At 34.6% G+C, this 144179-nt stretch overlaps 2 protein-coding genes across 2 annotated transcripts; both read right to left on the bottom strand.

The window, feature by feature from the left end:
* Positions 1 to 45009: 45009 nt before the first annotated feature.
* LOC141910297 (uncharacterized) lies at positions 45010 to 60544 on the bottom strand. Its single transcript, XM_074801028.1, has 9 exons — positions 60274 to 60544; positions 55393 to 55469; positions 54321 to 55179; positions 50217 to 50269; positions 49553 to 50130; positions 49070 to 49242; positions 47814 to 48647; positions 46175 to 47558; positions 45010 to 45883 (listed from the first exon to the last, which is right to left on the bottom strand). The coding sequence occupies exons 1-9, from the start codon at positions 60542 to 60544 to the stop codon at positions 45010 to 45012; spliced, it is 5103 nt and encodes a 1700-aa protein (XP_074657129.1).
* Positions 60545 to 68774: 8230 nt separating this feature from the next.
* Positions 68775 to 94543, bottom strand: LOC141910118 (uncharacterized). The gene is made up of 2 exons (XM_074800832.1): positions 94537 to 94543; positions 68775 to 69343 (listed from the first exon to the last, which is right to left on the bottom strand). Exon 2 carries the CDS (start codon positions 69339 to 69341, stop codon positions 68952 to 68954), a length of 390 nt encoding a protein of 129 aa, XP_074656933.1. The 5' UTR covers positions 69342 to 69343; positions 94537 to 94543; the 3' UTR covers positions 68775 to 68951.
* Between the last annotated feature and the right edge of the window lie 49636 nt (positions 94544 to 144179).

Here is a 144179-nt window from a genome sequence, read left to right as displayed (position 1 = left end):
CAACGATGATTTCATTTAGAGCATTCTAGATTTTGAGGCCCTTTTGGGGGGATAACTATTTAGAAAGCATCGCGCAAAAATCCGTTAAAGGGATTTTCGTACGTACATCTTCATTGGCAGGGATAAAGATTTTGTCTGGAAAATCTTTCGCCTACATGAAATACTTGTTTGATGATTTATTCCAAATACCGTTTAAGCCACATTTCAATTAGTTCTTTCAATAAATCGAAACATTTTAGTACGTACAACGATGAAATACTATGTGCGTACGTGCCTCCAGATTTAGACCCGATTGACGAATTATGCTATTCTTTGTATGATACTGTATCACATTATATTTTCTTAATTGGCCGTAGAGTTCATAATCCTATCACTCAGGGATTTTGATATAATGCGGTCAGACCCCTAAAATGCAGGTTTTTGCGGCACGGATATTCGTGTGCATTATATATGTGAAAATGTACTCTCTTCTTGGTCGTTGAATGTTAATTTGATGGATATCGGTTGGCTTGTTTCGAAACTGGGAAGCTTTGAAGTCAGTATCCTGATACATCTTCGTTTTGATATACCTAGCCGGACGTCGTCACTTCGTGAGCATTCTCGAATACAGTAAGCAAACAGCATTTGATTGGTTGATGACCAATGCGTTGTCCAGTGACTCGGTACCACTGTAAAGCAACTACTATTCATGAAGCAATGGATTATAGTGAAGAGCAAGTGGTAATCACTGGGACTTTTTATGAACACATTACGATCCATTTTGCTACCCGCTGCCTTGGTTTAACTGCCTATTATCACCAAGTTAATGCACGATTTTGTAGCTTTAACCTTTAAACTTAAATGTAGCTACAAAGTCCTTGTAGCTCTCATTTTTTGATATGAGGCCTATTTATGTATTTTTGGCAGGGAACATTTTGCAAAGAAGAAAATAAATCCTATCGTCAAACTATCAAACCACAGTCAGTCGATAAACGTGAGGTCGCCAGTAACCGGCCAGGTTCAATATTTACTGCCCTAGAATTTGAAGAACTAAGGAACTACTGATAGGTTTTGGTACTATCCGTATGAATAACGAAAAACCCTGATGTAACCAGGCACATTTCAGTATCAGGTGTGTGAAATCAGGTGTATATTCAAATAATGATAGATCATCATATTGTTTCCAGTGGTGAAGATTTTGTTGAGGATTAATCACACATGTTAAATATTCAAGCTTGCTCAAGCTAGGCTATTCTAACTACCGATTCAATTACCCAACATCCAATCAACCAGTTCCTAGGAGAGATAGAATCGTTGATGAATAAGCTTGGATATATAAACGTCATGTAATTGTGTAACCACATATTGTGTAGTCAATAAAAACAAGTTTAACATAAATGAAGGCCTTTTATATCGCAAAGTTCTAGCAGTTGGTCACTTCACCAACACATACTGATGTATAAAACCATTTGTATATGTTTTATTCGCGATTTAAATTACAAAATTTGAAGTAGCAAGAATAGATACAAAATGATGTAATATAAGCCGCTGGACGACTGATTCGAGCAACTGGCAGCGATCGTCAGCGACTGGTTTTCTAAAAAGTGATTTTTGAGCGAAAACGACAAAATATTTTATCGCCTTATCATTAGCAGATTGAATCGAATTGAATTGATGAATCCCCGCAATGAGACGTTGCTTAATTTGCTTAAATCAAGAAATATTTGAACTAAATATTCAGTCGGAAACAAAAATACGCGCTGATAAACATGGGCGCGCTATTTTGAACAGATCACGTGATCAATTGCATCGTGCGTTGCAGCAACGGTCGTAGGCAACCGGAGCGCGCAGCTGAACGTTTTAATCAGTTGCCGGCAGTCGTTGCTAGTGATCGATTGCCTCTAAGATGTCTTCTCTCCAAAAATTAAACTAACGACCAGGCAATCTCATAGGATCTACTACTGACAACTGTCCTGGTGGCTGCCAAAAACTGAACTCTCCCTCTCTACTTGTTCCCCAACTTAACTAGTATCTCCCTCTACCAAGTTTCAACCACGTGATCTCTCCCTACCTGTAGTATGGTTTCTACAGAATCTGCAGCCTCCATCAACCACTCTCTGACTAGAAATATATTCCCAACCACCAACACAACATACCAAGTTTCTGAATCATGTTTTCTGAACTATTCCCTTATACTAAGATATTTCTTGTTTGCTTCGTTAAACCCAACTGTTCCCATTAAATCATTATTTTTTCCCAGACGTTACTAATATTTGTTTCATTATTTGGTTAACCCTAGTCAACTATCATCCCCCCAGGCTTAATTTTTTTCGCCCCGAAAAACAAATGGCAACCATCCAGACATGAACTTTATTCAACCAGATTAAATATAAGATAAAACAATATACAAACAATACAATACAGATACGACAGCATTCTTAAGGAACTTAATTTAACATAATAATCATCAGTAGTATATATTATCATAATTAATATCATCATTCATTTATCATTATACATGGCAATTTATTTATTCATTTATCATTATTTTATCATTATTTTATTCATTAATGCATTATTAAATATGTAAATATTTTTTTTCACGATTCTATTTTCACTTTCGCAGCAGTTCAGCATACAACGCGCAAAACAAAAGTTGATCGATGACGAAGCGGTTTTCTTTTCTTTTTCGAACAAACAACTGACAGCTAATAATACAGAATGACGGCCATAGGTGTTAACGAACAACCTAGCACAGTCTCACAGCTCGTTTCGGTTTTATTTTTTTTTTCGGATGGACCATACTACGATCCTGAATATAATTATCCATCACACCTGCCATAATTTACGTGACTTCCAGGGATCGCAAGAACGACGGGACCATATTGAGAATCACTCTCCAGAACGATTCAGCAGCGGTATAACGGAACAAGCGACCGAACGCTCGACAATCTGCACGAACAGCGAATTGGGCGAAGTCCGAACAACGGCATTCAGATCCATGATACGGACGATAGCGCTAAGTTGAGGTCACGTAAAGCGAATCCGGCGACTGCAAGTATATGTGAAGACGGCGACGGCTACGGTCTCACGACGATCTCGAAACAGTACAGTTCACTCCCGACGAGTTCGACTCTGGCCGGAACGAAAGTGACATGAAACAACCCAAACAAACTAAGCAATCAAACCCAAAACACTCCCCATGGTTTTGCAGATAAAGATAGCATAGCAATAATATATGAGATTTTCAGTAAATAGATAAGGTACAATTCATCCCCAATGCTAAACCAAAAGATCACGATAAATGATAATTATGCAACGATATACGATATAACATACGTTATATAGTTCCAAATGAACGTAATATCTTTTATAAATAATAAAGGAATTTGCAATTAGTGACTATAGAACCAAACGAACACAGCAACACAACTACATTCCAAATATGAATGATTTCATAAAATTTTCAAAAATTAAGGCTGATAAAGTGACAAGTCCGGATAAAGACCTGACCTCCCACCTGGTCTCCCAGCTAAACTAGATGCATCAATATTTCGAATCATGTCTTGAGAATATTGAATCTCATGAGGTATTCCTTTATCTTCACTGATCGACAAAGGAACCAAAAGATCGTGATGTTTTACATATATGCGTAAAGTAAATGATGAGCTCATAATCAATCTTTCAATTCGCCTATATAGAGAAGGCTTGACCGGAATTTTATCCGGAAAATCAATAGCAATTCCATCATACTGAATTTTACAAGGTGTAACCCAATCAAGATTGATAAACAATTTAAAGAAATGAGAATTACAATGTAGCTTACGTAAAGCAGGGGATCCAAGTAAGGAAATACTGCCCGCACAGGCATTAAGATCAATTAATGGAAGTAAGATACATTCTCTAAAAGTAGTTGTGATTTACACCGTTGAACCATATTACGCCTGCCCCTTAGAAAGGTAAATAGGTATTTAATATCATAACACAGGAAATGCAACGCACAGTAGATAATAGCCAGAAGAACTATCGCGTCAACTAGAAAATTGGAATCGTCGTCAATTAGCGATTGAGCAACCCGCGAAGACTGTTCTAAAAATGAAATAGTCCTATTAGACTGTATAACCGTTGCCCCAGCAAGTGGTGCTGCATGAGCTGCACCCAAGGCTGCAACCGGAAAAATACCCCCTGGATTATACCTTATCATGAAGAATAAATTGACATAGCAAGCGCCGCTAATCCCATGATTCTTTATTCAGTTTTAAGGGTGGAACCTCAACCATGGGCGCTTTCGATAACTCATTCCCCCTTATCTTTCTCAAATCTGCAGCATTAGAGAACAACGAATGCAGCACAGGTAAATTTACTACATGCAAAACAGTTTTATCCTCCTTACCAATATGACAACCTGTGAGTTTATAAGGGATCCGACAAGATGACGCAATTATAGAACAAAAACAAGGGATTGTCATTACGCACAACCTGCAACCATTGATAGACTTAACCTGTCGGTCAGAACAATGCATAGTCCAAACTTCGTCAGCAGATGACAGTAAATAACGCCCATCCGCTAATTCATAACTACCTTCAAACAGTAACGCTTCCTCATATCTAATGTCACACAATTTCATTATAGCCTCGGGTTGGTCCCAAAATAGCGCTGACGCACACGTTAATTTATGACGGGAATTGAGAGATTTAGTTGTACTACACACTTTAAGGTCTCTACCATTGCAGGAAAGTAAAAAATCACAATCGAATTCGGTATAATATTCGTTATCACTTGTAACGGCGATATACTGAGGTAAACCAAAAATTTGAGTCGTATTAGCACTAGTGGCATTCGACGGTACAGGTAATGTATCAATATGATAAACATCCATAAAACCAGCCAAACTATGGATGGGAATGGCGATCGTTATATATATAAATACGTTTTCAGTCGACGTGAACGTGATATCCCGCATTTGATAATAAAAACTAGGCTGACTATGCGTTACCTTAAAACTAGGATAATGATCGCTGAGAATATCCTGTACATTATTAATTACTTTATTGATCTGTTCAGGACCCACGAGAGAAATAGGCAAAAAGCCATCCAATAATAACTGAGTTGCCTGTAGAAAATTTCTCCGACTGGCCAACTACTACCCCAAAACGGTATTGGTAGTCAACCAAGTTCCTCATTAAAATGGACAAAGCCGAAACTGTGACATTTAAACGATCCAATTTATAAAATATTTCCTTCCGAGAATTTCGGTACTCTACAGTCAAAATATTATAAGAATCGGCAAACCTCTTAATTGTTTCATGATTCTCTTTGATGGCCACCATAGCATTATCAATTCTTTCGTTAGTTGTGTTCATGAATGAATTAAGCAACTTGCCGTCTTGTACAACCTGATCAGCCAAGGCAGTTACCCCTGACTCCACTTTGAGGACATGTTGCCTAAGTGCGTCCACGTCCTCTTCAGTAGCCGTGCCAAATAGCGATTTCGCAAAACTCCCTACAAAGTTTAATAAAGCTCTTTTCCCACGACCACTTGCCCTAACAGGAATCAAAGATTTAACGGTATTCATATTAGCGTTAAGCCGTGTTCGTGTTTCTTTAATCTGAGAATTTAATCGCTCAATAATCGTATTTAACATCCTACAACCGTTATACGGGTGAAAATGATAATTTATAGGGCATGATAGAGGGGTTATAATATCTAGGTCAAATTTAGGCCAGGGAATACAGAAGGTATGCCTATACTTGGAAACACCATTAAGAATATTTGTGAACTTATTGAAGACAATTCCCCAATTCAACATAACAACTGAATTCGCCGAAGTGTCAACCGGTTCCAACGTCGTCATGTAAACAGCCAGTAATAAAATGTAAAGCCTCATGGTAGTATCCTAAAAGAGAACGAAATATAGTTACTACATTCCGTGAACCAAACTTATTCCTTTAGTTTCTTCGTTTTAAAATAGTTCTCAATTAAACTCGGGTTTAATATATTTTCCTCAGGTTCGAAAGTAGACTCGCCTTTCGTATAACCCTCCCACCATATCTTAAAATGGCGTTTACCATTAATAGCTTTATCATCTAAAATCTCTTTAACTATAAGAATGTCATCTGGAATATCAACTAACTCATCTTCCTGATTTGCTAAATCCGATCTTAAAGGTTTGCCAAAACAAGCGTCTTGATCTCCTATTGGAAGATCGTCCCTGTGAACAAACTTCTTCAACCTATCTGCTGCTATAGGACTTTTCATATATTTACCAGTTTTAACACATTTGACTCTAAATGTAGAAGGACCTATTGACTTTACAATCTGGAACGGTCCACGATGACGCTTTTGTAACTTCCTAGTCAACCCTTTCTTAAAATTTGGAAAGAAAACCCAACAGTGGTCCCCAACTTCAAAGTTGACCGGGGTAGCATGTTTATCGCTGATCTTTTTGAATGCAGCTTGTGCCGTAAGGATCGCACCTTTAGCTATCTTGTAAACATACCGTAATTTATCTTGGGCCAGTCTGACATGTGTGTTTATCTTTAGAGGATTATACATAGGTTCCAATAACGCACTATCTAGCGGCGTGTTCGGATGCCTTAAAAACATTAAGTAAAATGGACTATAATTTGATATTGACTTCATTGGACTAGTATTATAAGCAAAGACTGCAGCACGCAAGTAAGTAGTCCAATCGGTTTGATTATCAGAAATCATCATAAATAATGAGGATTTAATTGACTTGTTCGTAACTTCACAGAGACCATTGCATTTAGGATTGAATGAAGCAGTCTTCTTATGTGTAATATTCGAGAATTTAAGTATTTCCTCCACAATTTCACTTACGAAATTACTTCCGCGATCACTTAATAATTCTTTAGGGAAAGCATATCTTAGGAAAATTTCATCGTACATGATTCTAGCAATAGTAGGAGCATTTATATCAGGAACCGCAAATGCTTCACAATTTCGTGTAAAATTACACACAAAGACCATAATTTGGTTCATCCCATCACTAGACCTTGTCAAGGGGGCCACACAATCTACTGATATTTTGACAAAAGGACCATCGGGAATCTCCTGTGGTTGTATTGGTGCATGACCACGTCTATTAGACCTCTTTCGCTGATAACAATTAGAACAGCTGGATACAAAGTGAGATACATCTCGATACAAGTTCTTCCAAAAATAGTTTCGATATATTCTAGAATAAGTCTTAGGTATACCAAAATGCCCAGAAATATTCTCGTCATGCACAAATTGCAGAATTTCTTGTTTCAATGATTCGGGTACTACTAATTGTAAGAAATAATCTCCGTTTTCATCCTTCGACGGCCTTGGGATATGATATAAAACCCCTTTTTCATTCAAGGTATAATGATCAGCTTCTAGTAGAACTAATCTTGCTTCCGACTCGTCATCAGGTAGAGTACCATTTTCTAAATAATTTATCATGTCAGATAAATGCCTGTCTTTTAATTGCTCATTGCGAATATTATCTACATCAACACGTGCTAACTCATAAATCTTGGTGTTGGATCCGAAATTCATTCTGCTTAACCCATCTGCGTTACCGTGAATCCTACCGGGCTTGTGTTTTATTTCAAAATCATATTCCGATAACTCATCTAACACTCGTAATACCTGTGGGGTAGGATTTTTCATTCGCTTAACGTAAGACAATGCCGCATGATCAGTTTGAATGACAAACGGTTTACCATAAAGAAATGGCCGAAAATGACGGACACCGTACAGTATGGCGGCTAATTCCTTGCGAGTGGTATTGTAATTAAGTTCGGCTTTTGTAAACTGTTTTGATGCATACGAAATAGGATGCTCCTTGCCATCGTCTGAAATTTGACTTAAAACCATACCGCAAGCAAAGTTACTAGCATCACACTGCAGAATGAACGGTTTGTCGAAATCAGGAAATTCTAATACCGGAGCTGACTGAAGAGCCATCTTCAAATTTTCGAACGATTTCTGACATTCATCAGACCACTCAAATTTAACATCCTTTTGAAGTAGTAACGTTAGGGGTTAAGCAATCGTGGCATAATCTCTTACAAATGATCTATAGAATCCTGTCAGACAAAGAAATCCTCTCAGCGTTTTAAGAGAGTTTGGAGTAGCACATTCTTCAATCTTATGAATTTTCTCTTTCAATGGTAGCAATCCAAATTCAGTTACTAAGTAACCTAAATATTTAACTTTATTAGAAAAGAAATGACATTTAAGTCGTTTTAATTTCAAATTCGCTTCACGCAGTCGTTCAAACACTAGTCTCAGATGTGCTAAGTGAGATTCCTCATCCTCAGAGTATATAATAATATCATCCAAAAACACTTCACAAATGTCGTGAAGGAGATCTTTTAAAACATATGTAATATTCCGCCAAAATGTGGCGGGTGCTCCTAACCCTTGCGGCATCATTATGTATTCCCATTTTCCACTGTTGCAAACAAAAGCTGTTTTGTCTATAGAATCCGAATGCATAGGAATCTTAATATATCCCGAATGTAAATCTAGTGTTGTAAATATATTGCCTTTCCCTTTACCAATGTTAGTGAATATCTCATTTAATGTAGGTCCAGGGAATGTGTCAATTTTTGTTACTTTATTGAGCTGGCGGTAGTCATGAACCAAGCGATAAGCTGGTGTTTTATCAGGGTTCAATGAAGCTTTTCGTACTAGTATGCAAGGAGACGCCCATTCGGAAGTTGACTCCCGAATGATTCCTTTATCAGCTAATTTATAATTAAGTTATCTTCAACTTCTCTGAGTGCAACAGCGGGTCTATAGGGTTTTAACCTTACCGGGGGAGATGAACCAGTGTGTATTCGATGCTCCCAGGGTACCTTAGCTCTCGATAATTCCTTCGTTTCATTCGCAAAAATATCTTTACATTCTACTAATAAATTGTACAGTTTAATTTTACCTTCTGGACTGAGACCTGTATCAGTTATATTAATATCTTGAAAATTGATATTTTCAGTGTCATTTTCTAAAAATCGTTTACCATCAGAGACTTTAAATTCTTTAGGTCCCGAGTTCTTTGATTTTTCACCCTCCGAGTCACTTGATTGATTAGCCTCGGGAACTATCATATAATTCAGCGTTACAAAACCTAAAGATGTGCCTTTATGTAATTTTATCGGGGCATTCGTAAAGTTGTATAGTGTAAATGGCACTGTTTTATTGCGCACCTCGACTACTGACTCATCACTATGAATACTGTACCTCGATCCAAGATTGCGATCTGGTTCTAAAAGAACCTGGTTGCTGTCAGAAAGATAATTCGAGAGTTTACCCCTTATTTCATACTGTGATTTCGGTGGTACTACTATTTCATTAACAGTTCTCACTTTAGCCTGATGACCCAAACCAACTTGATTTTGTAATTTTATTGGGTGTCCATTATCTATAGACATATTTCCTGAACCAAAATCTAACACAACCTTTTTCTCATTCATGAAATCTAATCCCAATTCAAAGTTTGTTGTATAGGGCTCGCTAAAAATACTGTTTGAGAAAATCGCTCAGAACCTATTTGAATAGGTATATCTACCGTTCCATCTAAAGATATAGGGGTTCCATTTGCTGAATGCGCCACGGTTAACGATGCTTCTTTGGTAGGTAATTTATTAAGTAGAGAAGATGAATGATAAACTCTATTATCCATTTCGGAGATCATGGCTCCGCTGTCAATTAAAACATTATAAGGGGTGTTTCCTATCTTCCCATTAACTGTACTGGCTACAGATGCTAAGATGATTGGATGTTTATCATTCTCGGTACTAAAATAAGCATCCTCTGCAGGGTATTCAGAGGTGACTGTTCTCGTAAAAATTCCGAAACCTCGCCTATAACGGCTTGAGACAAGGAATCTTCGCACTCGACTAGTTGGAGATCGGTAACAGCTGCCTCGCATTTATTTTGGAATTCTAACCTGGGATAGTTAGAAGATACAGCATAAGTTCCAGCAGAAACATCAATCAAAAATTCAGACACATCATTTAGAATTTCATTTCCAGACCTTGAATATGATTTTTCGCATTTCCTAAAATTAATATCGTTCGTTCCTACATTTCGACACTGAAGTTTCTGTAATTTATTTGCTGCCCACTTGCACATTTCAATAATTTCTTCACCAGGGTCCCACAATTTAAATTCACGAGCTATTTTAGAGGTATTTTGTACTTCGGTGTCTAATTCAGACATTTCATCGAATTTTACATGTTTCTTAATCTTCGCCGATTCCATTTCACATTGATTTCGCGTACATGTATCTACTAAATCTTCATCGGACCTTTTGTCATTCTCCCCAGGGTCACAACATCTGGGTTCACGAGTTATCTTTGAGGCAATTTGAACCTCCGCATTTACGTCGGACATCTTATCAAAACTTACACGTTTTTTAATTTTCTTAGTTTCAATTTCAAACTGATTTTGTATACACTTTTCTTCTAATTCCTTATTTGATATGATTTCTGAATTATCCTCTCCTTCAGAGTATGAGCTAAAACTAGAAACATTTTCATTATCTATCTTTCCGTCATTTACTGCGGTAGATTCAATCTGACCATCGCAATCATTACTAATTTTACTATCAAATTTATTATTCATACCATCATAACTCAATGTAATATCTTCTCTATTTAAGTTCAATAGGCTATTCGATTCAATTCTTTCAGATTTACTTTCTGCTTCTGACAGACCTTTTTCCGATAAATTACTATCTGTTTTCATAAACGGTTTATTTTCACTAAGTGCGGATACCCCCATAGATTCATCAGTATACACTAAACTATTCATATTTCGTCTGGGATCCTCGCCAGCAGACCTACACATATTATACCCATCGCACCTGTCCGTTAAAATAAACTCATTACCATACAGATCGTCTGTCTTATCGTAAGCATAAGGCTCAAAATAATTCTGCTCATATTCTGAAGGGAAGTTTCTTTCTCTAAATTCATTATAGCATCGTAAATAATCATATCTATCATCATAATTACATTTACCTAAATGTCCGTTCGTAAATGCCGATGTGGCTATAGGACCTTGATTCACCCCGTAATCATAGGCCCTTACTCGTTTCCCGGAGGCGGGGTCTCAAATTCATATAAACTATTCACTGTGCGTTCTATCTCGTGGTATAAATGATTGAGCTTGCTGTCTAAGAGGCGGCGGTTCACGTGAATTATCCTGATAAACTGAACTTCCCCGGAAACGATCAAATCGATTATCAGCTGGTTGCCTCACTTGCGAATATTGTCGTTGCGGTAGACGGTTGGAATTAGTCGGATTATTATAGTTTTGCCGTGGACTCCGACATTGTCGGGCGATATGACCACGACGACCACAATTATGGCATATTCGGCATCTTGATGTTGTATGCCCTACCGTTTGACAATACTCGCAGTATGGCCGACCATCCGACAATCTAATCGGTCGAGATTTGTTTTGACTCGTTTCACCCTTTTGTAACTGCAACAACTCAGTCATTTTCTCATTTAAACCTTTTACTTCCTGCTCTAAGGCTATCTGGCGGGAATAATCTATATTCAATGACCTGATTGATGCCTGTGCCGGCGATATTTTTTCAAGTTCCTGCGATAATCTGGCATAAGTTATCGCCTGGTCAAAATTGATTAGGCATTTCCCAATTACAAACGCCTTTGTGGCTGGTAGCAACCCATGCAGAAATGGCTGCAACAGGTCCTCACCCGACTTCTCAAGTTTACCAGCCAAGTAAAGTAACCTCCTAATATACGAGTCAAGTGACTCACCTTCATTCATCTTCAACATGTAAAATTGTTGCCGAGTCACAAATTGCATGTCCTTACTCTTAAACTTTTCTTCAAACAAATCTAAAATTTCCTCTAAAGATCTTTCTATGATCTTATTTTCCGCATCCAGCGGAGGGTTTTATCGTAAATAGTAATAGTACTCTCGGGCACGCCCTTTCAAGTACATCGGTAAAGCGGCCAGCGCTTTACTCTTCTTCCACCCCCCAAACTCAACTCTTATTTGAAAATCCCGCAAAAAATCTACAATATCTTCATCTGCATCCCCAGAAAAGTGAATATCGGGCCTAAAAGCTAGCCCGTCTGGGGTTACCGTTGTCCCCGCTTCCAAAGTAGCAATTTGAGTCTGCAACTGATTAATTTTACTCACAAAGTGGTGATGTAGCTTGACTGTTTTCCAAACTAAAGACCGGCACATTCATTTTCACAACTTACGTCAAATTTTCTTCACGTCCAAGGTCAAAGTATTTGAGTCTTCCGTTCGCGCTTGAATTTTCCCGAGTTCGCTGTTGTTATAGTTTTCTTCTGTGCTCACTTTTCCTCTTAATAGTTGTCAAAAATTGCCCGGGTTCTCCACCATTGATCGATTGCCTCTAAGATGTCTTCTCTCCAAAAATTAAACTAACGACCAGGCAATCTCATAGGATCTACTGCTGACAACTGTCCTAGTGGCTGCCAAAAACTGAACTCTCCCTCTCTACTTGTTCCCCAACTTAACTAGTATCTCCCTCTACCAAGTTTCAACCACGTGATCTCTCCCTACCAAATTTAGTATGGTTTCTACAGAATCTGCAGCCTCCATCAACCACTCTCTGACTAGAAATATATTCCCAACCACCAACACAACATACCAAGTTTCTGAATCATGTTTTCTGAACTATTCCCTTAGACTAAGATATTTCTTGTTTGCTTCGTTAAACCCAACTGTTCCCATTAAATCATTATTTTTTCCCAGACGTTACTAATATTTATTTCATTATTTGGTTAACCCTAGTCAACTATCACTAGTTCTTGTTGTAAGCGACCTGAGTGAAGTCTACAACTAGAGGACCAAAGGTCCTGTGGTCTCGAGGTACCGTTTTTTTAATGATATCAATGAATACATATTACATTGTCCATTCTACTACTCTTTGAATTGGTGCAGATCTGTTTGCTTTAACAACTGCCCTGGGCATTACGGTGATACGCCTCGGACAGTGGTAGGCAGGAACAGATACGTGAGGTCGATTTGACTATGCCTATTTTACATTTACCATCGCTTTCATTTTGAGAATTTCGCAGCCAGTTCCATATTATTACGTTTTTAACTATAAAATGTCAATTCTGCAACGATCCTGTAAGTTAAATCAGTAGCATGAAAAATCATTTATTCCTAAACAATTGAGAGCTAAATTTCATAGATAACACAATCTACATTACTGTGTTATCAATTTCATTCACAATGATGAAAATGATGGAAATGATTAAAATGAAAGTAATTATGATCAAATGATATTGAATGAAGGCGTGTTGCAGAATTGACATTCTCGTTGCAGAAATGACAATGCCAGCCTTTTCACTCAGAACACATTTATTACTGATCTAAAATATAAAATTCTTTATTAAACACTATAACATTTATCTTCAAAACAAAACATAAACCTCATTATAACAAATTTAACTTACAACATTAGCAATTGAGTTAAAAATCATGTAAAATTATGCATTTTTCCATGTCTTTAAGTCTCATTCCACTTAAGGTCACAAAATATTTAAACAGCTACATTTTTTCGTACCGGCACGACAAGCATTAAGAATTGATAATATGGGTTTCATTCCAGTCCTCTTTGGAAAGTAAGTAGTGTCGGCCTTTTTCTGATGCAGGTTTGATAAACTGTCTCGTTTTGGCCAGAGGAATTTGTAAGTGCCTACGGTGCGCATGGCACTCACTTGTAACTCCGAACTCCTGACCTGTTTTATGATCCCTGAAAAGGATTAATAAATAAATATATGTTTCCATGGCATGTAATGTACAACATATGAACATGACTAAGTACAAACCTGGATACGCTTGGTCATCATGCTCATAATATACAATGCACCATTTTCCAATGTCCACATCAGTAACAGCAGGTGTACTCGTAGTTGGGCAATCTCCGTAAGCATTGACAGAAACAGAGAAAGGTTAAGGTATTATCAGTTTACGATAAATTCGTTGATAAACAAGTGACATGGGAATATTTGCCAAAATACTAGTACCAACTGATTTTCTTCTTCTGTTGAAGCTCCATCACACACCAGCGGGTATTTTGCGATCTTGGGCGAAAAACATGGGCAGAAGTCTGTTGTGCCTTTACAGTAACAACTAACTAGTCTGTAATGAAGTTGCTCCCTGGTCGATGTGAATACCTAGAATATACATGTATATTGGACATTTAGCATGTATCATCTAAAAAAACTTTTAGCTACTCGCTTGACCACGGTCAACAAACCGGTTAAAAGTTTCGTTGAATATGGGGAGTTGACCCTGGGATTGGTTTATACAGATTCATCATAATGTTAAGTGATTCGAACCCAATAGTTTTGAGGATTCTGATTTTGCTTACCTGTTGTATTTTCATAGTCCCACGTATGGTAGTGATCTCATCTGTAATGAGCGTCTTGTATTTCTTAACCAATTTTTCATCAACATATAGAAGTATTTGATACTTGATGTTTCAGGTAGATTCTCATATAGATCTTTTGCTGAGGGTAGATCCTTGCCATTAGAAACAATTCGGTCCGCCGTTCGTTTGACGCTGGCTCCAATTCCGTCTGCAGCTCCTTTGCCGTGTCCAGCTTCCAAGTAATTCCAGGTAGTTCTTTCGAACCCATATGGAAATGGCACATTGGTAATCATACAGAGGTTTTCCTGCCATGGTACTGTGAGGTTGGCGAATCACTAATACAGTGCAGCAATGTTTTTCCAGGGTACTTCGTCCTAATAAAGTTTAAGACCGGTTCCAAGTGAGCCCAAATTGCTGGGGTGTCATTCTGTGTAGAAATCCAATATTGTACAGAATGGCACTATATCGTCTGACATGTAGATTCCATCATGGAGCGATGCGTGCTGCGTCGATGCATCGAAATGGGCGGTAGTTATTTCTGAGTAATACTTGCAAGTCCAGTTTTCACTAAAATCCATATGGATTATAACATCTTTTTCCGAGACATTCTGTCGTAAAGAGCGTATTCCTCTAAACGCACTTCTGATACTAAAGATCCAGTGTTTACGCTTAGTTCTTTTTTCACGGTCTGATAGATGATCGATGAGCTTGATTTCACCTCAGGTTTTCCGTTTATAATACCGCTCGCAATTTGTCCGCTTTTTTTTCTTCATACTAAGCTGGATCCTATTTTAGTTTTTGAAAATGTCTTTTCGATCGTTCTTTCATTGACAGTGGAGGTGCCATTCTATAGTTAAAAAAAACAAAAATGGATGGCGTACGTACGACATATAACACCCTTGTGTATACTTGAAAAAACTTGTTGAATCGGCAAAAAGTATCTTACACATTGCCTCAACATCATTTTGAAATACTGATAATGGATCTGATACTTCATTACTGTCATTTTCAAGAACATTTTGTCAATTCTGTCACGCAGAGTCAATTCTGCAACAAAGTCTATTGTGACCAATGTTGCAGAATTGACATGTCATTGATTTAACCTAAAACATTGCCACTTCTCATGAAATTGTGACAAGTTGAAGATACTAAGGATCGTTGGAGAATTGACAATTCTGAGTGATACGGCCTAGAAACGGACTATTTTAAGTCAAATAGTAAACTTACCTCCCTGGTACGACATATAACACCCTTGTGTATACTTGAATAAACTTGTTGAATCGGCAAAAAGTATCTTACACATTGCCTCAACATCATTTTGAAATACTGATAATGGATCTGATACTTCATTACTGTCATTTTCAAGAACATTTTGTCAATTCTGTCACGCAGAGTCAATTCTGCAACAAAGTCTATTGTGACCAATGTTGCAGAATTGACATGTCATTGATTTAACCTAAAACATTGCCACTTCTCATGAAATTGTGACAAGTTGAAGATACTAAGGATCGTTGGAGAATTGACAATTCTGAGTGATACGGCCTAGAAACGGACTATTTTAAGTCAAATAGAAAACTTACCTCCCTGGGGTGAATGGGAATCACGTAACCGATCTCATTGTTGCAATCAATTTTGGTTGGAGACCTCACTAATCGGACAGATGTCACCACTTGCTGGTAGTGGACAAAAAGGGGACTGTTGCAGAATTAACAAATAAACGCATTACAATGATAAATGTAAATATTTCTCAAAAAGTGATTTAGGTATCATAAAATATTAATCTTAAAATATTAAAGTTAAAAAGTATTAATCATTATAAAACCAACTTCATGGAATAATACCAAAATTGATCTTCTATGTAAAATTATCAGCCCATAAACCTATGTAACTCAGCCCATTACATGAATATTTTTAAGAGGGTTAGTGGTTTCGGATAATTGTTTTCCCTAAATATGCCTCTCCAAATATTATTTAACTGGTTATAATACATTATCAAATTATCTACAACATTGAGGTTTCCATTAATATAGATTTTCAAATTTAGTGTAGGCCTGGTCACGGAGCAAATTCAATCACATAGATCTTGCCACTTTTTCTGAATTGACCCGTATACAGACCGCCGCTGCCGCTGCCACTGCCACAGCCGGAGGCGGAAATTAGAGCGTCATGACGACATGCAGTCACATTGCTCATTCTCCCACACGATGCCCATGCAAAGACGGGATCGCTACGGATAAGCCGCATCGTGATTAAGAATGACGATTATATCCTAGTTCACCTGTTCGGTGTTTTTTCATGCAAATAACTATTGCACCAAAAATTTTAGAATGCAAAATATTTTCAAATTAATATTTCTATTTTCATACAATATGGATTTAGAATTATACATGTTTGGAAAGGAAAATGTGTTACTAAACAGTCTATCGACGGGACTCCGTAGCAGGTGCGCGCAGCTCTGATTGTTGCGATGCATTAACTCCGTTAATGAGGAATCCACAGGCGCCGACTGTTGCTACGCAATACGTCTGCAGTGAATGAACAAAAGCACGCCAAACTGCCATACAACTCGGCGATAATTTCGGTTCAACTGTGAAAATTTAAGGCATTCAAGGATATTGTCTGTCAACTTTTCAAATTTAAAGACTCCCACTGACTTTCCTAGCACAAACCATGGAGTATAAGACCGCTACGGTACCGACCCTGGGTGCAAGGTGTCCGTTCTTAATAGCCCTCTGGTCGAGAGGTCGAGTTCATAAAAGTGAAAAATATATTCTCTAAATATATACTACAAGAAATGTTCAAAATGTGAATTGAATAAGGCATTTACAGATTATTATAATCATAAAACTCAGAAAGATGGTAAGCAAAGTTATTTTAAAACTTGTAGTAAACTAAGTGACAAACAAAATTATAGAAATAATACTGAAACACGCAAAGATAAACATAAGCAGTGGAAAGAAAATCATTTAGAACATATTAAAGTGTATAATAGAAATTATTATAAAGAAAAATAGCATACAGATTTTAATTTTAAATTGAAACAATGTTTAAGAATTAGATTATCACAATTATTCAGTAAAGACAAACACTCATACACACTATCTAATTTGTTGGGTTGTACAGATGAATTCTTAAAATCATGGATTATAAATCAGTTTAAAGGTGAAATGAATATAAATAATTATGACGAATACTTTCATATTGATCATGTGTTGCCGATTTCTAAATTTAACATGAATGATGAACGCAATAAGAAATTGGTATGGAATTGGAGAAATTTAAGGCCTCTTGAAAAGAAGGAAAATAAAATTAAAACGAACAAACTAGATTTTCAGTTATATTTGGAGCAATTAGATTAAACAAAGACATTTGTTGAATTATGGAATAGTAGTTCGCAGAATTGCCCACATACTGAATCTTTATAAGCGCTTATAATACTCAACTATATTGCTGGTTGAGTATTATCGGGTGTTTTAGTAAACTTCTGTTACATTTAAATTGTAAAGAATTAATTAATCTCATTAAGCCTATAAAAGAGCAGCTATCAAGCGTTTCCATGGTGCCAGACAGTGCCTTGACGTATTGAGACATACATTACATCATCCTCGATCGCGCATGCAGGACGTATTGGATATTCTCTCTCAAAACACAGTTAACAGTTCTAAATCGAAATGTAAGTACCGTTTTTTGTAGTTATTATGAAGTAGGGAAACCTTTAAACATATTTAAGTAAAGGTATTCATTTTCACGACATCTTTTAGATTAAAATGGAATACAGAGATCGACCAGAAATTCCAAGGCAACCATCGGAAGAGGAACCAATGCCGATGGATAGTTATTCACAGGATTCAACAGAAATGGAGGAAGGAACTCAAGTTATTGACAATCAAACTTTAAACAAATTATAAAAACATTTGGATTATCATAAAGAAATGACGAAAATGTTGGGTGACATAATTCATAATAAACAATTACCACGCGAACCACAATTACCAAAATTACCAACAACAAACCTGAAATTGTTGTTGGGACTCAAGGAATCTGAATTGCTGTCGGGACTCGAGAAATTGAAAATGAGTGGAGAAGAGTTGAATAAGTTTTTAAAATCAAAATTAATTATTGAAACAGAACATTTAAACTTTCCAGAAATACAAATTGGTGAAGTTATTTCATTTGAAAAAATTACTAATATATTAAAAATAAGTTATAAGACAATATTAAAAAGAAAAGCAAATCACTTATGGGATCACATCATTTTCGGGAGTTATTTGATTATAGGGTTTAACATGTTCGACAAAAAAACTGAGGGGATTTCTTGGGGGGCTTGGGTAAAAAAGAACATAGAAATCAGCACCGGTTAGGAAAGAAAACTGAGAAGAGAGGGAAGATTGATAGAATATGAAAAATTCCAATCATTAAGTTTAACATTTAGTGAAGTTGTCAACTATTTACCAGAAATTGAAGAAATGATTGAAAACGATTTAGTAATTAAAGATTTCTGGACGAAATTATAAATTATAACGCTGAAGATCTTTGTAATATAGATATCAAAAAGTGTATTCTTGATTGTGTATATCTGCTTTAATATTGTATTGTTATGCATTAGTCGTTCGGTCGTTGTTGATGGCGACGGCTGTTCTGTATTGATTGGTTACTGTTCTATGTTTGAATGTTGTAGTTTACGGAATAAATTATATAATTGGCGCATGCGCAGAAGCAAAAGCGGTCTTCTAGGACCGCTTTTCATTGTTCTATCTTCGATCGCTAAAATTTGCATAATAAATATATGTGTTTATGAAATAGTATTTCCACCCGGTGTTTTCGTTGAATTGATTTTCAGTTGAGGATTTTTTATCGAGGATCCGAAATATCTGGACAATTAAATTGCTCCTAATAGATAGACAATTGTAATGAGATATTGAATCCTAATTTAAATAAGAAGTATTTAAAAAAACAATTACTTCAACTAGCCAGTGAATTCTATTATATTTTTAATATTTTCTTTTGGCAATTCTAATTGGCACAAGATTGAATAGATTTTGATAAGATTTAAATAAAAATTACATATCTTCAAATAGATAGTGAATTCTATTATATTTTTTATATTTTCTTTTGCATTTCTTTTCAAAAAGAGAATACTTTATATCACAAATAAAAAATACTAAAAAACAATGACTTCAAATAGCTAGTATTAACCCAAAGAGACACTAGTATTAACCCAAAGAGTTATTAGTATCATCTGAAGAATACTTATAATATTTCTTTGCGCTTTTTTTAATATAAATGTCAAAGAAATCTAATAAGAATAATACCGATATTGAAAAGACAATTGAGGATTTAGATATTACAGATAATAAAGATACAGTTGTTTCTAATTGTGCTCAAGTTGATAATAATATTGATTTTGAATACTATTTAACATGTAAGCACCATCTAGAATTATTAATTGCTAGTGGTAAATGTTTATCGGAAAAATTTTAACTTTTCAAGAACTAGATGCCATGAAACCAGATAAAGTAATCAAACATTTCAAAATATATGAAGAAGCTAGATTAGCTAGAATAAATGACTCTATTAGTGATGGAATAGTTAAATATTACTCTAAGTTATGTAACCGGATTATACCAATTGATGATGAAAATAAATTATATAGTGATTTAAAAAATGATTATTTAGTTATGACAGAACTTCAAAAATAGGTTGGATACGCTTCATTCCAATTAGGAGGAATAATGACATTGATTTCCACTGGAGTTATAACATTTTCTAGTATCAAACCTATAGAATACAAAGATAAAAATAAATCAGAAGATATTGAATCAGAACAAAAATTAACTAAAATAAATGAGTGATGATGTTAAGAAGAAGCCTAGATCTGAAAAACAAATTAAATGGGCAAGGGAATTCGGTAAAAGATCTTCAGAGTTAAAAAGAGCTAAGAAAAAGAAATTAACTGATGTAAATGAACCACAGAAATTATCTGTTATTAATTCGAATGATAATCCATCTGATTCTTCTAATGCTGGAAGTAATAGTAAATTATATATTACAATTGGATTAGTAACAGTTATTATATTTTCTGGCGTAATAAATAAATATAAATCCAAATCTAATAATAATGATTCCGATGATTAAACCTATTATACCAGAAAATAAGTCAAATGATAAAACCATTGAAAATAAACCAAGATTATTATTAATGGATTAAAAGAAGATGAACAAAGAACAATATTTAAGAGATTTATATTATAACCCAGAGAGTGAAGTATCATATTCTAGTATTTCAGAATTATGGGATAAAATTAAATCTGATAAAGAAAATATAAAATATAGTGAATCAAAATTGTGGTTGCAAAATCAACCGACATATCAAATCCATAAGAAAATGGATAAGAATTATTTAACAAGAAAAGTTATGGTTTCATATATTGATCAACAATGGCAAGCAGATTTAATAAACATGAATAGATATATATGTTATAGATATATTCAGTAGATAAGCATGGAGTATACCAATCAAAAAATAAAACTGGTATAGAAGTTACTAATACCTTTAAATCAATATTTAAAGAAGCTATTCCAGGTAAGATACAATTTTATGAAGGTAAGGAATTCTATAATAAACATTTTAAAAAACTATTATCTGAAAACGATGTAGAGTATTCTTCAATGCACTCAGATAAAAAAAGCATCCATTATAGAAAGATTTAATAAAACATTGAAAACTAGAATGTGGAAATATTTTACAGCAAATGAAACATATAAATATATCGATGTATTAGATGATTTAGTTAAAGGTTATAATAATTCTAAACATTCAAGTATTGGTATGAAACTTATACAAGCAAGAAAAGAAGATAATTCAGAAATAGTTTGGAATAATTTATATAACGCATTTGTTACACATGATTTCGGTGAACCTAAATTTAAAATTGGACAACATGTTAGAATATCTAAATATCGAAAAACATTTTATAAAGGTTATACCTCCAAATTTTACCGAAGAAATATTCAAGATCAAAAAGATAATATTAACTAAACCATTTGTTTATAAATTAGAAAATTTAAAAGATGAAGAAATATTAGGTTATTTTTATGAACAAGAATTATCACTTGTACCAAATCCAGATGAATTAGGATACAAAAAAGGTAATAAAAACAAAAACTCTTAAAGGAAAAAAGTATTCTTTAGTGAAATATAAAGGGTATGATGATAAATTTAATTTAGTAAAATTAAAAGAATAAATGAATAAAGATTTATTTATATTTGAACCACATAATATGTTAGTTACTGGAGTAACAAATTGTGGTAAAACACATTTCATACTAGATTTGTTAGAAACTATTTATTAGAATCATTTTGATAATATAATATTATTCTGCCCCACGTATGAAATGAATAAAACATATAATAGAGATATAGTTAAGATAAAAAAGTTTATTATATTAGATCCTAAAACAGTAAAAGAAAATTTAGATAATTGTATTAAAATAGCATTAGATATTTATAAAGTATCAAATACATTATTCATTATAGATGATTGTGCTAATTTACATGATTCAAAAGTTAGAGAAAGTGAGTTATGTTATTTAGCTTTCTCTGGTAGACATTTTGGGATAACAACATGGGTTTTAAATCAAAAATATAATTCAATTGTTAAACCCTTTAGAGAAAACATTAGATTTTTAGTTTTATTCTACAATAAAGATGGAAAATCTATGCAACAATCTCTGGAAGAAAATCAAATTATACCTACTGAATTACATGATGAATATATGAATACATTAAAAAGTAATAAAGGCTCAAAATTATTACTGAGGCTTCAATTTCCTTATGAATATAAATTTATAAAATAACTATTTAAATATCTAAGTACTAGACGTATGAGTAAGAAACCAAGATTCTTGCTAAGAAAGTAAGAAAGTAAGAATTCTTGGATTCTTACTCATACGTCTAGTATATAGATATATAAATTAGTTTTTTAAAAATTATTAAATGAAATATATAATAATGAATAAATTATATATTAAAACTATGTTTATAATTTATGTTTACACAGGGGTACAAATATATAAATTATATAAATTATTTATATATATAATTTATATTTATGATAATTACAAATATCAATTATTAAATGAAGTATATAAAAATGAATAAATTATATGTTTTCACTCAATAAAATAAAAATAGATTATGTTATAACTATTTCTATACTTCAATTAATAATTTATATTTTTAATTTTTAAGAAAACTAATTTATATATGTATGTACTAGACGTATGAGTACTTTCTTACTTTCTTGGATTCTTGGATTCTTACGTACGTCTACTACATAGATATATAAATAGTTATTATTAACAATTTTTATTCTAATTTTGTTTCTAGTAAGTTTATAAAGTCATCTTGGTTTATATCTTATCCATAATAATGCTTAGGTAGATTTATTAATTTCAGTTGAGCCATCAAATAATAATAATTAGTATGTATCTTACCTTCTTTTCTTAATTTTTCAAAGTATTCATCAAAATAGAAATCAAAATGATATCCAAAATTTTTTGTTAGATAACTTAAATCTATTTTTCTCGAATATGATAATTTATATATTTGTTTAGGATTATCTTCTGCATAAGCTAATAATTTTTCAAATAACAACTTATAGAATATATAATATTGTTTAGTTTTAGGATCAAAATATTTGATACATTTCATTGGGTTATTTAACAATGGTATCATACTTTCATTTTTATAAACATTAATTAGATGTAATTTTGATTTATAATGAGTATTTTCATCAACAGGTTCAATTCTCTTATTAAAATATTGACACGTTTTATTTCTTTCCAATTTCTTTTCATGTTCTTCTAACTCCCTTTCATTTTCTATATGTCCCTGAGATTTTTTATGCTTAGAAAAATTACTTTTAGAAATATCTAAATTACAAACATTATAATGTTTTTTAGAATCATCAATTGTTTCATTATCATTATTTTCAATTGTATCAACATTATCTGTTATATTATCTATGGTATCATTAGTTTCAATTGTATTAACTTTATCTATGATATTATTATTCTTTTCTTTTTCTACATGTTTCTTTGATTTCTTATGAGTTGCCCAATTTTTATGTGATATATATTTCTTACATACGTCACAATATTTTTCATTTGTCTTTTTGGTTTTAATATCAGGTTCAATCTTATCATCATTCAATTTAGAAGGTATAACATTACCTTCTTTTTTTGTTTCAATATTATCTTCTATTTTAGATTCAATATTATCTTCTATTTTAGGTTCAACATTATTTTCTATTTTTGTTTCAATATTATCATCTTTTTTTAGTTTCAATATTCTTATTATTAGATGTAGAAGGTATAATATCTATATTATCATTACCTATATTATCTTTTTTTTATATCATTATTACGTTCAATTAGATATTCTTTGTATTGATTTAATTCATTTAATAAAAATGTTCCAATATATTCATTTATTCTTTTATAAGGTATTACATAATACAAATCATCATTGATTTCTTTATCAGCATTTATTCTTTCATATAACTTACCTTCATCCATTTATTATAGAATTTTTTATTAAAACTGAAATTCTAATACATAACACTATTAAATTGAGAATCAACAATATTTAATTGCGCGTCATATATAATATAAATGTGCATTTTGAAATTTAAGCTTCCTTTTTCCTTTGTCATGAATAGTTGTATTCCATCTTTAGTGTTCTGTAGTTTTTCCCCAGAACCATGTAATAAATTATCCTCAGTTGTTCTAAAATCTAACCATAATGCATATTTATTATATTTATTTTTTCATTCATAAAATGTTTTCTAATTTCTGGCCACTGATCAATCATTCTCATTCCTTGGCAAAATATTTTATTTTCTATACATTCGATAGTTATTTCTACTTTTGTTATTTCCGGATTGTAATAATTATCAACATTTATTGCACGAAAAGAATATGTTGCAATGGTAAAAAAATATTAATATACCTTTAATAGATCTTCTTGGGAAGTTAATTATTTCATCACTTGCATTAATAGTTACAGTTTTAAATTTATCAATAAAATCACATAATAAAGAAAATCCTTGATTGTATTGAGTTTGAATTATGCTAGCAATATTTTCATCAGTTACTGTATCATATTCTAAACATATATTCGATAATTTATAACCCATATCTTTAACAACGCTAGATAGCACAATTTCATTAACGGGAGCAAATGTTATTTCGAATATAATATCTTCATGAATTGCATATTTATACAAAGGTGCATTATTATTTATCAATTCAAAGTCTTATGGAATTTTATATTTGCTTCCATAAATCTTTTTAATCAAATTATCTGTAGCATTAGTTATTATTGCATTATTAGCTTCTGATCTTAATTTATTATGTTTTCTGATTGGATGCCTCGAAATATCATATTTTTTTCTATTTTCTTTTGTTAACCATAAATCTTAATGCATAAATAAATTATAATCATCTAATGAAAAAACTATTTCTGGTCCAATCTTTATGGTTAATTTTTTAATTAGATATCTCCCAACATTATCTACAACATAATTATTATCATGGCCAGTTACTTTTATATCAGCTGATAAATAAATACTATTTGGAACATAAAAAGTATGTTGTTTTAATCGAGGGATTCTAACATATAAAGTTTCATCGGGATTAATATTAGAATGATTATGAGTAATAATATGATGCGATCTCTCTGCTTTAATAGCATTAGATATTCTAGAATTCTTAGAAGGATTCATGTAACTCCCACTCATTTATTTAACAAAAATATTAATTATTTATTTTTGATCATATTCACTAACCCAAAAATAATTGCACTTGCAACAGTAATTAAAAATAAAATAATATGTTCAGCAGCAAAGTTAAGAATATTTCCAGCAGATTTCAATATAAAACCAACAATTGATGCAATAATTCCAAGTAATGATGCAGCAGATTTTTTAGATAGTTCCCATAGATATTTTGCTAATTTTTTTAAACCATCTTTCACTTTATCTTGTATAGAATTATTATCATTTGGTAGTATTATCATTTGGTGTAGATTTTAATGAATTTGAAATAGCTAAACCAATTGTTGTAAATATCATAGTTACCGCTGTTAGAATTGAAAGAATTGTTATACCTTCTAATTTAAATAATAATCTTATTCTATCTTTTAATGATATTTTAGAATCCGGTTTTATTATTAAATCTTTAAAAATAACTTTAAATTTTTTAATATGATTAAGATCATATGATTTCAATAATACATCTCTTTCTTTTTCCTGTAATTCTTTGTTATATTTTAAATCATCAATTTCTTTTTCTAAAGCTAACGTTCTGCATTCATATTCAACTTCATCAATTACTTGAAGATCTTTATCTAATTCTAATTGTTTTGATTCTTCATTTGCATCAGTTAATTCTTTTTCTAACATGGTTATTTTAGAAAATCTCATCTTAATATTAGCAATTTCACCAGCTGATTCTTGCATACCTTTAATTTCTCTACGTGCTTGTTCTGGAAATATTTTTAATTGTTCTTCATTTAAATGAAGTAATCCTTTTTCTAATAAATGTTGTATTTGATTTGTTCCAGTACGAGATGTATCTAAAGTACTATTCATCTCTTCTTCTGAATCTCTTAATCTATCAATTTGTTTTTCTAATACTAATTGTAATTGTCTTGAATCATTATCAATTTGTTGAATATCTCTTCTCGATGTTTCTGGTGTTGAAGTTCATAATTTATCTAATCGATCTCCATACTCTTCCATTTCTGGATCAACATAAGTAGGATTTAAATTTGGATTTTTAAATGGTGAATATTTGTTAATATCAATATTCGGATTTGGTTTTCCTTCATGTATTCTATCGAGTGCATTCCATATAATTCTGAGAAATTCTGAACCACCTTTTCAACGTTCAATTGAAGATCCTGCACGCATTTCAGGATGGTACAGATCTTCTTGTCCCATTTTAGATAATTGAATTGATACAGTTTTGTTATTTAATTCAACATTATAATTCCATGAATCATTTTTAAATTCTAAATTATTCATGAAATGTGGATCATCTTCTCTAATTTGTTCTGAAATATCTTCTGGTTCAATGTTATCTGTTATATTTTTTGGTAATAATTCTTCAATAACTGTATTTGTTACACTATGTTTTATGTATAATAATTCTTTTTTCAATTCAGGGTTTTCTGTTCTTTCTAATCTATTTATTAAATCTTTTCTTTCTGGTCAAGTTTTAATTATCATCTCATAGTGGGATTCTAAATAATTTTTTGATTTTTTATCTGTTATAGTATCATCTTTAAATTCATCAAAATCATATAATATAGGCCCACTAGAATCATCTTCACCTAAATTAGTATTATATGCTGATCCAACTTCATTATCAATATTAGTTTCATTATAATCAGGTTGTGGTTCATCACTTATACCAGGTTCATCTAAAGGATCCATGTCATCCAATGGAATTTCTTCATCCATTTATATGATAAAAAATTAAAATTTAAAAACATAATATTCCTACAATTACAATTCCTATACAAGTTATAGCTAATTTAGTATTTTCATGTGATTTATTATCATTATTAGTTTTAATTATATCATGCTGAATAATATCAGTTTTTATATTTTCTGATGTATGTAATCTTTTATTTTAGAATCATTATTTAATTTAATATTCTTAGTTTTAGTTTCAGTGGATTGAATATTTCTTTAATTTTTTTTCACCTTCCATTAATTTTGGAGCAGTAATAATCGTTTTATTTATGTCATCTAATCGAAACTTATTATGTATTGTTGCAGTTTTAATTAGATTATTATAACCAATTATATTTCCCATTTGTAATATTAAATCATTAGAAATAATTAATAAATTGGGCCCTATACAATAATTCAATCTTACATGTGATTCATCTAAATAATTTTGGTACCTGACTATATTTTCTGGAATCGATCTATTTTTATCATTATGAATGGAATCTTCAAATAAAACTTTAAATTGTTTCTGCGCGTCAAATGAAGTATTTAAATTTCCAATTATTGGGGATCTTGTTTCAACCTGTGATCCTAATATACAAATCAAATAAGTTCTAATAGATTGATTTATTCTTTGTATACCTGGTTTTGTAAAACCTTCACTATTTTCTAAAATGAAATTAATCCAACCATCATTATTTTGTTGTTGTTTGATATAGATATAATATTTTGGTATTTCATTCCATTTAAACGTTTTTTGGTTAATATTTTTTATTGTTTTTCTATATTATTTAGTATAAGGGACAGCAAAACCTCCGATTGGAAATGATGAATTATTCATTGCATCCATAGCTTTCTCTACTTTAGATAAATCTCCCACTGTAATTGTTCCCATCTTTGATCTAAAATCAGAATCATTTATATCTATATTAAATTCATTACATATCTTATAATACTTTGATAAATTAATACTATTATCTAATTCTTTAAAATATCTAGATCCTGGTAAAGGACACTCTAATTCATTTAATATTAATCTTATTTAAGTATGTATGAAATCTAAAGAGCGATAATATCAATGGTAAATTTGGTTCATTTAAATGATTATTCCAACTCATACCACACCCTGCTGTTGCACAATAAACTGCAAAATTTAATTGGTTTTGCCAGAATTGCATATTTGATTTTAACATCCATAATTTTGCTTTACTTAATTCTTTTTCAAAATTAATTTCATAAACATTGAATATATTTTCCATCTTTACATTAAAATGATTACTTTCAGTAACATAAATATCTAAATTAATTAATGAATTTAAAACTTCATTTCCATATGAAATATCTTTATTGAAATCTATTGCTGGAATATTATATTTAATTCATTTATTATATTGGAAAGCTTTTGGAAACCCCATTTATATAATAAAAAAATTAATAATTTATTAATTCTTTAAATAATTTATCTTGTTCTTCAACTGTTATATTACCATTTTAACTTATTATATAATCTAATTTTTTTTTAAATTTATTAATTTCTTTTATATTAGATTTTATTTTTTCTTTATAGCTTTTTATATTTAATTTTGAACTTATGCCGGTTAATACACTTGAACTTAAACCTAAAGCTCCAATTGAGATAACTAAAGGTGTTAATGGTGAGAATAATGCTAGAAATGTTATTACAGAACTAATTGTAACCGATCCACTAATAATAAAATTATATATAATTTTAGATTTTAAATATTTTTTCTTTTTTATCTTTAAGTCATTTTCAAATTCTAATATTTGTTTTTCTAAATATAATTTTAATTTAGTTTTATTTATATCATGAGGAATAATATCAATATTATCAACTTTATCATCCATTTATTTAGAAAAGAAATTACTAATTAGTAAATTTATATGAAACAAATAATACAATAACAGTTCCACCTATAAATCCAAATTATTTCATATTGTTGTTGTTCTTTACTTGGTGTATAATAATCTGATAATTTAGGTTTGTATAGATAAAATTTTTCTTTATTTGTTACTGCATTATATAAACTCATAGCTTCATCAACTGATTGAAAATCTCTATGTGTAATTTTCTGGTTATGTAATTCTTTGTTAATGTAATCCATATAGTTTTATCTTTTTTCTCAGTATTCTTCTGCAGCTATATTATATTTCTCTAATGCTAAATTATGTCTTTTTTGTTCTGATAATGATCCATTTTAATCAATATGTTTAAATAAATATCCACCACCAGTAAATGCCAAAGCGTTAACAATTGCCGATCCTATAATAGTTATAATTGCAGATGCCATTTATTTAACAAAATTTACGCATTTATATAGGAGGAATATATTTTTGTTTTTCCAAATAATCAATTGTTAAATTAGATAAAGTTACTGCTAATGTTAATTTCAAAATATCATTGATATCAAATCTATCAACATTAACACTTCCCATTTTAAATACTTTTTTAATACCATTGAATAACCAACAGCTCCAAATGATAGGAAGGCACGATTATATAATCCATTTATTATCCACTTATTATCACTCATTTATTAATCAAAAAAATTACCATCTTCAAAATATTTAGTTATCTTATTTATGATTATTTCAACATTTATTTCATTACTACTTTTATGATTATCATATATTTCAGTTAATATGTTTTTAATATCATCGATAATTCCATCTTCATTTAATTCATAATATTCTAATGGTGTTCTAATTAAATCAATTACCTTTTCTATATTATAATTTCCTTTATTAATCATTGATGCATTATTAAATGATTTACGTTTAATATCAGTAATCATTTAGTTTAATTCTCATTTCTTTACCATGTTTAAAATCAAACCCAAAACATATACTCGGTCCAACAGTTATATTCATATTTATATAGTGAAAAATTACTCTTTACAACTTATAACTAATTCATAAATTACAGGAAAGTTTTTTAAATCAATTAAGTATCCACTGTGATTTCTATTTTCTAATCTAAAATTATTAAATTGAGGAATGCATGGTTTGAAATCACATTCTGTTAAATTTTAATTTATTTGCATTCCAAATTCTTTAACATTCTTCAATGGTAAAATATTTTATATACTAGAATTACTAGTTATATCTTTAGTTGCTTCGAAAGTTTTTAAAGGGTCAATTAAATTGCAGTAAATATAAAAATGTGTGTAAGGTATTAAGTTTGTTGTAGCATCAATATGTGTAAAAGATCTATCTGGTGGAATTCCTAACAGTTTAGCTATAGGTTTTTTACCATAAATTTATGTTTTTCACTATTAGACAACCTTATCTTTATTTAATCAGAACTCTCACTTTTTAAAAATCTAATACTAAACCCGGAATTACTACCTAACTTGTGCCAGACTTTTCTATTTATTTCTTGCGATAATGTATCTAAAATATATAACCCCGTTTTAAATATTATATAGGACCATTCATTTTTATTTTTATCAAAAATTAAAAAGGCTCCATGTTCAATAGTTTTATTCGATATGTTATAAAAAGAATTACATAAACTTACATTTACTAATTTAAATCTACACAATTCTTAAATTCTCTATCTAATTGTACTAGTAAATTATGTGATTTATAATTTGTAAGTCTTCTAGAATCAACAAATATTCTGTATTCTTTTAATTCTACCATTTATTTTACATATTTTATTCGAAATCTATTTCATGGTGCCCTTTTTCATTCTTACCTTTGTATATGAAATAGAAATCACCTGAACATAATTCTTCTAAATCTTCACTTGATAATCTATGAAATCTATCTGGTAAATATGTTCTGAATTTATATTTATTTCCTTTCAATCCTTCATATTCTAAGTGAATAACTAATTTATCTCCATATTTGTTAGAAACTGTATCAATATTTGTAATTAGATATTTCTTATGAATTGTTAATTCTGTTAACTTCTAAAATTTATAATCTACAGATTTAGCATTTGTGATATCTTTTATCCTATCTAGAAATGATTTGTTGTTCTCACTGTGTGCTTGTTTACTCTACATTTTAATAACATATTTTTTATTAAAATTGAATTAACATGTAATAAACCTTTTCATAATCTCATTCTCTTTTGTTTCTTCTCTTTTAAATTTTAAGTATTCATCTAAATTGCAACCATAAGCACCTGTATGAATTCCATCATCTAAAATATATCTTTTATCATCAAATGGGTTTAGACTTATCTTCTCTATTTCTACAATATACATCTCGTGGTACTCAGATCTTAAACATTTCATCTTATGTTTTCTGACTTCTTCATTAAATATACAATTGATGTAATCTTTGAAATGAATATTTTTTTCTACTACACTTTTGGTAATTCCTTTTAACTTTTTAGCTTCATGAGTTTTAGTTTTATATGAATACATTTTAGATCTAATTCCAATAAACTCTATCATTTCTTCACCTCCTAGTTCATCCTTAAACTTCCTGGGCACCTTTTTATTATCATTGTTAAACAATTCATCAGCTTTTGGATAGTTACTGAAATCAAAATGATGTTTTTATGTTTTTAAATCATCTGTTACGTTATTAGTTTTTATCTTTAACCCTTTAATAATTTTATCATGGACATTTTTAGATATTTTTTCACGGAACAAGTCCAAACAAAGCTCTAAAACACCTGTTATGAATAAAGTTCTATAAATTATAGGATATCTGCAAATAGATGTAATATATAGATCTACTTTATTTCTGTTTACTTTTTTTCTAGCAGGGGCGCCCTTTGTTTTTTAGGGTTATTGAAAGCAAAATTGGGCATGTATGGGTAGCGAGCAAAACCTGGGTCTGGACATTATCATTAGAAAATTTATATACTAAGAAAAGGTGTAGAATGTTTATTTTGACTACTAGACAGCTATTTCCATCAATAAAATGCATAATATCATCACTATCACTGTCTAAATTACTAGTGTCTGAGTCGAAGAATGTAGGGTCACTTATTGTCACATGAGATGTAGTTCTACTATATGATATTATCCTTCAAAATCCTGTAGAACTCAAAAAAATATTGATAAAAATGTTTTCCTGATGCTTTACATTGACCTTGAATCTCCAGAGTTTGAATAATGTTGTTCCTACCAGAGAAAATTACTCATTTGCCAAAGTACATATTTATATGTATCAAAGTTTTAACGCAATTTGAATATGATACATATAAATATGTATCAAAGTCTTAAAGGGTTAATATGTAACTGTCAGTATCAAAATATAAGATTTCCATATGCTTTTCTCCAAAATGAGGTTGTAATACGTTATAGTAAAATTCATACATCAATAATTTTGATATTTCCAAAACTGAAGCACCAACATAAATTGGTTTATTAGATTTCATAGAAGTTTTCCTCATTTTAACTGCAGCTAAATTTTTATCAAATATTCTGTTATCTATAAATTTAGGATATGTTTGTAAATGCCTAATTCTTTTACCATTACTAACTAACTCGATATCATTTCTATTTCTAATATTCTCACAAGTCTTACCATAGAATGCATTATTCATTAACTTGAAGAAATCTTTCTCAAAATCAGTTTTAGCTTTAGTTCTCTGTTTGGTGTTAAAATCTATATATTTTTCTAACCATTTAGATTGACTGAATGAAATATATCTATGTACTTTTTTTAGAATCATTCCTTGATTTAGATAAAACTTCAACATTCTATAATGCACTACATAATTATATTTATCTTCCTGAGTAACCATTAACTTTTCTGTATGAATATGATTTTCAGGTTTAATTCTTTTTTGATAATTTGATAATTCTTCATGCGTAACAGTTTTATGTTCGGGGCAGTATGCTAGATTTCTAGATTTAAATTTAATATTTTCAGGATATTCTAAATCTACAACAAAGAAGTAACCAGTATCTGAATCATCTGCAATATCTAGAATTCTTTTCTTCCAATCAAATTTATCATTATTTTCATGTTGTAAAACTTCACTTATTTCAAATACTCCATAAGGTTTTGGTTCCATCATTGCCCAACCATATAGATTATTTGCATCTATATATAATAATTTATATCCAGCGTTATCATTTACATTGAAATATCTATCACCTAATACACCCGCATCTCCTCTTCTTATAGATTTTTCAAATAATAATCATTGATCTATATTTGTTAACAAATCCATTTTTATATCTGTAAATTTTAAACCACAGTCCCAAGTTAAACCCGGACTAGAATAACAATGGCAAGGATCAATATTGAAATATTTTAGATTTACATCTCTAAACCTTTCATATATATCTGTTAATAATAACACATCTGATTTTAGATACAAATCTACTAATTCTCCATGATTTTTCATTCTAAAATGATTCCAAATATTCAATGTTCTATCATAGACTTCATCTTCAATATATTCATTTTTTAATTCATCGTAGAATTGTTCTTTTAATAATTTAGTTATATTGAAATAATTATGATTTTTATATAATGAATATGGAATTGCTCCTTTATATCTCATTAATTGAAAATCATCATTATTTTGATAATTAGGGTTTTCTGACTTTCGTCGAAAACCCTCTTGAAATTCTGTTGATTATTATTATTATATATTTTCCGCCGATTTCGTCAAATAAAATTCATCTTCATTCAGATTCGGCAACTGACAGCTTCGAAACGAAATGTATAAATTGATACTGTAATAACGGTCTCTCTGAACCAACAGATTGTCTGAATGTACTTTCCATCCTATTTGAAACTTAAAATTACTTATTAGGTTACTGTAAATAAAGAATTGAATAGAATTGTTCGACAACAAGCACCGGCGAAATAACAGTTTGTGACGTCATTTAGTAAGTAAATAAAGGAGGGCTCCGAGAATTTCCAAATCACGGGGGACTATACTGGGGTTAGACCATTCAACCAAAAAGAGGATTGCTCCGATAATATCAAAATCATCTCATTTTATTTTTTCCATCGAATACCCGGTAATTAATTTTTCCTTTCGATCACATGCATCCAGAAAACCCGTTATCGCTGCTTTGCAGCTATATTGTTGTTTTAATATTTTTAATTCATCATCAACTAATGATTTTGATAAATTATCTAATGAACTATTTATATGTTGGTATTTTATCGTTTGATCTATTTGAATTTACTCTTTCTATTTCATTATTGATTTCTTCTATTTTATGGCACAGTTGCTTGATGAATAAATGTGCATCATACCCTGATAAATTATGAAATATAACTGGAAAAAAGTTAATTTTCTTAGCTTGTAAGTTACAATTCTCATGTGCTGAACCTCTAAACTTTCCATTCAAATGATCATGGTCTCTAACTTTTTATTAACTAAAATTAAATGTCTTTTCACAATAATAACATTTATCAGCAAACTCAAATTATTCATTCTCTTCTTCTGTCATAATTATTTCTTTATTTTCATTTAACTTTTCATTAAATTTTATTTCATACTCAATTAATCGGTTCCTGAACTTCGCTGAAAAAGCTGAAACACTGAAACGCTGAAAATAAAACGCTGAAATTTCAGGGAATTCCAGAAAAACGAAGAAATTTCAAGGAATTCCCGAAAAACGTTGAAATCGTGCTAGGAATCGACGATACACGTTTTGAAAAATTTTTCGGGCCCGATGTCTGCTGCCGGGACCTAAACCGTGCTTTAGTCTTTACCGATTTTTTCGGGTTATACAGATACGCCTACAAGGTCGTTGTCTTCGGCTCCCTTCAACATTTTCAACTGGCATCAGACCACAATTAATAGGTTAGTAGCTTGAAAATGCGTATGGCCGGACCAAGTAGCTAGAGCGAAGAAGAGTGGTCTGAGCTCAACTTTTGATCGATTGATGGAGGACCTCATTTCATTGACAAGAAGAGCCGGAATCATCAGTTGAATCAGGAGGAACAATAATTGTTCAGGACAAACTGTATAACAGGATACTTACTAGCCAAAAATTAGTTCAAACTGCAGTTCCAAAAACTACCATCATGCTTCCCCAAAATGGAAAATAAATAAATAATATTTTACTTTCATTTGTCTGTGCATCATGATATAAATTGTTGTTATTGTTTTATGTGCATGTATGTTGTATGAGCTAACAATGAAGTTTTCACTTCATTTGAATAAACACTTAACTACAGTAATTCTAATTCTCAATTGTTTTTATTATTGTTTGGTACTCCTTGCAACCCTTGTATTCCTTGCAACTTCTCATTTCTACGTTTCATACAAGAAGTAGTTGAATGAAAGTACAGTTAGGCTGAACCTGACAACCCATAATAAGTGCTAGCATCGAAATTTGGTTATTTCGATTTTATTATCGGTGTCATTGAAATTCGTAAATAAAGGTTCAACTGTCATTGTACTCAGCATAGCTTTGATTGGGTTTCATATTTCTACATTTTCTACTGGGAGGCCTTAAAGGATCGTCCCCGGGTAGAGGTCAAAACTTGGGCAACTTTCTCAAGTTGCTGGAGACTACCATCTGCATTCATACCCCGATTTGTCTGGCCTATGAGAGTCGAACAACATTTTTCCATACACAGGCTTGGCTTTAGTGTAGATGAAGGCTAGGCACTGCACATTGTTGATTAACTGGAACTCTAAACTCTCAAAATAAAACGAGTCAACAAGAAAGATCCAATGATTGAACGCTTATCTAACTATATTAATTAACAGCTTAAGTTATACATTATACATTATACATAAAAGAAATCAGTTCTACATTTTATCCGAATCAAGCGTTAAAGCCACAGATTCGCTTAGCTTGGGCTTGAATTCTGGGTCCATTGCTTGGTATTCTATTGAAATCCCCTTTGTTACCTCGGAATATCGCTTAACTTTTAAAGACTACACATTTTGTCCCAGGAAAACCAAGTAAGGCGGGGTACTACTGTACATCAGCTGTCGACTTATCTTTCTCTGGTTGAATCAAGTTATTACTGAAATAGCGTTCGTTTTATTTTATTTTTTAAAATTGTGTCGTTTAGCTATCCCTGCTGCAAATTTCACAGTTGAAGTTCACTGGTGGCATCTGATTGCATGAAATATAATCACTGCTGCTACAAGAAGTCTTTTCTCGGTATCTGCATGTCCATCTTAGCAAATCAACTTAATTGGTCCATGATTCCTCCTTTTATAGATAGAAAAATGTATCTAACAGATGCTATGTCATTTCTTTAACAAAACCTGATGATTTTCTCTCCACAGCAAATACATTATTTGCAATTGTTAAATCTATTCCATGCGCACTATGAATTAAAAAGAAATTAAGTAAGATCCCCTTTGTCCAAAAGCCGTATCATCATTATAACTAGCTATCAAATTTAACTTACCTTCAGTCTCCAACAGAGAACACCACAGTCGCCCATAGTCATGTGTGACGTGTTGACAAAAGAAAAGTGGTTCTCCTAATCATATTTTATATACATTGAAATGTTCAAATACGATTTTTTTGTCTTGTAGAAGTAAACCACATTCTTGGAATATTCAGCATAGTGTTTGAAGTTGGCTTGTGCGGTTGTGATAGGGTTTTGATACATACTGTTTATGCATGTCTGTATAACCAAAATTTAGGTAGAGACAAAAGCAAAGGTTCAGGACCCGGCAGCGGTTCCGGCCCGGAAAAAATTCAAAAGGTGTATTGTCGGTTCCTAGCACGATTTCAGCATTTTTTGGGAATTCCCTGAAATTTCAGCGTTTTTCGGAAATTCCCTGAAATTTCAGCGTTTTATTTTCGGCATTTCAGCGTTTCAGCTTTTTCAGCGAAGTTCAGGAACCGTCAATTAATAAGTCACAAAAATGATTGATAACATTTTCATTTCTATAATGATAATATTCACTTTTAATTAGTTCTGGATAATCAGATTTTATATATAATCCAAAGGCTGCAGCTGATTGATGAATCTTTTTAATAGTATTTGTTATTAGAGGATCTGAATAATCAATTACATCATTTTCATTAGAATTTAATTTCTTTCTTTTATAACATATTTCTTTTCAATCTTGATCAGTTAATTCTTTATTTAATGATTCAAAATCTCCATATATTACAAATGGCACTTTATTCTTGTAATTATATTTTTGAATTCTAATACTTTATCCTTTTCATTTGGTAAAACTATTTTACAATAATCATGATTATCACATAATTGCTTATGATTTAATAATGCCCTTTCATTATTGAATTTAGTTATACATTTTCTACATAGATATATTTTATGGTGATCATTTTCTGTTCTAAAAATAAATTGTTTAATAATTTGTTTAATCCACATATAATGTTTCTCATAATATAATATATCTATAACACCATTTGAATCATAATCTTTTGATAGGTATAAAGGCTCTAATGTAAAATGTTCAATTTTATTGCCTTTTGTTTTTGGTAATTTGATTAATCAAACACATTTATCTTTATACAATGTATTATTATCTCTTTCTATTTTTGGGATATTTTTAATTCTAACAGGATAATTGTCTATCTTATAATTATTTTCAAATGATTTCTAATTTGATATTCTACAAATTATCAGTTGCAGGATGTAAGCAACTTATAATTGACCATAGAAAACATTTATCATCTTCATTTTGTACATTTATAACAGCTTTAGTTTTAAATGGTAATTTGATATAACTTGATCCATTTATATTATCATCTTTATATAATATGATAAATTATTTTCATCAATTGGTTTTGATTTAGTTAACTTTGTTAAGTCATAAATATTATTTCATCAAATATTAAACCTGATCCTTCAAAATATTTCTCTTCTATTTTACTTTTTATTTCATTATAACATTTATTTAATCTATCATCTATGTGTTGTTTAGATATGATATGTTGTGGATGGGAATTCATATTATATTTTGGTTTATCTTCAGATTTTAAAAATTTTACTTTAGAAGATATACTAATTTTAGGGTATTCAACATCAGTAATTATTCTTTTAATATTTTTCATATTTTCAAAATATTTTTTATTTTCTTCTAATGTTTTACCTTTATGAAATTTAAATGCACTAGCAGCTGGTCCAATATCGCTTTTAAATGCTTCGGTTATTTCTATTTCTTTTCTATTATCTTATGAATTAATGTAATTTCTTACATCTTCCATGTATAGCCTTTTATTGTTTATTTTATTTTCTATTCTTTTAATTGTCTTCTGTTTCTTATCATTATCATTATCAAAATAATCTTCACCTAAAATATCATTATTCATATTTCTAATATGACGTTTTAGACTTTAAATGTTCTTTATAATATCTTTTGTTACTGAATGATTGATTACATGTGTCATATTTTGGGTTTTCTGTTATTTCACAGAAAACCCTATTGATATCCGCGTGATTATTATTATTATTATTTCTTCCACACTATTTTTACCAAAAGAACATAGGCTTTGTTACCTTACCGCTGTTTCATATACAATCCATATAATATCGTTCAGCTTACTGAGATCTACAAATAGCCCGCGTGTTTTTTCACGAATCATCGTTACAAAAGCGCTGTCGGGCCGTAAACATCGAAAATTTAGCCCCATTCAATGGGGCGACATGTTTTTCGAGTCATCATCCCGAAATCAACCCGCAGGCCGACTGTCACTTCGATTATCAATTCAAGTATAAATGAACTAATTTATTGCCGCAGACTTCAAATTCAGTCGCGGTCTTCAAACAGTGATTTTTACAATAGCCCATTTTCCTCATCAAATCATATTACCGATACACTGGAAATTTACTACTTTAGATTTTAAAAGCACTGTCGAGCCGTAAACATCGACGAATCGACGTGTGTTACGTCGTTCCGGGGATCAGCTGCGAGTTTCTCCTCATCATGAGAATCAAATCGAGTATTAAATTAATTTATTACTACCAGTGATTTGGCTGCGGGTTTCAAGGAGTTAGTACAACAATTTCTATTTTTCTTTACCGAATTAACCGTGTATTTACTAAGATAAATCTTTAGTGTACCGGGGAATCGTAGGCCTAAACTAAACACGCCGAAGAGATATAGCGGAGAAAAACTGTTATGTCGACGAGGTATCAAAATAAAAGAATATATTACTTTATTCGGCCGCGGGCTTCAACCTCTATATCAATACCATCAATACTCTATATTTCTTACAGTACATACCGATCATTGTCAAATGCACAAGGTGTTTACTAAATACAAGTATATAACACACTCCTATCCGTATGCTGGACTCACACTTGACATTCGGAGTAAGCGTTCGCTGTGGGGGAAAGGGATCGTTCGCTGTGTCGCTTGAAGTGTTTATCGAGTTTGACGCGGCTTTAGGCCTACCGGTACTGAGCTTTACTGTATCAAACAAACACAGTACAATTGTTGCGTTTATTAACGGACTCATTGGATTGAACTTCAAAACAAAATTAATTATTTAAAAAAAAGATATTTAGGTGGGTTGTTAAATTCAATAGGCCTACGACCAATCTGTCCGGATGTTAGGCCTACGCATATACATAGGCCTACATAGGCTAGTAGCCTCTACTAGGTTTAGCTTTCGCTGTGGGGGAAAGGAGATCGTTCGCTGTGTCGCTTGAAGTGTTTATCGAGTTTTAGCGTAAAACTCGATACGCGACCTTAAGGCTTTAGTATGGTGGCTGATAAGGGCCATGCGTAAAAAAAAACACGTATATGCAAATGAGGGCGACATTATGACAAAACGACAAAACTAAAATAACGCGACAAATCAATAATTTTGGTTTTGTCGCCCGCGACAATTCATTATTTTGGTTTTATCGCCCGCGACAATTCATTATTTTGGTTTTATCGCCCGCGACAATTCATTAATTTGGTTTTGTCACCCGCGACAATTCAAGATTTTGGTTTTTCTGCCGCGACAATTCATCTTTTGGATTTGTCGCCCGCGACAATTCAACATTTTGGTTTTATCGCCAGCGACAATTCATTATTTTGGTTTTATCGCCCGCGACAATTCATTATTTTGGTTTTATCGCCCGCGACAATTCATTAATTTGGTTTTGTCACCCGCGACAAAACAATATTTTGGTTTTGTCGCCCACGACAATTCAATATTTTGGTTTTATCGCCCGCGACAATTCATTATTTTGGTTTTATCGCCCGGGACAATTCATTAATTTGGTTTTATCACCCGCGACAAAACAATATTTTGGTTTTGTCGCCCACGACAATTCAATATTTTGGTTTTATCGCCCGCGACAATTCATTATTTTGGTTTTATCGCCCGCGACAATTCATTATTTTGGTTTTGTCGCACGCGACAATAGCGACAATTCAAGATTTTGGTTTTATCGCCCGCGACAATTCATTTTTTGGATTTGTCGCCCACGACAATTCAATATTTTGGTTTTATCGCCCGCGACAATTCATTATTTTGGTTTTATCGCCCGCGACAATTTTTTTTTTCTTTTTGTCGCGGTTTTATCGCCTGCGACACTTCAATATTTTGGTTTTATCGCCTGCGACAATTCATTATTTTGGTTTTATCGCCCGCGACAATTCATTAGTTTGGTTTTGTCGCCCGCGACAATTGAATATTTTGTTTTTGTCGCCCGCGACAATTCATGATTTTGGATTTGTCGCCCGCGACAATTCAATATTTTGGTTTTATCGCCAGCGACAATTCATTATTTTGGTTTTATCGCCCGCGACAATTCATTATTTTGGTTTTATCGCCCGCGACAATTCATTAATTTGGTTTTGTCACCCGCGACAAAACAATATTTTGGTTTTGTCGCCCACGACAATTCAATATTTTGGTTTTATCGCCCGCGACAATTCATTATTTTGGTTTTATCGCCCGCGACAATTCATTAATTTGGTTTTATCACCGCGACAAAACAATATTTTGGTTTTGTCGCCCACGACAATTCAATATTTTGGTTTTATCGCCCGCGACAATTCATTATTTTGGTTTTATCGCCCGCGACAATTCATTATTTTGGTTTTGTCGCACGCGACAATAGCGACAATTCAAGATTTTGGTTTTATCGCCCGCGACAATTCATTTTTTGGATTTGTCGCCCACGACAATTCAATATTTTGGTTTTATCGCCCGCGACAATTCATTATTTTGGTTTTATCGCCCGCAACAATTTTTTTTTCTTTTTGTCACGGTTTAATCGCCTGCGACACTTCAATATTTTGGTTTTATCGCCTGCGACAATTCATTATTTTGGTTTTATCGCCCGCGACAAATCATTAGTTTGGTTTTGTCGCCCGCGACAATTGAATATTTTGTTTTTTTCGCCCGCGACAATTCATGATTTTGGTTTTATCGCCCGCGAAAATTCATTTTTTTGGTTTTATCGTCTGCGACAATTTATTATTTTGGTTTTATCGCCCGCGACAATTCATTTTTTTGGTTTTATCGTCAGCGACAATTCATTATTTTGGTTTTATCGCCCGCGACAATTCATTAATTTGGTTTTGTCACCCGCGACAAAACAATATTTTGGTTTTGTCGCCCACGACAATTCAATATTTTGGTTTTATCGCCCGCGACAATTCATTATTTTGGTTTTATCGCCCAGGACAATTCATTAATTTGGTTTTATCACCCGCGACAAAACAATATTTTGGTTTTGTCGCCCACGACAATTCAATATTTTGGTTTTATCGCCCGCGACAATTCATTATTTTGGTTTTGTCGCACGCGACAATAGCGACAATTCAAGATTTTGGTTTTATCGCCCGCGACAATTCATTTTTTGGATTTGTCGCCCACGACAATTCAATATTTTGGTTTTATCGCCCGCGACAATTCATTATTTTGGTTTTATCGCCCGCGACAATTTTTTTTTCTTTTTGTCGCGGTTTTGTCGCCTGCGACACTTCAATATCTTGGTTTTATCGCCTGCGACAATTCATTATTTTGGTTTTATCGCCCACGACAATTCATTAGTTTGGTTTTGTCGCCTGCGGCAATTGAATATTTTGTTTTTGTCGCCCGCGACAATTCATGATTTTGGATTTGTAGCCCGCGACAATTCAATATTTTGGTTTTATCGCCAGCGACAATTCATTATTTTGGTTTTATCGCCCGCGACAATTCATTATTTTGGTTTTATCGCCCGCGACAATTCATTAATTTGGTTTTATCACCGCGACAAAACAATATTTTGGTTTTGTCACCCACGACAATTCAATATTTTGGTTTTATCGCCCGCGACAATTCATTATTTTGGTTTTATCGCCCGCGACAATTTTTTTTCTTCTTTTTGTCACGGTTTTATCGCCTGCGACACTTCAATATTTTGGTTTTATCGCCTGCGACAATTCATTATTTTGGTTTTATCGTCTGCGACAATTTATTATTTTGGTTTTATCGCCCGCGACAATTGATTATTTTGGTTTTATCGCCCGCGACAATTAATTTTTTTGGTTTTGTCGCCTACATTATTAGCTTTTGAATAATTAGGCCAATTAATAACGTAATAAAGACTTATGCTTTCGCCTATTAGTCTGATATAGCCTATCTTTCGCCTATAAGTCGATTAATCTGATATAGTACGGAAGCGATAAAGGGCCTCGAGTCGTCGCGTTCAAACTCGACAAGTCGCCATATTTATGTCGATATATCGCGATATATCGTGTCAAGTCCACATGAATATGTCTACATATCGTGACGTTTTCACGACAAATTTCGCTTATTTGCTCATTTTCCACGGGACAAGCCGTCATTTGAAGACATGTCTAAATGTAAGATGAGGACGCCAGTAATATGACGACTGAGTTTCAAGTCGTCATGAATATGTCGACTTGTCGCGAGGAAAATGGTTGAGAAAACGAAATATGTCGTCAAAACGTCACGATATATCGACATATTCATGTCGACTTGACGCGATATATCGCATCAAGTCGACAATAATATGGCGACTTGTCGAGTTGGAACGCGTCATCTCGAGGCCCCTTATCGCTTCCGTAGATATAGTGTCGAATATTAAGGTCATTTTGGCAGATCCCTTTTTTTTAAAGTGATATTAAAGCGATCATTCAAGTGATCCTACTTAATGAAAGATCTACGGAAGCGATAAAGGGCCTCGAGTTGTTGCGTTCCAACTCGACAAGTCGCCATATTTATGTCGATATATCGCATCAATTCGTCATGAATATGTCGACATATCGTGACGTTTTGACGACTTGAAACTCAGTCCTCATCTTTCAACAACGCCAGTCACATGGAGTCGTACGTGTTCTACTTTCTGCGACGCGACACGACTGTCACAACCAACCGACGCGCTCTTGCGACTGGCAGAAACTAGTCGCACACAATCGTATTGCAAGTGACTTGCATCGAATTTTGCGATGCAACGCGAGGATCGCATCGTGTCACAAGAACAACCTACGTCTGGCTTTAAGTTACTGCGGAGCACCAGAAATATCTTTTTTTTTCGTTCAAAAGACCTTTCGCTTGAAAATTCTTTCGTCGGAACAAAATTTATTTCGTTCGAACCAATAATATTCTATACAATTGAACCAATTTGAAAAAATCGTTAGAACAAAGTTGAACAAACTTTTTTCTGTCCAAACGAAAGGTTTTTCGTTCGAACAATCATTCGATTGAACAGAATCGTTTTAATTTGAACAGAATTTTCTTGTCAGAACATTAAGTTTTTCGTTCGAACAAGTATATTGAAAAAAGTTTTTTCTCCGAACCGAAAGTATTAAGTATTTCGTTCAATCGAACAGAATTGTTTTCATTCAAACATTCGTTCGAAAAAAATTGTTTTCGCTCAACCAAATTTTTTTTCATTTCAACAATAACATAGCTTTTTATTCGAACACATTTTTTGTCAGAATGAAGAAAATTTTTGGTTCAAGCAAAAAGCGTATTGTTCGATCAAACAGAATTATTTTCATTCGAACAAGATTTTCTTGTTGGAACATTAAGTTTTTTGGTCGTACAGCGTGTTAAGGTCGATTTGGAAATTTACGCGGTCTGGTATATGTTGGATTACTGTGTATGCCATTTGCCAGGACAATAAACAGAAGACAACTTAGGATACTACCTTGCGTGACTCCACTAGTTTGACCGACTTATTCCAAGATGAGGCGTTCCGTTGATATCAGCTACAAGTTTTCGTTCAGAGATAACTGCTGAGCCATTTGCGCGACCTATCATTGAAACTGTTTCCTAATAGCCTGTTAAGTAATGGCTGATGTTGTGCCTTATCAAATGCTTCGTCAAAATCCACCGTTGAACAGGATTCAAAGACTGTGCAGAAAACCCGTTATCGCTGCTTTGCAGCTATATTTATATATTTCTTTTTCATTCTCTAATTCATCTAATTTAGTTTCTAATGTATTATCTTTATATTACAACTTTAATTTATTTTCTAAGTGTGTTTTAGTTTTATCATGTCTTGCTTTTTGAGATGTATCTAAATCAATTTTACATGTTGAACAGTAGTACTTATTTGATTCCATTTGAATATCCAATTTTTTATTAAAATTGATTTTAGAAGTTATTTAGATTAATATTTTAAGAGTAATAGGGAATATGGGGTTCAGATTAAAGGTTGAGAGGGCGAATTCATAAAAATGAAAAATAAATTCGAGTGTGCGAGGATTTATTTTTCATTTTTATGAACTCGACCTCTCGACCTTTGATCTGAACCCCCATATTCCCTATGATCTCTTTACTGACTTAACTAATCTCTCTCATACACCCCCAAAGTGTGAGGCGTATGGTGGGGAAAAGTGCCACAAAATTTGCTTCTGTTGAAGGAAATTGTTAATCACAGTGTGATTGAAATTACGGATGGCCCGAGCCAATTCTCTTTCGTATGTGGTGAAATACATGCCAGTATGAGATCGCCGACACCACATAAGAGAGATAGAGAGAAACACAGTACTGCTTGGAATACAGACACGATCTGAGTTTTATTCATAACATATGACTTGATATATCTTGATTTATCTATAGAAATTCAACGATATGTGACAGCGATTGAGATTTGTGACTGAGAACTCAATGTGTGTTGACGGGGCTTAAACACTATCGTGCGAGTCACGACACTCCGCCAGCGAAGAAATCTAGAAATAGACTAACAATTGAGCATTATATAAACATGATCAAACAAATACATACAAATACAAAATAGTCTCTAGTTATCAATTATTAGCAAAATACTGATTGATCTTAAGTTTAGCTAACTCTGCAGCTCTACGGACAGGTCTAGAAGCTACTTGATCTGTGTCAACCGGATCTGAACAAGCTTTGTTCTCTTCAATGGTGGTATCAATCTCAAGTGGATATAACCTTGAAATGGGCCTACTAGTTACACCAGTAGCGGTTTTGACAGTGGCGGATCTTACTAAACCATCACTACCCCTGTGCAATTTCTGAATTATTCCTAATTTCCACCTTAGTCGAGGGACGTTTTCATCATGTATGATGACAACAGAGCCAGGTTTAGCAATCTCACGATTGTCCCCTGTAAACCTATGATATTCTCTAAGGTTCGTTAAGTACTCCTTGCGCCAACGCAACCAAAAATGATCAAGAAGCCTGTTTAAATGCAAGTACCTTTTGGCTAGGACTGACCCATCATTTCCAAACTCGGCATCATCCTCCAAATTATCGATCGGGCATAATTTTGACAATGCGGTGATGCGTCGTCCCCACATCAAATGGGAAGGAGTCAGTGACTCAGACTCCAGATCACTGGATACGTAAACTAACGGTCGATCATTGAGACAAGCTTCTATCTCACACAATACCGTGTACAACTCGACACCAGTTACAGACGTTCTACCGAGTACCTTCATCAAACTACTCTTCGTAAGCCCAATCAGCCGTTCCCAGAAGCCTCCATACCAAGGTCCGCGTTTCACTATGAACTTCCAATCGACGTTTTTCCGAGAAAGAAAATTGTGTACTTTGGTGTCGCGATAAATTCGCCGTAGTTCAGCGTTCGCTCCAATAAAAGCAGTTTGATTGTCAGAAATTAGAAGCCTTGGTATGGAGCGTCTTTCTGTGAAACGTCTGAAAGAGAGAAGAAAATCTTCGGTAGAATTACTATAAACAAGTTCAATGTGCACAGCGCGCGAAACCGCGCATGTGAATTAACAAACCCAACATTTCACATTGCCCTTAACAATAAAAGGACCACAGTAATCCAGTCCCGTATAACTAAATGCTGGTAGTTCAGACACCCTGAATTCTGGTAACGCAGGAGAATCAGGCCGTCGATATGACAAAGATTGTAACCTTTGGCATGTCACGCAACGTCGCACATGAGACTTAATGAACTGACGAATTTGTATTATCCAATACCTTTCTCTAATCTTAGCGACCGTTGCAGGAACACCGAGGTGAAATACTCTCAAATGTGCGTCATGTGCTATCAAATCGGCTAAGCGAGAATGTTTTGGAATAAGAATAGGACATTTCATATCAGAAGGTAACGAAGAATTTTGAATGCGTCCCTTACAACGAATTATACCCCTTTCATCAAGGAACACATGGAGTTGACCGATTAATGAACAACGTTTCTTCGAACCATTAAGAAGGTTAGTTTTCACGTCATGATACGATACATCTTGCAGCCGTTTAATCCACAAACATTCCGCTTCGTCGATTTCAGAAGCATGAAGTTGATGCGTGACGCGTCCATCACCACGACACTTCAGGTTAAATATAAAACGACGGACATAAGCCGTAACTCTCAACAATACAATCAAAGACGAGTAATCATCAATGTTGATCACTTGATCAATAGAACCAGGAACATCTATGATAGGATTCGTATGAATAGAATCATCATTAATTACATCAGAATGTAACAACGCTGACGTGTCAACAAGAGTAGGACGAAATAAATCGTTGACCAACCAATCCGGACCATGGAGCCACAAATCGGACTTCAAATTTTGAACTGAACCACCTCTTGTTAACAAATCAGCCGAGTTGAAAGCTGTAGGACAATAATGCCAGTTTTCAACTGATACGAGAGACTTGATCTCTTTTACACGGTTAGAAACAAAAGCAGACAACTTCTTGTTCGAACAAAGCCAGCCAAGTACAATTTGACTGTCGGACCACGCAAAGAGTCCAACAGGTAAATCAATAACAACAGATATAGAATCATAAGCATGTTTAATCAATCGCGAACCAATTAACGCGGCCATAAGTTCAAGTTTAGGAACCGTGAGTTCCTTGACAGGTGCGACCCTAGCTTTTGCAATCAAAATTACTTGATTCATTTCCACAACGGATATAAACAACGGCTCCATAAGCGGAGATACTGCTGTCACAAAACATGTAACATGTAACTCAACGGGTGAATCTGTACCGTCCAGTAAATGACAATTTACAATACGAGGGAAACTCAACTCTAAACTCTCACGAATATCAACAAGTATAGTTTGCCATTTAGTTCGAAACTCTACGGACAAGGGTTCATCCCAGTCAAAGTTTTGCTTCCAAATATCCTGCAATAGCATTTTAGTTCGAATCGTAACTGGAGCTAGGAGACCTAGTGGATCATAAACTGTTGCAGCTCTCTGTAGGACAAGGCGTTTTGTGCATGGATAAACAGATGATAAAACTTTGGGAACATAAGACAATTCATCCTTTTCAACATCCCAACTGATACCAAAAATATTCACGACAGTAGAGCTTTCTATATACCCATGATCAGTAGCAAACTTTTGGAGCTCTTTCGAGTGAGAGGACCAACAACGTAAATTCAAATTGACTTCCGAGAAGCTTGTCTAGAACCGTGGAAAAAACGCAAAGCATCTGACTCAGTAGGAACACTAGATACAATGTTATCAACATATATGTCTCTCAGAAGTTGTTGAGAAAGTTCACTCTCATGATTTCTCATGGTTTATAATGCAACTATTCAATAAAAAGGGTGAACATGTAGCCCCGAACAAGATACGCTTGAATCTATATATAGTAAACTCGCTCTCCGGATCGCTAGAGTCACTCAACCAAAAAAATCTGGTTGAATCACGATCATCAGGACTTAATTCAATCTGCAAGAATGCTTTCTCGATATCGGTGGCAATCCCATAATTGAACAAACGGAAACGCATCAAAATAGAAGTAATATCGTTCAGCAACGGTGACCCAGCTTCCAGGCAGTCATTAAGAGATACGGAAGACTTCGACTGTCGACAGCTGCAATCGAAAACAATACGAATCGGAGTAGTAGATGACTGCCTGAAAACCGGGTGATGAGGAATATAATGCTCACGAGTGCTAGAAACGGAGGGAATTTCAACAGGCTCAATAAACCCACGTGACAATTGATCAGTAATTACAGCACTATATTTCTCCAACAAACCTTCGGTTTTAGCGATGCGGCGAACCGTAGAGCGAGTTCTGGCTTTGGAAACATTATAATTTGTGGGTAGTATGCCGTGATTATCTTTCCAAGGCAAATTAACCCTGTATCTCCCGTCTACTAACATGATAGACTTACTACAGAACTCATCCAGAAAATATGTATCTCGGTCAGTAGGTGACTCTATACCCAACGTTTCTAGAGACCAGAAACGTCTGAGATCGAAAGTGTCAGGTTCAGCAATTATAGACAATTGAACAGAATTGGTTAAGTCATCACCGTTATACCGACCCGCAATTAAATGACCCAATTTCGACGGAACAGCAACCGGGCCACATGCAGATTTAATGAACTGATTACCAAGAACAAAAAGGTAGTAATAATCAGATCCAATGAGTAATGAGATATCAAAGGAACTAGAACTGTACCCCGGCGGATGGGCAAAATTCAAACCTTAAAATTCAGGTATGCAATTAACTGAACTGTTAGAAACTCTGAGTGGTCTGGTTATCTCCGATACAACGATAGCTTCTACAGAAACAACTGATTTATCAACAGTACACGTAATACTGATCCACACGACGTCAACTACTCTAGACCCAGTACTGACAGCACCGAACCCACTCAAATCAACGGATTCAAATCTATGAGGTTTAACACCTAGCTGGCGAACTAATGCCGACGTAACGAAAGTACGATGTGAGTACCTTCACTCTCCACCGGTGCTACAGCAGTCTTCAGATATATAGTAGAGGAAACACCACCCTAAACCACGGAAAGATGATTAAATTCAGAAACTGGCGGCGGTGGATCATCAATGCCAGCCTTATCTGAAGACCCTGAATCTGAATTAGAAACGTTATTAGACGTTTTACCATGTTGTAATTCACGTGGAGTTTTAGCTACCGGTGGATGTGAGGGCCCAGCTTTCGAATTAACAGAATGAACTTGAACTTTCAACTGCCCCGGAAATTCCGCCCCATGAATACTAGTATGATGTCGTTTGTTACAAACTCTACATGAACCCTTTGACGAACATTTATTCATTCTATGAGCACCAAGACAATTGAAACATAACTTGTTTCGTAAAACAAAATTCAGCCTAGCCTGCGGTTCAACGTATAGCCCACAAGCCGTGGGTAATGGTCATTCGACTGACAAAAACGACATTTAAACTTCACACGATTATAATCATGCACATTCTTTGCGGTATTATTGTCGACGAGAAGTGACGTCATCGTTCCGGCTGATGACGTATCGCAGAACTCGAGAATATTAATTTCATCTAATATCGCAGAACGTAACACAGACAATTCAAATTCGCAACTCCCATTCGCACGCGCAATGTTCCGCTTTACCTCACGGGCAATTTATTCATGGTAATAGGAACTAGAAGTGTACCATAGGACTCGGCCCCGACCTTCAAAGATTCAAGACTTCGGATATGCAGCTCTAAATTATCATAAAAACGACGCAACGAATTTAAACTGTAGACTGGAGGTTCTAAATCAACTAGTTGGTTCAAATTGGCCTCGCTTATCTTATGAGAAACGCCAAATCTATCCTTCAAGAGTTGTTTAGCTTTAACATAATTAACGGAAGTTAAAGGCAGACCTTCAATAACGAGCCTTGCGTCACCGCCTAAATGGCATTTCAGATGACCGAACTTTTCGACGTCACTCAGCGAATGTTGGTTGTCGACTGTAGATTCGAACAAATCCCAGAAGGGCGACCATTCTAGGATATCGCCACTAAATTTCGGTAATTGCAATTTTGGCAACGAAATTCTCGACCTTTGATGGGTTGCCGCATTGTTCGAATCGGACCTATTTTTCGACAAAAGCTCGTTAAACGCAAATTCGAGAAAATTGATATCTGTCAATTTATCATTCAATTCATCGTCTCCGGCTGAAACGAATTCGCTCAAAGCTGCGCCCTTTAACGTACACTCACTGACAAGATCTCGCTCAATTTCTTCGAGTTTACCGAATTTATGATGTAAGGTAAGTAAGGTGGACATACCTTTTGCAGCGCTCTCTTCTGCGAGTCACGACAATTATCAAAATAATCTTCACCTAAAATATCATTATTCATATTTCTAATATGACTTTTTAGATTTTAAATGTTCTTTATAATATCTTTTGTTACTGAATGATTGATTACATGTGTCATATTTATATATTTCTTTTTCATTCTCTAATTCATCTAATTTAGTTTCTAATATATTATCTTTATATTCTAACTTTAATTTATTTTCTAAGTGTGTTTTAGTTTTATTATGTCTTGCTTTTTGAGATTTATCTATATCAATTTTACATGTTGAACAGTAGTACTTATTTGCTTCCATTTTAATATCCAATTTTTTATTAAAATTGATTTTAGAAGTTATTAGATTAATATTTTAAGAGTAATAGGAAATATGGCGTTCAGATTAAAGGTTGAGAGGGCGAATTCATAAAAATGAAAAATAAATTTGAGTGTGCGAGGATTTATTTTTCATTTTTATGAACTCGACCTTTGATCTGAACCCCCATATTCCCTATTACTGTTTGTCAGGGACAGAGCCCTCGCGATAACATAGAAGTAACTGCGAAACGGTTTTAACAGGAATACTTTATTGAACTTCCGTTAACTGAAAATGCAAATTACATATCAGACAAACAACAAACAGATGACGTCTAATTATTCAAATATTAATCTATGTATTACATTACTTACAACTTCGTTTGCGAACTATGCATCGAGATCCGTCCGTCAAGTAGGCTGGTGGCGTATTGCGACGAGAACAAGGTATACGAACGAGTTTATAGCAGGAAATTCGTAGCGTAAAAAGGGGATTACAGCACAGTACACTATGACAACAATAGAGCTACGAGCTAAACCCTTAGTTGACAGATTTGATCAAACGGTTTGTGACACTGTTGTTCTTTTAAAACGGCTTTCAACGATCTCTTTACTGACTTAACTAATCTCTCTCATACACCCCCAAAGTGTGAGGCGGATGGTGGTGAAAAGTGCCACAAAATTTGCTTCTGTTGAAGGAAATTGTTAATTACAGTTTGATTGAAATTACGGATGGCCCGAGCCAATTCTCTTTCTGCGCCGACAAAATTGCTACCGTTATCGCTAAATTATTCCGCCTGAGGATGAAAGCATCGGTTTCCAAATCATCCGCGACTTCTATATATATGTGAATGGCCCTGGACGTATCGGCCCCACTCCGCGCGGTTGCGCCACCGCGGGGAATTTACGCGAAGCAGCAAATACAAACATGGCCACTCTCTCAATTTTCAATGATAGAAATCGTGTGTGCATTTCAATTATTTCGGCCGTTAGGGTTTTAAGGCACAATACAAGTTGATGATGTGATATGGCGATGTTAATTAATGATAATTCCGCAGTGAAGCTAGTCACGAACGGTGCCGATTGAGTGTACAGCTGCCAAAAACACTGAAATGTGCATAGTTGCGTAACTATTTGCAGTGAATTGCAGACGAAATATGAAGCCTTAACGGCCATTTAAAAAAAAATTATACCAATCGCAATTGTAAAATAAAAATGAGATAGAACCTAAGTTAAAATTCTGGCCATTTCTAAAATGTTATTACTAATTTTTAGTCAGTGCCGAACGTTTAGTTTTCCAACAATAATGAGGGGTGGTAGGTAGTAATGCAATTCAAGTCATCATTTATTACGCGTTACTTCCGTGTTGTTGAAAATCTCGCGAGTCCTGGACCAAACCCCATTGAACAATGTAATCTGTGTGCTGGCCACAAATGCACACAGATCACACTACACTACCCATTAAACACTCCAGTACCCATAGCTTTCATATATCCATCCAAATATTTAGGGTGTCTTTCTTCCTGGATACTAAAAATGAAAGCAGACACCCCAACGTTTGACCGTACTCCTGCAACGTTTCACAAACAAAGGGCCAAAATAATCGACCCAAGTGTACAAAAAAACGACGGGTGTAAGCACTTACCCTGGCGACTGGTAAATCAGCCCTACGAGCAATTATCTAACAATTGCTCTTAGATCAGCCATTCGTGTGACCGCAGGTTTAAGTGGCCATACACGACACACTAATCACTTACGAATGACGCTATTCACAGCGCATCGTGCTATCAATGGCCAATATATTTGACGTAACTCGGCAATTACGTGTTCAGTACCTGAGTGTTATAAGATATCACGAGTGAACGTGATTAGGAGGCGAGTTATGTAGTCACCGTATGGCGGAATAATCTGATATTTTGCTTCCTAGGGGATGTTAGCCCTACTCAGCCTGCCCCCAACCCGTAGCAGTTTTCCATCGAAAAAGCGACACTAGAGAACTTTTCCTAGAAAGGACATTATCACAGCTTAGTGAATCAATCTCATGGGCAAAAATACCGCATACGAGCATCCTTTACGAGAAAATATGAAGCGGGCTTCATTAAAGAGTACAGCAAGAATTTGGATGAAATATCATTCCCATATACCCTGTTCAAAAGTGGAATATGTTTCACAAACTTTGTAACTGCTCTAAGAACCAAAGCAGTATGTCGCTGTAACTTCATCCAACTAGAAAACTTCTCAATCTCGACAATATCAGAAACAACAAGAAAGAGATCCTAATAATGGGCTTGCTGACATGGTTGTACTGAAAGCTTGCTTGGTGGTTTTGTATTTCTGTAGTAGAATTAATCGAACTTTGAACTGATTACTTAAAGAGCCAAGAGATCGGTGTTGTCGTACATCGTACATCAAATGTTACACACGGGGACTGGGAATCGGAGAATGTTTTTAGTGTAGACGTGGACCAAGTTAGTGCAAGCTTTTGGATAGTTTATATTTTAATATTGCAGTGTCTTGACGGAATCTATCATCGTGTAGATAATTGCTAGATTACGTATCGGATTTGTTGAAATGATTTTGCATAGAAGCCGCACTCGAAAATAGATAGGAGCCACGATTTTTCTTTTTGAAATAATAAAGACATTAAGCAAGAATAAGTTGCAAACGACAATCCACTACGATCATCCGATAAAGTTTACTCCTAAAGTTTATTGCCACCATAGACTACCGCCCCCTGGCTCTTGGAAGAGACAGGGAACCAGTCTTCAATTCAATTCAGAATTTATTTTATAGAAAAGCGGGTTTTAATTAGTTTTAGATACTTAAAATGAAGAATATAAATGTTCATACAGAGATTTTTCAAATGCTAACGCAAGCACCCAATGAAAGTAAAAGAAAATTAAAAGAATTTTTCAAAAACGTGAAAGTAAATCTTTTATTGTGTCAGTAAAGAATGAATTGAATTGTCGGCAGCACTATGCCGCGCATGAATACCAATTACAACACTTATCACGCACGCTCAACCTAGGTCGGTATGCGCTGCTGAAATAACAAAAAACGATTAAACTAAATCATAAGACAGTGAAAACGACAACCGATATAGCCAATATACGAAGGAACCTAGATTTTATTACTGCATTAAATGTGTGTAAATATCAGAGCCCAAGAAAGTTTCTAACGAAAGTTATCGACTCCCCAAGCAACTTATCAATCCGTGTGATAGCAATATGGGCTTGCAAGCATGCAAGCCCATGAAAATGTGACGAAAATAATCTGTAGTATTTACAGAATTTTCAACAATTGTACTGTCACAAGTATTTACAATGGCTCTTTTTATTTCAGTTTCATTTCGAACAGGGCCTCGAACAATTTCTTGACCGGGCTATTGATCAATGTCATACCACAAAATTTCAGGCCCTTTTAGAAAACGAGATTGCGCTATTTCATCCGCACGCAAACCACGTGTACATGCATCTGCCGGATTCATGGTAGATGAAACATGCATCCACTGCTCAACCTCCGAGCTCTGCATAATCTTCGTCAGCCGATTTGCGACTAACTTCTTGAATCTCGTAGTCTTATTATTAATGTAACGGAGGACATTCAGGGAGTCCGTCCAGAAGAGAATACGTTGAAATTTCAGCTGATCGTGCAGCTCTTCCTCCAAGATGTTGCATATTAAGACAGCTAAGACAGCGCCCTCTAGCTCTAACTAAGGGATAGTCAGGGACTTCACAGGTGCTATATGAGTTTTGGAAGCGAGAAATGAACAATGGAACTCACCATTAGGTATGATGATACGTAAATAAACAACAGCTCCAAATCCCTGTTCAGAAGCATTGGCAAATACGTGAAGTTCGACCGCAGTGTCGCTGACTACCAAGTCGATGTGATGTCGATTAACACAAAATCCAGCCAAACACTTCAACTCTTGGACCCAGTTCTGCCATCTATCAGCTAAGTCCCCATCTATCGGGTCGTCCCAGTCGTTTCCTTGACGCCAAAGTTCCTGAGTGATGCCTTTTGCCCTCAAGATAAAGGGGGAAACAAATCCCAGGGAGTCAAGAATCGAACTAACTAAACTCACGATACGACGTTTTGTGGTTGGAAAGCCCCCTTTACCCACTTGCTTGAAGACAAAGCTGTCTGATCCAACGTCCCAATGCACACCGAGCGCCCTTTCCACCGGCAATTCATCCGCAAAACATTCCAACAAGTCGACTCGCATCTCTGCTTTCTCCACTGCTTCCTGAGCATCTACGGCTCGTCGCCGCGCTTGACTAACGCTTAACTTAGCCAATGTGTATGGATAAGTCTTTTTCGGACCGGCAGACTTCTGTGACGCTACGGATCTTCTGGAACTACTGGAATCTATTAGATTTTGAATTTTAGAATCAATTGCATCTAATTTACGGATAACTGAGTCATTATACAAATCAAACCATGACTCTTCATCGACAACCGGCTGTTCATCAACTAGCTCGATGTATTTTAGATGAGTAGACTGCAACTTATCAAAGGCACGCATCAACTTCTGTTTGCATAATTTGAGGGCATCAATACTACTTGATTCACGAGTCTCATTACAGGTTTGAGGGCACGGCTGACCCAACCAGCCAGAGCAGAACGAGAATCTTTCAAACTTTGCAACATGGCAACACATAAGAGTGAATATCGCTCTTATCGTCACCCGCTTTCGACATCAAAGACGATTCTGGTGACACAACAGATAACAAAATGAACTAACGATAGAGTTTTAACATTTTGCTAAATGTGATAAATTATGATAAACATAATAAACTCGGGCTTCTGGATTATGTAGGCAAGATTTGACAATTATAAGAATTTTACTTACAACTCTATATCGATGCGAAGGGTATGAAGTCCAAGTGGCGAATGCCCAGAATAAAGGATTTTCAGAGCTCAGGTAAACTGAGAATCACATACCATACACTGAATGCCGAATGCTTAAATGTTTTGAAAATTCACAACTGGAATTAAGCACCAGAGGCGACAGAAAACCACAATAGATAATACGTTCAATTATCAACAATTGGGTAGTCTATATTTTAGTTTAATTTTAACTTGATGTATATGGTGTTCCCATGTAATCTTCTCATCAATTATAACACCTAAAAATCTGGCAGCTGTCCTTTTTAAGGTCAAGTAGAATTAGTGCTGTAATTTAACCATCATCCAGGGCCCGGTTACATAGACTGAGTATCAAAGTTATCTGGGGGTAAATCCTCAATCTGGGTAATAACCACCATAGTAACAATAGGCGCGTTCACACGACGAAATTTAGACCGGTCTAAATTTGGTCCGGTCCAATTTAGACCGGACCAAGCGTTCACACGGGCAAAAATGCCGTTCCAAATTAGACCGGTCTAGTTTAGACCGGTCTAATTTGGCACGGTCGAAAAGAGCGGACCAGGTCCGGACCAAATTTCGGACCGGTCTAAATATGCGTGTGTGGACAGAAACTGGTACCAGGTCCGGTCTAAACCGTAATTCTGAATCTCTGCGGTAGATGTCGCAACCTCTGCGGTAGAGTGTGAGTCCAGTTTATTAAGTTTTAAATGCTTTTATTACCGTTTATGTAATTATTTTTAAGTTCTCTTTTTCCTCCCTATTCAATGGAAATGTTTGCAGCGTAATTCGTATTCGTATATCGCGATCATCATACGTTTTACTGCCATGCTTTGAACCGTGTTTAAACGACACTTAGAGTTTCAGCATGATAGAATAAAATCGAATTCGCAAAAATGTATAAACCTGACAGAGGATCGAAATGGTCAAATGAAGAATGTCTTGCACTACTTGGAATATGGAAGCAAGACTTCATCCAGGCGCAATTAATTATTTAGCAGATGGTGACATCTTGTGGGCCCGGTGACAAGCGATTTTATCACCGCGTGTCAAAACGCCGTGTGAACGCTCACCAAAATTTGGTCCGGTCTGAATTTGGACCGGACCAGGTACGGACCCATTTAGACCGGTCTAACTAGCTGTCGTGTGAACGCGGCTGATGAGAAACCATGGTTATAACTGACAAAATTCAAAATGTTCCCAGGGACTATTTTTCTCCACATATGAAACCCAGCCCAGGTTTTTAGTGATTTTATCTAGTAATGTTATCAATGCTATGTTGAATATTTTTTCCGAAAGCCAAATTGTTTGTAGGAGAGAATCGCATGTTTAGTACAGAAGTTCGATAGTCGATTATACATAAGTTTTCCTAGAATTCTGGAAACAGAGTGAGAATTGAGATATGACGATAATATTTTGCTTCGCATGTGTCACCTGACTTAAAGATAGGCCGTTTTGAGCTTACAAAGAACAATTCCAGAATTGAATGACCTATTGAAGGCATAAATGGGCTACAATTTCTGGTATGACATATTTAATAATTATCTTGGGTATACCATCGGTGCCAGAAGTGTTAGAGCTTTTGAGTGTTCGAACTAAATCAATGATTACTCAATGATTTTCAAGCAATGATTTTCCATGTGTTTTTCATATTATTCTTCTGGTTTAGGAGATTTCGATGGTAGTAATTTTTCTCCGCTGTTTCAAGTGTATTATTGAGTTTATCTTTGTAATTTAGATATTTATTCTTATCCCTATTGGATTTGCTTTTTAAGAATACGTATCTTATATAATCTGTGTTTAGTAGAAATTGACTTCAAAAGTACCGACGTAAAACAGGGATTATGGGGTTTACTACTATTGACTGTGAACGGATCGGTGCGGGATCTAATAAATAGAAGAATAGTACGCAGATAACTATTCAAACTATTCTACAATGCAATTCTATGTAAATCATATACGATCGTAAAAGTCGCTATTCTATCACTATCCAAAACGTTTTTTCTATTCTACTATCCTAAAGAATAGTGGGCTTGAAAATACTTAACTATCTTACTATTCTAAGATTTTTATCATTATGACCATCACTATTCTAACTATCGTTACAATTGAGTACAATCGTAATAGAGTAGTAACTATTGTACTATCCTTTAGAGTAGTTACTATTGTACTATCCTAAAGGATAGTCAGAATAGTGGACTTGAAAATTACTATTCTAAGATTTTTCTCATTTTGACTATCACTATTCTAGCGATCGAGTACGATCGTAATAGAATAGTTACTAATCTACTATTCTACTATCTAACGGATAGTCAAAATAGTAGGATTTGAAAATACCTAACTACTTAACTATTCTATGATTTTCTCACTATGACCATCACTATTCTAACGATCGTTACGATCGAGTACGATCATAATGGAATAGTTACTATTCTCTATTCTAAAGGATAGTCAAAATAGTGAAAAGATAGTAGAATAGGGAAGTAGAATAGTAGAATAGTAAACTATTCTAAAAGAAATGAAAGGATAGTAGAATAGGGAAGTAGAATGGTAGAATAGTAAACTATTCTAATAGAAATGTAAGGATAGTAGAATAGTAGAATAGTTAACTATTCTAAAAGATATGTAAGGATAGTAGAATAGTTAAATAGTTGACTATTCTAGAAGAAATGTAAGGATAGCAGAATAGTAAAATAGTTAACTTTTCTAAAAGAAATGTAAGGATAGTAGAAAAGGGAAGTAGAATAGTAGAATAATAGAATAGTTAACTATTCTAAAAGTAATGTAAGGATAGTGTCCTGACAGCGACGGACCTGACTGTATCCTCGAGGGCTTCTGTCCAGAATGTACGAAACAAACTACAGGAATGACTTGCTCACAGTGCTGAATACTGTTCAAACTTTATTATATACATAAGTCAGTCACAATACAATTTACATGGATCATGGTTCACAATCTAACTTGAATATAACTAATATTATTCACACATAAATCTATATACACGGTTGATACACAGTTCTACAGTGCGTTGAACTGAACTGGCAGAATAGTAGAATAGTTAACTTTTCTAAAAGAAATGTAAGGATAGTAGAATAGGGAAGTGGAATAGTAGAATAGTAGAATATTCAACTATTATAAGATCCCGCACAATTATGCGTTTCTAGTGGAAAACTAGATTCAAATAATCCGCTAAGAATGTCAAGGAATGCGTCATAAGCAGTTTCGGTATCATTTTCATCTAAGACGTCAGACCAGTCTAGTCGCGGCTAGATTACTTTCAAAGTGAGCCATACTAATTTCGTTTTTCAAACGATTAGTTATTTTATATTTTGTTTTGCTCATTTTAGTCGGTATTAGTGTAAATATAGGTGGATGGTCAGATATATCTGAAATGATCACCCCGATGTGTTCTAGTCGGAGATAGAATTTGTGTAAATATTGTCGATGAGAGTAGCTGTATAATCAGTTATTCTAGTGGATACATGAATAAGTGGTGAATCCTACGGATAAAACTCCGTTTAGAAATTTGGAGGTCTGGTGGCATTGATCACTCATTTAAAGATTTATGTTGTAATCGCCTCGTAAATAGCACTTAGTTGCTTAAAAAGTTGCAGTAATCTCTCAAATTCGGTATCAAAATATTATCGTACCCAGTATGATATTCTTATTCTTACAGGGTAATTCAATAAATAAACATTCTAACATATGCGTATTATCTGAGATAAGATCCGATCGTAATTTAAAATTTACATTTTTTTTCTAAATAAAAACCGACACCACCACTGACAGAGTAATCTCCGCTTAAAAATACATTATTATACGTATGGTGATTGTACAAGATGTCGTTATCATTTTCAGGTTTCGTCCAAGTGTCAGAAACCGCTATAATCGTTGGATATGAATTTAAAGAATCTGGCAAATATGATAGTTTATCGAAATTAGCTGTTAGGCTCCTACAGTTAATATGTACTAAACTTAAGGAAGACGAACAGTACGTTCGCTGCTACCCAGGAAGAAAGACACTAAATATTTGGATGGATATATGAAAGCTGTGGGTGCTGGAGTGTGTAATGGGTAGTGTAGTGTGATCTGTGTGCATTTGTGGCCAGCACACAGATCACATTGTTCATTGGGGTTTGGTCCAGGACTCGCGAGATTTTCAGCAACACGGAAGTAACGTGTAATAAATGATGACTTGAATTGCATGACTACCTACCACCCCTCATTATTGTTGGAAAACTAAACGTTCCGCACTGACTTAAGATTAGTAATGACATTTTAGAAATGGCCAGAATTTTAACTTAGGTTTTATCTCATTTTTTATTTTACAATTGCGATTGGTATATTTTCTTTTTAAACGGCCGTTAAGGCTTCATGTTTCGTCTGCAATTCACTGCAAATAGTTACGCAACTACGCACATTTCAGTGTTTTTGGCAGCTGTACACTCAATCGGCACCGTTTGTGACTAGCTTCACTGCGGAATTATCATTAGTTAACATTGCCATATCACATCATCAACTTATATTGTGCCTTAAAACCCTAACAGCCGAAATAATTGAAATGCACACACGATTTCTATCATTGAAAATTGAGAGAGTGGCCATGTTTGTGTTCTGCTGCTTCGCGTAAATCCCGCGCAGTCGCGCGGAGTGGGGCCGATACGTCTAGCGGTTGAATGCCAACGCTGATTTTTGACATTATACAATTTATATGCCACCAGCACTATTTGTACATTGATAAATTAATACACTGATCTAGGTCTAACTGCAGTTTGGGTGACCCTTCCACTACGTGGTGGTAGTAGTTCCAAAATTTAAACTAATTACAGATTTTCAATTCAATTGAATAAAATTTTATTGAACAAACTTTGTAGATTTGAATCACCTATTAGGACGTTCGATACCGGCTTTTCATTTGTGTTTACAGGTGCCGGTTCACTGGTCAGCTTTGGTGTGCCATCCGGTGAACTGTCGTCCGGTTTATTCGGTTGAAGCGCGTTGGTCTGCGGACAATCACGCTGCATGTGATCGAGCGCGTCACATTTAAAATACTTTTTCTGCCTCGATGGTCTCTGTTGACACCTGAACGACGGGTGATCACTACTCTTGCAGAATGTATCTTTTGGCTTGATAATCATAAAAGATTCTGGCGTTGTAGTTCCAAATATTTGTAGTTAGGGATTGTTCCAGTTATCTCACTTAACTGGAGGTATCGAGTTCCAGTGAAAATTTCGGTGTCCTTGATGAGTCCGCGTTTGATAGAACCGTGCACATAAATACCAAATTTAGATATGAATGCTATAATAGTTTGGTCGGACATTTCAATCGGGGCATCCACGATCTTGAAATTTTAATCACTTGTAGATTTGCATCTTGTAATGATACTGAAAGCCCCAGAATTTCGATCGGGTGACTTGCTTGCTCGTCTATTCATCCTTCGCAGTTATGAAACATTTGTTTTCAGTATTGCATGAATTATACTCACGTTGATTCGATTTTTCAATCTGTTAATTATATCCTGGTGGCTGAGTTTTTTTTAACGCAAATAGCACATATCGCGATTGAGTTGCATCTGTGATACATCGTTTTTTTCGGAGCTCGAAAATGAATCGACCAGCGGTCAGCCGCCATATTGGTTGTCCGTCATTTAAAAACGTATTTTATTGAATAAAAAAAACCAAACAATTTTATCTTAAATTCCAGGTGACATTTCGCGTTGAAACTTAAAGTGCTGTTAAAAAAATTGTGGCATATGCGGTATATAGAATTGACGGTTCGATAGATGCCTTACCATTTCTTTTGCAGTTGCTTTGTACGGTGATCAATGGATCGGCTGCGAAATTCCAATTTGTACCCTTTTGCTTTTGCTGCTTTATGGCTAACGATACTGATTCGAACTTTCATGGACGCCCTCCTGTATCTTACATATTGCACGTTGTAACCGTCATGGATTATGGACAGTTTTACGATGGCGATGTGGCAACTAGCGACTGTAAGACTGTCATCATCAATTCACCTGGTTATTGCAACAAATATGTTTGGATTTATTGCGTCTAAAACTAGAAACTATCGATGGATTAATCTAATAATTTCAATGTTATCTTATGCGTTTATTAGTATTATTTTAGGCAAGCTTTCGGTACAGAAATTAGTATTCATGCATTAGCACAAAATCTGTGCGGTGAATTCAATTATTCCTGGTTTTCAGTTGCTGCAGATCAGAAAATTACGAGACAATATTCGCTTTAGATGTTTCCATACAACCATATGTAAGGTATTCATAAGCATCGGTATTTCAAATTTGATTCGTTCCGTCTTATATTCTTTGAGGCATATAAGAAAATCTTGTAATTATCTGGGGTTTATTTCAAAGTAATTATAACAAGTGATGTTCACAATAATGCCTAATTTGTAGATACATTCGATTTGTCAACGCCACGCGTATCGTTGGAAACTCGATGTTTCTTAATTCAACGTTATCCATCCATGAATTTAATCTCGTCCATTTGTATTGACGCTGCTTCGCCCATAAAGACCAGTATTTTAGTTTTAAGTCAAGACTTTTATTAAATAGCCTATCAATTATGGAATGGAACCGGTCTATGGGGATAGAAATTGCAGAAGAAAGCAACAAGCTAGTTGTTATGTTCGTTCTGAGGTCTAGAAACCCACTTCCTCTTGTAAACGCCAGGAATTCGAAACTTTCTATGTTTGCGTGTTTTGGTGTCATTTTTAGTTACTACGTGACAACCAGAATCGTGGATCGCGTCGCTTGATCACCTTTAATTTCGTGTATTATTTAGCTGTCTTATATACTGTCATTATATACAAGTAATGTACTACTTAGACGAATCTCGTCGTTGCCGATAGTAAACCGATTAAGTCAATTGAAAAGACCTACCAAATACATCAATGAAGACTGACTGCAACTGATGTCATAAAAAGCGATGGTTCTTGTTGGTGGTATTGTTTTTATAATAATCATTGGACGTCAATTTCATATGTGAATTGATGTTCCCGTGACTCGCCGGACCGACTTATCACTCCTAGGACTTCCCTCCTGCAGAACGCTATGACTAGTTCGAATTGCTTATTTCACGGAATTCATCATGAATCTGTCGATTCCCAACAGCGCCTTGACTGCTTTTTGTACGCCTATTCCACCCAGAATTCTGTTCTTACTCAAATTTAAAGAAATAGATACATATTGAATACATGCTGATTTTAATATGATAGCCAAAATATGCGATTGTTGTTACATTTCTTCAGTAACTTGAGTATCCTAAAGCATCCTCGCTAGCAGGGGGCGTATTGTCTTCTGTCGAAGCTCATACCGGCACAAACCCTGTCCGCAGACCTTATTGGTATATCACACCGGTCTAGGATGTAAAAGACTAACAAAACGATAAGTTATTTATAGTCAACTAGCAGCATACGCGTCTTCGACGGGTTGGTTGACGGGGAGACGTTTAAATTCTTCATACTGCTATTTTCTACTTTCTCGTCACATTTCTTCATCGCAAATAACAGGATTTTACATTTACGTATATGCTAGCTGCGTAGTAAAACATGTTTAAGACAATATAAAAGTTTTGAACAGTATATCTATACCATAGAATTCATATAATAAAGGATCTAGACTAAGGCTACTGCCGTACTGGTCCCAGGCCGGATTATCCAAGGTGTACCCTGCACATTTAAAACATAAGAAAATGGGCCATTCAGTGGAAGTAAATTTGTAATATAAATATATAGAGAAACGAATCCTCATATCTATATTTTAATAGAGACCGAGTAACAACAATTTGAATTGGAGACCCGGAATATCAAATTCCGTTGTAGTTTCAAATTAATTTGGTTGACATGCACACACAAACATTGTTAAGGGCTTCTTTACTTAAGTAAACGGATGGCGCTCTTTAAACCAACATAAATTTACAAAAAGAGTTTGAAATGCATTCAAAAAGGATATATCCTCGAAGTTATTAACTGGCACTGTCAAAATTCCTCGGAATTAAATTGAAAACCCCCGATATTGCTGGTGATCATGCTCATCAGTAATGTTTATAAAATCTTGTTATTTCCAAGAGTTTTCTGGCGATGCTTTTTGTAGAAAAAAAGTTAGAATCCTGAATATTATAATTCCGGGCATTTAAGGGCAAATTTTGGGAAAATATGGGATGGGCCCTACCAATGTAATTTTGCTTCCACCAGCCCCCTGGCCTCACGACGCACGATTCATTACTGACGCTTTTGCGCATGACGTCATATATCGACTTCCAAAAAACTTCCTTGTTCGGTAAAACGTTCGATGATTGGTCCATTAAACGGGGAATCCTACAGAAGCCTAATGTCGTTCGTTACAATCGCTGTGATTGGCACGACCGGATTCTGGTCGGCTAGTATCGACTCCAGCGACTCGCGAGGTCAAGCATGGCTTTAGCTTAGTGAGTTCGAATCCCTTGGCGGGCTAAGATGGCATTGACCTATCGAAACCGGGCTTATAGCATAACTCTGAGGAGGATTGTTATATACTGTGTCTGTATGTTGCCAACACAACAGATTTATTATCAAGTGACCAATGGAAAATTGGGATTGTGTTTCAAAACTCGCTCGAGACTTCTGTCTTTTTGAGGCTCTATTGTTTTCATTTCGTAATCTTATTGCAGCATATTCTAAGGCGATACTTTATCCATTCACCGGCGTGCTGGCGCTTCACAAGTAAGCTGGTTTCAAGTTCATCCGATGTTTTATCGTGTTTTGCATAGATTTTCGTTTCGAACGTCGAAAATGTGCGATTATTGATCTTCCTTACAGACATTGTTTCTTAAAATATCACAAGTCCTTTCTCGGCGCAATGGAATTTCAAGTGTCTTAAGTTACAGTTACGAGACTCGCGACAGGGACAACTTACAAGTTTATGCTCATTTTGTTTGTATTGCCGACATACGTTAATTAGACCTGTCTAACCATTATTGTTCTATAACGAATCTGACATTGGACCTTTCGTATGATTTGTGATATCACAGGACTTTTTTCTGTTCTTCACCTTGTTTTATTTCGAAATTGAATTATCTCGAATTGTCTTGTACCGAGGATCTTCGTATAGTTTATTGCACTTATTCTTTTTATTTCTTTTCTTTCCTGTTTAGCCACAAGTCATGAAAAGCCATCTAGGACGCGACGTTAGTTTTCCAGTTGTGATATATTTTAGCAGCAGTGATGTGTTCTGTTCTTCTTGATTTAACTATAAGGCTAAACAAAAATTATACCTTGTTTCTCCGCAGCGGCCGGGTCATTTTTGTAAAATATGATAAAATCTGTAAACAGTTCATTTCTATAGCGGCCGGGTTTGTTACGGTAAAATTGATCACGATTAAAAAAAAGGTTATGTATGGAGTAGATAGACGGCCGGCCGGGTCAACTTTTAAGCTCAAGAGAGCGGAGAAACAAGGTATCAACTTCTTTTAGCCTAACTGTGATAGCATTAAATCGTTAAAGATCGAGGAGCGCTTTAGTTTGTCAAAATGTTAAATACAGTCCTATAGAACAGTATACCCAGACGTTGGGAATAGAAAGTAGAATCAAAACCCACTTTATACAAATCTAAGATATCAAAAAGAAAGTTATCTATCAAATCAAATATTAAAAGACGTGACGGAGCTGATTCGTCTAGGATTGACGATATAAGCCGCGATCACATGGGGAAGATTTGGCTCGGGCCAAATTGGCACCAATCAGGCTCGGGCCAAATTTGGCCTGTGCCTAATTAGAAAGCGCGTTCACACGCAAACCATTCACTCGATGCTCAACAATGCTCAAACAAAGCGATGTGGATCATTTCCGGTGCCAGTTGCAATTCAAACGCAATCATTAATCTGGTGCTAAAATTAGGCACCGTCCTGGTCCGACGTTTTTGGTCGGGCCAAATTTGGCCCGGGCCAAAAATGCTCGTGTGATCGCGGCTATATTTGTTACAGTCGAACCAAGTTAGCACGAATCGTATTACTTAGTTACAATGAAAACCTCACTAATACGACGAGTCTTAAGAACGTATCGAGCAATAGAGCGTGATCAATACTAGAAAGAATTGTTTGTATCTAATATCTAACTTGAGGAAGAAGCAGGCCGAGGAACCGGCGAGACAACCCCCACAGTTCAACACTGGCGAACAGTCAGAATGGAACAACGACAGGCGCGTGTCGAGAACTTAAAGCTGTAATATGCACTAAAATTGTATTAAATTTAACATAAATTTTCAAAATTTTCTTGGGGGACCCCCAGACAACCCCCCCCCCGACAAGGCCAACACTGGTACATGACATATAGTTACCGCGACACGGGTGGATAATGCCCACAACATTATAGGTGGAGATTTTTTCTGACCCCCTCCCCCTTGCACCACCCTTGTGCGTGAAAGATCGATACCGGTACCAGAAACCGATATAAACTCCTAGTACCTCGACATCTTGTTATACCTACGAGCAATTATCTAAACCTATCATAATTGTTTAGATAATTGCTCGTAGGTTATACGATGCACACATAGAACAAATGACCGATATGAAATAAATGACACAACAAAAGAATTAATTAGCAAGCATTGTTGTATGTTGATTTTATATACCTAGTACTAAAAGCCGATAAAACACCAGTATCAGCTACTTTCATTTGAGTTTGGTGCATAAAGTAGGTACCAAGATTGATTAATATCCCCTCCCTCAAAGTACGTGCCTTTTTTGCTGACCCCCTCCCCATGTACCACTTTGTACCAAAATTCAGTAACCCCCCTCCCCCAATAGAGGTACGCAATTTATAAATGCTCCCTAACAGTTCTAACGAGGTTCCGATGTATTCACATACATTTGTTAATTTATGTCAACATCAGACTCGATGACAAAACACACAGCCATTCTCCCCGGCAGAGATTCGAACCTGATTATTTCGATACACTCAGTCACGGCACGAACCCCTACCACACTAGACCGGGTGCACAGGCGCATGCGTGTTTCCCGCACGAAAACTTGCGACACCAATCAGATTGCTCGTTATATAATCGCTTAGGCGCGTTTCACGGTAGATAAATGGAAAATTCCGGGCTGAAATAAACCTGGATTGCTAATAATGATATCATCTAAGCTGCGCGTGTAGCTACGCATTCGGTCAATAGTGGCAGGTTTCATACCGTGGCGAGTCTCGATGCCATCAGGTTCGGGCGAGTCTCGATGCCATCAGGTTCGAATCCCAGCCGAGAGAGGATGGAAGCGGTGGATTTAGGGGCAATATTTGACAGGAGCACAATAAATCAAAAGGGGCAAACCGAGCTAGCGCCAAACCAAAACAGGTCCTAGTGTCGTTGCTGTAGGTTGATATTTGACTTAACAATAACTGATGAACTAATCTTAACTCCGAACCAACTCTAACTCAGATCTGCGTTGCATTCTTTAATACAACATCCAGGCACTGGAGCGAGAGATAACAGATGAAATTGCACGGGCACGGGAAAATTGCAACGGTAACACGTGCTCCTTGTGCTATCGTCTGGATCCGACTATGAACACGGTATAAAATGCATTATGTTATCATGTTCAGTCCGTACCCTTAATTATTTGAAGTTGAGTGTTTTGATGTTTTGTCTGAAACGCTCTTGTTATTCCTGAACGCCGCGGGCGTAATACTGCCGTCTTATATTAACTCCTAACCGCACGATACAAATTCATCATCAATCTCATCACACGCCGTTTAAAACACATGATTGAAAATTCCGTTTTGCACATTCGGTTCAGGTATAAGAAACCTCGTCTAACTCGGATAGAATGGGACTGTGGCCAAGGCAACAAAATGATACCTTGTTTCATCGGCTAGGTATCGTGCTGAAGATTAGTGAAAATAGAATTAAATTAACCAATGCAATGAACCTTCGGTACATCCTCACACAATTTTTTCTGTAATGTTTTCCTATATTATGTGTCCATGTGTCTGTGTGTGAATGTTCGTATGCTTGTAACGAATGAGTGTGCGTATGTGCGTGCGCCAATTTACAAGCAATTTGCTTCTCTGGGTTCCTTCAATTGATATCGGCACATATTTTACTTGTATTTATAAATGTATTTACATAAAAATTGTTTCAATTTCTCGGGAAAAGATTATTATAGAAATATTTAAAAGACTTATAGGGACAGTGGCGATAGTGAAGGTTCAAAGCCGCTGATGTCGTTGATGGCGTTCACGGCGATTGAATTAATGTTGCTCGTAGAGGTTTCGTGAAATCAAATGCATGAAAAATGGTTGTATTGGTTTGTAACGTTTTCATCATTTTTGGAAATTTTCACTTTGGTCTACTATGCGTATAATGTTTTTTTTACTGAAGTTACGAATACGTAATCAAGTTGTATAAAGGTCTCTATGTAAAAATCGATCCACGACGATTGCGCGTAATTTCAATGCAACTTCATAATCGTTCTTCTTAACAATTGATTCTCTTGTAGAATTCCAGATAATTTGGGAAAATTTTTGAATGTTTGATTTCAGATTGAATCGTTGAAAAATAAACAGGTAGTTAATTGATGTTTCCTTATTGAATACCGATAATAATCATACCGTGATCATAATCGTGATATCTTTTAGATGAAACTTAAATCGAATAGTGGGGTCGGATTGAGATATTTTCTTTTATTTCATGAGAAGCTTACAACCATAATAGTGGGATCGAAAAAAATGAGTCGTCATTTTAGTTATTTTCGCTTAGCCAATAGGTTTCCAAGGTCATGTACATACACTCCGCCTCACATGGTTGGTAGGGTTGACCGCTTATCGTGATCAGAATCAGGGCGAAGGAAGTCTTTTCCAAAACAATCATAGCAAAACTCGCTCCAGCTTGAGAGCGGTTTACCGATTTGCCCGGTACCGGGTAAGGGGGAGTCTACAGCCGCAATCGCGCGGAGACGTGATTTGGCTCGGGTCTGGATCAGACCCGAGCCAAATCAAAATAAATTGCGCGTACACACGCATATCGCTCACTCGATGCTGAACGCTATCTAAACGACGCCGTGGAAAGTGAGGTAAGTCACTTCCAGAACCAGAAAATATACACATACAATCATTTGCAGGGGCTTGTAGCCCAAATTTGGCAAGTACCCATTTAGCACCAGTGTGAACGCGGTTCCGTTCGTTCAGATCGCAGCTCTGTGCATCACCCCCACAACTTAACTTAGAATATCTTAGACGGTACAATGACATTGAGTTATATAATGAGGTTAATCTTCAATCGTTTATTTCGCTCCCGACAAAACGATTATAATAATAAAAAGGATCATGATACGAATTGTATTTCTTATCGAAATGGTAATACAAAAAGCGATTAAAATAAAGCGTGTTCAATTTGTTCATCAATTCTTTCCAGTCCATCCGTTAGTCTATTCTTAAATATCTCGTTATAATATTGCGTTTAGAACTTTTTTTGTACTTGAAAAACCATAATATCCAAATCGCTTAAAATATCCGAATTCCAGACCTAATGAAGAGCAGTGCACTTGCTCTCTGCAGCTACTCGCCGATGTTTCGCTTGCCCAATCTCATCAATCTCATTTTGTTTGCTTTTAACTGATTTTGCAGTTTCTTGGCTTCTTGCGCTGAAATCATGTCCGCCAAGGCATCTAGCGAACCGACAATTGATAAACTACCGTCTGACCGTTTTACGTCATCGTTATTCGACTTCCGCAGTTTGTTGTCGTTCAATAGGACTTTAGCTAGAAGCGCCACCTGGCGGTACAAGTCCGGAGACGGACCATTCCCAGACGAGCCGGCTTTGAATTCCGGGGGTAGCAACTCGAAGAATTCCCCGGCGACGGGCTTCGATTCGCCCGAGACGAGACACATCAGTAAAATGCATGCGGCAGCTGTCAGTGAAGTAAGCACTCTGTTTTTGCTATACATACCTGAAAAATTAAACGAAAAAACCATTGTTAATATTGAGTCTATCATAAGGGTTTCCTGCCAATTCAGAAACCTCCTTGATTATTGTTATTACATTTTTCCACCTAATCCTTTTCGTTTGTAAAATCCCTCTCATTTCAATTATGACTTAAAACGCATTGAGAATGCTAAAAGAAATTTGCCAATCTGTTAGAACACGTCAGATCCTTTTAATATAGAGATCAATTCTCTATGATATAGAAATCGAATGCGTAAAATGAAACAGCATGCACAGTATCTTCAGAAAGAAAAGTTTTGCGAAAATTGGGTTTCAATGTGTTTTTTTTCCACCTAACTCACATTGGTGTGAAACAAGAAAGTTTTCTACACCCACCTATCTGATACACCATATATTTTGTACATTCTTTAAAAAAGTGCGTAAGGGTCTTCTGTGTTTAATCACGTTTTCAAATGCAGAAATACCCGAAGAGAACAAACGAATACACAACCAAGCGTGGTTCTTTCTTGTTCTAGAATTTAATAAAATATGCCTCACGGCTATAGAGTAATGACGGTATAACTGCCTTACCCTCGTGCAAAGGCACTTATTTCAATTAGCTCAACGTTTCTTCTAACTTATTCGTTATCAAAGTAAAAACTGCACAACGCATTGAGAATGTAGAATAGAAATTTTTTTGTAACGAAATCTAACTCCTAGTGAAATTCAAGTCGTCGTAGTTTGGACAATCATTATGTTGGCAACTAATGACGATCTACACAAACAGTAAATTAATTTGGAAATACGAATTGGGACTCCAGCAATGCGATGACATCCAAATGACGACTAACACATACATAGTGAATTGTGAGTTGGCATTTCAAATTCAGACTCAAAAAAGATACGAGTTCAATGATGTGACGTCTTTTCACAATGTCAACTTACCCCTACAAGTAGTAAGTTAAATTGGAAATACAAATTGACTTTAAAATAGAGACGACTTTCAGTAATGTGACGATTTAACCAAAAAATCACTCACATTTTGACAGTGAATCGGATTGCAAATGTAAAATATACATAGCGACTCAAAAAAGACAACTTCACTAATGTTACAACTTTTCGCACGAAGACTTAAACTAATTTGACTGCATTTATAGGTCATAGTTGTATAGGAACCGTGTTAACCTGGTATCAAATCAATGAACGTCAAAACAAGTAGTATTCTGTAGATTAACCGATTTTGTAAGAAATCATGAGCTTTTGTTAGTGAATAGAGCTTCACCGGGTAAAATATGAGTAAACGGGCGGAGTGAGTACTGCGTAGGATAGCGGATCTCACGAGCTTTTGCCACATGGAGTAGCTTCTTCCCGTAAATAAGTAATGTCAATGGAAAAACAACGCCTTTCCCTGTCATACAGATACTTTTGTTTCTCCATTGACTTTTCTCATTAAAACTATGGAGCACTTGCGCTTGTAGCAACAAATAATCGTGATTAAAGGTACGTTTTTATCGATTATACATAGAAGCACGCACCATAATTTGAAATTACGACTAATTTCCGGCGTTTATGCAATCACTTGCCATAAATTTTCGAATGAAATTACGTACGGCATGGATTCAATGTAACAAACATTGACTGTATCGCTGGATGATCACTTGCGCTATTTCATTACAACGCGAACACATCAAATTAAGCGTTCCTTCTAATATTTATGGCGCTCTTAAAGAATATCGAGTTATTGTTTTAGTGTTTCGTGTTAAGCGAGCGCGGACAGGATATTGCCGATGTCTACTCGAACTTCGATGTATCATCGATATCTCCGCAAAAACTTTGTAATATTGTTTATATCATGCCACGCCGGGAGTCAAAAGAAATATGTTTTTCTGGCTTAAGCCCGTGATAGAGAAGGCGAAATTTATTCGGCGAATCGTTCGTCGTATAATTCGCCAGCGATAATATTCTGGAGACCATGGGGTGACACATTTTAGGCGGTTTCAGTGCGGACACTGATTCGCCGTTTAGAATAATCACGTGATTTAGTATGTAATTTTTCGCCGAATTCATTTAGTACATTAAACTGGGTGGACAAAAATTCTGTATTTGCCATAAAAGGTTACCCGAAATCGTTAGAAACCAAGAGAGCTTTCACAACTGGTGTATGATAAATAGCTTTATCGGGTAAATGATTTTTGCTACTAGTCATCGCTGTGCACACACGTTTTAATTGCGTGTATAATGATACGTATAGAAGAAGAAACTGTCACTGTACATTATAAATGTAACTGGAGTAACCTTGATTGAATAACTGTAAATTGTTTATTTTTTGTATCCTGTGCTCGAAAAAATTGTATAATTTCTGGAGCAATAAATTAAATCTGAACTCTGCGTAGTAGTGGCTTCCGGGTAAACTGAATGACTCCTTCAATAATACATATACAACCAAACAATGATAGACATTGTGAATATAGCATCATATACGTTCTATGTTAATCTATACTATAAAGGGGGAACTGTCGTCTTTTATAACCAGTTTGTGCGAACGAAATCTATTCGTTGTTCGGTCATAAAACTTGGCGTGTACACGGAGGAATGGTTTCTTATGGTAAAGATAACAATTTTATTCGGATCCAGGGTCTCATTTCACCCGAATATAAATCCTAAAAACCCCAGTATATTCCTGAAATTGGCAGTAGATGGCGTGTACATAATATGCACGTGCACTGGCGTTTCGTGGGATGTTTGACTGACCAAATTTGAACCTGATGATTCTATCATATAAACAGCTTCACTGGGACACCGGTATCCCTTTACCCGGCAGGTGTGATGGAGTGTAAAGGGACACACCAATCAACGGAAAACCTTATATCAAATAGATAAGATGGGAAATCATACCTATTTTGGGACAGAAAATTAGTCAGACTCAGACGTGGAACATTATCGACACATTACAAAAGATTCTTATCAAGAATAAAAATTGAAAATTACAATACACGAACTTTAGTCAGAGAAAGCCTTGAGTTAAAATGAGTCATATACATCAAATCTTAACTGATTATTATTGAACCGGCAGTCTCTAGTTCATAGCAAGACAATGATGCACGTAGAAATAGCTAGCCAGGATATGCCTCAAAACATCGTCTTGAAAAAATTCAAAAAACGTTGAGCGACCATTGCTAAAAATATAATTAACGGATCAGCGTGATTTCTGGAGGAATGGCCGGGCAGCCTTTAGCTTAGGAAATAGGGGAAACCCGACAAGACAAATTAGACGTCACCGATATGAAGTAGGTAAAAGATGACGTTTAGTTTACGTCAAATACGAAAAAGTGACATTCATTGATTTCGTCTGTTCAGGGTGGGCGCAGCAATATGATTAAAAAGCTCTCAACAAGTCTCTCAACCCGAGGAGTACTTGTATGATTAAATTACACCCATATTTGTGGCTGTGATAAGTCACGCAATCGTTATGTCTATTCTGCACCATAATATTAAGGTACCCGTTTGTGGTGCGTGTTCACACTGCTGGTATTCCGCTTCGCAAGATATCATGTACGCAGACGTGAGATCTACCGGTACGAAGGATCTACCAGGATAGTTATTCCCAGTGCCAAAAATACATAAAGAGCTTTATTATTTTTGCCAGTACTCATACTCAAGTCAAATTAGACTTGGTTTTTCGATGGTCGCAAATTCACATTCCAAGACTAATGTCACTATTCACCCCAAACACATATAAAGTTGCCAAATTTATGAGAAACCCCTTGGGCCGGTTGCATAGTCATGGCTTCGGCTTAAGACCAGTCTAAGACCAACTTAGTTCGATAGCCAATCGAACAACTAAAGACCAGTCTTAAGATTTAAGACCACTTTGGGACTTAAGTTCCGACTATGGAACTGGGCCCTGAATAGTATCGAAACGAGTCAAATATATTTCAAATCACTTTAATCAATCTAGTTTATCTAATCTAATTTTCATATGTAATCACTTAATTACTGATTTTGCATCAGGTTAACACAGCTCCAGCACTAATACAACACATGATACGGAGGGTATGTGTGTATGTATGTATGTATGTGTAAATCCGTCTTATATGTACGTATTACTTATATTTTTACATGCCATACGAGAATATTGTCTGAAAATAAAGACATTATTATCAATACTAGCAAATCACCCGTCCAAAGACGGGTTTGATTGAATTGATAATGTTGCTTCTCGGGTGGAAGCCACGGGTAATCGTTATCTTGAAATTGGTATACGACTTGACTTGATTCAAGGAAACCACGGCTATTCTCTTCCATTTTGATACCAGACACACAGGCCGAGCGCCCGTGACAAAGTTTCCCGATTTTCGATTTGTTTCATGATACACGTAATGAATACGCAGTATGCGCTCTTGGGCCGGTAGGCGTGGAATTTCGGGAAATTGGATTTTGCCTGTCCCCCTCGGAAACTTGGGGTCCACAGGTAACAGAACTCGGTACCGCAGAGAACAGTGTTAATTGATGGGAAAAAGATAGGTACTGCAACTGATGTTATGATTCATTTTTGCATTAGGCCTGAGATATGTTTGGGGGTTTTATTGGGGGTCATGCAATTGTTCTCATTGGGGAGTTTTTTTGCCAACTGTGTTTTCATCTGATGTTGCATTGATCAAGATAATCTATCCTGCAGTCCGTCCCTAATGCAAATTTAGGTCACCCGCATATCTATAGCCAAGACACTAACGCCAGCGCCGGAATTCAATGAAAACCAGAACTATGATCGTGCAAGGGTCGCAAATTCAATATAGTTGCACAGTAGTTATGGACATAAAATCAATCTTAGGTCAAAATATACACACATAAGCACAATCGCCTGACCACCGCTAATCATAAGTATGATTGTAAAATTGTTGTCGTTTAAATAGTAAGAAACTAACAAATATATTTGAAAAATGTGAGCCATGTTTCTAGAATTCGTGAACATTACTCTTTTATCCATTGGCAGGCTTCATGTGGATCTTTCTTTTGAATGATAAGTAGTCAGAACCTTTTGAAGAATCTCGCATGGAACCATTGATATCGCGATTGGCTTTATTGGTGTTGTTACCGTTTCCATGTTTCTTTTAACTAATCAACTTGATTAAGCTTGTTCACTGTATTTTGGCAGATCAGTTGATGTTTTCCGATGAGCTTTCTCATGGAGGGGTTTTTGATTACAGGGATATACTCAATTTTGGGGATGCACCCTTTCTTAGACTCTATATCCACCCCGATTTTACTCGTCGACAATGTCTACAACTATACTATACTATACTATACAATCCTGATTGTCTAACGATTTTACTACAACTCTACAGAGGGGAATATTTGAAACAAGATTGTAGACATTTTCGACGAGTAAAATCATCGACGATTAAAATCAGTCCAATATTGGCGGATTAATTTCAAATACCTGTCCGATGCGATTAGTCCCAACTGGAACTATTTAATGGTATAATAGACTTGAGCCTCTATGCTTAAGTAGTGGAAACAACACAATACGCGTTGATTTGGTGGCGAATGCGTTAATCAATTGGCATCTACTGACAAGGAAAATCTGTTACATCTGAGGATGAAATAATGAAGTGTTAATCATACGACAGCTTCAGTAAGAGTAATATATATGTATTCATAAGCCGCGATCACACGAGCGTTTTTGGTTCGTGCCAATGTTTGCGCGGAACAACTGTTCACATGGGTACCAATCTGGCGCGACAAGAAACGGCGGACAAGGCTGGGGATAAACTTTAGCACGGGATGAATGGTGCGTTTGAATTGCAACTGGTTCCGGAAATGACTCGCTTCGCTTTTATTTGTTTTAGCATTGTTTAGTATCGAGTGAGTGGTCTGCTTGGAGCGCACTCTAATTAGGCACGGGTCAAATTTGACTAATTTGGCTATACTATATTCGAGTTTATACAGAAGGGCAGATCCATTCCCAAATCCAGGGTGTAGCACATATCCAAAAAGCAGTATGAAAATGCCCTTCGTAGGACTTTTTGGACATTTTGTAGCCTGCCCTTTTTATAATATTATATATACAATTCAGTCGTGCACTTTAAGGCATTTTAGCACTAATTAAGAACTTTCTGAATTTTTTAAAGATCATTTCTGATTTATGATCATTTTTTGAATGAGATGAGCATTAATTTAAGTTGAATTATCAGGAAGACGATATCAATGTTTATAACTTCACTAGCGCGCTTAGTTGCATTAAGTCATGAATGAGTGATATCATAAATAAGTTAATAATCAGCTGAGAGTTCATCGATATTCTTACTTTGTTTCTATCTTAATCCAATCCAGAAATGTGAACGAAATAAATTGAGCCGAGGCCACAATTATGCTATTCGATAAAATTTGGTCAACCGTAGATACTTTGATAAGACCGAGTAATGAATATGGGGGCAATTGGTATAGTGATGATAATAGTTATTTCATCAATATTTACGTATATAGGTTGTAATGTAGATGATTAAATAATTGATAGGATACCTCCGAGCCGAAAACCTGTGATGCTGTCAAAGTTTACCGTTTTCAAATCATATTTAAACTCACAGCGGTATAGTGAATAGATCGAGGTGGAAAGTCACTACATAAAAGGCTGTGTCGTTCGCAGAACGTTTTCCCCGCGTTTGGTTGGTTGTAATAAACTGGTGATTCTAAGATAAACTTGTGTCACTGATGTTGAATAATCCAACACTAAAAAATCCCCAATTAATATCATTATAATTTCATTATACTTAACTTATCATTACATATAACTTATTTCTTAAGATAAGTTTGAAAGCACGCTTAAAAATCCGCATTAATCCAACTGAATGCCTGCCTAATGTTACATGGAACGCAATTTCTTAAAACAGCGGGCGAATGATCTAACGGCCATTATACCTTTTTAAACGATAATGTTAGAAGGTAAGAAAACCTTGATCCGATGATTGTGATTTCCGTGACTCTTCGCAGTAACTAATTACGTGTATTAACCGATGTTGAAACGGCGAATAAATGAGAAGTCCCACGCCACCAGATATCCCGCTGGATGACGTGCGTCTCATTACGACGATTTCGTCCAAGTCTAGTTGATTTTCAATGAATTTTCATCTTGATTTTTAGCATCCCAAATTAGAAATTAGGCAAACCACGTCCCTTGATAAACTCAAATTGATTTTAAGGTTCACATATATAGCGCAATTCGTTAATCATTCGTGGAATTTGAGAATAATTGATAGATTTAGATTACATCTTGAATTCTAGAAACCGCTTGCCAAAAGTGGAATCAACGATTGCCACAAACGACAGTAGAGTACTCATTATCAGCTGAAGGAAACATATGAGACTAGTTTTATTCAGTGTTGGATTTCATATTATCTTTACAACACGGAATCAGCTTGTATCATCCGATGGTTACCAATGGTATACACTGCGGATATGGGCCCACATTCTCCACACGAATTAATAGAGTCTCATTTCAATTACAAATAGGTTAATTGGATTAGTTAGCCCCGTACATGTAGTTATACAAACGCACGAGCTTCACCGATTATAAAAATCTTGGAAGGCAGGATTCAGTTCCATTGCGAGTTGAAATTGCCTCAGTTAGATTAGTGGTTCATTTCCAATTTTAATGTTTTTTTAACTTCATAGGATCTTAAAGCTTGAGACCGACTAGGCGAATTTCTGCGGCGAATCATTCGCCGTGCGATTCGCCTACATCAGTGAGTCGGGAAATACTGATATATGCCGTGACCGAAAAGCTTGTGTTCAGCGTGATTCGAACCCACCACCTTTCATTAATGAGTCTACACCGTATCCATCAAGCCACGAAGCAAAAACTATGGAAACATACACGCATTTTCTCAAAATTCTCCACATTAAATTTGAATCCAATCATCGCGTTTTTTTGTTTTTTTTCAAATTTCGAATTCGTGAATACGTTATTTAAGATATACGTAAAAACTTTAATTTTTTTGTTAGTGTTTACTACTATGTCGGCAAGTATTTCAAGAATAGATAGTTCAGATTCTTAAGATATCTTAAGACTCGAGTCAAGAGGGAAAGCCGGTACAGCGGTTGACAGTCAACAAAACTACTATTCAATTCTAACCAACATCTGATTCTGGACTTACTCAAATAAGGGATATCGATCAAGCTAAGCTAAGTTTAAAGTTCTTGTTGTTTGAAAGATTCGTCGAAAATCTGGGCTTAAAAAACCGACACGCTAATAAACTAATTAATAAAAAACGTGATCAACCCGATTACTCCGACTCCCCGACAACCTAATTAAAAAGATCTCGCGGAAACTCTATAATCTAATTGTAATTTAATCTCCAAGCGGTATCCTTTACATCGACTAGACGCATCACTTTCGAATTGAAAAGCTACCTATTTAGACGATGTTCACCGAGGCGCGTGATACCGCCTTTCATACTCGAATACCGATCTTTTCTTTTCGCTTATTCTCCATGCGATAGAAAAGACGCAACACTTCAAGCGCCCATCAAACTGAAAGAAGATTATTCGCTTTGAATAGAACGCGAAATTTGAAAGGATCGAGTGAATCGAATTAAATCGAGACTTCCTACAACTCGCCATTTTTCGATAATTGGAATCTACACGTTTTTTGAACGGGGAGTCACCAGCTTAATAGGTAGTACCAGTACTATCACAGAATGATCAATTAGTAGAAGCTTTCGAGAAAATTGATGGGTTTTTATGTCGACGCATTGTCATATCAGCCTACGCAATTAGTTGCTTACCAAATTGAGCATAGGCCAAATGACGGAATCTGATAAAAGAAAAGTCACAACATCACAACCTAAATCGCTAAGGCACCCGCACACGAGCGCATTTTGCGCTGCGTACTCATTTACGTAGCGCAGAATATAGGCTCCCGAACACGAGCCAGAAATGCGCTGTAAATTTAATTACATATCTGCACCATTAAAACGCGACTTTTTTTTGTCTTTGCCAAATCTATTTGAATATGAAGTCATTTTTCTGTTCTAATTACATCAACATCGGGATGAAAGCATTCAGAAAGTGATATTCATGTCATAAATCAACGTTCATCAGTTTTTGAGTAATGACGCATGCGCATTGACGATGAAAGCAGCGCAAAATGCGTTGAGTTGCCCGCACACTAGAGCGTACTTTGCGCTGCGTCGAAAATATGAAACGTATATATTTGGCGAATGGCAAAATGCGCGTCAAAAAATCACCGGCACACGAGCCGAAAACTGCGCTGCGCACTTTGTGCGGGGAGCTTAAGGTTTAAAAACCTGCCATTTTATTCCTCTACTGTAACCTTTTTCAGTAAATATATTTTCAGTGAACAATAGTAGCCGGAAATTAGACATTTCATCAGCGCACTACCTAAGACTGACCGCCCACACTTAACTCGTGTCCAGACTTCACCAGAGACATTTCTGATTGAAATGATGAGACATTAGACTTTTTATCAGTGCAATTTCCAAAACTAATTATCCACTCTTCACATGTTTCAGAACATTACCTGGGTCACTTAAATTGAACTACAAAGACCAGACGTTAGACGTTTATCGTCACAATTTCAAAAACTAATCGCATACACCTCACATGTGTTCAGAACGTCACGTGAGTTATCTTTAATTGAACATGAACTAGAAACACAACATATTATACATTTTATCACACAATTTCAAAAACTGGTCACCCACTTTTCAGAACTTCACATGAGGCATTTCTGATTGAATATGAACCACAAAACCAAAAATCTATATCAAGGGACCCTTGGAAACATTTTGAACAGATATTCAATCAGGTCTCTCAATGACGTATTATTTTTCGTTATCACATGGTAGAGCATAATTTCCGGATGTGCGTAAATTCCGGATTAAGGCATATAACATACCACGGAGAAATATGCATCTATTGATTTAACGTTCGCGATACTGAACACACCTGAAACAGGCAGCGATTTTAAGGGACCGACTGTATCATGTTCTGTCTATCTGCAACTGATGGTTCATTCGATATAGCGTCTCCAAGCGACTAAAAAGGTATTCTAGATTTCGTATAAAAATCCATTCATGGTGCCTGATCCAGGTTCACATCGGCTCATCGATTCGTTCCTATTCAAACAGACTTCTATTTCGGAATGATCCATTTTCTATTTCGGAATGATCCATCCCATTTATACGGCCGTAAAAAAGACTCTAACTAACGTCTGGAAACCCAATGACCAAGGATATTATTTACTTCTCCGCCCTTGAGTCTAGAATATGTTGCCGGATCGATAAGTAAATGTCAAAAATGAAGTCACATCCACTTTGATACCATAGGCCTCCAAAATTCGTCCTTGGATGTTTTACTAGCGAGAGCTTCAGGCTTTGCAATTCATTTTCTTCCGGTCATTTAGAATATAAAAATGTTATGCTATCCGTGCCCGTGGGCATCGTGGGTCATCGGCTGCATCATTAGAGACTTACATTTGACGAAGGACTAAAAGTTATATCAGTACAGAGTATGAGATTTTACATCGGTGAAGAAGATGATTGATCTTTTGTTCATATCGGATTTAATTCATTTTTTGCTAATTCTTAAATTCGTTTAAAAGTTAGAGTAATGATTATTTCATTAGCGATTCATCAGCAGTGTACTGATAACTCTGAATGTCGGGATCCATTTCCATAGATGAAAGAGTTGACTACGAGTTAGAATAAGCTGTGGAACTGGATCCTTATCTCAAAAATAGAAAGCTTTTGGCTATTCAGATGTGTACGTATTTTAAATCTCCAGAATAAAGTAAATCGAACATAGGTCAGTGCAGTTCTTGATATTACGCTTAAGGCTGCGCAAAACACCTGTATAGCATTTGGCACAATCCCCTCGCTTACGCTTAAGGAAACGTACAGCGAATCACAGAGCGAATAAACAAGAAACAGAACTTGCCGATAATATTACTGCATGACGAAATGATAAATTGTTTTTGTGAAAATTATTTCGCTTGATTTCATGTGAACGGTCGGCTGCAATGCTTATAATCGAGTGATATTGTGCGAATGACGCTGTACCGGCGAGGTGCCATTTTCACGTGAATTTTCGCTCAAACCCGAAAGCGAAATAGACAGCGTGACAGACCAGGCGAATTTCATCGACGAATCGTTCGCCGCATGTTGCGCTTAGATTGAATTCGGGAGACGAAGGTTGGCATAATAAGACGAATTGGAGCTCAGACCGGTTTGTCGCCGAATAATCACTTTCGATGGGACACGAATTTTCTATAGCTATTCGGGGAATCAACTCGCACAAATCACACGTGCTAGATACGTATTATCACCGAACTTGGATCCCCGATCGCCAAATTCGCCACATTTGATGCCAACCACTAGTCAATTCTGTCACAAGTGTTGATATTAATAAGGTAGGATTCAGTTCTACAATTCACAGGGGCGGATCCGGGATTCTAGGAAAGAGGGGGCGCCCATCTCAATAATATCCTTACCTGCCGAAGCGCGCTCGGCTTCGTTTTCGGCCGAAAAAAAAACGGGCAGGAACGAACAAAGAGAGAGCGGGAGGGGGATGTACCCCTCTCATCGCATTCGGAGATTTTCGAAAGTTCTTCTTCTCAGACTCATTCTGAGACAATCTAAAGACCCAAAATTCAAATAATGTGTCTGAATTTAAACTGACCGTTTCCTCTTTTAGATTTTTGATATAAGTAATAAACTCTTAAAGTACGAAAGTTCTGCGTGTGTTTTATGGTCGTCCGCACAAGTGGCATGACACGTAACCGCGGCATGTTCGGTACCAGGTATAACATAGGTTTCAACACGCGAATAACCCGCTATCATGAGGCACCGCGTTGGTCTAATCACCAATGAAATTGCTGTTCTTGCCTATACACAATACCGACGCTTTTGTGAGGTAAAATAACGTACGTTTTATGATAATTGCGATTACTTCGGAGTTGAAATGAGGATTTCTAATTCCGCGCCAAAGCTAAGCTCACTGTAGAACTGAATCCTGGGTAAAGATTTGAAACAAATTGAATTTAAACCTGCAGCGTGAACTCAAACTCACAACAAACCGAAACACTGATAAGATATGACTCACAGTTAACTTATTTGGAAATGAACTAATCTCAACTCGGAATAAACTCTAATTTACAAATGTGGAACAGAATCCAAAACCATGGTTTAAGTGTGGTTTTGGATCCAGTTCCACGGTTTTGACTCGTATAGATTTGAACCGATATCAACTAGGAATTAATTCTAACTCTAACAACTGTAGAACTTGATCTACAGCAGTCTCTTCGCAATATTGCGACCGGAAGGAAACAACGCGGTGGTTGATTTAGTCGGTCGACGCGTTCCTGAGGAAGAAAGCAGCGATCTAAAAGGAATTGGCAGCCGATCAGAACCTACCGATGCGAGAGTACATCGTATTTGCTGCACTCGATGAGAACCAGTGACTGAAACTTGCTTTTTAACATAACGAATGGTATTTCCAATTGCGATGGAAATTCCAGCTCTGTCAAACTTTTATAGCTATGCTGTTATAGCGAAGAACTGCCAACGCCACTCTTGCAATCGTGATTCCTTTAATGAGGATCTGCCAGGCACTTCAATTTCTTCTACATTTCAGTTAAAACCGTACTTTTCTCTTAATCATTGATGAAGAGCTTACCAATTACTGAGTAAATTCAGCGTATATTCGGATGGTCCCGTGTAAAATGTATATGGATTCGGAGCCTAGAAAATGCAGATCAAAGGCTAAAAAAATATGATACCTTGTTTCTCCGCTCTGCTGAGCTTAAAAGTTGACACGGCCGGCCACCTATCTACTCTATACATTACTTTTTTTCAAATCGTGATCAATTTTACCATAACAGACCCGGCCGCTATAGAAATGAACTGTTTACAAATTTCATCATATTTTACAAAAATGACCCGGCCGTTGCGGAGAAACAAGGTATCATTTTTTGTTTAGCCAAAGTTTATGATTGATAATGAACTGATTTTTTTGTTAATTTAAGGCACATTGGCTATTTTGTTGAAATGGGACGTCACAGATTGAGTTGCTACGTAGCTGTTCTCATAGTTTCCACCGCCCTATTTATCGTTGTTCAGTGAGCAACTCGGCGATCCGATCGAGGAGGTAATATAAAAACGGTTAGATTTATGCGTTTTGTATACTACGGTCATCAATTCTCGTCCCGCCGTCTGGCGGAATAGCCGGTGTTGCAGTTCCCCATTAAGATCCAGTGATAACTAATTTAAGATTAAATGAAAAAAAAATACGAAATCTATCTTCAATTGTGAAAACTCGTTTTGTTAATTGCTCTGTCAAAAGGTTTAAATAGGTATTTAACTATTCATGTCTACGAACTGATCCAGTTTTATAATGTAAATTACGATTAGTAACTTAACGCCGCTGTCTCATTTCCAATGACTTCGTCAAAATGGGATTGTAATTAGCTTTGCGTTTATACGAAAATGGAAAAAAGCGTTGACATGCTTAATCTTACATTTATCTGCCTTTTACTGCTAGCTTAAGCAGTATTTTTCTAAAAGGGCAAATGTAGCCATTGCTGTGTTTAATAACTATATCTATATCTATACAATAGCCTAAAGGCTGGTTTTCCCGGGCGAAAACCAGGCTTGATAGTCATGTTCAGGAATACAAAAGTCTCATATTTTTGTAAACTCAGTGACCCTGAAGATGACTATTAGGATAATAGCCGAAACGTTGAATTAACTGCAGCCGAAGAAAACCTTTCGGACTCGTTAAACCGTATTAGCGTTACAACGCGGACTCAGAGTGTTTCGTCAGGATTAAGTTAAGAAGAACGTAAGATGACCGAAACTTTGTGGAACTGCGCATTAAATCCACTATCCGCAAAAAGCCTCATCGATCTACCTACGTAGTGAATCAAAATTAAAACCTAAGCATTGTCGACGTTGTGAGAATGTCCTGGGATACCGCAGCTGGAGAAATATAATAAAGGAATTTTTGCTTTAACAGGACTTGAAAAACTACTATCATCTGCTTTGTCAAATCTTTACTTAAAACAATGACATTGGATTCTTAAAATCGTTTTACAGTGTTGTGAGTCAGAAATTTGAAATCAGTTTATTTGATCAAATCTTATTTTTGAAGTAAGTGAGGTTTACTGAAGCACATGTCATTTCTCAACGTGCGACTCACAATTGTTATCAAAAGTTACCCAACTCTTCTCATGCCAGCCATTAATAAAAGAAATTAGAATATTGCGACCACTAGCTACCGGAATTCTGGACACCGCTATCGTGATTGTTTATGACGCCATGATAGTACACGCCATGACGTTTTGATGTCGCATGCGATGTGTTGAAATTATGTTCCGAATTAAAATTGCATTTATGGCTTCTAAAGAATAACGTATATATTATTATTAGCATTATTAGCAATATCATCATGATTATTATTACGTATCTTCTACGTATCTGAACGAGATCGGCTAACGACGTCATAAATCGCCGAACTTAGAGATAAATATTATCAGTGAAAGCGTCTACAAGAAGAATGTGTCCAGGTGGAGTTACACGAATAAATGTAACCTTAAAATGGAAACGTTTGAATTGTTGTCGGCATTAAGTAAATGATGTTACCAACAACCGCGATTACGCCAAACGATTAGAATTTAATTGAAGCCGCGATCACACGGTGATGATTTGGCCCGAATCAGACACACGAGTCAAATTTGGGTCGTACAACCTAATCAGACAGCACGTCTTAAGGCTGGCTTATGTCGACGAGCGATGCGACGCCTACCATCTGCCACCACGACTCAAACGTCGTTCTAAGTATTAATAACAGTAATTATATTTTTCTTTGCACTTTTGGACAATTTTATCCTTGTCGCAAGCCCTAGTATATCGACTCGTTCTTTTCGTTTTGTAAGATAGAATATTTCGAGCTCGGAAATGTGAATTAACTGTGGCAAGTACCATTTAATGAATATATATAACATTCGTGATGATATTCGAAATATATAAAATATAGCCCATTAAGCCCGTGTGACTCAAAATCGGATCGGAAAAAATTATTGTTGAAAACTTTTCCATTACCTTTGTATTTGTTATAGTAACTATGTTTCATGGAACTCATTCACCTGATGAAACTTCTATTCATCAGAAACGAAAGCTCGTGCGTCAAATAAATAGTTAACCTATACAGTACTACTCGTCTCGTTACTTATGTTTCATGGAAGTTGACCATAATGTGAGCGCGGTTCCTATTCACCTGATGAAGCTACTATATGCACTGGTAGTGAAAACTTGTACTTCAAATGAAATCGTGTTAACCACCAAAGTACTACCCTTGTTTACGCTTACCGATTTGACACCAGGTACACACGGTTACTCTGCATGCAACTCATCATATATCTAGATATAGATTTTATATCGAATATTTCACGTCAACAATTCCGTCGGTATATGATTAAAATTTCATAACTTCAAAAGCATGTCATCGGAAAATTAGGCCACATATGAAGCTAAATACACTTCATCGGTATACCCCCACATACTGGATACGAGATGCTCTGCACCTTACTTTACAATAAACTACGAATGTTTGCAAGTTGGAAGTTGGATAGAGTTTGCCGGTGGTTAAACATCATCGGACGATTTTCTAAACTGGTGTCGACTTAACCGGCGGGTTAACTCTCCTAAATTTTTATTCGGTACCGGCACTCACCCGCCGGTTGCAATACGCTGCGTTTTATTCTGTTTATTTTTACCTGTCTATCCGCAGTAAAAATTAGTTCATTTTCAATGAAATTCGAGCTGGATTTTTAAAACTTATCAAATATCATCGGATTCGTATTCTTGGTTACAGTAGCTGAATAATTCCTCTACGTATAGGTCGTCATTTAAAAGTCGTCTGATCCTAACTTATACTCCATGCACGTAAACAAGTAACAAGATTATGAAAGGTTCTCAACATGCCTGTCAATTTGTGCAGTTTGCAGTATGCGGAAAATTAATTTGCCCTTTTTTAGATCTATCACGCTCCTGTCATTAGGAAAAAACAACGTTCTGGCGATGCTTTGGATCCTCCTTGGTACATGCACCAGCTCCGTGTTTAGATCAAGGCGTATTTCAAGTATCTGGATGAAACACTAGCTATCTATCTGATAAAATCTAAATACAGTTTTGGTGAAATGATATAGGAGTGATAACGAAAAATACCTCAATATTTTCTTCTCGGTATTGCCTTAAGAACAGAACTTTTTAGAATATGCGACTACTACAACACCCTTGCTGCATACGCCCATGATTACTGTCTAAGTATGTTAATTCCTGAACTTAGCTTTTGAACCTAAATAAATCTATCCCTCTAAAAAGCTTATCAACTTTTAATCATAATTGACATTTTTTAGTGCACAGATGTGCGAGATTTGTTTACTGCTCTTCGTACAAAGTTACAATGAATGAAATGAAAAAAAGAAATGGATCCAGCTCTTGAGTTGTGAGTTAGAGGGAACTCTGATTTGAAATTAGCTTCATTATCGATGAGTTCACTCTGGTTCAAATATAAGCGCAGCACAGTTGAACTGGGTCCATTCAAATCGTCTATGTGTATTCGTAAAACAAGTTCTTACCCATCAATGAAATTTGTGTGTAAATCAGCAGCAACCTGTCTTTTTCGTAGTTAGTATGTTGTATATTGAGGATTCGCTCGCGGTGAAGTTGTGAGCTCGAGTGAGAAACAACCTACGATGTCGCAACGGTTACACGTAAATGACCGACACTGGTTAATTAGCGACCGCCGGTTTATTGATGAAGCAATTAACACTTCTGGCTGGGGATTAATACGTTACCAAGCAGGAAGTAGCTCGGCTAATAGACGACATAGGTAACTTTAAGCATGCTGCAAAATGCATGATGTTTAGAAAACCTAACTATCGCATCCGATCTTTTTTCAAGTGTGGCCTTTTTAAATGTTTTTTACATGATAGTTAGAAAAATATATAGACAATTCCAAGCAGTTTGGATCAGCTTTTAATACCTATCTTTTGGCTTATGGCTAGCCGCCCCAGTACCTGTATCATTATGTATCAAAGTTTTATTATAACGATGATACTTATTGTTATGTTCATGATGTTATCTATTTACAGATAGATCAAATTTTACCACGTACTTATGAATATAGGAAATAAGTTTACTAGCAAGTCACGAATCACCTTGATAACTATAGTTTTCGAATTAATAGCAATTCTCCTGTAAGATTCTAGCAATGATTATACATTTAAGAAAATCTCCGGGAGAATTATCCGCACCTGATAATACTCCCCGCCCCAATGAATAGATTTACAAAGGGGATGCAATACAATACAATGTATTTGTTGAGTTACAAAGAGTAAATTGAGTAGTAATCTAAAAATGTTTGGCTGTAAGGTGGACCAGCAAGGGCGCCGCGTCGAAGACAGAATGCCGCTGGAGGGTTAATTATCATTTTCTGTTCATCATATAAAAAGAGTCAATTTCTTCAGATACAACACATATACATAACACATTAAATACATAAAGATAATTTTTGGCGGGGACAAAAATTTCAGATTCAAGTAAAAATCATCACAGATACGTACTTAAAAGTAATTATTGTTTATTATGTTTTCGGTGATTATAATTGAACGAATTACAGTCATGTAGAGATGATAAGGTAGTACAATTAAAATAAAGCAAATCTTTTACATATTCAACATGAAAAGATTCATAGAGGAGCCGTGTTAACTGGTGTAGAATAGATTTTTACCTACAGGGATTTTTTAGTTGTGTATTCGACTTACTGTATTACATAGCAATACCATCAGCATAAACGTTATTTTAAGATTAGTATTATGAATGCTGCAAATCTAATCTTCAATAATTCAGCTCTCACGTATAGCATTTATAATTACGTTGAAACTTATTATTCATTCGTTCATAGCATATATTTGTGTCATCAACTATGACAATACAGATATTATCGTTATTTATCATATTCAGGGAGGGGCATGTTAGGTGAGTAGGTAGAAAATTAGCGGTTTATAAGGCATGAAGTAATATGCTTTAAAAGAGAATGATAGTAGACTCAGTAGCGCTAATCAGAAGTCAAATGGTGTAAACGATATGGCGCAACTATCGACAGTTTCTGATCAATGCGTTCAATGTTAATACGTATTTGATCCCACGTCACACTGCGTATCAATTCATATCATTATATTTCTCCTGCATCATATTACCCATTCCAATAACTTAAAATTGTGTAAGCTCATTTGGTTCAAGTCAATATAAAACCTAAAGACCAGTCTAAGATCATTTTGGTTCCATAGCCAATCAAATAACTTAAGACCAGAAGCTTAGTCTGGTTCTATATCAAATCCAACAACTCAATACCAGTTTTAAGATTTAAGACAACCGGTCATCCAAACTACTACGAACTAACCAAGTTTAGACTGGATGTAGTATAGAATTTGATAAATTTCATCTTCAGGAAGAATCTTTGACTCGTTATTCAAACAATGGCCATATCAATCCGGTATCTCGTGCCCATCCTTATTTTACATTACACGGAAATTCTTTTTAAACATCTCAATAGTCGAAGTCGAGCGTTTGAGATTTACCTGTAACGACGTCGCGGTGTTATCGATCGCAATCTCTGGGGAATGATTATAACCAGCGTCTAGCGCGTATAATTTATTTACTACCACGATCAAAACTAAGCCGTTTTTGGAAATCTATATCGGAAACGAACGAAATACGATGCGATATTAATTTCGGCGTAATGCGATTTTTCTTAAATAAAGGAAATCAACATCAGCGATATTTTCGACGAAGTTGTAATGTATATTACTGGCGCTCGTCCGAAAATGAGCGGCTTCATCGATTTTGCGGTTTCGTATTGTTCGTCAATATTCGTAGAATGTCTTATTGATTGTTTATACTAATTCAATTCAATAACTTAATTGTTCCTTAATGTTACATAACATCATCGGTAGAAGAAGTACAATAATTAAAGCAATACACAGTACAAAATATAGAAAGTGTAATACAAAGAACACAAAAAACAAACAAACAAACAAAAACGAGCACAAGAAGAGACCGTTAGGGTATATACATACAATACAATATACCACGGCAAACGTAGAACCAGGCTGTTAGTCATCGACCAAATGAATCACAGTATAGAGGTCGTGCACGTAGCGCATGGCGGCATTTTTAGCCAACCAGTGCCCGAGACATGCCTTAAAAAGTTTTTAAAACTCCTGATTAGCTTTTATTTATATGCCCTATATTTACGTGTTACGTTTTTACTAAGACAGCCTCTTAGAGACTTACGATACACAATATGCATATACATGTACAAAATAGTTAATTACAATATAGCATCGATAGTAATTAGTTGGTGGTTATGAGTTATAGTTAATGAAACTAGAAAACTAATTTACAAACTTTGTTTACGTATGTGAATACTCCGGCACTGACGGCCAGAAAAACAATACCGTCAAAGTGCAGCACCCTCTATTGTTGGTCAAAGTGAAGTGTCGTAAGTGACAGGGATTTAAAAGCAGCACCAGCAAGGACCAGTTTCACATCAATTTTACACAATAAAAATCTGAAGGTTGCCATAAGCAACTAATCTTTAATTTTCTTCGTTGGACTGACCCCAGTAAAATACAGACAATCTGATATGCATATAGGATAATTCATATTATCTATTGCATAACCTGACGAAATAGTTTGCTTAAATGACATAATGGAAGGAGAGGTATACCGGATTTCGAACGGTAGGTTCTCAAGGCTTGGGATATTAACAATTAGTGACTTACATGACAGACCCTCGAAATTTGTAAATCCCTTGATTATCGTTTGTTGTTATGTACGGCATGTCTTCAGCACTGACGGGCAAACAAATTATGGCCTCACGTGCAGCACTTCTATACTTAGTAGCCGTGTAATTATTTCGACTGACTACCTCCACGTAGCCTTGATACCTTCACTTGATTGGGAAGCCATTGTTGTCCACATGTGTTATAGAAAGAAATATAAATGAACGGCCTTCGAATGTTAAATAGTAAACAACTACACTGAGGCCACACCGAAAGAAAACCCTGTTTCGCGGGTCCGACCGTCGTTTCAAATAATCATTTTCAGAATTAAATATAATTGCCTACCCACCCTTTTCAAAATTTTGAGTGAAATAATCGATTATCTTCTAACCATCCCTGTGGCTACCAGCCAGCCATCCCTGTATTCACCAGCCAGTTCTGTAGCTACCATGGCCCTGTAGCTATCGACGAAAACTAACCAGTTGTAGCTATGCACGCCGCTGGCACAGATGATCTTATCCGCGAAACACCAAAAATCACGGAAATCGAAACAATAAATCAAATCAGTGAGGACTGAAAAATCGGCTATCACAAAAAAAAACATCCCAGAAGCAACCCCGGTCTTTACTCTTAAAGCAGACTTACAGGCTCCCGAAACCATACATAATCGCAGAACCCACCAAATATAACATTGAATTCATTTTTTCACTCATTGATTGGTATCGTTTCATTAGCTGATTTATACAGAGATGTTCATTCGATTTTGACTTTAAAGCATAAGAAATCGAATGCGAACGACCGAGTTACTACTAGCGATACCTGGTGGATCATCGCTCACCATAATTGGAATCCACGATACCTGATGGATCATCGCTCACGATAAGTTGAATCCTCGATTGCCAGAGTAGCGTTGTAGGCTCAACATGAGTTATAAAACTCATGTGGGCATACATCATTACGGCTTAAGCCTATCTAGGATTAACGCATAACATATTCGCTGCGACCATTGAACAATTGCAATCACTGCAAGTATTTGCTTAATAATTTCACAGTTAATAAGGTTCAGTCTCGATTCCCACCAAGTGAAACCCAGTAGACCCACCTAACACCGACAATGCTCTTTGGTAATTTGGCCGTGTGCTCATATTAACACCTGAAGGTCTCCAGGGGCTATCGACCTATTTCGATTTATCAAATACATTTCCTTTGAATTCGCCCCCACAAATATTGTGCCGAATGACATAGAACCATGGTTTTCCTAAAGTGACTGGTCCCTAACAATGCCACAATTAGGGAGAAAAACTATACAGGTAGTGATATTTCAACTCAATTATATGAGCCATTTTAAAAACAAAATTATATTCTTGAAAATATATTTTGACCGTAGTAACATTGGACTTAGCCTACGTTAAGTTCGGACAATACGTTAGCAAGCAAGAAAATGACTTCGTCTTTGTCCGAGTAAGCCAAAAGCGTAAGTTTGCCATGTCTGAGGTAGAATGCGAGTTAGTCCTAAAGAACACACTTCAACGAAGTATTGTTCCTTCTGATGTTTTTCCTTCCTGAATTTACCTCAATTACAGAGTTAATGCCAACAGTTGGAAGATTTTTGAATCAATAGCTTTAACATATTTTCCAATTTAAAAAATTGGGCCGTTATTTTCGGATATATTGTTCCATACTGAATAGCTAATCTAACAAGCCATTGTCTAAGCTTATTTTTGTTCTATAACCGATTGGTTATATATCCGATCTAATAAATAAAGATCAGCCTGAGCTCAATTTGGTTCTATAGCCAATCTAACAACTTCAGACCAGTCGCAACACAATTTGGTTCTATAAAAACTTAAGACCAGGCTAAGCTCATTTTGGTTGACCAATCTAACAACTTATGACGAGTCTAAGCTCATTAGTTTTTACTATAACCATTATATGAACTTATGAACAGTCTAAGCTAATCTTAATTCTGTAGCGAATCCAACAACTTGAGACCAGTTTTAAGAGAAGATTTAGGAGAAGATTTAGACTGAAATGGCTGTGCAACGTTAAATACCCGAATAACTAATTAAGCATCGTTTGTTTTGAGTTCTTGCATTCAATGCCTTCCGATTTTTCTATTATGAATTATAAATCGGTGGTAAATTTATAGTTAAGGTCATATCATTCGATATGATGAAATGCTTTTAGCGCGTGGATTTAGAATTCCATACCGCCCCGAAAGAGATTGATGCAAGAGGATAATAATTGACATTGTTTCATACTAGTTTCTATCTGTCAACCGATACTTCGGTAGTGGCATATCCGCTCTTAATCTTGAATATAATTTTATAAATAAATTTTAGTATCTAACGTTCGCATTGCAACTAAATACAAACGATCGAAAAAGAATGAATAAATATGGAGACAGGGTTCTCGCTGGTTTCATTTTCCATACCCAGATTACGAATGTTCCATAAGTTATTTATCGCCAACCTAGAACAAGTAGGCAATGAAGGCCCACTCATAGTAAACAGCTGCCAATTTCCAAGACAAAGTGTTTTCTTAACGATTTTGTATCAAATGTGTACTTTCTATGAACAATGTGTTATTTGGAATGTGACTATTCCCTGCTTTTATCAAAGTTGTAAGTGTCATTTAAGCGTATAGCCAAAAATTCGAAATAGAAGGAACATTTTTTCGGGTCTATTTCTGATTTTCTATAACTTTTCAATAGCTATTGAGAAAAAAGCAAAGCTTTCAAGGTCCTCGAAAAAATGACCAATTTTTCCAAACTTTTTATGACTTTCAAAACCCGTTAGAACCCTGTGATTTATTTCGCTTTGTGTTGATAACTAGAACATATAGGCGCGTTCACACGATGAAATTTAGACCGGACTAAATTTGATCCGGACAAAGCGTTCAAACGGGCAAACACACGTATTAGTATTCGTATGTCGCGATCATCATCCGTTTTACTTCCGTGTTTTGAACCGTGTTTAATCGACACATACAGTTTCAGCGTGATAGAATGTAATCGAATTCGCAAAAATATCTAATAAACCTTAAAGAGGATCGAATTGGTCAAATGAAAAATGTCTTGCTCTACTTGGAATCTGAAAGCGAGACTTCATCCAGGCCCAGTTAATCATTTAGCAGATGGCGACATCTTGTGGGCCCGGTGAAAAGCTATTTTATAAACGCATGTCAAAACGATGTGACCAAACTTTGGTCCGGTCTAAATTAGGACCGGACGAGATGCGGACCCATTTAGACCGATCTAACTAGTTTTCGTGTGAACGCGGCTTATATCTGACCAGGGAGGTGGGAGTTCACTCCCACCTCCCTGATCTGACGTAGCTCATCACGAGATACCCCTACCCATATCAATGTATACATAAACCAAACACCAAACTGAATTACAGTATCAGTGATGTAGCGCCACAATCATCAATTGCCGAGAATAATTGTAATTAAAAATGTAGGGATATTTCGCGTGTTAACGGCCATTCTTCGCCAGCCTAGGATGATGTCTAAGAATCCGACACGACTAATAAGGGAAGCATCCGACGCATATAGTTGGGTAATACAGGGGCTATACGCACCTGACAGATTTAGATATAAGATAATTGTTTGTTAAGGTTTTGAAATAGATACAGTGATGACTTTAAACCAGATGTGGAATTTTGATATTGTCATAAAACTAGCATTCCTAAAGCATACTGATGTAGATGTTTCCTTATAATTTCATTCTACGTTCCGACCTTTCCGTTTTTTTTTTTTTGAAGATGGCTATTGGGGTAAAAGTTCACGCTTAAGGAACTTTCAGACACTTTAAACGTTGTGTATTACCCCTAGTTTATATCACATCTCGTTGCTTCATCAGTCTTTTCATGATTTTGATACAACACTTGTATTCTTGAATATCATAGTTAAAATATAGTCGAAACGTCAAATAACCATAAGTTCAAGGAAAAATTTCGAACTCGTTTTATGCTTAAGCGTGGCTATTTATATCATCCTTACAACACGGAGATTGTTTCTGACCCCGTGAAGTTCGTTATAACGAGGTTCCACTGTATCGCGCTATTGTCGAAACGTCGAATGAACTACTGACTCAATGAAACATTTCCGACGTACTTCGTAGCATCACATACCTTTCATTATTCTTTTTGTACAATCATATTAAATCCATAGGGCAGAGATAGTACAATAAATGCATGTAAAAACCCGATAGATTCTACTGGAATTGAAGTTTTATGGTCGTAAAAGATTGGAAACTCCATTTGTCTGAAAAATCTATGCATTGTTTTATTTGCAAACCGCACCAAGGTGTTAATAAATTCTATACCTGGAGCGTCAAATTTTAATTGTCTCCATACCTTTTGCATACTGTATCGGTGACTAGAGTCATATAATATTAGTGACTGCATTTATTTCCCTTCACCAATCCCGGCTATAATATTTCAGCAACAAACATAATGAAAATCACACCATTCATAACATCTTAAAACATAAAAATCCCCAAAATAGAAAATCATACGCGACAAATGAAAGTAAAATCTAAAGAATTAGTTGTTCTAATAAGAAATACAGAATACTGTAAAATAAATCGCCGGACGACTGGTGAAATAAGAAAGATAACTTATCAATTTAAAGGCCCAAGCATCCTCACTGTCGAGGCTTATGACAACTTTATGACCATTCTAATAATGAACTTGTATATGCATAAAACCCGAGGCCAGGTTTCAAAGACTTTATTTATCAACTTTAACCCGGGGGTTAACTTCAATCTCCATGAACGAAACCTGCACGGTAAGAATATTGATACTGGACCCAGTTTAACAAAAAAAAAAAGATTTAACTCGTATCTATTGTTTATCTCCAAAACGTGGCATAAATGCTCAAAGAAACATTTCGGACTCCTTTTCAGCAAATTTGAGATTGGCTTAGGAATTAATGCTTTTGTGAAAACCATCTTCCTAAAACCGGCCCACACTACATCGCGTTTGTCATTAAAGGAAAATATCCTTCACTTAGACCTTAATCATATCATGAACTCTAAAACTAGATTTTAGAGTCCATGTTCATGTCAAGTATCCAAAAGTTGAAAACTACGCATTAGCGAATGCTGTTTATTCATTTACCGGATGAATCTAATATGAAACTAAGTAGCGAAAATCCGTGATAAGATTTCTGATAAAATCGTTTCTAATGAAATCATAAAACCTACACAGTACTTTCTACCTGTTTTCTTATTTACCAGATAAAGCTACTATATATACACCAGTAGGGAAAACTTTACTTTCTATTTAAACAGCACAGTACCTTTCACAGTAGCGTGAAATTACGAATCCAATAAAGTACGATCTACTTACCTTTATATATATATATATGGAGTGAAGTTCGAATATCACAAAATAACTATAGACGCACCGCAGATTTATCAAAAATGCCAAACGTATCTCGGGTGTTCAGTAATAGGACCGGTTCTAAAGACGGCTGCTACTTGTTGCCGGATGTTACTGCCTATAATGTACGGCTGATCGGCGGCTACTGATGCGACTTATGTTTGTTTGCTGATGTTTGTAACGCTCGGCGTCACGTTTGTAGCGCGTATCTGTCATTTACGTCGCAAATGAACGAGTTCGAATCGTGTAAGAGAATCAAGAGTGGGCACCGTGAATATGAATGTCGATTGAAGCCTTCAATTACGTAGAAACATTGGTGAAAATGACTTGATTGAGTCTAAACGTCACTTCTTTCTTAGTTTTTGAAAATAGCCCGTATAAATTCTATCTGGGATTTTCGCGAGTACTCCCAGGATCCCCAAAGACATGGCTGGCTACGGGCTTGAGAATTGAGTAATTTAGTTTAGTGTATTTATTTTGCTCTAAAAGAAGACATTCGCTTAGAGCTCAGAAAAAGTTTACTTTATGCGTTAATACATATATATATATGTATGGTGGACAATAATATGAATTACACAAATACATATAGACATGGCTATAGATTACACTATGAATTTAATTAACCCCTTTTGCTTTTTGTCAGTACTGGTGCAGTGGTAGCGTGATGTTTACTTAAGACAAAAGTGGTCAGAACTCTCGTATGGCTCTCAGAATCTTAAGTCATAACTCGAAAATGTAATGTAAACTCTTAGATATGTAATTCCCGCCTTTTTTCATCAAACTAGCCGAAATTGTGTACCCTTTTCAATTAATTTGGCAATTAGCTTTTAATTTCGTGAAAAGGGCTTTTGACAAAACGCTTCGGTAGGCTATACAGATCAACAGGAGTAAACCTGCAATTTCCCACCTGAAATTTCCCACGAAAAAGAGCTAATACACGTATACGCGTATAGACGTAGAGCTAATTTGACTGAGATAAAATCCATTTTCTCTTTCACCTCGTTTGCTTCGAGCATCGTCCCATCCATCTATGACAAGGAATGACTTTTCAACAGATTATCATGTCACTCAGAGTGAATGGTATAATGACGCCTCTCGCGGAGTAACTTAAAAACGATATAATCACCAATCGCGCATATCAAATTGAACGTTCGCTCGACACTTTGCAGTATATTTAATATGGCAATAGGAACGTTAACGTAGGTGGGGTGATATCTCCAAAGAGCCTAACTCACCTTGTTCAGGTCGATTATCGCCTTTATAGAGACAGATCTTTTTTTCCGTCCGTCATTCAGCGAATAATGAACGCGTTTTTTACAAGAACTCAGTATTTGAGAAACGTATACAGAAAATTATAGTATTTCAAGGTTTGCTTGATTTTATTGATGAAAATAAGAGCTTTCGCTACTATTGCATAGTTGCTTCTGTGGTCAATTTCATGTTCATTTCAGTTAAAACCGAATAAACTTGAATCAATTATATCAATGAAGCTATACCAATCTCTCAGTAGAAAAATAAACCCAATGTACATCTGGTGGGTCCAACTAAAAATTCAGTTCAAAACTGATTTGTAGTGAACAAATTCAGGCAATTTAAGCGCTCGTCACTCCACCTGATGGGAAAGCTGGTATCGCAGTTCACGATAGTAAATTTCGCATTAACTGGTGCAAATTGGTCTAACGAGACATATTAAAATGGTTTCATAATCTAATTTCAGCTCCAGGGGGTCGACTTGATCTTGGATGTGACGTCATAGTATGTTTGTCCACCAGTGCTGGAGACTTGCACTCATTTAATGCAACACAAAATAATCAGGGGATTTACAAACTTCATATAAATCTGTCATATAAATCGCGTATTTCGTTCCAACCCCAATAAGTTCACGTCGAAAAGCAAATGGCCACGAGAACAACGAAGCTAAGTTTAAAACTAGGATTAACATGGAAGTTAGAAATCTTACTTAAACAGCCCAGTTCTACGGTTATTCACAGTAATGAGTTAAAGTGTTGACTCTAAGTTTAAATCAGTTCATTTTCAATGAGTTAAGTAACTGCGAGTGAAATCTTAACTCAAAACCGTGAAACTGGTTACAAGGATCGGAAACTTCGAGGATCTGTCATGTAAATAGTTTTTGAGGTTCCTTTCGAGTCCACGGTTTGACCACCAATTCGGCGGTGTGATTTGAATGAAACACACGGCTCCAAGACCTATGTAATGTATGCGCCTGATGAGTAATTAGCACGACGTTCACGTTAATTACGACGCATCGAAGCAGTTTACGGTCGCTTGCGTTTACATTTACATGATTGCTCGTGTTGTATCTGCCGTGTGCCGGTTCCGGCCCGGCTCGTATGTACGCATTATTATAATCTATTTCTCGGGTGTAGGTGCTCAATTTCCGCCCGAAACAGATTCATTAGTAACACACCGCTCGACGACGAACAAAAACAACCTCTGACGCAAAGGCATATTCTCGAATTCTAACGGATAATTAAAGCATCAGACAGCAAAAATTAAGCATAAAACCGAATTAAGCATAAAAACGACGCAAGTTGCAGACAAAGACCTGGTTTGATATGCTGACGACAAAAAAAAACTATAGCTGGAGGGAACCTTTCGGGCTCTCCTTTTGTATGATGGATTCGTACTGTATTAACCACGACACAAATTCAGTATTTCATAAGGACTATTCGTGGGTAAGTAAACGGCCAGAGTACCGGGGCCAGAGTCCGAAATGTTTCCGTAAGCTAGTTGTTTATCCTGCGTTTCGAAGTAAATCCTTACAGTTAGCTGCAAGGATACTGTTGTTGCCTCCGCTCTCAGTTTGTGTTGTTAAGATGATGTAAAATCCCACACTAAGAATAAAAAGAGTGTAAATGTTTGATTGAGCTAGTAGTTAATTGGACGTTTCTACTTAGGGGACATATTAGGGAATACTGATTCCTAATGGGTCATATTCAGGAATACTGATGCTGTCATCAATATAATCATTGATGAAAAGCTCTTTGTAGATCGGTAGAAATACATTGGTACGGTATATAATATTCATGGAATGAAATATTTATTTAATTAACCCTTACCTCTAGGGTATGACACACGCTATAAAGTGACTCCAAGTATCCCGTCATACCCTATAGGACCCCAGTCATTCAAAAGGGTTTATGGCACATGAGTATTAAACTTGAACCCTAAATTTACCTCAAAAGTACTCCAATATATTGAGGTAGTTACACTGCGGTATTCGAAGGGCTCTATTTACTGATATACGTGTATAGCTTGTGTTTGGAAGTATTAGCCGCGATCACACGGAGACGATTTGGCCCGGGCCAAATTAGAGAGTGCGTTCACACGCAAACCATTCACTCGATACAAAACAATGCTCAAACAAAGCGAAGAGGATCATTTCCGGTGACAGTTGCAACAGGCTCGGCCCATTTGGCACCCGTGTGAACAGTTGTTCCAAATTTGAAAATGCACGTGTGATCGCGGCTCTTGGTTACCTCATTGTTAACGTATCCTTCTAATAAAGGTAAAATGCTTTCGCGCTTAATTTTGAATGGTTATTATAACATGGAAAATTACAAGGATATTCATTATCAACTTGTTCAGAACATAACCAAGTAAGGCTATAGGGTCATCAGATGTCACATAAACTGTTTTATGATGTATATGTTTCATAGTTTCCATCACATGTCAATTTATCATTATTCTGTCCTTAGTATGGGAATTTCATAGTATCGTGTCTAATCTGAATCGGAAATATGTGTAATTACATATTCATCACGTATATCTCCTAATTTCGTTGTAACACTTGGTATTCCTCAAATTGACAATTAGATTATAGTCGAAACTTACGAATTACTACGAGCTCAAGGAAAATTTCGGACCATTTTTATACGAAATAATATGTACAGCTCAAGTAACATTCATGGCCGCCTTTTAATCATCAAAACAGTACAGATTTGTAGAACGAGAATCTCGAAACCTTCTTCTAAAATCTGCCATTTTCTGACGAAGATTTTATACCGTCTTTGACACACGGCGCTGATGTAAGAATTTGGGGGTATGCAGGCTCTCCACACACACAAGCTACAGATACGTATGCCATATGCCGCTTAATCCGGATCAGTCACAGCTTTTTACAGCTTTTGATCTTATCTTTCTGAGGTAAATTACGGAGTTATATTACCAGCGGGTGAATCTTTGAATTAGAAATTCATTGTCCATTGCAATTACAACTGCTTAGAGCACACAAACACTAATTACGAGGATCAATCAGTGAAAACAGGCCAACGAACAATATTCTAATGGTTCCTAAGCCTCATGAATTCTAACTTCTGTGTTTTTATCGCGTATAATTTAGCAATCGTCGATATGGGCTGAGACTGGCAATTTGAGAACACGCTGGCAGTTGTCAGTCTAATGACCGTTATATCGCCACATCCTGAAATGCGTGCCAGAATGGCGTCAAACACCGGAAGTCAATGGATCTCCATGTGACTTATAAACGAGCGCTTTCCGCTGTATGACCTCCGGTTGAATAATATGATGACTAATTCACGGCGTATAGTAGATTTCAACCGCGTCGGTTGTCACGTCGATAGAGGAGAGAATAGTGTCGTAATTCAGCCCGTAAACGATTCTATAGTCGAAGCCAATCAAACTTCAGCCATGGCAGATATGGCAGTATGGCAATATGGCAGTTCGATATGTTAGATATATGATACATAATTCAACACCAAGAACAAAAAAAGTCTGGAATTTTTGATAAACTTTATAACAAAATCAATTCTGTTGTAAAATCCAACAAGCAAGAACATCATTTTCTAATGGGTAGGCGTATAAACAGTTTACATATTTTGTGGGTACATATCCCCACTATTGTGATATAAATGTGAATGAAATGAAAACTACATGTTTATATATAGCAAAGGTTACTAAATTACTAGTGCTCAATTCAAAACTTATTAATTACTTTTCAATTCGATAACATACTATGATGAAGCTATCCTAGTTAGTAGCGCGAGAGCTCGCATTTTTGATAAAATCAAGTTAACCTTTGACTGTCTTTACTGATATCAAATATACGGATATTCAAAATCAAAATTGGGCCATTTTACCACGGTTGGTGGCTTTCCTGATTTAACTTTGCTTCGCTCATTTAGCTGATGGGGCTTATGTGCGTACACTGTGGTGGCGAAAGCAAATGATTTCAAACGAAATCCGTTTTCGGGTTCATTCATTTGAGACCAGGTCAACACGTACGTAAAATCTAACAATCGTATTTTTTCGGAGTGTGGTATTGTGTCAAAAATCGTCACCACTTAACCACGGTACTACCTAAGCAGACGCGTTGGAAACAATGTTTTATTGCTGCAGCCAAATGCCGATTTTGGACAGATTCTTAATATTGCCGCGGCGAATTGACTTAATTTCTTCAAAAACGTGGTTATTAAAGAAAAAACGTCATTCAAGCCATGAATCTCTTGTGAACGCCACATTAGTCAGACTTTCTTTTCTCAATACTTGCCCTTTTATCGTGCAATATCTCACCAGTGTTTCATTTCCCTTTGTATTTCTATCACCTGTTCGTCGTATGCAATATTCTCACCACTTCGAAGCGGTTTTACTATCAGTGCATCAGTGACATGAAGCGGGTTTTCCGTCGCGGGGTTAAATGAACAATCCATAAAGGTTAGCCTTGGGAAATCAAGATCCAAACAACATAAAGCAAAAAAAAAACAACTCTTCAATGAATCGAATGTTTCTTCTTTCGCTGTCGTTAATTGCGGGAGAACAATCAAACACGCGAACTGCTTCTTGTTTATTTCTTGATGTATGTGCTCAGGGGCGGATCCAGGGTTTAATTGAGGAGGGGGCAGGAAAAAATAGGGCAAATGTTGGTAAATAAGGGCACTCTAAGGGCGTCGCAAAGGCGGTGTCGACGGTAAAATTTTCTAAATTTTAGAGCTATCTGGGCTTTTCTGGTGGCACCTGGGAGGCTTTGCAAATGCTGTATTCTAGACACGTAATAGCCAAAGATAACGATAGAAGTGGATGAGTCGTCAGAAAATTAATCAACTAGGAGATCATGTATTGATTACAATTAACTGAGGACGAATACATGTAGATTTTATTCAGTTTAAGTATCATTTCTAGTTGCACAAACTATCATGGACAAAATTCCAGGCTTCAGGTTTTTTATTATGATTTGTAATACTTCCAAAATATACACAGGCAGATTAGTTATGAGAATAGAATTGTTAAATTTTCAAGCAGTTCATACAAGTTTATGATATTTCTTACGAACAAATGTAAAAAAAAATTTACTTTTACTTTAGAAAAAAATAAATTTGAAATTTGTTTAGGGTACTTCGAAATGTTGAGGGGGAGCAGTCCTGAATCCGCCCTTGGTACTAGGCTTTAGACATTGTCCACCAACAAAGGGCGAGCGGGATCCAATCAGCTCCAAGGCTCAACGCCTATCCCACCAATCGTTCTCAGTTTGAATAACATTCTTTTTTCCAAGGGGATTTTTCAATAATTCATATTCGATTCGACAACATGACCACAAGTTATAGTTTTTGATCGGCAATTGTGTAAAAGTGTGTCTACATCGATATACGCCATGTATCTGATATTTCTATGTGGAAATGCTTACAGGTAAGTCCAATCATGTACTATATGTTATATACTTGAATAATCTTCAGGCATCATCATACGGTGTTATGTATATACTTGTATATACTTACCAATGAACGTTTTTTGATGTAATAAACTAACAATAACAATAATGATAAAAATAATGATGATAATATTAACAAAATGATAATAATATTGACAATAATCAAAATCAAGCATGTGACATATCTTCCTTCATTGTGGCTTTTTATAGAAAAAACCGCACAGTTTTAAATTGTGGGTTCGACACTCTATTTGAGCTAATATTGGGAGTTTTGAATAAATAACATTTTTGAAATTTCCGATGTTTTAAATGTCGATTTTTATTTTCATAGCGGGTTTAACACTCGTGTTCTATTCGTCACATCTCTTTTCCTATTTCCGACTATAGTGGAAACCACCAGCAACACGGTAGGTTCATTCATTTAAGGCAGGGTTCCATCATTATTTCCTTTCGAGGAGATACCAGCATAAAATTCATCAACAATTAGGCGCCCGCTTAAAAAGAGAAAATAGCTCGTTACCGCGCGCTCGGAGTGAAGTGCGAGAAATTAATGTAAATCTCGGTTTCTTCTAACAATGTTAGACGTAACACAGAAGCGGTGAAGTGAACGCCAATGAAACCGCGTTAATTTGTAGTTACACGACGAACCGTTCCATTTTCATTATAGTTGAGAGCAGGGGCTCGGCGTATGATGAATTGTTGGAAGCGCAATGATTTGATTTAGACACCGACGATGTATTTTTCGCTCGTGGGTATAAAACTACTGCAGACCTCCCTCCATGTCCCCGTTCCGCCACTCTCAAAAGTTTTTCTATATCTGACGACTATTCCCAAGTTGTCAGATTACCTATATAACCAAAATGAGCTTAGACTGGTCTTTTGTTAGATTTGTTATAAAACCAACAGTCTAGACTGGTACTAGACTAGTCTAAGTTGTTAGATTGACTATATGAAACCAAAATGGGCTTACACGGTCACGGGTTGTTAGATGATTCGAATCAACCTTCCTGATGAAATCGATTTTCAGTGACTGAAGGGAAATGTCAATCTTGTCTAAAATTGTCGATAATGTCGACAATAGTGAACTTATTTTCACCGTTTTTTCACCATCTGGTGTATTACCTCAGCCCACCGATATCTTAAGAGAGTTTTTGGATGCTAAACTATAAATGTAATTGACGAATAAGATGATGGGTTCATATTGTGTAATGGTATGCGACTAGAGGGGTTTTATGCCAAATTTTGGTGTTTACTAAGGTACTACTTTATTTAGGGACTGAACAGTCATATTGTGGGCGATGCGCACAGTGCATGCATTCGACACATTAAAATACCAATACATTCGTAGACCAATCGAACTAATTGATTCGCTCATTGCCTTAAGGGCAATTTGCCGCCTATATGAATTTGTATGGAGAGAAACAGAACGAATAGCCAACGGATTTGACAACAATAATGATATAATCAAATAGATTGTGTGTAGGCTAATCCCGAGAACATGACTTAATTCCGCACAAAACTGACAACCGCAAAACTACCTCAATCGCTACTCGTATGCCGCTTTGCGTGAGATGTGTACAATTTATGTTATTTGTTACTAGCAAGATACCCGTCATCGACGGGGAGGGGGGGTGGATTGATGTGTATAAAAATATCATCGTTACACTTCAATAACAATAGTAGCCCATGGAGTCTAAAACGAAGTGTTAATATTAAATTCTACACGTATAAGTACTAAATTGTCTACACGTGTTAGCACTACTGCTGCGTATGACAAACGAAGTCCAAATTTCTCACTTATGCGTGCATTTTCTATGAAAAACTCGACAACTACGACACGACAAATATACGACGAATAATATTCACACATTTCTACAAAATACAATTCCAAGGGTAGAAAACATTCTAGTGAGTCTGTTAATTAATTTACATAAATTCGTTTATGCCAATAAACTTTGAGGCGGGAAAATAACTAAAGCAGAGAACAACAACAATACAACACAAACTACATAGAGTAATGGCAAGAGAACGAACGAAAGAAAAACCAACAACCAGTATACTTTATACAAATAGCCTCCTAACATATAACTTGACTTCACAACTATAACTACGACTGTATCAATATGGCGTCGCACCTCGAATAGTCAATATTCAACGCTCCCCGAAATTCGGAAATTCGGATATCTATAACAGTACACCGTGAGTAATTCGAAGCTAATAGCAAAACACAGGATTTAGTAACTCCAATTACGCAATTTCGTCGCGCAACTCCACTTGTTTCACTGCAAATTCTGACTTGGAAATCCATGAGGAACCAAACTACAGTTTCAATTCATTTTATTTGTGCGACCATTACCTACAGAGGTCTGATACTGCTGAAAATTTCGAAATTTCGATATTGTTCGAGAACTCTGGGAACGTCAATATCTAAAATCAAACGCAACAATTCGTTCGGCAAAGGTTCTTATATGATATAACATTTAATATAAACTTGTTGCGAACCAGGTACACAGAAGTAAGGCAAAAAATTTATTCACGCTTGAATAACAACGGACATATAATCGTCTGTAGTGTACGAATACTCAAAACCATATCATGTCCTGTGTTGAAGAAATACCGAATAATTCGAATGCGAACAATATACGCTGGACACCACAAAGAATCTCGCACCATAACGACCCTAGGCCTGGTGAAAAAGGCGCCTAGTACATCGAAGCCCGCCACTGGGAGCAGGTGGCTCTTTGGATTACCTAGACATCGATACCGGCAATATAGTAACCAGAAGGGACGATCCACAATGTGGCGACTGTAATCAATTAAATATTAGAATGGAATAAATATTAGAAATATTAGAATTAGAATATTAGATGGAAAAGATAATAGGCAAACTCGATATCCTCCCTGATCTGAACGATAAAGTAGAAAAAATATCCAGATCAATTGGTGATCTCTCATCTAGAGTATCTAACATCGAAAATGAAATGATCGCAACAAAAAATTCTGTAATAAGCACAAGGCTCGAAAACGACGAGATCCGTAAAACTGCATTGAAAATAAAGCGATTATATTACAAATAACCAAGCAAACCGAAAAAGCGATTGCCCGTCTGACGTCACTCGAAAATTACAACAGATGCGAAAACTTGATTTTCTACGGAGTAAAAGAAAATCCCGACACGTCAACACGAGAAAATTGCGAAAGTCTACAACGAAATATCGTCAAGAAATATGACCTGGGTATACCGGAACCAGAAAATGTAGTTTTCCAGCGCGTTCATCGTATTAATCGAAAGACAGGGACATCAAACCGAGAGGAATTATAGCGCGATTTGTGAATTACCAGAGGATCGTGTAGGCAGAAACGCCTACAAACTGAAAAATAGCGAAATATCAATAAGTGAGGATTATTGCCCCGAAACGGCCGCCCAGGTTAAGCAGCTACTACCTATTAAGAGAAAAGCTATTAAGTGTGGGCATAAAGCTCACATCAACTGGGAAGGAAGACTGTTCGTTGACGGAAAACCGTATGATGGAGATGGTGGTGAATATCTTGCAACACCTACAACCGTAAACAACCAGGACACCGAAACAGTGGACACGGTTTCAGATACACAAACATAGACCGAGAAACATTGGATCAGTGACTTAAAAATAACGCATATTAACGTTCATGGGCGTTCATGGGCATGTGATCGACAAAACTGTGATCGACAAAACTGTGTACTGTGATCGACAAAACCCGAATATGTAAACATGAACTACCGGACGGTGATAAAATAGTGTAAAACACAAATGACATGAAACAAATGACATAACCCTTTTCTCGGAAACTTGGAACAACTAGGGGTCCAGGGACACCATGCCCACTTGGGAAGTGGTTCCAAATGCTCAACAATCTAACAATTTCAATATTCAACGCCCCCTGGTGACCATATACAAAAACCAATGACCTTGAAACTCACCACAATCATAGAACATGTCATATGCTACGATTTTGTAATTGATTGTGATAACAAAATATGCCTCGTTACCAAGTTAATATGGAAATACTAAGTTATTCTACAATTCAACGCCCCCTGGTGACAATATTCAAAACCCAATGACCATGAAACTCGCCACAATCATTGAACATGTCATGAACTACAACTTTGCAATTGATCATGTTAACAAAATATGCCTAGGCACCAATATATATATAATGAGGAAATACTAAGTTATTCCACTATTCAATGCCCCTGGTGACCATATAGAATAACTAATGTCCTTGAAACAGACCACAATTATAGGCGATGTCATGAGCTACAACTTTGCAATTGATTGTGGTAACAAAATATGCATTGGTACAAATAAAATATAGAAATACTATGATATTATATCGTTCAACACCCCTGGTGGCCATATACAAGAACTAATGACCTTGAAACTCACCACAATCATAGAAGACCTTATACGCTACAATTTTCTCATTCATTGCGGTTACAAAATATGCTTAGGTATCAATATAATGTCGAAAAACATTTTCCCACGTACGAATGAGTACCGATAACACCAAGATGGCCGCCAATTGCATCATAATTGGCTGATCAAAAATACCTATCTCAGGTATAAAACATCCCTTTCCAAAGAATACCCATCAGCAATTGCAATGAGAAATGCCAAACCAATAGGAAGCTACAGGACTCAGAATTCGGGCCAAAATATGCCTCGTTACCAAGTTAATATGGAAATACTAAGTTATTCTACAATTCAACGCCCCCTGGTGACAATATTCAAAACCCAATGACCATGAAACTCGCCACAATCATTGAACATGTCATGAACTACAACTTTGCAATTGATCATGTTAACAAAATATGCCTAGGCACCAATATATATATATAATGAGGAAATACTAAGTTATTCCACTATTCAATGCCCCTGGTGACCATATAAAATAACTAATGTCCTTGAAACAGACCACAATTATAGGCGATGTCATGAGCTACAACTTCGCAATTGATTGTGGTAACAAAATATGCATTGGTACAAATAAAACATAGAAATACTATGATATTATATCGTTCAACACCCCTGGTGGCCATATACAAGAACTAATGACCTTGAAACTCACCACAATCATAGAAGACCTTATACGCTACAATTTTCTCATTCATTGCGGTAACAAAATATGCTTAGGTATCAATATAATGTCGAAAAACATTTTCCCACGTACGAACGAGTACCGATAACACCAAGATGGCCGCCAATTGCATCATAATTGGCTGATCAAAAATACCTATCTCAGGTATAAAACATCCCTTTCCAAAGAATACCCATCAGCAATTGCAATGAGAAACGCCAAACCAATAGGAAGCTACAGGACTCAGAATTCGGGCCAAAATTGACATTTTTGGGTACTAAAAAGGTCATAGGACGGCCATCTTGAGTCCGATCGACCCAATTTTTGTTAAGCTGATGGGCCCTGGGGGGATTCAAGTATATACGAAAGATCAAGGTAATTGATTGAAGCGTCTTCAAAATTTCCCTCAAAAAGTTCAAAAACGTGTAAAAAGTGCTGACTTTGGCGATCAACAATGGCTGCCAGTCAGCCATCTTGATTCTGACTGGGCCAGTTTTTGGGCTGAAGATGTATGTATGGTAGATACCTGTGTAACCCAAATATCAAGACATTACATTGAAGCGTCTTCAAAACTTCCCAAAATAACTGGATTCCTTCTACGGACGGACGGACGGACGGACGGACGGACGGACGGACGGACGACAAGTGAACGCAATAGCCCGCTGGGACTAAAGTCCCAAGTGGGCTAAAAGTGACTTAACATTTCACAACCCTGATGGATTCTCCTACTTCCAAAGTACCCGAAAGAAACCACCAAGAGCAAAAAGGAACTCAGGTGGTCTCCTTATACCTTATCGATCCGAACTAGAATGCGGCTTAAAGTTTATCTCTTCTGAATATCCGGATATCATATGGATCAGTCGATAAAGTTTTTTTTTCAAATTGAATCAAGACACATATATTTTTTATAGCATACATTTCGCCTACTGATAACAATCGGCGCCTGCGCCAGGATACCTTAGCCACGCTAGAGATCAAAGTATTGGCATAAAGTATCGAGGGCAATGTAATTATCATAGGGGATTTCAACGCCCGCACTTCGAGTGAATCGGGCCTTATCCATGATGCTAAACCCGAAGATCTTACTGATAATTCTGAGCTAAATAATGACATTTTGTCTTTTTTTCGATGATAACACCAATTTTCAATTCAAAGAAGCTCTTTAGACAGAGCATGTAATGTACAAGGAAATGAGCTATTAGAACTGTGTAAAAGTACAGAAATGATTGTATTGAATGGGAGGTCCTTTAAGGATAAGAACAAATTTTCAAGCCAATGGCTGTTGTGTTGTTGATTACTGCCTAGATAATTTCTCAGCCATTCGCATCCTCGGAGACTTTGAGATTTTGGATTGTCAATATTTCTCTGACCATGCCCCACTATCCATCTCTTTCAAAAAAGCCAAACGATAAGAGCCGCTTATCACGTAGAATCAACGATACGACAAAGTCCCAGTGCGATACGTATGGAATGAACAGATTGAAAACAAATTTATTGATACTGTCCGTCGTACGGAATTCAACGACCAGTTGACCTCCTCTATTGACTGTATAGTCCTTAATCAAAGCCCGGGTTTTGACGAAGTCAATTCTGCGACGGACAATATAACGTGAAATGCTGATTACAGCAGCCGATATTTTATCCCCTACTCTAACTAGATATTTCAATGTTATACTTCAGACTGGTATTTATCCCAAAGCTGGAGTAAGGGCCGCATATCTCCAATCCATAAGAAAGGATCGACTTCTGATCCAAACAACTACCGCGGAATCACAGTTCTAAGTTGCTTTGGAAAAATCATTTCCTAATTCTAAACACACGTCTTATTCACTGGACTGAAACTTATCACGTTGTTTATAAATTCCCAGGCTGGTTTTCGATCAAACAATGGTAAAACACAGCAATCGTTCGTCCTGTCGTCTGCTATTTACTATAGTGTAAAGAACAACAAAACGAACGCCTGTCTAGGGTTTGTGGATTTTTCCAAAGCTTTTGATTCAATAAACCATGATATTCTCTGGAAACAATTACTAGAAGCTGGTATTACTGGTAAGTTATATAATATTATAAAATCTATGTACGCCAACAACGAATCGTGTGTAAAAAATAATGGGTTTAATTCCAGTTTCTATAAATGTACCATCGGGGTCAGACAAGGCGAATGCATCTCCCTTGTATTATTTAATTTATATATCAACGATATGGAGCAATATTTCATTGATAATGGTCACACAGGGATCGATTTGCAACTTTTTAAACTCTATATCCTCTTATACGCAGATGACACTGTTATTCTGGCAGAATCCCCTGAAGCTCTACAGCGATGTATGGACATTCTATTTGAATATTATACAAAGATGAGACTCAATGTAAATACTGAAAAGACCAAAGTTATGAAAATAGGACTAAGAAGAAATACCAGAAATGCTCTAGCTTGTTACTATAACGGTATCGCACTTATGATATCAAATAATGGTAAACACACAGCAGCCATCAAAGCCCTTGCTGATCAAGGATCGCGAGCCTTCTTATCGCTGAAAAAAGTACCTGCTGAATGCTAGACCTCTATCTCCTGAGGTTAAACTAGATATTTTTGAGTCTCTAGTCAAGTCTGTATTGGTTTATAGTAGTCCAATATGGGCTTTTGATAACCTTAACGCTATTGAGTCTATACATCCAACATTTTGCAAATATTTGCTTCGTGTCCGCAGTAGTACTCCTATATGTTATGGTTTACGGAGAACTTGGTCGTTTCCCGCTGTATATTCATGCTAAAATTTATGCTACCGAATTTTGGGTGAAAATATTGAAAGCCCCACACTCGACGCTGCTCCACAAAAGCTACCAATTACTCCTGAACCAGATTAACAACAACCCTCTCATATCTCATTGGGCGTCCAAAATGCGTGATTTATTTAATAATTTAGGTCTTGGGAATTTTTGGATTTCCCAGGTTGCAGGAAATGCCACCTTTCTTATAAAACTTGTCGAGCAAAAGACCAATTTATCCAAAACTGGTCTAACTCTTTTGAAACCAGCCGCAAATGTTATACATATAAGTATTTTAAGTCATCCTTTATCTACGAGAAATACCTTGATATTAATGATCCTAGTTTAGTAACTGCTTTCAGTAAATTCCGCCGTGGAAGCCATGACCTTATGATAGAAAGTGGTAGATGGACCAGGCCACGGATCCCACGCGAAAACCGTTTGTGTAGTTGAACTCGATTCAAATTGAAGATGAATACCCACTATAACACCCCAAGAAGTAATTTTCTTCCCCAATACTATTGGAATAATCCGAGCATTTATAAATTCATAGATTTGATGAACACAACATCCAACCATCTCTTAAAGCGTATTGGAAAATTTCTCCGACAGATGTTTAAGGGACGAAAATTGCTTCTAAGGGTTACTTAAATGTAAAAGATATGTATGTACATTTTGAGATAGAACGCCAGTGGTAAAATCAATGAAAGATTGTCATACAAGTATTATAATTACTTTGACGAAATGAATAAATATCGAAATAAATATCTATAATCTACTCGTATTAGTACTAAATTCTACACGTGTTAGCTCTACAATCTACACGTATTAGTACTACATTCTAAAAGTATTGATATTGAATTATATACGTAGTACTAAATTCTACACGTATTAATATTAGATTCTACACGTATTAGCACTAAATTCTACACGTAAGATTACTTCTTTCTGCGAATTTATTCAGGCAAAATTCTGCAGTTAATTCCACTAGCAAAAATACCTAGTCCGACCTGCTGGTACGAGTACTTTATTCTGCTGGTATTACCGTTAAATCACCGCATATTACTAACTATTATTACTACTTAATACCTAATAATATACCTACTTCATGTATTTCTGCTATCTACTCAAATGTACACGTATGACTATCAAATCCGACATCTTTACTAATTTCTAACAGGTATTCTAGGTATATTTGTTACCAGATATGTCATCAGTTCATATGAATTCTACAGTTAATATTACTAAATTCTAAATGTCTTACTACTGACTTGTTTTTGCTGTTTTACAATGAATATGATTTCCACTTTGATGTTGCATACAAGATCGACCGATTGGCTTACAGTAAATTCCAGCTTTTCGTATCTCTATGTATTATTCTGAATTCATCTTATGAATCCGTATTGTTTTACTCAAACTATATAATATCCCTCATCAAAAATAAATAATATCATTGAATATAAAGCTGAACGAATGTCATTATTAACATTGCTGGTAGTTAGTTTCATCCCCAATTCTCATAAATCTTACTTCGTCAAATTTTCATCGGCCATTATTTCCTTGGCACCTTTTTCCCTATATTCGTAATACTAATACGCAGATATCACATACATCTAAATCCTTCTAGATTCTCCGTAAAAAAAAATTTGAAAGACTCGTGCTGACGAGCATATACAGTATGTACTACACAGCGTTACGCGGCATAAAACTTCATCAAACAGGGCCTCTTATTTCAATTGGAAAACCGACTAGTACCTAGTATAAATTATAGAACTGTTATGAACCTGATTAGGGCATTATGACACAACGCGTAATTTTCCCGACGCCGAAAGCATATAACTGTTGAAATTTCAATATGTGGAGGTATGTTGTCTATTCGTCGTATCTGATGTTCTAACGCCGAAGCCATCCGAGGACTGTGCATTTCTTTATTTGTGTGTTAGGTTTGGATTTCGTGCACCAAAGAAGCGGATCCAGTAATTTTGAATAAATGGCGTCAAAGGCCGTAGGTGTTAGACAAATCTTGAGTCAAGTCAGTCCTAGAACTGTGGAACTAGTCCGATACGTGTAGGTCCAGTACTACACTTTCTATGGCCACGCTCTTCTTGCAGTAAGTGGCTATTGCGATATATAAGTTGCGAATTTTTTCGAGGTTTATCGGGATTCCATCCATAACGAATTAGCCTTTATAGTCACGCACAAAAGTCAGGAACATACGGACGGTGTAACGACCACTTAAATGTTATTGTAACCGCTGGGATTCATATTATACATATGGCGAAATGGCCGTGAAATTAATGTCACTAGTTGGTCACGTACCTGCGCTTCGGAAGACTTGGCTGATTGGTGAAACGATCGCAATTACACAAGTCAACTTACATATAAAAATGAACTACGACAATCTTCCTATTTCGTGGAAATATACGGTGTGTCCGGTACTTAAGGCACGTTTCACTGTACATTCGTATATCTTCAGGAAATCATCAATCAACTTCGTAGATTTAAATCGTTAAATCAACAATGATTTAAGTTAGCAAGTTAGTTGACCTGAACGCTTATCGACGCCTTGAAATATAGCAGAAGCCGTTTTTACACCGTCCGGTCCATTAGTACGAAATTTCCATTATTGTTATTTCGGATTGAAACATTTTATGGAACGTTAATCAGTCTTCGTGGGACTGCGTTTCTTAAATCTAAAAACATAACTTTTTAGAAAAGTTGCATTCTTATTTGATGTTACTCACCATTATTCATAATTATGATCATTTCAGTATAAACACCATGGATAAACGAACCCGAAATCAACGGTGTTCGAATAGATTTATTCTTCTAACCGAAACGTTTCAAGGTTTTAAGTAAGCCTCATTATCAAAGAAATTGATAAAGGTTATTAGAAGACACGTAAGAGGATTACCCTTTTACGTACTACAATCATCAGTTTAAGCTGCGCTCATCAACTTGAAAACTCAAATCACATGAGTATACCAGTTAAGTGTTATCCAATCTCGTCGGACACACGTTATTTTCTTGCACATCGCTCTGATTTAGCTTCTTAGAATGAGGTAGTCTTCTTGCGAGTACAGTCAAGCCTTGCTTTAGCATTTTCTTGCAGTATATGGAGTGGTATTTTATTTTGGGAATCAATTACTGGTTCGAAATACAGATATTCTATTCTGTTTTACCTAAGGACATTCTTACCTAAGGGAATTCTTAGAAGAATATTACCGCTAACCCATTAAAGCAATATACAAAATGTATTACGTGCATACGAAGTAAACATCATTGTCTTTTAGTCTTTACATGCCGAGTCCATTCGTCGCATTATCGTCCACAATTGATATACTTCGATTTCCATTTTTCGCGCACTCACGACTAATTGAATGTCTCTTGGACGCCGTCGGAACAATTTCACGCGCAAACTTCATTTGTTGAACAAATAGATGAAGACCACTGGACGTTAATTGAACACGGGGAACTAGAATCATCGCGTTACTCGCCCCGAACTAGCTTTAGCCATCATTGTCCCAGATACTCGGCATATTATACAGAAAAACCACAGTTTTCATCGCGTATTAAGATATTGACACAATTACATTAACTTTTAGTCTAACCATTCGGCCCTACCTAAACTATCATCTTTTCTATCGGACATTTATCAAATAGCAAAAGTCCGAAATACTGCTGATATATCAAACATTCTAAATTGGATATCCTGATTTTGTTGGTACTGGAAATCAAGTGATGTGAATATATCTTTATTCCCGTTTGTCCAGCAATTTCTCGCTATATTATAATCTAGCCTCAAGTCAGAAAATGCAGGTGAGATTAAGACAAAATGGTACTCATCCTCAATATCGAAAAATTATATAAAACCTACATTATGGTTATTATATGGTCTTGGGTATATACAGGATCAAAGGTTTCACACCAATATATCAACAGTCATTTATTGCAAAACTCCCAGGTTCTACATAAAATATACACACGATGTAAAACGAGATCCAGTGGCGAAGTTGTGAGCTTGAACTTGGAGTAAATGATTACTAAAGGCTAGGGCCAACTGTTAACTCAGTTCGTGATCCAGTTCCCATTGGGATCCAGTTCCAAATTTCCGTGTTAAAGATTAAGTTAGCTCATTTTTGATGAGTCTGTCGAGTCAAATTTTAACTCACAACTATTGAACTGGATCCCACTGTGTGGAGCTGGATCACGATAACTGTGGAAATGGGTCCTGAATCCGTTGATGGTATAAATGCTGATTACAACAATGTAATGTCGACATATTTTAAAACAAATATACATGGTCAATATCGTGATATGTCGGATGTTTGTCAAAACAAAGGTTTGTTATTCAAATACTTCGATTTTATATAATATTTGCAAAAATGATTAGTACGGAGACAATGCTAATAAAACATGACAGCGTATATGAAACCAGTATTATGACAATTTGATTCTAAGAAGTAAAAGGTGGATATATATGATACGAATTTAGATAGAAATCCCATGGGTTAACAGAATACCTAGGGAAAAATCCTTCCCAGAAAATCCCTCGAGGTAAAAAATCCCCAAATTTTATTTCCCAGCCAATATATCAGTATTCTCATGCCGTAAACTGAACAATGAAAACAACTTAGATCTTTTTGATTGCACTACTTTATCGATTCTAGATGATAAAAATGCTTTCAATCACATTACAGAGATTCCACAATAGCGAGGGTGAAATCTTTTTCATGTCCAAGTTGTGAAAAGAGACCTGCGAAAATGGTAAAATTCACGAAATTTCACAAAATGGGTCCATTTTCTTGAGATTCTTTCAATTCTTCGAATCGGTACCAAACTGGTATATGTAATATATTGATGATCAAGCCCGTGCATTCCCAATTTTTGGAGTCTTACTATAAAGACCGTTTGCCTATACATTTACTCATAAAATTAAGCGAAACTTCGCTGAAAAAAACAAAAGTCATCCATTAGACATTACCATAGATTCTAAAAAGCGATCTTTTTTTCGTAATGATAATTCCAGAATTCGTTAAGCCTTTTTTTCTTCAGATCACGGGTATATCAATTGACGATGAATTTAACTGACAAAAAGTGATCTGTAAAAATGTCTTTTACGGTTCAAGACGGCAGTAGCCCACTAATTGTGGTTTATTAATTGTACGGCGGATGAAAGTAGCAATTTACAGCACGCAACAGCACGTACGCACGCGATGCCCATTACGGTATGGTTGACGCGGAAGCTCCAAAGAAACTACTTCAACCAAGGAACGGTTTAAGGCATGTCATATCAAATATTTAAGGTATCACCAACGACCGTTGATACAAAATGTGTGCATGCTAGTCTTTTTGGTCATTGGTTATTTTCAAATTTCAATACAGCTGCAAGGCAGTAAGAAGTCACCAAGAACTCAGCGCGGTAAGGCGTGATGCTGTTGCATTCGCTATCAATGCTGAGCAACAAGCAAGTTGAATTCTTATGGCTGCAAAATACCATGTGCAAATAAACAAGCCAAAGGTTTAGGCGTGGGAATGAATGAAAAGCGAGTCCTGATGGCTGCTAACAGGGTGCGGGCAACACTTCAATGGCTGTGAACAAACAAATAGGATTTTTCTAATTGGGAAACCAAGATCTGAATGACGTTAAGCAAAGAAGACCTTCTTCATTATTCACGTTCTACAGAAGTTTTCGTCTTTTTTCTCGACTTAATGCTGGATCTTCTATTCATCTTAAACAAAAATTTTTTTCTTTTTAATCTCAAACAACGATACGACCAATGTTTCTTATTTTGTTGGAGGTTAAAAAATCTAGCTGAAGGTTGGAAATGAACTAAATTTTGATAGAGTTGCCCTATTGATACGCACGCCATCTAGCGGGATGGTTGGTGGTGCAAGGTCCTCATCGGTTGATGTTGAGAACTCCTGAACGGTAGTAAGTTGACCTCCGTGCCGATCGGTAGCTTATATCGACTATGCAGTGATGTGGTCTGACAGTCGTTGAGACCGATATCAGGGCCCGGTTTCACGAACGGGAATTAACTTTTGATTCGAAATATGTAATAATTCGAATCAAAAATGCTTAATTCGAATAAGTTAATTCGATGATTAAATCTGTTTCACAAACGCGAATTAGCGAAAAATTAACTTATTCGAATTATCTCCGAAGTTAATTCAGAATTAGCTACCCATAAGGTATCATTCCTCGTAATACATTGTCGCACAAGAGGCCCGTGGGCCTTGAATCATTGGTAGATTATACTGTGGTATTAAGTGGTTATAACTTGGCTAGAACTTGATGTCAACAAATCGCGCGGTCATGACAGAATAACTAATAGTATGTTGAAATTGTCTGCTAATGCCATTTCACCAGTGCTAGCACGTCTCTTTAATACTTTAGCCGATCGCAGTAATTTTCCCGATATATGGAAAATCGCTCAAGTTTCAGTAAAATCCATACAAAGGACGCTCGTGATGACCCTAACAATTATCGACCAATTTCTCTTCTCTGCACCATTTCAAAACTGTTTGAAAGATTGATTTATCAAAATATATACAATCATGTTATAAATAATAATTTAATTTTCTCAAACCAGTCAGGTTTTCTTCCTGGTCATAGTACTACTGACCAACTACTATCTATTTCGGCCTTTATTAATTCCAAATTAGAACAGGGACTTGATGTTCGGGCGGCTTTTCTTGACATATCAGCTGCCTTTGATACACTACCTCATAAATTATTAACAAGCTAAAAGCATATGGATTTGACGGCAAAATACATGATCTTATCTCCTCCTACCTATCTAATTGCCGAATCCAAGTGAAAGTGAATGGAATCTTCTCTGAACTTACCCCCATCGGATACGTTAATACCTCTGTACCCCAGGGATCTATCTTAGGGCCCCTGTTATTCCTTTTATATATAAATGACTTACCAGACAGTTTTAACAGTACCTTTATTTCGATACGTCTATCTATATGCCAGTCAATCCTCAAAACCCAAATATGAATAGTTTAATCCTACAAACTGAACTTAATAAGATTGAATCTTGGGCCAAAATCTGGCGGCTCCAATTCAAACCGTCAACTGTTGCAATATCAACTTTACGAAACGTAATACTGCAAACTACGCAAATCTCATCTTCGACGGGGAAATAATCCCTACAAAACAATCCCACAAACACCTAGGCCTTATTCTTGATCAAAACCTTAATTTTCATGAACACATCGTACATCTGGTTACTAAAACTCAAAAACTCCTAAATCCACTGAAACTGCTAAGCCGAAAACTTAGATCTAATATCTGTCACTCAGCAATGATAGTGGATTCAACAGCATCACGCCTTATCTCACTGAGCTACCGAGGCCGCTCGATTCAATTCCAAAAAACTACAGCTGCGGCAAATAACCATCGCAATATTGCAATTTACGACAAAGAACGCGTAAATTCAATCACTGATGTTTAACACATGGAAATGATAATAAAAGGTATTTTTCCCGGCGCGCATTACAAAGCGAAAGAGGGTGCTACCACCTTATGAGTGCGCAGCAGGCGGGTAGGGCGTCCTAAAAAGAAAACTTATATTAGAATATAGCCGAATCTAATTTTACAATCGATAATACAACATGGTTGTTTTCGGCGTACTTAACAATAATATTTTTCCTCCAATAAACAACTCTGGTAAAATTGAATAAAATGATCCATCTTTATTGGTGATATCGTATCATGGTGGTAGCCTACCGTTTACCGTTCGATGTTTCGTGTCATCATGAAATGGTTTTAACTTAAAGGCCGACTTCGAGTATAAAAGGCTCATCATCTGTCAGACATGGCAGTATCTGTGAACCCAAGAGCTCCGCCGTTGAAACTGGAATTTCCGTAATATCTCTGTCAGTTAACCGATTTGGACCCTCCTTTTTGTCAGGGATATGTGTATACATGTAATATAGTCATATCTATGGCTTAAAATTTAGTTTAAGCCCTCCTTCATGCATAAATTAGCAATTTACTCAGTGCGTTCTTCAAATTTTGTAATCTTTGAATGACAAGCTGGGAGGAGTTATTCACCTCACCACAGAGAGCACAGTGACCTGTAGTCATAAACCTATATAAACAAAACAGTTGCAGCTCTCTAGTGCGTAATTTTGGGGGTTAGAAAACTTTTGACCTGAAAGTTGTATCAAACTGAAAATTTATATATCATCTTAACTCCTCATGAGTAACAATGTGTGAAAATTTCATCAAAATTGGACAAAAATTGAATAAATTGAAAATACAGATTTTATGTTCAACTCCATTATTACTGGAGGAATTCTTATAAAAAACATCTACAAAATCAGAGCAATGATATCAAACGTATACGAAAAAAGTTTTTTTTTTATGTGTCACTGTGATACTGTGTGATACTGGTGTGAGCCAGATGTGTTCCAGTAAACACTATAAACAAACTACCGCTTGCTAGTTGCTAGTGGGATGTGGCCTGCACTGCAAATCTCAAGTACCAACCGGTGGGTTTTTGGACCTCCATTTGAGTCGGCCTTTAAGTAAAGGCGTTCCCGCACGATCACATACGGGTTTCAGTCACGAGTAGGCTGTCGTTCCACTGCTCTAGAAATACGTATTCTGACGCTGAGAATTAATCCCAACTAATCCCATGGATACTGATAGTTGGAATAACAGTGATATCCAAACACTGTGATATTTATAAACCGGAGGTACATAATTTTAGGTTTTTCTATTCAGAAGACGCTGTTCCCCATTCTTTACTGCCAATGTCAATGCGGACATATCGCTACGCGATTGTTTAACCCGCTCACATCTACCAGATAATGAACGAGAAAAATGCGATCGAATACCTTTTTGGACCATTTAATCAGAAATCTGGCGACGCTATGTTGTGGGGAATAATTGAAACAATTTTTTTAGTCATTTTCAGCTGTTTCTAATGTTTTACGTGAACGGAGTGATAATTTGAAGTTACTATGAAAATGAGAAGAGTCGGCGCTATTTTTTCGTACTACTATTTTCGATCCATTTTACTAGCATTGGCATGACGTCATAGACGTCAACCAATGCAAAAAATGGAGAGCGCGGATCTCAAGCGTAAACAAAATTTCACTCGAGAGGAGAAGAACATGATAGTAGATCTAGTCAAAAACAATTACGATGTGCTGTATGGTCATTTTGACTACGCGAAAAGAATTACGAACGTAAGTAAACAAAAGAAATGGAGCGAAATTGCAAGATCCGTCTCTAGTTTAGGAGTCGCCACGAGGAGTGGCCTTGAAATAAAAATTTGTTGGAAGAACTGTCAAAAAAAGGCGAAACAAGAGAAGATGACCATGAAAAACGTAGCCGCAAAAACCGGTGGTGGGCCACCTCCAAAATCGTTGGACGAGGCAACTTCGGCGATAGTCGAATTTTTTGTTGGAGCGCCAAATTGGGATGGGATATCAGCTGTCAACCAAATCGAAAGTAAAGGTAGGTTAACACGTTAAGACAATAGCTTCAATTCATATCTCCGACCTTGGAACTTTATTTATTTTGTAATAATTTAGGTAGTATATCATCCTTCAGTATCCATATATTCATTCCGAAATTCTGCGGTAAACTAGTTCAGATTGAGCGTTGGGCCAGTCCAATTCTTCAGAGAGCGTGTGCCTGAGCTTGCTTAACACTTAATCGTAGGCGTTATTGCTCGGCAATTTAATGTTCGAATCCCACTGATTACGTATATTTATTAATTTATTCTATGCACTTTAACACCGGTGCTGTAATTTACAATTTTTAGGGTTTGATTAGAATGAGACCGAAGAGACTGACGGTCACCAAAATCATCCGCTGAAAGCAGTCTAACCGGTACCAAGTTCCACTCCTACAACCACTAGCACTACAGCAGTCAACAACACCAAACGTATAACTGCAGCTGACATTAATCATCAGCAATGGTTGAATCTAATCGAAGATAACAAGAAAATCAAGTTAGCGTGTCAGAAGTTGACCCTCGAAAACGTAAAGTTGCAGCTAGAGATCGCTAAATTGCAGAAAGAAACCGGGGTGGAAATTGTAATTCAGGAAGAGCAAACAGGAATTTTATTAATTAAATTAACTTATAAACTTTAACGTTTTGAAATATTTTTTGAAGATTTAATTCATATGTTTAAATATATTTAAATAGTTTTTAGTCATTTATTGCAAGAAATTCTGCTGCTTTTCATTTCTCTCAGTCGAAGTATTCGCTGACGATAAATTCTCCGACCGTCTGTCGTGCGTTTGCGGCATCAACTACATCATTTTCACCAACTTCGTCGTCAACATTAAAACCCACATCTAAGTCGAGTTCTCCCATCGTTATAGCAATGTTATGAAGAATTGCACATGCTGTAATAACAGTGCAGGCTTTCCTCGGCACTAATCGAATTTCACCATGTAGAATATGTTCGTGAAACCGGGCCCTGGGGTATCCACCGAACCTGAACTTATCGTTCATCTACAGATGTGGGTTTGAAACAAAATGTGGGAAAAGCGTTTGCCCACTTCTCCTTCCCCTTTCTAAAAGTTTTGAGAAATCATGCCAATTGTCAAGCATTCTGTATACGGTTTTAGGCACCGGATTTGATCATATCAAATTTCATTCGCTTGAAGGCCAATATCGGTTGAAATGTCCAATTCTGTAAACGTAGGACCAATATGTGCACCACATAAATCACTATGATGCGACTGACCTTCAGTGACGCAAATTGGATGCATGTTCATTTGTATCAGTCAGAAGAATTAAGTTACAGTTCATCCTTATCTAATATCATCTTACGGAGCCCTGATTTCTTCTCAGATTTAATTGATTTCTCAATAAGAGGCCCATAGGCCTTCGATTATAATGGTTTTCATTGGCATATGTATAACTAGGTGACATCATTCTTGGAAAAATTCTTTTTTGCATTGTTAAAGTACAGTAACCAAATGTTGTTATCGGTATAAGACCGGGGTGACTTAAAAAGAGACCCTATTTTTACTAGCAATAGACGACTTGTAGAAATCCTTGTATACGGGCACAGAGCTAGACAGCAAACAAAAGTTCCAAATTCTTTTTATCAGGGCTCCTGCCAGAACCTTCTGGCTAATTATTCGTTTTTTGAATGCTTGATACTCTGTCCAATAATTCTAGCAATAAAGTTCACATCACTGGATCCCTCCTAAAACCAGAACAGCCACAACAAACAGTCATCGGAGGTTAAAAAACGTCACTTGAAACTTAATTGAAAATCGTTTCAAAAATATTGTAATATCTATTCGTTTTACGAAAAGTTAACTTAATTGAAAATCGTTTCAAAAATATTGTAATATCTTCGTTTTACGAAAAGTTAACAACCCATAAAGGCGCAATAACAGGTAATCTGTCAACGCTATGAGTTTAAACAATATTGAAAAAAAGATTTAAGCACTCATACTTTAGAACTTTTAATAGTTTAAGATAATGACCATTATAAATTTAGTGAAATCTATTGTAGCGGAACGTTATATATATATATATAAAACAACGTAGCCTCGTCTGAAAGATGTACAGCAGTTATTTTAATGAGCAAAAAATTGCCACCAAAAAATATCGCTTCCGTAGCATAAGTGAAAAACTGAATTATACGAAGTTCAACTTTTTTTAAATGGGCAGTCCAAGGATAGTGCCACAATACACGCGGAACATCCGAACCATGACGATTGCGCTAGCATCTGGTGCCAGGGTGTATGGTCGGAATTATGTTTATGCTGGTGGAATAGCAAATTAATGGTTCCAAGGTAACCAGTTTTGCAATAATAGATGTTCACACGCAGAAACCGCTTTAGGTGTCAATTGTAGACGGGTTGCGCCATTCAAAATCTTTTTTTTTGAGTTATCAAGATGTTTATTCCGAATATTAATATACATTATAATATAAGTTCCAGTGCCAAGGTACAAGTAAATTATAGGCAAAAGTCAAAAGTTAAGTTAAACATTTACAAGTTACAAATTCGGCGTAAACCAGACATAAATTTAGAAATGTTACACGATGGTTTATATGAAATGGCTAACAGAGCAGGTACTGTACAAGTGTAGGTGTCTAATGTTGGAATTGTTGGTAGTTACTAAGAATACATTTTTAAACATTTTTTAGCATTTGAGTGTTAGTACGGAGGTCGAAAAGGGAGATTTCGCCGTTAAGTAGGAAGTTTATCTTATTGGTTTCAGTGAGATTTGAGATGTGATCAGTTATTTTATTGTCGAATGAGGAAAACAGAGCGTCGATTTTTGTTTTGTGACCAGGTGACTGGCATTTAAGCATAAAGTGTTTAGTGTTAGCTGGTTTTTTTACACAAGTTGCATGTTGGATTACGGACATTAATAAAGTTGTGAACATAAAATTGAGATTTTAAAAGGAGGTCGGTGCGTAATCGGTTAAGTGAAATTTCTTCATCTCGGTTTATGTCGTTAATCAAGTAGGTTGGAACAGCAGTCTAAACTTTATGTTTGATACGAGACTTGAATAGGGAAAGCGTAGTCAGCGAGCGAAGATTATTGTCGGTGTTGTTCCAGGTGTCCATGAGTAAAAAGGAGGGAGACGAACGAATTTTCGCACTAGTGCCGGCTGGTATGGTGAAGGGTCGAGGATTTCTGATGAAGCGAGGTCGAACCGATTTGTATGTATTAAAGATAGAAGAGGCGTGAGTGGGAATATTTCCTGATGAGACTCGGTACATATATGTTTGAAGTCGTTCTTTCCTACGAGTACCGAGTGTTTTCCAGTTGAGACAAGAAAGGACTTTGCTAGAATTCGAGCCACGGATACACCCGGAAACGCAAAGAGCTGCTGAGTAGTGGACTCGGTCCAGTTTTGCGAGGGAGGCTTTACTTGCACTGTTGTACAATATGTCTCCATAAGTAATTGGAATATGGCGTTTTCATACCAGAGGTCGAGAGGTCGAGACACCACTCATCACCACAAGTAATTTTTTTTCCTAATAAATGGGAGATAGAAAAGCATTCTTAGCAACAATAAATAACAGAATAAAACCAGCAAAAAAACAAATTGAAATAAAAAAGTTAGCTGATGTTACAAAAGAAATTGAACGCAAAATATTAAAATTAGAAAAGATAAAAACTAAATATGGAGAGAAAGTATCAGCAAATTTAAGCTACTGTAATGTTAGTACAACGCGAGAATTTCAAGTATTTTTACCTGATAAATGGGTTTAATTGAGTACAGAGGAATTAAAAGATTTAGAATGATTTAAAATAATCTATCATGGAAAAAATGAAGACGGTCATCATGATTTAGAAATTGTTGATTAAATAGAAAATAAAATAATAAAAATAATGAACATCTAGAATCCGAAATGACTTATCTGGACAATTCAATTAATTAAAAAAATTATTTTTTTTGCTTTTTTTCTAAAATATTAATCCATTTTTTTATTATCAATTTTTGAATTTCAGAAGTATTTTCATTTTAATAGCAGTTATTTCAGAATTATTAATATCATGAATTTTATTTGATTTCTTATACCAACTACACCCAATCAAAATGAATACAATTACAAATCCAGCCGTAAAATATAGATATTTATCAAATATTCTATTATTAGAAGGAGAAGAAATAACAATATTTTCACCATTTTTATTACTTATTTTTTCTTTTACAGCTTTTTTATATTCTTGTGATTTAATTCCTAATTGCTGAGACCATTCAATTTGTTTTGGACTTCTCGGTTTTTTCTTCACTTCTTCCACCTCGCTCATTTATTATAGAAACACTTTTACTTTCAATATTTGAAAATGTTATAACTCCAGTTGATAATAATGTCATAAATCCACCTAATTGAAATGATAAATATCCAATCCATTTATTCAATTCAGTCATAACTAAATAATCATTTTTTAAATCAGCATATAATCTATTTTCATCTTGAATTGGCAGCATATAATTACATAATTTACTATAACCTTTTACTACATTTTCTGATATCGCATCATTAATTCTAGCTATTCTCGCGGTTTCATTAATCTTAAATAATATAATAATTTCATCTGATTTCATTGTGTCTAATTCATTATAAGTTAAATTTTTACCGATAAAATTTTTACATTTTCCAGACGCTATTAATATTTCTAATTGATGTTTGCAATAAAGATAATATTCATAATTAATATTTGTTGTAACATTATTTAAAGCACCATCATCTGGAGTTAATTTTGTTTCTATCATTCCTAAATCATCTAAAGTTTTTTCAATTAGAACATCACCATTTTTAGATTTTATTTTCTTTTCACCTCCCATTTATATAACAAACAAATTAGTTGTGTTGTTGCAACTAGAATTCAACTAGAATTTAACTAGAATTCAACTAGATTAACAAACTAGTTGAAATATTGTAGTTTTTATTTATTTATTGTTGAATTTTATTTGATTTTTGTTTCAACTACTTACAACTAGAATTCAACTAGAATTTAACTAGAATGTAACTAGAATTAAACTAGATTAACAAGCTAGTTGAAATATTGTTGTTTTTATTTATTTCTTGTTAAATCTAGTTGATTTTTGTTCCAACTACCAATAACTAGAATTCAACTAGATTGTAACTAAAATATACTAGATTAACAAGCTAGTTGAGTTTAAATAAATTCATATTTAAATGGGTGTTGTAATCTTAATAGTAATTTTGATCTTTTATTATTTTTCAATTTATCCATATATTCATTATGTAAATCATGTGGAATAATATCATTTTCCTCAAGTGCATTTTTCATCGATTTCCTATCTTTGTTATAAAATAAAACTAAAAATCTAATGTTTTCTCTAAAATCTTTAACAATTGAATTATATTTTTGATTTAAAACCCAAGTTGTCATCCCAAAATGTCTCCCAGAGAAAGCTAAATAGCATAACTCACTTTCTCTCACTTTTGAATCATGTAAATTTGCACAATCATTTATGATAAATAATGTATTAGATCCTTTGTAAATATCAATTGCTATTTTAATACAATTATCTAAATTTCCTTTAACTGTTTTAGGATCTAATATAATAAATTTATTATTTCTAGTAATATTTCTATCATAAGTTTGATTAAATTCATATGTTGGACAAAATAATACTATATTATCAAAATAGTTTTTATAAATAGTTTCTAATAAATTTAATATAAAATAAGTTTTTCCACAATTTGTTACGCCAGAAATTAACATATTATGAGGTTCAAATATAAATAATTCCTTATTCATTTATATATCTTTAATTTTACTTGATAATATCCATTCATTAAATTTATCTGGCCATCCAACCCATTTTACTAAAGAATATTTTTTTCTTTTAACAGTTTTTGTTTTTAATACTTTTTCAATTTTATATTCTTGTTCTAGATTTTCAGTAGGTAAATTCAATTCTTCTTCATAAAAATACCCATCAACTTCTTCACCATCTAAATCTTCTAATTTATAGACATATGGTTTTGTTGTTATTACCTTTTTTATTTTATATATTTCCCTAGTAAAATTTCGATCGTATCCTTTGTCAAATATCTTTTTATACTTTGAAATTCTAACATTTTGACCAACTTTAAATTTGGGCTCACCAAAATCATCTACAAGAAATGCCCCATACAAGTTATTCCAAACAATTTCAGCATTTTCAGGTTTTTTAGCATCAATAGGTTTCATTCCAATAGAAGAATGACAAGAATTGTTATAACCTTCTATCAATTTTGGTAAAATATCAATCAATTTATAAGTATTATTTGCTGTGAAATATTTCCACATTCTTGTTCTTAATGTTCTATTAAATCGTTCAACAACTGCTGCTTTTTTATCCGATTTTGTCGAAAAATATTTAATATTATGAAAATCTAAAAGTCCATGAACTAATGAATTATCAAATTCTTTTCCATCATCAAATTGAATTTTTTCTGGTTTTAGTTTACCACCTGAAAGAAATTTTCTTAAAACATGTGATGTTTGTGCAGCATCTTTTCTATAAAGTGGGAAGCTCCATACATAACGACTAAAAATATCAATTATATTCAATATCCACCAATAATCATTATTATCTTTTTTAAGATTTTTCATATCAATTAAATCTCCTTGCCACTGTTGATCTACATAACTTACCATAGTTTTACGAGTTTTATATTTTCTAACAATTTTTTTATGTGTTGTATATGTTGGCTGTTCTAACATAAAATCATTTATATCTTTATATTTAACTAAATTTTGTGGGATTATCTTATCTAATTTATCTTGTTTTACTTGGCGCCATATATTTTTTATAGAAAAATAAGCAACCGAAATCTCAGGGTTGTAATATAGATTTCTTAAATATTGTTCTTTAGTATTAGGAGTTTTTTCACCACCCATTTATATATCGTTAATTTTAACTTTATATTTCTAATATTGAATACTTTCTAATTAATATTTCTAATATTGAATACTTTCTAATTGAGAATTCATAATATTTAATTGCGCGTCAGATATAATATAAATGTGCATTTTGAAATTTAAGCTTCTTTTTTTCTTTTTCATGAATAATTGTATTCCATCTTTTGTATTTTGTAGTTTTTTCCCAGAACCATGTAATAAGTTATCCTCTGTTGTTCTAAAATCTAACCATTATGCATATTTATTACCGGTATAATAATCAATTTGATTAATATTACAATTTTCAGATGATTTTAATTTTTCATTCATAAAATGTTTTCTAATTTCTGGCCTTTGATCTATCATTCTCATTCCTTGACAAAATATTTAATTTGCTATTCCTTCGATAGTTATATCTACTTTAGTTATTTCAGGATTATAATAATTATCAACATTTATTGCGCCATTAGAATATGTTGCAATTGTGAAAAATATTAATATACCTTTAATAGATCTTCTTGGGAAGTTAATATTCTCATCAATTATTTCATCACTTGCATTAATAGTTACAGTTTTAAACTTATCAATATAATCATATAATAATGAAAATCCTTTGTATTGAGTTTGAATTGTGTTAATACAATATTTTCATTAGTTACTGTATCATATTCTAAACATATATTCGATAATTTATAACCCATATCTTTAACAACGCTAGATAATACAATTTCATTTACAGGAGCAAATGTTATTTCAAATATAATATCTTCTTGAATTGCAGTTGATTTAAGTTTACTAGTTTTAGAATTAATAACTTCTTTAGGAATTGTTTCTGGTTCTAAATTTTCATTAATTATCTTCAAAAAATCATCATTTCTTCGTTTAAATTCTATTCTATTTAGAGTTATCTCTTCTTCTGTAACATCAGTTATAACATCATTATTGATTTTCTTAATTCTAGATTGTTCTAATTTAATTAAAGTTGGTTTTGTTATTATTTTATCGAGACTTTTATTCGAAGATATCTTAAAATAATAGTCATCTTTCAAATGCCAATAATAGTCACCATTTAAATATTTCAAATCTTTTACTAAATAATTCATACCTTTATTAGTTATATTGAAACCAGAATTTTTTAATATTGGTTTAAATTTATCAGTTAATTCTTCATATTCTAATTCTTTTTTTATTAAACCTTTATTTTCATTTTCAATATCCAATCTTGAACGTGCTTTACTAACAAATCCATTAGTATCAGGTCTTGCTAAATTAGAATTATATGCTGTTTCATTATCGTTACCAAAACTTGTTTCATCAAAATCAGGTTGTGGTTCATCACTTATACCAGGAGCGTCATCTAAAGGATCCAATGGAATATCTACTTTTGCCATTTATATAATAAAAAAATTAAAATTAAAAATATAATATTACTCCGATTACAATTCCTATACAAGTTATAGCTAATTTAGCATTTTCATGGGATTTATTATCATAATCAGTTTTATCTATTTCATGTTGAATAATATGAGTTTTACCATTTTCTGAAGTATTATAATCTTTTATTTTAGAATCATTATTTAATTTAATATTCTTAGTTTTAGTTTCTGTTGATTGAATATTTTTTTTTATTTTTTTCACCTTAATTTTGGAGCAGTAATAATCTTTTTTATTTATATCATTCAATCCAAATGAATTATTTATTGTTGCAGTTTTAATTAGATTATTATAACCAATTATATTTCCCATCTTTAATACTAAATCATAAGAAATGATTAATAGATTAGGGCCTATACAATAATTTAATCTAATATGTGATTTATCTAAATAATTTTGATATCTTACTATGTTTTCTGGAATCGATCTATTTTTATCATTATGAATTGAATCTTCAAATAATACTTTGAATTGTTTCTGTGTATCAAATGAAGTGTTATCATTTCCAGCTATTGGTGATCTTGTTTCAACTTGCGCGCCTAAAATGCATATCAAATAAGTTCTAATTGATTGATTTATTCTTTGTATTCCAGCTTTATAGTAAAACCTTCACTATTTTCTAAAATTAAATGAAATTAATCCAACCATTATTATTATCAATTTTATAATTATGATAAGCTCCAATTCTATGCATATAATCAATTCTTTTTATTTCATACTGTTCACCAATACCTTGCAATTTACCATGCGCTCTAAAATCGGAATTAATATTTATATTAAATTCATTACATATTTTATAAAACTTAGATAGATTATTATTATTATCCAATTCTTAAAGATATTTAGATCCGGGTAAAGGACATTCTAATTCATTTAATATTATTCTGATTTGAAAATATGTGTGAAATCTAAATATTGTGTGAATTAATTTTAAATCAGAATAATTCAAATTTTTATCTAAGTTATTTTAATGATCATTCCAACTTATACCACAACCAGTTGTTGCACAATAAACAGCAACATTTAATTGATTCTGCCAATATTTCATATTAGATTTTACTTTATATAAATATATGATATTCATCTCGAGTAAAAGTAACTTCATATGTATTAAATATATTTTCCATTTTAGAAATAAAAAACTGTGATTCAGTAACATAAATTTCTAGATTAGTTAATGAATTGAAAACGAAATTTCTATATGTACTATTTTTATCAAAATCTATTGCGGGAATATTATATTTAATTTATAATAATTTTTAATTATTAATTTATTTTATTATTGATTTATTATATTGGAAAGCTTTTGGAAAACCCATTCATATGATAAAAAAATTAATAATTAACTAATTCTTTTAATAATTTATCTTGTTCTTCAACTGTTATATGACCATTTAAACTTATTATATAATCTAGTGTATTCTTCAATTTATTAATTTCTTTTATACTAGTTTTCATTTTTTCTTTATTACTTTTTATATTTAATTTTGAATTTATACCAGTTAAAACACTTGAACTTAAACCTAACACACCAATTGATATAGCTAAAGGTGTTAATGGACTGAATATTGCTAGAAATGTTATTACAGAACTAATTGTAACTGAACCACTGATAATAAAATAATATATAATTTTACTTTTTAAATATTTTTTCTTTTTTATCTTTAAATCACTTTCAAATTCTAATATTTGTTCTTCTAAATATGTTTTTAATTCAGTTTTATTTATATCATGTGAAATAATATCAATATTATCAACTTTATCATCCATTTATTTAGCAAAAAAATTACTAATTAGTAAATTTATATGCTACAAATATAACAATAACTGTACCACCTAAAATCCATATTATTTCATATTTCTGTTGTTCTTTACTTGGGGTATAATAATCTGATAATTTAGGTTTGTATAGATGTAATTTTTCTTTATTGGTTACTGCGTTTTATAAACTCATTGCATCATCAACTGATTGAAAATCTCTATGTGAAATCTTCTGATCATATAATTTCTTGTTAGTATAATCAGGGAAGTGTCATCACACTTCCCTGGTATAATCCATATAATTTTGTCTCTTTTCTCTGTATTCTTCCGCTGCTTTCTTATATTTTTCTAATGCTAAGTTATGTCTTTTTTGTTCTGATAATGAACCATTTTTATCAATATGCTTAAACAAATAACCGCCACCAGTAAATGCTAAAGCGTTAACAATTGCCGATCCTATAATAGTTATAATTGCAGAAGCCATTTATTTAATAAATAAATTATGCATTTATATAGGAGGAATAAATTTTTTGTTTTTCTAAATAATCAATTGTTAAATTAGATAAAGTAACTGCTAACGTTAATTTTAAAATATCATTTATATCAAATCTATCAACATTAACACTTCCCATTTTAAATACTTTTTTAAATACCATTGAATAACCAACAGTTCCAACTGATAGTTAGGCTCCATTATATAATCCAGTTATTATCCACTTATTATCACTCATTTATTAATCAAAAAAATTAACATCTTCAAAATATTTAGTTATCTTAGTGATGATTATTTCAACATTTATTTCATTACTAGTTTCATTTGTATACATTTCAATTATTATTTTTTTAATATCATCGATGATAAAATCTTCATCTAATTCATAAAATCTTAAAGATTCTCTAATTAAATTAGGAATATTTTCTACATTTAAAGTTTCTTTATCTATTGTTTTTTTTTTCATACTCAAATGTTGTTTCATTAGAAAATGTAATATTTTTAATATGTGTAATTACATCAGTAATGTTAAATTTCATTTCGTTCTCACGCTTAAAATCAAATCCAAAACATATGCTCGGCCCAACAATTATATTCATTTATATATCGAAAAAATTACTCTTTACATCTTATAACTAATTCATAAATTACAGGAAAGTTATTCAAATCAATTAAGTATCCATTATGATTTCTTACATCTAATTTGAAATTATTGAAATGTGAAATTCAAGGTTTAAAAATCACACTCAGCTAAATTATAATTTATTTGAGTTCCAAATTGTTTAACATTCTTCAATGGTAAAATATTTAATATACTAGAATTACAAATTGTATCTTTAGTTGCTTCAAATGTTTTTGTAGGATCAATTAAATTACAATAAATATAGAAATGTGTGTAAGGTATTAAGTTTGATCTACCTTCTGCGTTTACTGTAACAAAATCTGGGTTAATTCCTAACAGTTTAGCTAAAGGTTTCCTTACTGCAAATTTAAATTGTTCATCATGAGTTAACCTAATCTTTATTTTATTAGAACTATCACTTTTTGAAAATCTAATACTAAATCCGGAATCACTTCCTAATTTAGCTCGAGGTTTTCTATTAATTTCTTGTGCTAATGTATCTAAATTATATAATCCTGGTTTTAAATACATAAAAAACCATTTATTCCTTTTTTTGTAAAAGATTGAAAAAATTAAATGTTCTAGACTTTTATCCGATATATTGTAAAATGAGTTACATAAACTTATATTAACTAATTTTAAATCAACACAATTCTTAAATTCTCTATCTAATTGTACTAATAAATTATGTGATTTATAATTAGTAAGTCTTCTAGAATCAACAAATATTCTATATTCTTTTAATTCAACCATTATTTATAACACAAAAAAATTACTTCGAACCATTAAAAATTAATTTTAATAAAATGTTTACTAAATAAATGGATGAGAAGATAGGATGTGAAATTTGTGGTGAACTTCTCAGAAAAAGTAATATGGCTCGACATATGAAAAAACATGATGAAAATTATAACCCCCCTAAAATAAACTGCCCAAAATGTAATAAATTATTCTCAAGAAATTATGTTAAAAAACATTCAGAGAAGTGTAAAATTAATGACACAACGGTTAATGTTGATAGTAACGAAAGTAATAGTAATTCTGTTGAAGTTGAACCTGAAATTATTTGGAAAAGACCTTTCTTATTCTATGATAAGGATAATATAAAAGATCATTTCTGTGAGCCTTGTCGAATAAAATATAGCCTTGAAAATATAGAAGATTGGGAGAATCATCAATTTCGTAAAGTACATATAAATACAATTTCTAATAAATTTGAAACAGAATTCAATGAAAGAAAAAATAAAATATTAGAAAAAATAAAATATGAGAAAACGTTACCAGATAATAAAGAAACAGTTGAAAAGTTAGAAAAACAATATAATGAATTAGTAAGAAAAACATATTATTGTAAATATTGTAAATTGATTATTACAACAAGTAATTTAATTACAACAATTAAATCTACATAATAGAACAATAAAACATAAAGAAAACGTAAGAAAATACCAAGAGCTTAATAAAGATCTATTACTAAGAATGATAGACAAAAATGCCCACAATGTATTTATGAGTACTTAAGACGAAAAGGTCCTGCGATATTTTGTCATGAATGTGGATGGCAAAAGAATTTATGGGGTGATGAAAAAACTAGAGATATTCTTATAGAACCAAAATCAAAATATCTAGATGAAATTTTTAAGATATTTTCTATGGAAGATCATACACCAGAATATAAGAAATGGCTTGAAAAAATGAAAAATGATAGAAAATGAAAATGGTGAAATAACTAAAAAAGATATTATAAAAACAATTATTCCATCAACATTTAACACACAAGAAAAGAAAATGTATTTATATTTATTATCCAACGATTATTATAAAAAAAACCCAAATTAACAGAAGAAGATATGGAAAATATAAAAGACATATTCAAACAAATATTAAGATATTATGTGGATAATAGAATAACAGATTCAATTAATTATGAATTCTTTTTAAATAAGATTGTAAATTTTTTAAACATCGATATTATAATTCCATTTGATGAATAAACGAACAAAAAGAAACAAAGAGAGCGAGATGAAATGTGGAACAATATAGAACTTCACTTAAATGAGAAAAATGAAATGAACGAACCTAAAGAAATTATGCAAGAACAATTAAATGAAAATGAAGATCATTTAATGAATGAAATTTATAAATATTTAATTGAATGTATTAATGAACAAAATATAGAACTTTTAGAAGATGAAGAATTAGAAGATGATGATTTATTTGTAATGAAACAATTTCATAAAAATATTAATAATTAAAAACCATAAGGTAATGTTTTTATACCATCATCTGAAATACACCTTTTATCATCGAATGGATTCAAACTAGTTTTTTCAACTTCATTAATGTACATCTCATGATCTTCTGATCTTCTGAAACAATTCATTTTATGTTTCATTACAATTGAGTTATATAAACACTTTATATAATCTTGAAATTCTATGTGTTTATCAACCACATGTTTTGTTATTCCTTTTAACTTTTTAGCTTCATGATCTTTTGTTCTATAACTATACATTTTACTTCTTATCCCAACAAATTCAATCATTTCATCACCCCCTAATTCATCTTTAAACTTACCAGGAATCTTTTTATTATCATTGCTAAATAGTTCATGATCTTTGGGATAATTGCTAAAATCAAAATGATGTTTTAATGTTTTTAAGTCTTTTGTTATATCATTTGTCTTGATTTTTAGCGAGGTTGTTTTCGAATCGTTATGATTTCTTAATCTTAGTCGTAAAAATTAAATCAAGCTGCAGTGACGAAGCGTCCGTCACTTAGATTTCATCTATTACATATTAATTTATATTCATCATTTGCTTTAAAATGTCCATAACACCACTAATTCCACCTCTTATTGATTTTTCAAATAATAAAACTATGTCTGGTTCTTTTACTAAATCTCATTCTACATTTGTATATTTCAAACCACACTGCCAGGTTAAACCGGGACTAGAGTAGCAATAACAAGGATCAACATTAAAATGATTTAAATTAACTTCTCTAAATTTTTCAAATATGTCAGCCAATATCATAACATCTGATTTTAAGTATAAATCTACTAACTCACCATGATTTTTTATCTTAAAGTGATTCCAAATATTTAATGTTCTATCAAACACTTCATCTTTCACATATTCCTCTTTTAATTGATCATAAAATTGTTCTTTTAATAATTCTGTTACATTAAAATCATCATGTGTTTTATAAAATGAATAAGGAATTGCGCCTTTATATCTCAATAATTTAAAATCTTGTTCATTTGGGTAATAATATCGAGTTATTATAAAATCATTATCAACTAAACTTTTTGCTAAATTATCTAATGAACTTGCTAGAAATCTATAAGAATCTAAAAATCTCATGCAACCAAATTGAAATGAAATATAATTTTCAGATGATTTAGCCAATAGTTTAAAATCATATTTTCTTAAATTTACACCATTTATAGCATTATATTCATCTATTTCTTGATTAATTGTGCCCAATTTTCCTGATAATTGTTTTATAAATAGATGGGTATCATAGCCCGATAAATTATGAAATAATAATGGTACGAAATTAACTTTCTTAGCTTGTAAATTACAATCTTCATGGGCAGCTCTACGATATTTTGAATTTAAATGATCATGATCTCTAACTTTTTTATCAAATGAATAAAAACTTTTTTCACAATAACAACAATGAGTTGCATAATTAAAATCAATTTCATCTTCTTTTGTCATAACTATTCTTTTTTATTTTTGTTTAATAATTTTTCAAATTCATTTTCTATTTCAATTATTTTATTACAAAATTCATTTACTACATCTTCACCTCTAAAAGAAATATATTCACTTACATATAATTCAGGATAATTTGATTTTATATAAATTCCATAAGCAGCAGCTCTTTGATGAACTTTTTTAATTGTGTTTATAATTGGTGGATCTTGAATTATAACTTCATTTAATTCATTTCCTTTATCCATTGATTTTAAAATTTGCTTTTTATTATATATTTCTTTTCTATCTTGATTAGTTAATTCTTTATTCAACGATTCAAAATCCCCATAAATTACAAATGGAACGATATTTTTAAATTTATGATAGGTAAATTTCAATTTAAAATCTTTTTCTGTTGGCATTATTAATTTACAAAAATCTTTATTATCACATAATTCTATATGTTTTAGTAATGCATTTTCAGTTCTAAATTTAGATAAACATTTTCTACATAAATATATTTTATGACTGTTAAAATCACTTTCTGTTCTAAAGAATGAATCAATTTGTTTTAACCACATATAATGTTCATTTTCATCTTTTTTGTAATATAACAAATCTATAACATTATCATCATCATAATATTCTGTTAAATATAAAGCTTCTAATGTATAATCTTTAATATTTTCACCTTTTGTCTTTGGTTATTGCATTAATTCGAATACATTTATTTTTAAATAATTATCTTTTTTCTATTTTAGGAATCATTTTTATAGTTACTGGATATTGATTAATTTTATATAATGTTTCATATTTCCGGTAATCTGTTATTCTAAAACTATGCGTAATATCTTGTGTTGGGTGTAAGCAACTAATAATTGACCATAGAAAACATTTATTATCTTCATTTTGGATATTTATTACTGCTTTTGTTGTAAATGGTAATTTGATATAACTTGATGCTTTAATATCCTTTTCTGTTGTAAAGTTTGAATCATTTTTAAACATTGTTTTACTTTTTGATGTTTTATTCCTTTTTGTATTATAAACATTTAAATCTAAAAGTATAATTTCATTTAATGTTAAACCAGAACCCTCAAAATATCTTTCTTCAATATGTCGTTTAAATTCATCAAATATTTTTTCTAACTTCTCTTTTATTTGCGTTTTTGAAATTATTTCTTAAGAATGTGATTGAATATTATAATCCATTTTCTCTTCTGACTTTAAAAAACTTACTTTCCCAGAAATACTAATTTTTGGATATTCAACATCTGTTATCAAATCTAGTATCTTTTCTATTATTTCATTAAATTTACTATAATTTTCTATTGTTGTACCTTTAAAAAATCTAAATATAATAGCTGTTGGACCAATTTTACTACGTAATGTTTCTAAAATTTCAATTGTATCTTTTATTTGTAGAGTACCGATATAATTTCTAACATTTTCCATGTAAGGTTTATTTGAAATGGATTTAGTTTTTGAAGTTGATTTTTTTACTTGTTGAGGTTTATCATCAAAATATTCTGATCCTAAAACATTTTTATCTAAATTTTGTTTGTGTTTTTGTGATTCGAGATGTCTTTTATAATTCCTTTTTATTATAAATTCATTACAAACATTACATTTTCTTTCATTCACATTCATATTTTCTAATCGTTCTTTTCTTTCATTGGAATTTTCTGGAGTTTCAAAATCTATAACATTTTTCATATGATTTTTAAATTTTTCATGGCGTGATTTTTGAGATTTTTTTTTGTATTTACAATATGTACAATAATATTGATTTTCATTAACATCAATTTGTTCTGTGTGTTGTTCATTATCTCCCATTTATTAGGAAAAAAAAATTGCTTGTGGTGATGAGTGGTGTCTCGACCTCTCGACCTCTGGTATGAAAACGCCATATTCCAATTACTTCCATAGTCGAAATGAGGGCTAATGAAAGACGAGTAAATCCTATGAGATGACGGGATGTAACAAATCGGGACAAGTGCTTCAGTGGATTTATTAATTGTTGCACCTTATTTGCTAGAGACTCCACATGGTCATTAAACGAGAGATTATCGTCAAAGATGAATGTTTGTGGGTATTAAAAATCATAACGACGCTTTTTGAGCAGGTTGAGTCGACTTTAATGCGTATCCGGCGGTTATCGAGGTAGCTTGAAATCAAAGACAGCGCATTTACAGTAGTACCGTAGGATTTTCGCTTGTGGATGATGAGATAATGAGGAAGAGTGTCAAACGCAGCAGAAATGTCCAAGAAGACCGAGCGAGTATATTTGTTGCGATTAAAATTATCGAATAAGAAGGAGGTAATAGCCAAAAGCTGGTCCACTGTCGAGTGACCCGCAAGGAAACCGGATTGGTTAGCGTAAATAAGGTCGTTGCTTAATAAGTGATGACTAATACTGTTGTACACAATTCATTCAAATACTTTAGATAGTGAGGGTAGAAGTGTTATAGGGATGTAGTTTGCCGGGTTAGATTTACTGCCTGAGCCTTTCTTGTAGATGACAGTGACCGTTCCAAGTTTCCAACACTCAGGGAAAGAGTTATCATCAATAAGTTTGTTAAAAAGTCGTGCTAATAAAGGGGATAAACTATCGACACACAGTTTCAGCATTTTATTTGTCATTAGGTCATGGCCACATGCTTTGTTTGTATCAAGATTAAGGATAACTTTGCGAACATCAGCTGGATTAGTTCGCGGTAAGTTTATATTATTGGGGCATCTATTTGGAAAAACAGGGAGTGCAGGGTCGTTATTAACTGGTAAGTGATATTTCGCTGTCAAATTACTGAGGAATAAATGAGCCTTGTCAACTTGACTATGAACTGTACGGTTGGACACAGGGTCAATTAAGGGCGGAATAATAGACTGGAATTTATTTCCCATTAGTTTCTTTATTAAGAACCAGTAACCTTTAACGTTAGTCGCGGCGTGATCGAGACGATCAAGCAAGTTATTTTGGTAGCTGATCCGCGAATATTTAATCATTGCCTGTACTAGAGAATCTTGTTCTTTATAACGATTTAGGTGGAAGATGCTTTGTGTACGTTTAAAAGATTTATATAGACGTTGACGCTTATTAATAGCCGTGTTTAATTTCGGACTGAACCACGGTTGGTCATTTGGTTTAATGATTTTAATTGCGTGTGGTATGTTGGCTTTGAAGAAATTCATAAGTTTAGTTGAAAGTAGGAGTGTGCAATCATTCACTTTCTTGTCGAGAATAGGGCTCCAGTCGTATGTATTGATACTCCGGTTAAGCTCCACCAGGTTGCATTGGTCGTATTTCCAGATAATTTTTTCGGCGTTTGTGTCTGGCGCAGTGCAACGCGAATTGAGTTTAACAGAGAGAGCGCAGTGATCCTATTTTTCGATTGGGGCTATAACATCATGCTGAAGATGACCGGGAGAATCGTTAGTAGTAAGTCGATGCAAGAAGAACTATCTGGGATGATACGGGTGGGTTCATTTATCATTTGGTTAAGATGTTATTCAAAATCTTTCTGACACAAAAAGAAATCACATAAAACGTACCAAGTAATTATAGACATAAATATGATACAATTAATGGGCTACAATATGTTGTCACGGAAGACTAAACTAAGATGGGCATATATATTTTGGATACGGAAAATGCTCGATCTTCAAAAAAATTGACATCGGTAAGGTTTTCGAATTCAAAAATAGAGAGCATGACGGATATCATATCAGAAGATTCAAAACGGCGAAGGCTATTTGTATTATGAGAGTTATTGTGTTGGAGTTATTTGGACTGCTTTAATTGCTGCTTTAATTGCTAATGTCGTTGTGATACCATGCCGCGTGAAACCTTTGCAAAAATGTCCGAGGCTTCTCGAAATGTTTGGGCTGCTTTTGCCAAGGATGGTTTCATACCTTACTTCTTGGTGAACTTCCATATTCTCAAATATTTACTTGTTTTATAACATTTTAGATTGAACCTGCAATCAGCACTAGGCTAGAACAGTTTCATGTGCCCACTTCCCCAGCAGGCCAAACAGGAATGTAATGATCAGTAAGTATCAGACTAGCCGAAGCGATAAAGCGTCATCAGAGATTCGGCAAAATCAGAGAACGATTTGTAGAGAGCCTGACCGCCGCCTTTTCTCCGCGTAGCAGACGCTTTTCTCTCGGCTGTGGCGTAGTTCGGCCCACTGCCATACATGTTAATGGGTGATGGGCCGGGATACGTCATCGTTGTTTAGATGACTCACATTGGAATTTAAATATGGCGGCTTCCAACTGCCGTAAATTCTGCTGATAACAGTATTAAAATCGTTGCATACAAGTTAATTAGGAAGAATTGGAAATTTCAACTAGCAATATGCTAAACAACAACAAGAGTAGAAATACATGGCCAATTACAATTTTTTGACTGCAGTTCCCCTTTAACTGGATTCTTACACTGCATTAGATAATTCTATCATATTCAACAAAAAAGATGAACTTCCCTTACCCAAGACGTCAAAATGGCGTGTATCCCTTGTACAATTTCTTGTACAGCTAAACTGGTTGTTTGGGGAGTACTTTTAGAAATAAAACGTATATTTAGCAGTGTAGCCCATTTATGGTTAGGTCAAAGACAAAACTTCTTAACTTCACGTACCAAACTTTTGAAAATCTCGATTTTTACACTAGTGTGCCTCTGTCTTTGAAATTATATTTTGTAGTACTAACGCGTTTAACAATGAGGGTGGCCAAAATGAATGGGCCATACGTAGTAAATCATATCGGTCACAGAAAAGACTGAAAAACCGCATTCTGTACAGGTATATATCCCAGCTTACATTCTGTTCGATTCTTATAACCTCATTGTATTCTGTTGAATGTGTTGTATTTAGCAACATTTTGATTGATTATCGAAATTCTTTTTTCAATTTTACTTTGCAGGTCAATTACTTTGATACAGAAGTAAAACATCATTTCCCGAGGCAACTCAAATGAAACTTTTTTTGCATTTTTCTCATACAATCTTATGTACACAAACAAGTAAAAGGTTTTGAAGTTCTTAAGTTGGAAGTTTTTCATTTGAAATGAAAAACTGATTTACTGCTGAAGGCTAAAAATAATACTTTATTTCTCCGTCTGCTGAGCTTAAAAGAACACCCGCCCGGTCGCATGTCTACCCTGTTCATTGCGTTTTTTAATCAGGATCAAGCAAACAATAATAGACCAGGCAGCTATTTCAAATTCTATTGGAATTTACAAAATTACCCGGCCAATGCGATGAAACAAGGTAACACTCATTTTTTGTAGTTGCCATATATCTAAAGTCCGTTTCTTATGGCCGTTCAAAGAAGTTTTGATACAATTTTTCGGCAATGGCATGTTCCATCTCACCGAGAAGGCTTGACACCAAAAGCTGTGCCTTCAATAGTTTTCCAGAAGCCTAAGAAGTCAGAAAACGGACTTATGGAATGCGTTCAACATATAGCGGTTGAAGATGATCACTCGGATATTAGACCAGATGATCAAATGGTTCCGTACATGGCGACGATCGATCCACCAACCCAGTATTTGTAGTCATGGTCGCCTACAGTAAAAAATTGCCCTTTGGTGAAAACCGTTTTTTGGCGACGTCCCTAGCGTCTTCTCTCGTATCAGTTAGCCTCCGAAGTACAACCAACCGACAACATCATTATACCTGGAATATCTGCTCCCCCATCATTCAACTTCCTCGATTTGAGTAGAACCTACCAAGGACCACTGTCAAACGAGTGTCATTGAATATTCAGAAGCCTAGATGTAACATCAGTACAAGCATACTTATACGAAGAACAAACGAGAGATCAGAGCAGCAACACATTATGGTACGAATCAAGGTAACCAAGGTTGACTGCATCGAAATTAAAATATATTTGTTCTCGTCGAGGGGGACAAAAGCTGCTGAAGCATATTAGAAGATTTTTGACATCAATGTGTATGAAGTTGGTTTTATCATCAACCCGAGTGTATTCTATTTGGACTGCTCGCCTTATGACCCTGAAAGTGATGAGAAATATGGCCTCCTGGAGATAAAATTTCCACAGGCAGAAAGTATTTCCCTCGTAAGTAAAATACCTTGAACAGATGAAAAATGGAACCGTTGAAATTATCGAAAAGTACTGGTGCTGGAAGTCTTAATTGTCCCACTAGTGCTGGAAGTCGCAATTGGCCCACTATTGCTGGAAGTTGCACTTGGCCCACTAGTGCTGGAAGTCGCAATTGGCCCACTATTGCTGGAAGTTGCACTTGGCCCACTAGTGCTGGAAGTTGCAACAAATGAGATTGTCCACAGTAATACTGAAAATAAATTGCCCATGGGCAATGTGCGGTTTACCTTGAAAGCTAGAGGTTGTTTGGAGTAAGGGTATTGCTTGAAAAATCTTTTTTATTCGTGACTTCAAAGTTCTAGAAGTTTAAATTGTGTTTTATCTTTCTTAAAAAATTATTTTGTAGTCAAATAAGACCGAAGATAAACATTTGTTTATGGTCACTTGGAACAACTCCAGGTTTTAGCTTTTTAATCGCTTGAAAGTTCTTTGAAAGTCATCTGGCTTAAAATATCAGAACAAACTTAATGTGCGATTTGTCACCTGAAAAAAATAAACATCATTACTACCTTGGCCCTTTGCCTTTAAACCATTTCATATAAATATTCAATAGACTTACTGAAGTCACCCTTTAAAACAGATGTTCAAATGTAGATTGTAATTGGGATGTAATTTGAGCTACCCTCAAGCTGTCATCACTTCGCCCCGTTAGTTATACTTGGGATCATTCCATGGTTTCGAATCCTGGTTTTAGATTTCTTCGCAGGCGTTTATTTCCTCGCAATAATGTTGACATTTTATCCTAAATTCCACTAACCCGAATGAAATCAATAAGGTCAACACATTCCTGTCTTGTATCGGAATATCTATTTTCACATGTTTATATGTTTATGTCAATGTATAAATGTTACAGTTTACCAAAAATAGACAATACATATATTTCATATCATATTTTGCCAAGTGTATTTAAGATAACTTTTGCACAATTTTCAAGGGATCTTTGATTCATTCTTTTCGGCTACCTGGTTCGTTTTGGAAAGTGAAATTGTTTTTCGAAGCATCAACGTGGATCAGAATGAAAAAGAAAAGAGAAGTCAAAAACGAACCTGATTGAAGTAACATAATTTGTAGGGATCATCGTACAATATGACAGCATCCTGCTATTACTAAAATGGCTACGGTCACGAGAGCCTCGTAGACTTTACGGTATTCTCAAGCTGTTCATGAAGGTCAAGTGCCCTCTAATTCATCTCTAATTCATACATTTTGAGATTTACTTTCCAAATGATACTTAAGTATATAAATGACGACCTGGGATCAGCCTGATAGAAAAAAATCATCACTTATTTGTCTTAAATCAGTAAAATAAAATAACTGGATCATTGACCTATATAGCGCATGCACCTCGACCGCAGCCACGCATCATCGTTGCCAAACAAACATACAAGTGTGTGAACTCAGTACTCATAGGCCATATATAAAATCTATAAAACAACATCATTCCTTCACTATATTCACAGCTCTACTGCTGGCTATCCATTATATGTTTGTTGTGTTATGTATAACAGTATCAACAGTATCATCAGAAAGAATTTAAGAATCTAAACAACTTCTAAAAGGATTAAATACGCTACGAATGGTGATCATGCGGTGCGGGATTAGAGACTGGAAACTATTGGATTATTTCAGACGTACACAGCTTATTTCAACACGGATTGTTTTAAAATCTATCTTATGAAGCTAAGTTCATTGGGGAGTTAAGTGGGAGTTCAGAGGGAGATTCGTCAAACGAATGAATATTTTAATCTTATTAATGCAGGGTGTGCAATTTTTTAAAAATATTTCCCTAAATTATTAGAAAATGCCGATAGTAAGACCGTGAGAAAGTTTGTATCGTTGAATGGGCGAATCACGGCGGCACGAGTGCACCTGTGATAAGGCGGAAATAGTTCCATGTGAAGGCAAAGCTTTTAAATGATTAGACAGTAGGAGTAATAGGGGTTTAGTTGTTCTATACCAAAGGTCGAACGGTCGAGCTCATTAAAAATGAAAAACATGAAAATAATAACAATTTCTACTTGAATTAGTCGCGAAACTCATAAAAAATGAAAAATAATTCTCACACGCCCGAATTTATTTTTCATTTTTACTCGCTAGAAAAAAGTCTGAGTAAAGTGTGAGTGAAATAATTCATAAATCATTGAATATTTATATTTATATGCGTTGGATTCATTTTAATAAAATTTTTGTTATTAAAATGAAGACAGAAGAAGAAGAACCCAACAAGCTAATTTAACAGTCGATTGCTTATTTTGATTCATATAATTTTTCATCAAGTTCATGAATATACATGTGATTACTCAAACTCTTTTTATTTTTATATCTTTTATTGCATATTTTACAGCATTTAATATTATTCAATCTATCTGAAATATAATTTATATTTTCTATTAATTCAGTGTATCTAATTTTACAGCAATCATAGAATTCTAACAACTGTTTTATACTATAAACTGAGAATGAAAATAAACCTGAAATCATGATAATTGATTTAATATTCTGTTGATTTTTATATATTAGATGTTATATTTCTAATACCTTATTTTCACTCATTTTTATAGTCAAAATATATAGAATAAATTAAATTAAAAGATGCTGTTTTAATCCTCCAAATCATTTAAATCATTAACTTTTTTATTGTTATTCTTTCTGTGGTTGTTTCCATTTAACTTCTTTAATTTCTTGCTCAATTTTATATTTTCATTAATCAAATCCTTACTGATATTTTCATAATAAAAGAAAAGCGCAGCCAATATTAATCCTCCTGCTACTAAATAATGTTTCAAATCACTTTTCCCAGTTTGGATGAAACCATCCATTTATTTAAGAAAGAAATTAAACAGTTTATAAAATATTTGCTAGTTTTTAATTAAATATTTTATAATGATTTTTAAAATATTAAACTTTTAAATAATTAAATCAAATAACAATTAAATTTACAACCAAACAATTTAACATTTCAACAGTCTAACAATTTAACATTTCAACAGTCAAACAATTTAAAATTTCAACAGTCTAACAATTTAACATTTCAACAATCGAACAATTTAACATTTTAACAGTCAAACAATTTAACATTTCAACTGTCAAATAATTTATCATTTCAACTGTCAAACAATTTTTCATTTCAACTGTCAAACAATTTTTCATTTCAGCCGTCAAACAATTTATCATTTCAACTGTCAAACAATTTATCATTTCAACAGTTGAACAATTTATCATTTCAACTGTCAAACAATTTATCATTTCAACTGTCAAACAATTTATCATTTCAACTGTCAAACAATTTATCATTTCAACTGTCGAACAATTTATCATTTCAACAGTCGAACAATTTATCATTTCAACTGTTAAACAATTTATCATTTCGACTGTCAAACAATTTATCATTTCAACTGTCAAACAATTTATCATTTCAACTGTCCAACAATTTATCATTTCAACTGTCTTATCATTTCAACAGTCGAACAATTTATCATTTCAACTGTCTAACAATTTATCATTTCAACTGTCAAACAATTTATCATTTCAACTGTCAAACAATTTATCATTTCAGCTGTCTTATCATTTCAACTGCCAAGCAATTTATCATTTCAACTGTCAAACAATTTATCATTTCAACTGTCAAACAATTGAAAGGCTGAATCCAAGAACATGTGTATCGCACTTTTGAGCCCAAACGTCTACTTTTACTTAGTAGCCACTTGAGAACAATAAGCAATTAACGATATCAGCTACTTTTCCAGTAGTATACATTTCAAAACAGTCACTCTGAAATAGTATTCCTTTCAATTCGGTTGGTTTTCTATAGTGGCTGTTTCGAAGAGTCTACTATTGAAAAGTGACCATTTTGAAACATCTGGTTTTGATAGTGCACACTAGCAGTAGAGGTGACTGTAAAACCACCCGCCTGTTAACGGTGACTTTGTGATAGTAACTCCTACCATAGCAGCTACTCTCAAAACACATCGTTTCTAAAAGTCAACCATTGAAAAGTGACCATTTTGAGATCGCTTGCCAGATTCCCTGTTATAAATACACGGTAGCAACATATGCTTCAAATTTGCAGTGATACGTGACAATATAAACATACGGAAAACTCTACTCACTCTATAGTTTGGGGTATAGTTTCATTAAGAGTGACTCAGTTAAGATCCGAAGATATTGTAGATACTCTTTGAGGATGTGAAATGTAATGAGCGATTCCCAACTCTAACCAATAAAAGTCGAGATTGGAATTAAATTTGTTTACAAATTGTCAATAGTTATGTAGTTTTAAGATAAATCGAAATTTCCTTCTTTTCATGAATTCAATTTGAACAAATGCAGCTTTTTTCAAGCATAGGTCTGCATTTATTTTTGATTTAAATTCGTAGATTAAAAGCACAATCATGAATTCAGGCTAACCTCTCATTATTGAAATGGTGGTTTATTTTCAACGGGGGCATGGTTGTCTTTGCATCTTAAATTAAGATGTGCATTTCGGAGTGTCCGAATTTCCATGAATCCTAATTTCG

This window comes from Tubulanus polymorphus, chromosome 8 (genome assembly GCF_964204645.1).
Source record: "Tubulanus polymorphus chromosome 8, tnTubPoly1.2, whole genome shotgun sequence".
NCBI lineage: Eukaryota > Metazoa > Nemertea > Palaeonemertea > Tubulaniformes > Tubulanidae > Tubulanus > Tubulanus polymorphus.
The sequence above is the reverse complement of the archived record's forward strand: the minus strand, read 5'-3'. Positions and strand labels throughout refer to the sequence as shown.

Excerpts from the sequence above, each read along its gene's own strand:
- LOC141910297 (XM_074801028.1), bottom strand. The coding sequence starts at position 60,544 with ATGATTATCAAGCCAAAAGATACATTCTGCAAGAGTAGTGATCACCCG. Across the intron at positions 50,270-54,320 it reads ACGTATCATCATACCTAATG|GTGAAGATTATTTTGATAAT; the intron begins GTGAGTTCCATT and ends ATGATATTTTAG. Across the intron at positions 47,559-47,813 it reads TGACTCTAGCGATCCGGAGA|AGCTCCAAAAGTTTGCTACT; the intron begins GCGAGTTTACTA and ends CTCACTCGAAAG.
- LOC141910118 (XM_074800832.1), bottom strand. The coding sequence starts at position 69,341 with ATGTATAGCAAAAACAGAGTGCTTACTTCACTGACAGCTGCCGCATGC.